General features: G+C 38.8%; 1 protein-coding gene across 1 annotated transcript; it reads left to right on the forward strand.

Annotated features, from left to right (window-relative positions):
* The first annotated feature begins 29713 nt into the window (after positions 1-29713).
* GRM3 (glutamate metabotropic receptor 3) lies at positions 29714-120186 on the forward strand. The gene is made up of 5 exons (XM_014788142.2): positions 29714-30181; positions 49843-50698; positions 97712-98778; positions 109518-109692; positions 120113-120186. Exons 1-5 carry the CDS (start codon positions 29714-29716, stop codon positions 120184-120186), a joined length of 2640 nt encoding a protein of 879 aa, XP_014643628.2.
* The last annotated feature ends 1710 nt before the right edge of the window (positions 120187-121896 follow it).

Genomic DNA, 121896 nt, shown 5'->3' on the forward strand with positions numbered 1-121896 from the left:
ATAGCCAAACTCACCTGCTAGATAAGATTTTAATTCAGCATGAAAATAGAAACAAGCATAGCCTTGGGCTCGAGAGGATGGACTTAGGAGATGGAAAGCTCCAGATCTGAATCCTGACTGTGCCTTTTATTGGTGATAGCTAATGTTTAATAAATGCTTTCTAAGGACCAAGCCAGGACTTAGCACTTCACATGCTTTATCATAGTCGACCTTCACAAAACACTTTGAGAGTGGATTTTATGGATGATGAGTTTGGATTTTATGGATTTAGAGTTTGCTTCACTGGCCCAAGGACACAACAGGATACAGAACTGGGCTCAGACCTAGAGTCTGAGATTGCAATTCTCTGCTCCTCTGGCACTTATGAAACCTCTCTGAACACTGGCTACTTCACTTGTAAAACAGGACTAATAATACCCACCTCACAGATTCATTCCAAACAGTAAATGGGCATGTGTGTCACATAATGCCAGGCACACAGTGATGGGCTCGATTTGCTCAGGTCTTACCACAGTAAATAAGCGCTTTATCAATAAGAGCTTCAGTCTACCATAGTTTACTTTGTTCACCTTCAAAAAATATATCTGAGAAGAATAGAACAAAAATATTCCTTATGACACATGCATTTGGCACACAGAGATCTCCAGAAATTTACCAAGGGGCAGCTTTGCTGGTAGTTAACAAGGGTTCAAACAGCTTCTGCAGGGGCAGGCCATAATACAAAATAAATATGATCTTTAAAGCAGCTATAGAAGAAAAGAGGATGAAATATAATGGCAAATCCATAATGAAACAGTCAGCATTGGACGATCTATCAATCTATAAGCTGACAGATGAGAAGGATAAATACTCTCATTATGATTTCAGCATGCCCCACTTAGTTCTATATGAAATCTATGGTGCACATTTTCCCCACCATTTAGATGTTCCTTTGTCAAATTGGACGCAAGAGCATTTCTGAGATTTAGATGTTTCACTCTGCTGGGAACATCTTGTAGGCAGCAGTGTGGCAGTGCAGTTAGCATCCTTGGTTGAATGGCAAGGAGCTGAGGGCAGGAAGGAGCCATATATTTATTTTGGGGGGATGCTCAGTGCCCACCAGAGGGATGGACAGAGAGCAGAAGGTCAGGAACAAGTGATTGAGTGATTTCACACTGACTCTATATCCACAGTCATTCCCTCTCCTCTGCTGACTCCTCTATTCCTAGAAAGAACAGAAAATGGAACTATACTGGAACATGCCAAATCCACACATTTTGGCTCAGCAAGTAAAATGCATGGATGATTTTGAGCAAAATCAAGAAGAACAGAGTAGCATGTTCATGGCGCTGTGAGGAAACCAATCTGACTGGGGCAGAGGTCACTTTTTAGGATGTGAGATACAAAGCTGAATTGTGAGCATCAGATAATGACAGAACTTGAAAGCCAGACACTCTGCTCTTTGATACATTCTCTCACTTAACTTTATGTCATCTTTACAACTTTTCTGTAAAGCAAATGTTCTTTTCCTCATTTTATGGATGAGGAAACTGATGTTCAGAGAAGTTAAATGACTTGCCCAAGATCTCATACTTCATAAGCATCAGAGCACAAGTCGTTTTTACTCTGAATCTAGTCTCCTGATGTAGGAAGCACTGGGGTGCATTGGAAGGATTTTGAACTTGCCAACTCAAATGCTTTATAACTGCATGATCCACGGTAGTAAAAGTAGCCTAGACTATCATGTACTTCCCTAGAGTTACAAAATGTCCCAATAGTTTAAATCATATCACCATTTCCTGACCCCATATTTATCAGATGGTGGTGTTGTAGGTGAAGGGCAGTAATGTTCATCAGGGAGTTACATCTGGGCCTTTTCATTCTGAGATGCCCTTTGGGCATCTTTGCCCCCCTCTTATACCAATGTTGCTCTTTCTACCCATACACCATGTAGCTGGAACTCCCAGGATCCTCTTATCTCCCTGGTCTTCTTGTATCTTTCTTGAGCATTTCACATACAAATCATTTAATGGACATCAGTTCAAGGTTCTACCAACAGACCAAATGTAACAGTGAGCCAAGAATAGCTGGCTGTGGTAACAACTGCCAACAATGAGAATTGTCCATGAACTGAAAACAAAGACTAGAAAAGCTTTGGTAAATTATCGCTTGCTAGTGAAATCAGACCCAGGCTACCCATAAATATCTGCCATAACTAATGGTTATAACGAAAGAGCTAGAAAATGACTAAGCCTATAGGGCAGCAGCCTGTAGTTCTTGAACCATTAGAATTAGATATTTTCCTTGAAGTGACAGGCTGCTGATCGTTGGGCCTGACGGCAGACATGGAGGAATCACAACACCCAGGTCTCTGAGTGTGTGCTACCTGTGGCCCATTCAACCAAAGGCATCACTTAAACTTGAGGAAACAGCTTTAGTCTGAAGCTGACACCATCGCAGTCTTTAGAAAGCTAAAAGAAAAATCATAAATCATGCATAATTCCGTTTCTAGGAGGTAAAAAACGAAGAAAAAGGAAAAGAATTCCTTAACTGGTTGATGTTATATATTAACTTGCCATATTTGGATGGAATTAGATAGTAGAAGGGTCTTAACTTTACCTGAAGGGAATGAACTAAACCAGTGGTTCTCAGAGGGCTGTCTCAGACCAGCAGCATCCACATCAGCTGGGAACTTGTGGAAAATGCAATTTCTGGAACCCACTTCAGATCTCCTTAAATACAAACTCCGTGGGTGGAGCCTGGCAATTTGCGGTTTCACAAGCCCTCCAGGTGATTCTGATCATGCTCAAGTTTGCTAACTATTGTACTAAGACAACCTGAATGTACTTTTTGAACCTTAACTAAAGTAAAATCAGAGCCAAAAGTACGCACAGAAGACAGAGAAAGTAAATTTACTACCCAGGCACAACAGTAGATTATTAAGCCCTTCCTGCCAGTTTTGTGTTCTTTGGCAACTAACATATCCTCATTTCTTTCTTCAGTTTCCTCATCTCTAAAATTGGAATAATAATATTATCTAGTTCACTAGGATATCGTGAACTAATTCTTGTATTAATAAATAATTCTTGAATTAATAAAATGTGCCTGACACAATAAAAGGTGCCTGACACAATTTTGCATACAATAAGTATGCAGAAATATTAGCTATTATTATTAAAAGTTCAAATTATCACCAAAAATAAAACACACAAACCTCAAGAAAATGCACACAGGGATAATCAAATTTAAGCAAACCAAATGTAAATGAGAGTATTTACAAATCAGGAGAAAAAGCAACCAAATACAAATTAGGATGAATAGCAAACTAAATATAAATGAAAAACTTTACAAACTGGAAAAAAAAAAAGAAAATTTGCCAAGGGTGAAGTAACAACAGGAGAGGTAGTTAGTAGATCTGATGACCATTCCATTAGTCCAGCCTCCATTTTGAGGAGGAAAAAGTAAATGTTAACCTGCCCTCAGGGTAACTCATTCTGGGAGTGACTTATGCTCTCTTAACCTGGAAAATGGAGACTGGGGAGCAGAAGATGAGATAAAATAGCCCACAGTAATACTCTCTTGGTTCAAAAATGGCAACCAAGTTCATTTAGAAAGGCAAAATTTTTGACAAAAGAAAGTTTTTCAAACAGCAAGCTCTGTTGCCAGTGAAAAGCATAAAATAAGACCTAGCCAGAATAAAAAGATAAGTATCTCTGCCCATTCAAAATCAAGTTTCAGAGGAAAGTTTGTAACCCAAAAAACAACTGAATTAAAAGAAAAAGTCCATAAGGAAATTTCAAGAAATAATTCAAGATTTAAAGGTCAAATTACAGCAGAAGCAGGCTGAGAGGTGATTTTGGTGAAGCAAGACACTCTTAAAAATTCTTGGGTCGTTTCAAAAATCAATTTTATAACTGGGTGATGACTTGGGAAAGCAGAAAGAAGTCCTTTGCAAGGACTTCCAACTCATTGACTTCATTCATCCAGAACCTACCTTGATTGATCTGTCATCTTCCTCCCGGAGCAATGGAAATGATTTTCACCCCATCCATTTTTCCCTGTGGCGCTCTATTCTTCAGCACATTGTGAGCGTGTCAGCCGGAGACGTAGAGATCAACTTGTATAGTTCATGTCCAATTCAACTTTTGCAGGCAGATGAAGGAAAAAACATGTGTATATGTGTGGACTGACCTTGGCAGTCAGGCAAAGAGAAAATAGTCATCTCTACCCCACCATTTTCCCCCTCCTGCAGTACTTTCCTGAGCCCTTTCTACCCAGACCTGCTGAAAGCACGGAAACATTTCATCCACTTGAAAAAAGAGAGTCTGTGTTATGGGGCAGAGATAAATGTAACACAGAGTTAGTCTGAAGAACAGGTGGTGCAGGAAGTAAGTTAATATTCTTAGCCAACTATGTTGAGTTTCTATGAAGAAAGGTGTTTTCAAAGATGAGCTAGTATGAGAGACAGAAGAGTCGAGTTCCAGTTTCAGCTCTGCTCATTTGCTTTGCTACCTAAGACACGTGAGTTCCTTCCTCTGGGCCCATTTTTGTATCTTTAAGGTTAGAAGAGTAAATCGTATCAGTGGTTTCCAAATCTAGATACTCATCAGAAGGCACTTAACTATTTTTCTGGGCAACACCCCAGATCTTTTTCATCAGAATCACAGGAAATAGGGCCCAGGATATCTATTTTCAAAAAATTCAGCTCTGGAAGAGTTTGTAAATTACTGGATTAGATGATCGCTAAGGACCATCTTTGTTCTATAGCTGTGTGCCCATCATAATTTGTCCTCCAAGTACAGGATAGAAAAGATATGGCTTTTACCCCAAAAAAGCTTTAAATGTAAATGGGAAGCAACACTCCCCAGTTGTTCTGGTTCTTTGCTGAGTAACACACCATCCCAAAACTTAATAGCTAAAATGATAACGCTAATTTTTCTCAAGAATCTACAATTTGGGCAGAGCTTGGTGGAGATAATTCATCTCTCCTCCACTCGTCATATCTGGGGCAGCTCAAGACTGGGGGCTGGAATCATCTGAAGATTTCTTCACAAATGTCTGGTGGTTGATACTGGATGTCTGCTGGGACCTCAGCTGAGTACCACCAACTGGAACTCTTATGAACGGCTCCTCCGTGTGGCTGCTTAGCTCCTTCACAGTAAGGTGTCTGGGCTACAAAGGTGAGCATCCCTAGAAAGACAAAGCAGCAGGAGTGGGAAGCCTTATCTCCTTTTACAACCTCACGTCAGGTCATTGGTCACACAGCAGCTGGCACTCCCACTTCATTCTCTTCATGAAGAAGTCACAAAGTCCTGCCTAGGTCCAGGAGGAGGGAAAATAGACTCCAGTCCTGGAGGAGAAAGTAGCACGGTTCCAGAAGAGCATGTGGAACCGGAAATATTTTTGGAAAATACAATCTGCCATATCAATGAATAATATAGAAGACGTATGAGGTAGAATAGTGAAGGATAGTAAGAAATTGGGCAGGGTATGTACAGTATACAAGATTATAAAAGAACTTGAAAATCAGGCAGAAGGCTTCAGACATGCTTAAGTAGGAAACTGAGCGATTGAAGGGTTCTGAGCAAAGCTTTCTTTGAGCAAAGGATTCTTATTGAATTCCACCCCAAAAAGAGACATACATTGCGAATAAAGGTGAACTTTGCAAAGCACTTTAGGGAGAGTGTTTTGTAGGCGTGGTGAACTCAGTTCTGTTTCTTCTCTGTGACCTCTCCCCATTTCTACAGCTGTAAATTTTAAAGGGAGGACAATGGGAGCACTTTAGGGTACCTACTATACATCAGATATTTTGAATATATTATCTTATTTAAACATCACAAGAACAATCAGAGGTCGATGTTATTATCCCCACTTTAAAGATGAGGAGACTAAAACGCAGTAAAGTTAAATAACTTGCTCAAAGTCAAATAGCTTATAATTCTTAAAGCCATGATTAAAACCCAAGTCTGTCTGACTACCAAGTGAGAAATTTTGTCACTATGTCATGCTATACGGCCTCATCATTTTGAAGATGAAAATTATATAGCATTATATGTTTTATGCAAAAATGTAAATAATGTAGTAGTCCCTTTCTATGTATGTTTTAATGTCAGGTAATGGAAAATGAAAGCAATGGAAAGATTCAAATAAAATTCCCTAATTGGGCTTGGAATAAGAACTTTTTGAGAGAAATTGGAAAGGCGGGAGCTATATCTCTTGATACCACTATCTATAATACAGCCTCTCTGTAGCCACACACAGAGACACACCTAAATGACTCAGGAAAGCATATTCTCGGAAGAACCAAAAGAAAACTACAATAAAGTGGGGATAATTTGTAGAGATTTTGTGGACCTTCATTCTCCCCTTTCTATCAAAAACAGTGTTCACATCTCATATTTCTTTCCCCTTGAAGCTGTGTATGTTGTTCTTATTCTGAGATTCAATCTGCAACTCTGACCCCACTCCATCCCTGTGACCAGGGACAAATTAGAAGGTTAACAATGTTTGTTTCTAGAAGTTTTATAGCAACTATTCACCCCTGGGCACCTAAAATGTCCTCTATTGACTGAAAAAAAAAAGTTTGTGATATTACTCTTGCCAGTCGAATTTATATTATAATAAGGGACTCGTGGGTATAAAGAATAAGCCTAGTAGTAGGATTGCAGGCCTAGTTAGAAGCTGGGACCAGGATCTCTGTGGGCTAGAAGGGAGTGTTCAGCACCTCCTCCGAATCCATCATATATACATTAATGCACTAATTAATTTCAAGTCTGACCCACACCACTCCCAATGTAATTCCTCAAGAAGGGAGTTGACTGAGACAATGATAATAAGATCTTCCACTGTAAGGTTTTTGATAATTTACAGAGCACATCCAAGAGCATTATCTCATTTAAGTTCACAAACAACATTGCAGGGTAGATATTATTAGCATTATCTTACAGATGAGAAAACCGAGACACAAAGAGTTGTTTAAGATCCTAAAGCAACTTGGCAATGTTTGCACTCCAATCTAGCTCTTCTGTCTATAAGTCCACTATAAAAAGCCCCTTGACCCATTATGGGCACTGCCTCCCTGTACTTCCCCAGTAGCAAAATTCACACCCCCCACTAAGAGAATGTTTGTGGCTGAGGCTGACCCAAAGACCAGGTTAGAGAATGTTAAAGCTTTTCTTCAAGAGGTACAATAGTGGACATGCAGTGCCAGAAACTCTCGCCCTCTGTAGCAGCCTAATGTAATACTGGTGTTTCTCTCAGACATTCTGGGGCCCTGGAAAAATTGCAGAGGGCTATGCTGTTGATTTTAATCTGCAATGGAGATCATGAAGAACTTCTCACTGCTAGGCCCCACCAAGAGGAAATATTGCCCACAGGAGCATGAGGCTCAGAATCAGGAGTCATAACGATTCCCCAATAAACCACTTGCCGTGGGTTTCCATTAGAGTATCAGAGAAGCTTCCAACTTCGTGTTCCCATATCTGCAACATGAGAGAGTGGACGAGCACCACCATTTCAGAGGTAAGACTCAAACTCCTACGAAGTGTATCAACATGCTGATGGATGAACAGAGGAATAAGGAGCTGAATATACTACTAGGGAACTTACAGGAACTCCAACATAGTGACCAAAACAAGTGCAGAGATAGATTCTCTACCACACAGAATATGATGTGCCTTACAATACAAGGAAACCACTCTTGGAAGTGTGACCAGCAGAAGCAGAAATGGGCTCTGCTTTATTCCTCGTGCACAGGTCCTTGGACTCCTAGCCTGTGTTGGTTCCCTTTGCTGTGGCCAAATCTGGGTATACTGGCTGTCCTGGCATTTCATGGGCCAGTGTGATAAGTGGCTGATTCATGATTCGAAGGAAAGCCAGGCTTTCTCATTTGCATATTTTACCTTATGGAAATTTCCTTTCTGTCTCATAACTCCCCAAGTGCTGGCATTTGGGCCATTTTCTTTTCCAGTTGGCTTTGTTAAACACAGCAAAATGTTTGGGCATTTGGCCACAGCAGAGGGACAGGCAATGCCTGACTGAGATAAAGTGTATTTGACTTGGCAGGTGTGCTCAAAGCCCCTGAGGGAAGTGAAAGGAATGCTTTATCTAATTATTCACAGCCAAGCTACTGGGGTAGAATGGGGCATTGCCCAGTTATAGAGAGAGAGGCCTCTCTCATTTTAGCACTGGCCCACCTTAGAGAAGGCAGGCCTAGATTTAGAACACTACCCTCCAAATCTGGAAACTTAGACACTGGAAAATCTGACTATACAGTTAATAAGATGAAAACAATATAAACAGAAAGCTTCCCCAGACACCTGCAAACACCTTGGATCCAGGGCTTACTGCCACCTTACTCTATGACCTTGGAGAAGTCTCGTGGCCTCATTATGCCTCCCATTCCAACACGACATGACTGCCTTCCTGCAGAACCGCTCACCAGGAACTTAGGTTAAGAAATTGGACTTTTGGAGTGAAAATTTTTTGGACAAAATATTCTACATCATCATTATAGTAAAATGTATACATACTCAATTTTTTCGACATCATGGCGAGGAGGAATTTTTAAAAGAAAGGTCACATTTCCAGAGTTTCTAAAAGAAATCTGTAGTTTTGCAAAAGCACAGGAACTTCTTTCATGTAAAGTGGAAGATAAAATATCTACCTGACTAAGCGAGTTCACTGAGGACAAAGACTGTATCTGTCCCATTCACCTCTGTATCTTGAGTGCCTGGCATGTAAGTGCACTGATTAATATTGGTTTAAATGAATGAATGACAGAGAGGACCAAGTTAGAACTATATGGTATGTCTAGTCCCATACTTAAAACAAAGTAGGCCCTCAATAAGTATTTTTCTTTTTCCTTTTTTTCTTCCCTTCCTTTTTTTCCGTTTCCAAAAATACAAAGCTTCATATAGGTAGACATCAACATTAACTATCTTTCAACAGTATTGAGTTCCTGAGCACATTTTTCTAATGTTTGTCTCATCTAGCTCTCTCATCTTTATTTTATGACTAATTCATTCATGTTCCGTCTTTGGGGAGAGGGAGGTGAACAAACAAGAAAGAATGGCAGGATGGGCCTAACGTATTCCTACCACTGGGAAACCAAACCAAATATACGACTAGTGCAGGGTCAGCCATGTATAGAAAAAAATATATTTTTTGAATGACTTCAATAGAAACCTATGCTGGCTTTGAGAGGAGAGCTAAGTGTTGTTAAGTTAAATAGATAGATTGCTAGAATTCCAGAAATATGTGTCAACACTGAACTTAGAATGGAAAAAACAATGTGCAAGTTAAAGAATACCTTAAAGATCATTCAGTCCAAACTGTTTATTGTACAGATTGGAAAACTAAAGCTCAGAGACCCTGCAAGGCCACATACTCATCAGAATCCACCCATGGCCTTCATCACCTTTGTTTCACCTTCTAAGCCAGGATAAATCCCTAGCCTCATGCATTTGATAAGGCCGAAATCACAAAAGCTGATGTCACAAGGCTTATCTTACTTGACCACCAGGGATACTGGACGAAGATTAAGTGGTACTTTTAGTGATTCTTGGGTAAAGCAGACCATTTGGAATCAGCTTCTCTGAATAATGGGGTTGGCAAACAACACACAACTTTGGCCTGACAGAATAGAAAGGAGCCAAGTGCCTCATACTGACTTCAGATTCTAGTGTCAACTCTGCACTGATTTTGCAGATAGAGTATAGCAAAGACCATTGGCACCTTTCAATGTAGACAACATGTTCAAAGAGGACTTTGGAGTCATAAACTTAGTTCTAGTCCTGACTCTGATTTCAAGTGGTTTAATAATGCAGACAAGGACGCTCACTGCTCCAGGCCCTCGGAGGAGTCAGAAGAGACATTTTATAAGTTCACTTCCACGTGTAAGTGTCCATGATTCCATTACACATCCAATTACCCTGAGAAAAGATTCAAGTAGAGCACCCTTGAGCCATGTGGTGAAAAGTTAGCTGCCACATGAGCTCTACTAAGTTTCAGTACACTCAACAAAACAATGTTTTATCCATAAAATATGCTCTCCATTACAGCTTCTAAACCCTCATTAGGGGTAAAAAAGGATTTTAAAGCCTTTATTTTAGGAGAAAATTGACAGGGCATTTATTCTTTATGTTTTAGGGTATAATTTTTATGAGCCCATTTTATTTCATAAAAAAGGCTTTTAGATGGGCAATTGACATATTTAATGTCTTTAATCTTCTACATAAATCAAAGCCTTTTTTCTCCTTAGAGGTTAGGTGTGTTCTCTGAGCTCCCACTCATTTGTCTACACCATTAGGTATTGAAGAGTTTTAGCCTGAACCACATTCAACAGAGTCCAGGTATAATCTCAACAGAAGAACACAGATAAATGAAAACCTCAGGAAGACTCTGTTGGAGTATCTTGGTACCATCAGCTCCGGTTGCCAATTTAATTCTACCTGTTTCCTGCTTCTGTGTCTCACACTCGTAAACATCCTAAATGATGAAGATCTAAAAAACCAACACAGTAAGTGTGACTATAATCAACTGTTTTTATTAATGATTTCTTCAAGACCATATCACAGTCCAATAAACATGGAGTTGTTCAATGTGCTTGTTCTAAAAGCAGCTAATAGCAGGATGTAATTTGAAGCAGCTTCGGCTCACTTACAAAACCCTTGCTCTGTTAATTGTGATTTCACACCCCACTAAACAGCACGGCCTGGAGCTAACCTTTGCGTGAGGGAACAGTTAGCATTCTGTAGTTGGGTCCTCTTCACTGTTGTTTTTCCTGTCGCCTTGTGGTTAACTTCTCTTTCAAAAGCTCAGTAGACTGAAATAGTTTCCTTCCTCAAGGAAACATTCGTTTTTCTTTTTTCCTCACCTGGCAGAAGACAGCCTGTGGATACACCTATTATTTTGCTTTTTGCTTTTGTTTTAACCTTTCACTTTTCCACCATTCTTCCCAGAGCAGCAGCATGTGGCCAAAACACACTTTATGTTTCCTACAGCTGGCTGCTATCAATCCCTGTGATTAAACAATAGAATACCTCTTTTTCTGCCTTGGCTCACCCACGCCAGTATCCCTGACTCTTTCTTTAACTAATTGTCCCCTGGGGAAGGGAAAATATTGTCTAACGGAAGGAAAATGTCAGCAGAAATTTCAAATCATCTGGGGAAACATAACAGGTCTCTATCTAGAAGAAGAACATATATTTGAAGAACCTAGTACAAATATGCACCCAAAATGCACCCACGTAGATTATATTTCATCCAGAGCGAGAGTCCTTAACTAAGTTTTAAAGCAAGACCCTAAAATAAGGATCCCCTTTCCCCATGGGACTCAAGAGTCTTCATGTGAAAATTGAGAGGATCAAGGGTCAGGCTGGATGATTTCTAAGGCTTTCCTACTAAAACATTTTATAATCTACAATTACTCAGATTTTAAAAACAAGTACATAAACTTAATTGTGATGCAAAGGATAGTGACTGTTTGGAGAAAGGAGCAGTGGAACTAGTGCATAGAGGTATACTAGAGGTATACCGTAAAATTTTTCAAAGAATTAGGCTACTGTCCTGTTGTTCACTGGTTGTCATCAAATCAACTTGAAACCCCAAAAAGAACCCTTATCACCTCATTTGGCTCACCCCTGTTGAAGATAGTGTCATTGTTCTTGACATTCCATATATCAAGCTTCCACAGCTCTAATAACACATTCGAGAAGAGTATTAGAGGGCAAACATTTAAGAATTTGCTTTGTATAGTAATGGCATAAAAACAAATAGACCAATGGTACAAAATCAAGAGCCCAGAAATAAACCCAAGCACATACTGTCAACTAATATTTTACAAGGAATCCAAGAATACCCAATGAAGAAAAGATAGTCTCTTCAATAAATGGTAGTGGGATAATTGGATATTCACATGTAAAAAAATGAAACTGAAACCATACCTTACACCACTCACAAAAATTAACTCGAAATGAATTAAAGACTTAAATGTAAGACCTGAAACCATGAAACCCCTAGAAGAAAACATAGGAACAAAGCTCCTTGACATGGGTCTTGGTAATGATTTTTTGGATATGACACCTAAAGCACAAGCAACAAAATCAAAAATAAACAAGTAGGACTATATTAAACTCAAAAATTTCTGCACAGCAAAAGAAACCATCAACAAAGTGAAAAAACAACCTACAGAATGGGAAAAAAATATTTGCAAACCATATATCTGATAAAAGGTTAATATCCAAAACATATAAAGAACTCATACAACTCAATAGCAAAAAAAACAAATAACCTAATTAAAAAATGGGCAAAGGACCTGACTATACATTTCTCCAAAAAAAACTATACAAAAGGCCAACAGGTACATGAAAAGATGCTCAACATCACTAGTCATTAGGGAAATGCAAACTAAAACCACAATGAGATATCACCTCATGCCTATTAGAATGGCCATCATCAAAAAGACAAGAGATAATAAATGCTGGCATGGATGTGGAGAAAAGGGAACCCTGTGCACTGTTAGTGGGATTGTAAATTGGTATAGTCACTTTGGAAAACAGTATGGAGGATCCTCAAAAAATTAAAAAGAGAACTATCATATGATCCAGCAATTTCTCTTCTAGGAATATATTCAAAGGTAACAAAAACATTAGCTCAAAAAGATATCTGCACCCTCATGTTCATAGCAGCATTACTCTCAATAGCCAAGACATGGAAACAACCTAAGTGTCCATTAATGAATAAATGGATAAAGAAGTTGTGGTAAATATATATATACATACAATGGAATATTATTCAACCATTAAAAAACTAGGAAATCCTACCATTTGCAACAGCATGGGTGGACCTTGAAGGCATTATGCTAAGTGAAATAAGTCAAACAGAGAAAGACAAATACTGTATGATCTCACTTGTATGTGGAATCAAAAAAAAGAAACTCAAACGTCAGAAAAGAGATCAGATTTGTGGTTGTCAATTGGGGGGTGGGGGTGAGGAATCGGAGGAAGGTGATCAAAAGTTACAAAGTTCCAGTTATAAAATGAATAAGTACTAGGGATGTAATTTACAACATGATGACTGTAGCTAACACTGCTCTGTGACATATAAGAAAGTTGTTAAGAACGTAGGTCCAAGAGTTCTTATCACAAGGAGAAAATTATATTTTCCTTTATTATTTTCTTTTTTCTTTTCATTTCATTGTATCTATATGAGAAGATAGATGTTAGCAAACCTATTGTGGTAATCATTTCACAATATATGTAAATCAAACCATCATGCTGTACGCCTTAAACTTCTACAGTAATGTACGTCAATTATTTCTCAATAAAACTGGAAAAATATTTGTTTCCATAAACATGCAAACATCACTCAGATGCTAACATTCTAGCAAGGGATTTTACGTAAAGTCTATGCAACATCAGTACTTTTTAAGGAAATCAATATGCTCATTCTTTGTGCTGTTTTAACTAAAATATAAGGTGATGTTTCTCATCAAAAAAATCAGAGCTCATTTTCTAATTCTTACTACCACTACAGTGTTTTCTACCTAATGAAGAAATAATGTTTTTAAACAAAATCTGCTTTCCCCAGGGTATTATTCAGTTTTCCTCTGGGTGTCATGTGAAATATCATCCTTTTGGTAACATCTGTGTGTCCCACCACAGATCCTATAAAGTGGCAGCCCTCCCATTGTGAAATGGGTCACTGGCAGCCTATGGAAGGGGATGCTTGGCTAGTTCAGCATCCATTCCAGTGGGATAATTTTGCCTACAATTTCCCAGGAATTGCAGTGCAGGGCTTTCAAAATTCCCCAAGGTTATTACTCCATATGTATGCTAAACAGTAAGGTATAAATGTCTTGTGCTAAGCCACAAGTTAAAGAAACATCTGGACAGTAGATGGAGTTGGCTTCAAAGATGGCCCTGATGAGAAGGCTAATGGATGCCAGGTGTGGAAACAAATTCACGTTCAAAGGTCCCCTCCCTCCCTAATTAGGATACTTTCCAAGTGTCATGGCCTAGAGGAAAGGGTCCCCTGAAACTAAGTTGGAACACATATAGACTTGAGACAAAAATTTTTTTAGGCAATAATACTGTAGGAATTTCAGTGAAGCTAACACAAAAGTGTTCAAGGAAAGAGAAGCACCAGAAAGACAATCAAGGCACCAAAGTGCCTTACATGTCATGTTCTTCTTATCTGCCCTTCAGAGTCCTCTGGGAAGTTCGGACACAATTCTCAAAGGGAGGGAGAAATAAAAGGAAGGCCAAAGAACTAGGAATCAGACAGATCTGTTCCACAATTCAGTGACTGAGGAGTCCTGAGCAAGTAGTACTTAAGCTTGCCTCTAAGCCAGTTTTACCCACCTATTTACAACAGAAATCTTGGGAAGAGTAAATGAGCACAACTTGGGTATAAGTTCAAAAAAATGTTAATTTCTCTTTCATTCAGGAATGAAGGATCTAGTGAAAAAGAAAACTAGGATTTATTGCAAAGTGTGAAACAAATGAGAAAATATTCGTTTATTTAGTCAACAAATATGTTTTGCATACTTGCTTTGTGTTGCCTCGTACTAACCTACACAGATCTGCTGATTCTCACGTGTTTAGCTATGATAACTGGTTTGTGCAAGCTTGCCACACAGCATGTAAAACTGTTTACTTCATGACCAATAGCATGCTTTTGCAATACAGACTATGACCAAACATGGAACACAAGTTTTCTTTAGAATAATGCAACTTGGACAAGTCAAAGTAGACTTTACTAGCCCCACAAACTAACCAACTGAATTAACTTGTTAAGACGGAGAAAAACTTACTGAGTTAAGAATGAAAAGGAAAAGCATAAAATGTTATCTTTGTGTGTCCTAGGAGCTAAAGAAAATGGGCTGTAAAAGAGAAGAGAAAAGAAGTGAGTGGGTAAAGCAATTGAAAGTGGTGATGCTAAGACTAAAATTAGAGTGACAAGAAATATCTGAATCTGTTCAAGTGGCCACAGGGAAAGAATACAAGTTTAGAGCAGTATTTTGAATAGACTGGAGTGGATAGAAGAAAGGTGTGTGAAATCCACATAGAAGAAGGCTGCAGCCATCAGAAACAAGATCAATAGGAGATTGATGTTATCTAACAGTAGCAAGAGAGAAAAGAAAGCCCAGTTTGGAGCTACTGTGATCAAAACAGCAACGAGAATTTGGTGAAAGCTTGAGTATAGAGAAAATAACGTGTACCTAAAAGATGGGATAGGAAGGATAAGTAAAATCAACTATTTATATGATTATTTGTGAACATTTTAACTATGAGAGTCTGCTGTAACCAGAAATATGGAGCATGAGGAAGATAATAGAAGCAGATGCATAGGATATATTCTCAGGACTGCCACCTACTGACATTTCGATCTTGCGCCAGTGAGTTGAGCTCTGTGAGCATCAGTTTCCAGTTGTCTAAAATGGGACCAGGCATTGCAGAGGGCAGGATGGTCACATTCAAAGATTAACTGCATCTGGAAAGAGCAGTAGTATCTGCAGCCCTTGGAACTCCGCCATGATGGTTTGCCCATCCAGCTTGAAACGGTAATCTATCCCAACCTGTGTGGCAGAAGCAAACAATTATATGAGGGGAAGAGTCTTCTGGTCTTTATCAGGTGTGTCACATTTGAGTACTCTGCCAAAATCAATTTGGGTTACACTTCGTATTTAGCTTTTGATGGTTATCAGAGTCCCAAGAAGCCATAATTTTCCTATATTCAGCACAGATGCTGTCCCACTCATCCTCGTAGCCTTAGAACCTACCAGAAGGCCTGGCACATAATAGATACAATAAGTGATTTTTTTTTTTTTTAATTATTGAACAGAATTTCTTGAACACTGGAACATAAAGCCAAAGATCAATTCCATTCACTTTTCAGAACTCAAACTGCGGGGCCGGCCCGGTGGCTTAGCGGTTAAGTGCACGCGCTCCGCTACTGGCAGCCCCGGGTTCGGATCCCGGGCGCGCACCGTCGCACCGCTTGTCCGGCCATGCTGAGGCCGCGTCCCACATACAGCAACTAGAAGGATGTGCAACTGTGACATATAACTATCTACTGGGGCTTTGAAGAAAAAAAGGAGGAGGGTTGGCAATAGATGTTAGCTCAGAGCCGGTCTTCCTCAGCAAAAAGAGGAGGATTAGCATGGATGTTAGCTCAGGGCTGATCTTCCTCACCAAAAAAAAAAAAAAAACTCAAACTGCGAAAGCAGCAGCTGTCTCACTTTAGAATGGGCCTAAGGTTTTGTGCCTCTCACTGGAGCTCCCTTTTCACTTTCCCGTTCCCACCCAGCCTGAGCTAAGTCACAGATATCGATTGTCAGACTACTTGTGACTGATATATTTGTCATTTACACTCAGATTCCTGGTTTCTGCTCAGATACAGGAAGGAAAACAAAGTGGCTGGCTTCCTATCATAATGAGAGGGAGGCCTCTGCATGGCCATCACTCACTCGCAATGAGGTAAGGCACCTCATTTTGCACCAGCGTCTCTCACCAGGTGATAAGGAATTCTCTCATCAGGATTAGTGTCCTCAATAAGCCCATAGGTTCAAGTTTATATCAATACTTCCATGGCCAATTTGTCATATAAAACCATTTTTAAAAAGTACACAGCCACACTAGCCATTCTTTTTCACTTTACGCTTGCTTTTTCATTTTAAATATTTATTGAAGTGTAATATACATACAGAAAAATGTATCCATCATAATTGTCTGCAACTTGAAGAATTTTCACAAAATAAACATACCCCGTGAAACAAGAATTTAGACTAATGAACAGAAACTTGTCAGCACTCAAGAAGCGCTCTCATGGTTCCTTCCAGTCACTACCCACATCCATCCTGACTTCCAACACCATAGATTACTTTTGCTTGGTTTTGTCTTTTTTATAAACAGATTCATACAGTATGCCCTCTTTTGTGTCTCACCGTCCCTTTATTGCCTGAGGAAATGGGCCTTTGTGTAACATCGGAGTGCCATGATTTCATACTGATAACTTGACCATAACACAAGGAAAGGAAAGCACATCTTGAGGCTGTGTTATATGAGGGCTTTGTGTTACACTTGGTCTTTTTTAAAACACAGATAAAGTCAGAACCAGTTTAAAAAGTTCAAGCTACACAAGAGACACGTTAGTCTTGCTGGTTGAGTATCTAGGCCTCAAGTTACAGCTATATGTTAGGAGCTTCCCACATTTGGATGTGTACTAAGGCAGAGGGATCGGTCTCCCTGAAGCACGTGTAAGGACTGGACGAGAGGGCAGAAGGCAGCCTGGACTTGTTGGCACTGGCACATAGCTGCCATGGAATTTAAAGACTTATAACTGTTATAGTCGCAAGGACCCAAACCCTGTAGCTGAGGCTTTTAATGCCTTGGGATAATGAAAATTAAGACAATTTGGCTGGCAGAATCCTAGTAAATATTCTGCTCTTGGCAGAGGAATCAGTTAATGTCCTAGTCCAGACTGACAAGACAAGAGGTGCCCAGCCCCCTCCCAATAAAACTCAGTATGACAAGAGAGGATCAAGGGAGCGGGGATGAAAATACATTTTTCTGGAGAAACAGAATAAATCAATTTGCCTAGAGCACCTTGCATCTTTTTCTCAGGTGATCACTTTCCATCTTCTTCTGGCATTTTATGGTCTTTAGCACCAATAACCAGTGAACAATCCATAATTTGCTAGATGTCTTGGTGCTTAGGTCCCATCTTCCATCATTCAGACAGCCAGCAATTCCCCAAGATCACGTGGTTCCTCAGTATAAGCCAGGAGAGAGGCAGGATGCTAGAGGATTAGCCCCAGGTGGTTCTGTTCACTAAAAGAGGAAATAAAGACCTAGATAGTTGAAGTTATCCAATCCTGGAACAACAGTGGCTTTAGACAATAGGTGGTTATAAGGAGAGTGCAGAATACCCCCGATTTCACTGGTGCCGTTGACAAACTATCCTCACTACCAAGAATTTTAATAGTAGCTAATGGCTATTGAGCTAACGTTATGTATTATTTCTTTTAATCCTCAAAACAACTCCATGAGATAGGTACTATTATTGTCTTCATTTTACACACAAGCAAAATGAGGGACAGAGAGATGGCCATATGCTGACGTTATAAAGTAGATTCAAACATTTACTTAAACAATAGCCTTCAAACATTTTTTACCATGACCCAGTGAGAAATTATTTTACATTGTAACCCAAAACATACACTTATACACACCAAAAAGAAAAGTTTTAGAAAATAATACTCAGCCTGACTACATGCCTTAGATCAGTGTTTTTATATTTTCTATTGTATTTTAAACTCTTCTATTTTCTTTTAAAATGCTCACTGCAATTCACTAATGTATTTCACGACACATGAATACCTTGTGATCTGCAGTTAGAAAAACACTGATCTAAGGCATTATGTTATATTGCTTTCCCAGACTTTTCCTATTTGATTCTCTAGGAATGGATTTTAAGACCATAGTGTTAAATTTACCACTAGTGGTGCGTAGGTAAATGTTTAATAAGCAGATCTTTGGGACTTGTGAGAGGATACTGATTATTAATGTTTGCTGATTTCTGCAATGTAAATACTCCCACCATGGCCAATTTGAAGCACCAACATGATATCACTGAACATAGACTTGGGAAGAAATACACATAATTGGCTCTTGAGAGCTCATACCAGCCAACTAAAGCATACTAATAATTTTCCCCAGAATTTTTCAATAAAGCAGAACTGAAAAACTATGTTTTAAATTCACATCAGTGAGCAAAAGAGCTCCATCATGCTGGAGATAACTTGTCAATGGCATGTAATTGCCTATTTGATGAGATAAGGATTATTCTAAGCCCAAAATCCCACAGTGTCTGATATGTACAAGTTGTTTTTATTTGAGTATGGATTCATATGTGCTTTAACTTGAAGAACATCAATTAGGCCCTGATACTTAATTATCTGTACACTGAGGTATCTAAAATTCCGTGACTTAAAATGTTTCTCTTTTCTCAAGCCAATGTTTTGGCCCATTAAAAATCTGACCATCCCTAAATGGGTAAGAAATTAATTTGCATTAAAGTGCTAAAAACTGATGGCTTAATATATCAGATGACTTTATTTGTGATAAGTAAGAGAATCGAGAAAATGGGAATTCTTATAAGAGTATGAAGGAAGGGATATAGTTGCATTTCTAAGAAAACCCATCATAAATAGGGTAACACAATGGGAACCATCAGGCAGCCTGAGGCCATCTGAGATTCAGGACAGCATCAGGCATCTGTGGAAGGGCGTAACTGGGTAGGAGGAAAGTTGAAGGATTAAATAAAATAATCTACATAGCACATTAATCATAGTTTCTGGCACAGGGTAGGCGTTCAATACCTTTAACGGAAAGGGGATGGGAAAAGAAGGGAGGTTCTACTCAGGAATCAAACAAGTGAGAAAACAGGTTTCAAAGTGACTTAAGCAAAAAGAAGAATTTATTATCTCATATGCTGGGAAATCTTAGCCGGATTAAACAGCAAGTATAATATTGTCAGGTCTCACTATTTCTCTGTCTCTTGGCTCTCCATCCCAGACAGGCTCTTGCCTGATGGTGTTAAGATGGCTCCCATAGCTCCAGGCCTACATCCATTCCTCTAAGTCACTCTAACAGAAAGAGGATGCTTTTCTCCTGGTGGTTCTAAAAACTGATCTCAAATTAACCCTGGTTGGAAATGATTGGGTCACAGGCTCATCTTGGAACCAACTGCTGTGGCCAGGGACATATCACACTCCGGTTAGTCATATGTGTCACAAGCCACTTATCAAGCCAAGAATGGATTCACCTCACCTTATGAACATATGTTTTGGTTCCTCAAAGGAAAATTGTGAATAGTTTCTGGAAAAATTGAAAATGGATGCTAATCAGTCAAACTACAAGGGAAAATCCAGTTTTGTTCTAACTGATGAGAATTTTGCTTAAAACTGAAACTTTCCCCAAATTTCGAACATCTTATTCAGCAAGCCAATTCAGGGGTCATATTCAAAAGATTTAACAACTAGCATCAAGTTATGAAAATGGACAGCAACCATACCATTGGAGCTGGAACCTAAAGACACTGCTGTGCCAGAATTGAATGCTTTTGTTGCTAGGTCTTGAGGAAATTGGGGGAGGTGGTGGAGATATGCAAGAGGAAGAACCAGAGCGGACAGGAAGTGGAGGAATATTCAAAGGCCTTGGCGAATTGACTATTCACCAGCTGGATGGAAGTATTTCAATATTTTAACAACTAGCACAGATGTACCAGTGTGTACCAGCTGGGTTTCAGCCTTGACTGAATCTATTAGCAGCTACCTAATAAAGAAAAATGTGCTATTGGCTATTACCTATCTTATTCAAAAGCATGGCCTCTGAATTATGAGATTGTTCTTTTAGCAGGAAGACTCTAGAAGGTGCAAAAACTTACTCAGCTAACAGGATATAGGATAAACACAAACATACACACACAGAGAGAAGTAAAATCAAACCATAAAATAGAAAAAATGGTAGTAGAACTCATCTTTTCTTATCATTTTTTATTTGTGACAAATACAGTTTTCATGAACTCATCCTAACAATACCTAATAGGTAGATTTACAAATATTCTTCTATATTAACCCACATACTTACCATTTCTGGTGCTCTTCCTTCTTTCCTATAGATTTGATTTTCCATCTGGTGTTATTTCCTCTTACTTTGAAGTAATTCCTTTAGCATTCCTCATAGTCTAAGACTGCTGCTAATGAAATCTCTCACTTTTAGTTGCCTGAAAAATGTCTTTATTTCACCTTCATTCTTGCAGGATATTTTAACTGGAAATAGAATTTTTGGATGATTGACCAGTTTTTTTCCCCAGAACTTTAAAGATGTCATTCCATTGGGTTATGGCCCCCATTGTTTCTGATGAAAAGTAAGCCCTCATTCATATTGTTATCCTGTACACGTGTGCTGTTTGACTCTATTTTCAAAGTTTTCCCTTTATCTTTAGTTTTAACAATTTGGCTATGATTTGCCTATGTATGGTTTTATTTGTATCTATCCTGCTTAGGGTTTGCTGAGCTTCTTGGTTCTGTAATCTTATGTTTATCATCAAATTTGGGGAATTTTCAGCCATTATTTCCTCAAGTATTTTTTTTCTTCCATTCTCTCTCCTATCCCTCTGAAACTCAAATTACATATGTGTTAGACCACTTAGTATTGTCCAGCTGAAAACTGAAGTTTTGTGCAATTTTTTTTCAATCTTTTTTTCTCTGTGGTCAGATTGGATAATTTTTCATCTATCTTCAAGTTTACTGGCTTTACCATCTCAACTCCATTGTGTATCCCTTCTCCAGTGAAATTTTTATTTTAGATATGGTACTTTTGAATTCTAGAATTTTTGTATAGTTTTTTTAATGGTTTCCATTCTCTGCTGAGATTCTTCATCTATTCTTTTATTTCTTTAAGTCTTTGAACATATTTATAATAGTCTATTTAAAGTTCTTGTCTGGGGCCGGCCCGGTGGCTTAGCAGTTAAGTGCACGCGCTCCGCTGCTGGCGGCCCGGGTTCAGATCCCGGGCGTGCACCGATGCACCGCTTCTCTGGCCATGCTGGGGCCGCATCCCACATGCAGCAACTGGAGGGATGTGCAGCTATGACATGCAACTATCTGCTGTGGCTTTGGGGGAAAAAATAAATAAATAAAATCTTTAAAGTTCTTGTCTGCTAATTTCAAAATGTGGATCATTTCAGGGCCTATTTCTAATGAATCCTTTCTCTCTTTACCCAGGGTCACATTTTCCTGTTTTCTTACATGTCAAACAATTTTTTTATTGTATAACAGTTATTGTAGAATTATATTATAGGCAGTCTCAATTATGTCATCTTCCTTTAGGAGTTTTTAGTTTTGTCCTAGCAGGCAGTTAAATAACTAGCAGATTATTTCAGTTTTGTTAGGCTTAGTTTAACTCTTTGTTAGGGCAGGTCTATTTTGGATGTAGTCCTATGACGTGTCCCTTATTCCAGAACTTGGCCCTTACTCATAGAGGGTAGCATTTCTGGGAATTTAATTGAAAGTATAATGTGCCTAGTGTGGTCTCTCCACTCCAGCCGTGTTGGAACTCCAACCTCTCTCTGATACTCATGACCTTTGATATCGATATTTATCTCTTAATGCTGTTGCAGGCAGGTGATCTCTGCCAGGCCTCACTGAGTCTCACCCTATGTATAGCCAGTCTAACCCCTGCACCACACAGATCTTATGCTCACCATCTCCATGCAGCTCTCTGCCCCACAAATTATAACCACTTCAGAAGCCAAGAACTCTAATCCTTGCCTCTTAAGGTCAACAAGACTACCACTGCTCCAAGGCAGAAAACTCCCCCATGAAGAATGTTGGGGAATTCATAGGGGAATCACAGGGCTTCCCTTATATGTTTCTTTCTCTCAAGGATCAGTTTCCCTTATATGTTTTATCTAGTTTTATAGCTATTTTCAGCAGGAGGGCAAGTCTAATACCAGTTACTATGACATGGCCAGAAGCAGAAGCCAGTTACAGATATTCTAAAGACTTCATTTAGCACTAGGCAAAGATGGTGCTGTTTCAAACATTTTACCGTTTATGTACTGAGGAAAATTTGAGAGATGGGGGAGATGTTTTGTAGAAACATATATGTGTTCTCTTTTGTAAGACTTGATTGGGCAATAATGATAAAAGTCATCTTAAATTCTAATTCTATATTTACTTCTCACTACCACCTTGAACAATTTGTGTTACTTTCTCTTTCTCTCTCTCTTAGCAATAGATAATCTAATTCTTTCTCACCAGGAAGCAGTAAGAGGTCATTCACTATGCAAAACACTTTGACATTATACAAGAGAAAGGACTGTATACACACAGAACATTATGAATAATAACCACTTGATGGATCATATTACTAACAGGTAAAAATGTTCTGTGAACTGTATTCCTCCATTTCTTCCCCTTCACCGTTTGTCCAAAGCTAGAGGGAGGGCTTTTGACAAGCCCAGTTTCTGTACTCTGTTCATGCTGACAAACCTGTAACTTCTATTAGCCTTGGCAGCTTCTAAAAGGAAAAGGATAAAGGTAGACTGCAGGGAGTTTGGGAAGGCTCCAATACGAAGGCTTTGTAATGAAGTTAGGAAACCTGAGGATGAAAAACAGCTGAAGTGGCAACACACACACACACACACACAGAGGAAAAAACTGTGCACTTTGGTGTTTAGAAAAATAAAGATTTACTACTTTGAAGGGAAGTGAATAAATCTTTCATATATTCTATATTAAATGACCCAACCAAGTTAATATTATTAATTAGAAGTAAATTACCAGTGATTACTCTAAGGACCCAAGTTTAGTACAATTGTAAATCTGTTTGTCTACCTCATAAAAACATTTCCTCTAAATTCAGAAGATAACAGAAATAGGAGATAAGATTTTTGTTGTGTCCAAGGTCAAATAGTGAAGTGGGCATTTCTCCTTTTGGCATCATCAACAGCTCTTTCTGACGGCATCATTCCAATTGGCAGGTCCCCTCTTCAGTGTAGTCACCTAGCGTCCTTGGCCTTCTTTTATCTTCTCTGTGAATAAAACAAGCTCATAGGAAAGGGTCTGACCAATTCATTTCCACTACTCAACCTAATTTTTTGGTTATTTGAAGTTTTATAGACATTGTGCAATTTCAAACTTCCTCAAACTAAAGAAATTTAAGAGAAAGCAGAACCCTCCATCCTAACTTCAAATCTTAATACATAGGCCTAGCCTCTACATTTCTGCCTTGCCATTCATGTTCTCAAGGAACTTCACCTATTATTTGGTGTGTTGCTCCCCATTCCTCCTAATCTCTCTCAGACCAACAATGTGTGTCCTAATTTTTCTAATTTCTCCAAATGCTCTCAACTTTTCCAGTTTTACCTTATACATTTTCCTTAAAAATCAGCAATTTAAAGTCAAAGGAAAGATCAAAGCCATTTGGGCCAAATTTCTCCAATGCCGAAGTTGAATCTTGACCTACCACAACATCATTTTGAAAAAAAATTGGGTCTTTTCAGTGATCTTCATTCTCTGAATGGAATTTCCAAATTATTTTTCTAATCTCCTGACCAATCTCTCAAAAAGTTACATGCTACTTGGGATTTATCATTTAACCAACATTTGACAACTACACGTGAAGCACTGTGGAAAATACAACAATGTCTAAGGCATTGTCTTTGCTATCCAGTAGCTTACAATTTAATTGGTAAGAAAGAACAATTTTAAATTGCTAAATTTCAATTTAAAATAAACTACGCAAATAAATGTGAAACAAAATACGACCCTCATAACAAACACAGCACAAACTATATGGGAATTCAGCAAACGGAGGACTCCCTTACAGCTGGAATAATGTGGCTACAAGGAGGAGAAATTTTAAGCTAGATCTGCTAAAAATGATTGACTTTTAAATAGACAGCTACTCACAATAATTTCTTACAGGCTTATGGAAAAAAATACCTTTGTTCTCTAGTGAGAGTAAAGAAATTAGAATTGTGCAATGATACATCCTGTATCAAAAATGCCAGTATAGCTACAAACTCTGTCTACCCAACTGAAATTGATCATCTAAGAACAAGGGCCATGTCTTTTGTTGCCTATAATTCTAGCAACTGAAAATTTTATAATCAAATTTATAGTCAAATTGCATATGCTAGCACTAACCCTAAATTTTCTCCAGATCAGTTGGGTGTGCAGGCTTTGAGCACTCTCAGAAGCTCTTCAGCAACTTGAGGGTTTATTTCCAGGAAAGAGTGAGCATGGTTTCTGGTTTTATATCTACCCTGGACAAACTACTTATTCATTGAGTCAAACTGGATTTCATTTCCGACACCAACTCCCTGGGCAAAATCGAGAGGGGAATGAAAATATGTATTAGCATATGCAGAGTATAGACATGCTTCCTGCCCACATATTCCAGGAGTTATATTCACAGCAAACCTCTGAGATTCTATTAATGCACCGATTAATAAAACATTGGTGAGCAGGTTGCCTGCAGAGAGGGCTACACATGCTTGTCTATAGTTGACACATCACTCATCATCCCTGAATGGAGAACTTTGACTGCAGAATTGCAATTCTCTGTCTGCATATGAATGTGGCTGCAGTGGGGAGCCTGTTTATCTGGGGAATGTGCTGCTGGCTGATTTATAATCAAAGGAACCTGAAAGAAGTGGTTGGTGCCCTTTCCCACAATCCGATAAGCTGTTACATAGAGATAAGCAGTTGCATTGAATTAAGCGTTTGTCTATTTTTCAATGTTAAATTTTAATTTCCTGTTCTTTTAATTTCTTAGGGCTTCATTTTAAATAATGCTAAGTGCTCGTAAATTACACATGGCCCTACAGCCTTAATCATTATAAATTCTGCTTTAAGGAAAAGGTAAATAAGAAAATATTAAGACAGTGTATTTAAACATTACTCTAATTGATTTTTAATTTGTAATTCTCTAAGACTACATTAAATGTTACTTAAAGATGCCCTGTCAGAAGGCTTAAAGGAAAAATATTTTACATGATGTTGTTGTCAGTCAACTTGTTTTTAAGATCTGTATATCTAATTTTTAAACGTATATAATATATGTAATATGTAATGGATTGCTTTTTGAGTGAAGCACTTAACAACGATTGCCATGTTAAAAGATATCCATGGTAAACTTATTTTTAAGACTGTCACAAATGATAGAGATAGTACAAACAGATGAGTACTTTTCCATCATTCTCTATATAAAATATCTAAGCACTTAGAATGTTATTTGATGGCAGGGATAATGTTCATTTGTTTACAATTAAAGTTTATATCCTGGGTACCCAGCTCACGGCCTAGCACACACACAGTAGGTGTTCAATAAATATTTGATGAGTGAATGCATCTCTGAAGCTTTGAAATAGGATAAAATGCATGTTCCTAATTTAGTATTCTCCTGACCAAAAACTTAAGTAAATGTAGGTCAACTTGGGGCCACATGTCTCCTGGCTTCATAGGGACCCACTACAGAGGCAAATTCCAAATACAAAGGAAGTATTTTCTCCTGCATATATAGAAAATAATTCCTAAAGGCTGTCTGTTGACAGTCCTATCATCAAAGAGCATAACAGGATAAGAACATTTGGGATGATTAGGTAGGTAATGAAATAAAATAACTGATTTCTCTACTTTAATTTCCATTTCCCATGCCATAAATAAAATAGTAAAGAATTACTTGCAATAATTGTCTTGGATATCTATATTCTTTCAAGAAATATTTGTTGAATATCTTCTGGATTGCAGACACTATGCCAGGCCCTGGATACTCAAAGATAAATAAAATATAGCCCCTACTTGTGAAACAGGTAGACTGACATATACTATTACTTTCAGTATAACGTGACATTTCATTTGAAGTCTTCTTTGACTAAGAGCCTTTTCTTAAGAGAGAATTAAGCTTTTCATAAACTATAAGATCATTTTACTCTTTGAGTAGTCAACTTTCTTCATACTCAAGAGATATCTACGTTTTTTTTATAGATACATGGTAAGATTGTGTTGATGACCTTCTTTTAATTAACTATTCTCTTTTATTAGGCACATAAAACAATTATTTTATAGAGCCAATTTCTGCTTCATCATTAGCAATAATGATCACAGTGTCTTTTGCCTTCCGTGGCAGTTTTGCTTCAAAGGGAATTGCACATAAAGATCAAAGATGGGCCATAAATTGATATGAAACAAAAAAAAAATACTCTACTACAGTATTAAATTCTTTAAAAATTATTATTATTAGACTTTCTGGTACCCTGTGGCAGATCTCCCAGAGAGGCTGTAGGTTAACACTGAGCATTCCAATGACTGCTGCTGTCATTGCTGAGATTCACACCTAAATAAACAAAACAAGACCCAGATGACTTGTGTGTCTCAAGAAAACAACCTACCACTTGCTCCACACGAAAGGAACAGAAAGCATGTGGAAAGCCAGGTTTTAAAGGATGCTGCTAACAGGAGAAGGGAGAAATGTCAAAAATGTTGAAGTAAACATTGGACTAGTTCCTGTCTCGATGTTTTTGTTGAGTTTTGTTTTTTTCTTCATAGCCTAAAAATCCCAAGTGTTGTGCCATTTTATTTATTCTCAAGGAGCAGATAGGGAAACAAATATGAATTATAATAGTAATAACAAATATTTCTTGAACTAGCTACAACAGGAGTATAAAGGAGGAAGTAAACAATTTGCCTTGGGAAGAAAGATAGGAAAGAATTCTTGGCCTTTCCTGGAAATGACTGTTGAGTCTTAAATGATAAGTGGGTGTTTACCAGACAAAGGGGTGTAGAAAGGCATTCCCCGAGAAAGGAACAACATGAGCAGAAGCAAGGGATCGTCAACATCCCAGGTATCCTTTGAAGTGAACATACAGTTCAATATAGCTGATGCATAGGTTTGAAGGCTGGGGTGGGATGAAGGGGCATGGTGAACAGTAAGACTTGAGGGCTAGCCAGCGACAAGATCATGAAGCACGAAGACGTCAATTCTTCAACCCAGAGGCAAAGGGAAGTCAGTTTAGATTGACAGGAGATGGCCACTCTGATCAGCAATTAAGATTATGCATTAGACAGAGCACTTCCTCCAATGGGACACCACTCAGATTGTTTACATTGGCTAATGTATCTGAGAGCACACAGGTAGTGTGTGGCATCCTGATTGAGTCAAGGCGCAGCCAGGAGAGCCCCCTCCTTCATAAAACCCCTCCAGTACACAATCATGCACAAAAGCAGGAGAGCAGACAGGCTCACTCACCACACACGCAGGGGCATGCAACTGTACCCTGTCAGGAGAAGGCTCCAGAAGTCCCTGCTATTTCTTCTCTGACCTGATTCTGAATATAAGTAGCTTACCTCATCTAGGGAGAAGGGGGGCAGCAGAGTGAGTGTGCTGACTACTGTTTGCTCTAATGCTAGGGAGCTGGGCATCAAGAGTACAACAGTAGGTCCGTTGGTTCATATGTGCATGCAACCGGAGGGCTCCACACCAGAGTTTTAGAAAGTTCCCTGGGAAGAACCCAGCCTGCTGTCAAAAATATAATCCTCACAGCAGGGCTTTGCCTGATTCCTAAAAGAAGCACATGTTCTAGCCCATAATGTAAAAAGAAGCTTGATTTTTGGAACTGTCCTAAGCTACAATCTACTGTGCAAACCCCAGCACCAGCACTCACTGTACTCCTCTAAATGTGAGGGCCACATCAGGAGTTGCCTAACACTGGCTGGAGGAAGCAGCCATCAATAATTACACGTTTTTCCATCATCTATATGGTACAGGTAAACATTAATAAATTTTAAAATTTTGTACTTGAGAAAAGTTATCTTTATCTAATTAACATAAAGGTGCTTTGGGGGCTGGCAGCAGCTCCTAGCAATCTACTGCTGTGGTCCTGCTAGAGATAACAAGAGCCTGGCATAGTGGGGATAAAAAAGAAGTGACTTTGAGAGATGTTAAGCAGGTAGACTCGTCAGAACTTAGAGGCTAAGTGGAAGAAAATAGGAGGGTGTGAAATGGGAAGGCCTCTGTTGTGCAGGTTTCTAGCTTGAGAGCCTGAGTACAGAGAAGATCCATTCACAGAGATAAGGGACAGTTTATGACATGTAGACCTTGAGGTGTCAGAAGGATGTGTGGCCAGAGCTGTTAAGCAGGCAGTTAACCTGGGAGTCATTTAAGTGATAGTTGGAACTGTGAACACTAGATGAGCTAGCCCAGGAATGGGGTGGGAACGGAAGGGTGTTCAACAATGGAATCTGAGAGGTAGTCAGAAATGAAGCATGAAAACAGAAACTTAGGAAATTGGAACAGGTAAAAAATAGTTAAGATTTCAATTAGGGTCAAGTAAAATGAGGACTGTAGTAGGTTTATTGAATTTAGAGACCAGTAGATCAGTAGCAGCTTTTTCCAAAGCCATTTTGTTAGAGCAGTGGAGGCAGAATCTTGATTGCAGTGGGCGGAGAGCACCTGGGAAGAGAAGTGGGGACAGTGCTACAGGCAATTCTTTTGAAGACGTCACCTATGAAGGGAGGATAGGGCTGTGGTGGTAGGAATACAGAAACGGTGACAGAATTACAATTGTGTTTTGTTTTGTTTCCAAATGGAAAGAGAAGAGTGGATAAAAAGGGGTTGTTTATAAATGTAGCTGAAAGTGAAGGGACAAAGACTCATAACCAATTGCTGTTCTACCAATATCAAAGTAAATGACTCAGTAGAGAGAGTATTGTACTTGGCATTAGGAAAACCAAAGTCTGAACACTAGCTCCAACCTAAGTACACTTCGTCAGGTCACGTTACCTCTTTAGTCTTGGTGTCCGTTTCTGGGAGACAGGACCACTAAGATCTATACCAGTGTGTTGGAAGGACTGGGTAAGAATACTTGTGGGCGAGTGCCGGGTGCAGTGGTGCAGGATGTGTTCAGTAAATGGTAATTTGTGTCCTTATCCCACCAAGGGTCTGAATGCGGACCATCAATGTAATTACTGTTGCTTTCTTTACCATTTTTGTTCATATAATTTTTATCTCTTTAGGAATTTGGTGACAGGCTCTGTGAGTCTGTTCCTCCCTTATATGAAGGACAGGCCAAAGATCCAGTTTGGAAATGAGAAAGGAGCACTAGCAAGTGACATTGGCTCCATCCATTGATATCTCCCAGAGGTCCATAAATGGGATTCATGAAGATGTTGACAAGACTTCAAGTTCTTACCTTAGCTTTGTTTTCAAAAGGATTTTTACTCTCTTTAGCGGACCATAACTTTCTGAGGAGGGAGATTAAAATAGAAGGTGACCTTGTTTTAGGGGGCCTATTTCCTATTAATGAAAAAGGCACTGGAACTGAAGAATGTGGGCGAATCAATGAAGACCGAGGGATCCAACGCCTGGAAGCCATGTTGTTTGCTATTGATGAAATCAACAAAGACAATTACTTGCTACCAGGAGTGAAGTTGGGTGTTCACATTTTGGATACATGCTCAAGGGATACCTATGCATTAGAGCAATCACTGGAATTTGTCAGGGCATCTTTGACTAAAGTGGATGAAGCTGAGTATATGTGTCCTGATGGATCATATGCCATTCAAGAAAATATCCCACTTGTCATTGCAGGGGTCATTGGCGGCTCTTACAGCAGTGTTTCCATACAGGTAAGATTGGCCAGTCCTATTGCTAAAATGCTGTGTCTCTTGTTTTAAGTCTTAGGGGAACAAAAGGAGAATATCCTAATAACTTCATTAATGGATGATATTAAAATGTAATTGTTCTTTTCTATGGGTATTTGATAATATGAGTTTGCAGACAGAACAGTTCTTTAGTAATGAAAATTTGTTTAGAAGTATATCAGGTAGCTACTGTGTAGCATAACAACCTAGCCCAAAATTCAGTGACTTCAAACAACAATTATTTATTATTATAGTCTGCAAGTCTGAATATTGGCTGAAGTGAGCTAATCAAGGCTAGTTTCAGCTGGGGCTCTGCTCCAGGTTGTCTCTTTTCCTCCTCCTGGAATCAGTGGGCTAGCCCAGGCATGTTCTTCTCGGAGTGATGGCACAGGTGCAAAACAATGCAAACTTAACTGCACAGGTCCCTTCCAAGCTTCTGCTTGCATCACATCTGCTAACATCCCATCAGCCAAAGCAACTCACCAGGCTCAGCCCAGAGTCAAGGAGCAGGGAAGTATGTGCTACCCACAGTACAAGCTCTGTAAAGTTACATCACAAAGGATGTGGATATATGGGAGAGTAATGATCTGAAGCTATCAATACAATCAACCACCAGAAGGTATGATATCACTGAGCTCTATTTTTTTTCACACTAATTTTTACTAAAGCATCACTTTGTTGAGATAAATTATAAACAATTTCTCATGGTATAAATCTGAAAATGTATGCAGAGAAGCCAGATAATTACTACTCCCCCCCCAAAAAAATAAGAAGAAATAATTTAGCATGCAACTTAAACTAGATAAAAAGCTGATAATTGGCTCTCATAATTTTGTTAGGGAAAGAGGGAACATATTATTCAAACTCTTGCAATGCTTACTTACAGGGTCACAGAATTTTAGAGATGGCAAGTGCTGAGAAATCATCACGTTCAACTTTCTCATTTTCCCAAGCCCCACACAAATTGGTTTCATGAAAACTCCCATTGGCAAGTAGCACAAGAACTAGAACTCAGACAGATCTTTTGTATTTTGCGTTCTTTCAACTGTCCCATATGATTTCTATATGTTACTTAAAGTTCAATATTTGTCTGGTGAGAGCACTAATGTTACAGTAATAAAAGGCCGTGATTCTAGGAGTTATATACTTTGCCTCCTGCCAAATTACTATAATCAAAGCCCCAAGCATTAAAAGAAGTCATATGACTCTCATGTTGTCTGTCTATGTCACAAACCACTTAAATTGGCTCTATTTGCATTGGAATAACCTTATTTCTATATCCCAGATTCATGGCATTTAAAATTCCATGTACAATTCTGTACTGTTCTAAATGAGCTATTTCAAATTTCTTTCCATTTTCAGAGCACACACTCATATTATGAGTAATTAGGATAATTGGTTTTTCATAAACATCCTTCGAATTCATTAGATGGATAGAAAATATTGCACATCATGTTAATTTTGCCACTATTTCTATACTTGGATCAGGAGAGATGGAATTTGCTATTTGAGAAGAGAGAATCAAAAATACGTACCTGTCATACTTCAATAATAATTTTGCCAGATGAGTACCAAACATTTTATAAATATTTATATTATATCCCCTATTACCACTAACAAAGGATTACATAAATGCCTTTCTGACCTCAGTTTCTCCCAATGCAGTAAATAGCACTCTGCAGCAGATGTGTAAATATCTATTTATCCAAAGTAATTAACAAACTGTGCCAGGCAAATAGATTTTTTTGAATTTAATTTTACTCTTTTATTACCTATATACTCCTCAAAAGAGTTTAGATCGTTTTAGAAAAAAGAAAAATGTGGGCTATTAAAACCCTGTACTTGTTCACAAGGGAAGAAGCCACTTCTTAATCAGCAAAGAATCTGTTTTATTATTTCATTCATCTGGTCCATATCACCATAAAGTCACAAATGCTGATATGGTTTTTGTCTCCACAGTATAAATAAAGAAACCAAAACTATCATGCTTTACTGAAAAGGGTATCGATTTTGGCATCAGAAAGACTTGGGTTTGAATTCCAACCCCACCATTTACTAGCTTATCTGTAAAATAAGGAAAATAGCATCCTACCTTAAAAAGTTGTTGAGAGGATAAATTGAGAAAATATGTGGGAAATGCCTCACCAGAAAACTAATAGATTGAATAAATGGTAACTATAATGTCCCCCAAAGTTATAGGAAGAGTCAGTGGAAGGGCCACATTTACACCAACTCCATGGTCTTCCCATGGCCAGGCTGTCCCACGAAGTCCTTGCTGGTCCCCCTGTGCTTCTTCAGCAAGTCAGTCTGTATAAAGCTCCTTCTGTGTGTCCTACACTGTTGCAGGGGTTAGAGAGACCAGTAAAGTAATAGAGAACACAGCCTTGACCTCAAGGACGTTCCAATCTGGCTGTGGGTACAATACTACTATGAAATAAGAGTGACTACAAATCAGAATATGTTCATGTGATTCACAAGGTAACAATGACCTCTGGAAAGATTTTGAGAATGACTGACAGAATGAAAGTTGCATTTAAGAAAGGCTAATTGGGCCACAGTGTGAATGAGATGCTGGATCTGAGGAGGCTGATCAGAAAGTTGTGGCAGATGTCCGTGGGCAAGAGGACAAAGACCTTGACGGGAGTAAGGCGGTGAGCTGAGAGGAAGGGAAGGAGAGGGCTTCACTCCCTCCTCCGTGGCCCCCAGGTGTCCTGACTGCTCGGGCTCTGATTAGGCCACACACTGGTCCAGGCCAAGGTGAGCTGGGAGGTGGAGTAATTTGCCTATAAACTGACCTCAAGGCAGCCTTCCAAGGAACCCTCCCCACAGGGCCCTGCTTTCAGCTAGGCATCATGAGTGAAAAGAAGTCTTAGGAGGCTCTTACATAGCTAAGAATTTCTGTCGTTTTTTTGAAACATATCTGTCTTTTAATAAGAATTCCAAAAAAATAGTCAACAGCAATCCAAAGCAATAAATTCCTAATGGTGAATTTGCACTTTTGTACACTAATGAGGGAAACATTTTAGGAGAGAGGATGTTTCAGGGTACCTCTCTCACTCACCTACTTCTGCTTCTGGACTCATTCTGATCATATACTCTAGCGTCTGGTAACCATAGTAACAGCGTGTCCTTGGTAGCTGCAAAGATCCATGCATGTCAGTCAACACTGCCATCCATTTTTAACTACTTTTGACTTCCTGAATATTTACTGGAAAGTGTCTTTGCTTGAACTGAGCAGGGGAAAGAAAGAGGGTGAAGCTGTAAAAGAAATGTACTAGTACAAATCCACCACACAATTTTAAAAATTCCGATCATCTAATTGTAGCATCCAGTTCCCAACCAGAGCACAGAGTTTTCAGTCACAAAATTGCCTGCTGAGAGAGAGAATTTTAGAGAATGACAATATTTGGGCATTTTCCCTTTTGTGGTTAAGTCGGTTTAGATCTTATATCTCCCCATTTGGGCCTGGATCGCTTTATTGGCGGGACGGCTTCAGGAGGCCCTTTCTTTCCCGCTTCCTTATCTTCCCACTAAAGGAGAAGAATTCTCCTGAGAGTCAGCCAAAGAGACACCCCTTGCTGTGTTAGTTCATACAATGGGCATTGTTTGCAGACAGTGAAAACTGCATCAAAGGAGAAATTCTTTTTTTTTATTTATTGAGGTAACATTGGTTTATAACATCATGTAAATCATGTACATCATTATATTTCTATTTCTGTGTAGATTACATCATCTTCAACACCAAAGACTAATTACCATCCATCATCATACTCATGTGCCCTGTCACCCCTTCAACCCTCCTCCCTCGCCTCTTCCCCAAGGGGGAAATTCTTAATGACTTGCTGGGTTAAGCTGTATCACGCTGATGAAGACCTGGAATTATTTTCCCAAAGCTTTTAATAAGTAAGACAAACCACTCTGTGGTGGTCCCTTTTATAAAGCAACAGTATTGATTTCTTAATTTGGTAATCAATGAAAGCTAGCATCAAAATCCTTCTTTATTAGCAAATATACATTGGGAGGTCTATTCACTCACTCCCTGTGGTGAATAAGTTTCTTTTCAAAGCATTTTTAAGACTACATTCTGCTCTTCTCTATAAGCCTGCAAAAATCCACCCACTTTAGGGAAAATAGTATTCACACAAGAAAAAGATCAGGCCAGTTGCCCTTAGCTAGGCAGTTGTCTACATGGTAGTTATTGTGAAGTGGTGTTTATGTTTGTACATTTTCAGATAGACTGTAGTTCGAGCTCCTAAGTTGTCCAGTCAAAATGTCCCTTGAAATGTTCCAAAAATGTCCCTCACTCTTTTCAGAGGATGTATTATTTCCTCAGTCTTTCCTGACTAGCTGAAGCAAATTTTAGGTGGAACATGACAGGAATAAGTTGACCCAGTTATGGTTGTGTCCCTGAGTGTTAAAATGACCTCAGCAACAAATGGGGATTTGGGTTAGCAGGTATCTAAAAGCTGAGCTCATAGAAAGGGCAGAAGAGAGACTTAAAAGGAACTTCCTACCTCTTTCCCATGCCTGGTATAATCAGACTCTTTTAGAGATTTTTTAGCAATATCCACATCCTAGGAACTCTCTAAGCCTGGGAGATGGTCACTATAGCGTTGTTTATCATGACACACATTTGGACATGACATGCATTGCTCACATCACATCTCTGAGAAGAATAACTCCTTAAACAAATTCCTTGCACTAAGTTTCACAGCATTTATCTTTTTTTTTTTTAAAGGTATTTATTTATTTTTTGGTAAGATCAGCTCTGAGCTAACGTCCATGCTGATCCTCCTCTTTTTTGCTGAGGAAGACTGGCCCTGGGCTAACATCCGTGCCCATCTTCCTTTACTTTATATGGGACACCGCCACAGCTTGGCGTGACAAGCGGTGCCTGGGTGCGCTCCGGGGATCCGAACCCGGGCCACCAGCAGCGGAGCACACACACTTAACCGCTGTGCCACGGGCCCGGCCCCCACAGCTTTTATCTTGATGACATCAGGGGAACGGAACAGAAAGACACCACTGTATTATTGCTCCCCCACCTAATTCCACAGTCTGTAAGTGGACGACCACTGGTCTATTTGTATTAAGCGTTGCCCTCCCTCAGTGATCCATTCCTCCTCTAAATTCAAACGCATTGGGGAAGAGTCACACGTGAATCACTGCTCTGATTATATGAGCATCAGAAAAATAGTTGAAGGTCTTGGAGATACAAAAGCTTTTATGTAGTTAGCTGTGTCCAAGTATCATAGACTACTGAATGGAAAAATTAATATTTTTTGTGGATAAATAAATTGAATCTAGAGTAGAGTATATCAACCTTGGCACTATTGGGCTGGACAATTCTTTGTTGTGTGGAGCTGCCCTGTGCATTGTGGGATGTTTAGCAGCATCCCTGCTAAACACCCTCTAGACTAGATGCCAGCAGCTGCTCAAGTTGTGACACCCAAAAATGTTCCCATAGTTTGCAAAATTACAAAATTATACCCCTTCCCCCCTGACAACCACTGATTTAAAGTGAGGCATATTTAGGGCCAACGTAAGGAAGAATTCTTATGAAATAGGAAGTCTGGAAGGAGGAGGGTGTAAGAAAGTGAATCCTATGTCACTGGAGTTATTCAAGCAAAAGGTGGCCTATTATTGAGGAGATTGAAGAAACATATTAGTGTTTGAACTATATGGCATTTAAGGGAATTTCTTAATTTTATAATTATATGTTGCTCAAGCAAAATACTTTTAGGATATGAGTGATTACAAAGGAATCTAAAACATGAAGCAAAATAAATAATAGGCTCTTTTCCATCAGAATCACTTTGAAGAAGTCCAGTCAATTGTTATTTCACTTGATTATGGCAGTATTTTTGTGAATTTGGTGAATCACATATCATAGTTACCTACATATTACAACTAGGGCACTCACAAAATCATTTTTCATCAGAAAATAAGCATTTATTAAGAATATACATTTCAGGTAGAGCAAGAACACTATTGTGTAGAGTCTGGGTAATGTGGAGCAGAGAGAATATAAAATAAAATTTTAAAATAGTAGACATCTTATGAGCCCCTGAGGCATGTATACACAAATTAGGAAATATCAAGTCCACACATAAATCAGGTACAAGTATAGGACCTGAGTATCAATTGACAGCATAAGTACTAGGAGACCAGAGAGAAGAACAGAATGAGCAGAAAGGAATGGAGTTGAGCAGGAAAAAGACTTGGATCTGTGTAAACAGAAACCTGCCTTTGAAGTCTCCCTGGAAAGCTGCTTTCTTATAGTCTACCGGATAGTATCTGCACATTCTTTCATAAAAGAGAGAACATAGTGTTTCTTCCACCTGGAATGTAATGTCCTTTAGCTGTCTGTAGGCCTTGCCAAATCCTTCTCTCCTTCAGTTCTCAGCTCAAACCCTAGCCCTTTTGAGACACCTTTCCCAAGCTCCCGCTACATAAACACACACCTCCATTACTATCTTATTAAATGTAACTGTTCTTTTGCATATCTATTTTCCTCCTTGATTTCAGGAACCACATCTTTTTGTCTTTGTATTGAGGGCACCTAGAATAGTGCCTCTACCAGGCTGAGAGTAAATGCTTTTTGAATGAATTGAATTAACAGAATGACAACCTGCTACATGTCCAGAAGGCTGAAAATCCCTAAACAAATTTTGGATTGGAGACCACAACCTTGACCTACCTATTCTAGATCAGTCTGGATGTCATAAATGAAAAATCAGCCTTTTCCTACCATGGAAAACCGGATTTGATACAAAAGACTGATGATGTAGCAAAGTGAGCATGTAGAACAAAAGTCCCCCCATCCACCCCACCTCCACTGCCTACATGTGTGTCGCGAAAGAGAACTTGATTTGAGAGCCGCTCTAAAGGTTCCGCTCCATTTGTCCTTAGACTGACTACTCCAGAGACGACTACACAAGACTCAACATAGCTGGGCACCTAGGGCCATCCCAGATAAGGTTAGAGCCCCGCCCTTACTGTAATCTAGCTTTATGCAGTCTCTCCACATAAAGAAAATGCAGAGTGCCAACTATGCCAGATACTGTGCATGTGGTTAATACAAAAGAGAAAGAAACACCATCCTGTCCTTAAGAAAAGCAGAATGACTGGGTTAGAAACCCATTTGCTAATAAATCTAGCACTAGAAAAGTAAAAATGATAGTTTCGTGTGCTGAGTTTAATATTGCAAATACAAAGATCATAGCATGTATACAACTATACACTTTTAGCATGCCTTTCTTGAAAATTTAAGCTCAGTGATTAAAATACTGGGTGCAGACTGACTAAGATTTAATTTAACCCTTCATTGCCTCTTTCCTCATGGCAATAGGAGATATTAATAGTACCTCTCTTACTGGGTTATTGTGGGAATTAAATGACAAAACACATGAAAAGCAGTAAAAATAGTGTTTCACGCATAATGAGTATTCAACATTTTATATTTTAGTAGCTATTATTATGTTAGCTTTTTTTTAAACATTTAACATCTCCAGTCCAAGAGGAACAGTTCCAAGAGGAACTGAGGCTCATAAAGACCAAGCACCAAGTTCAAGATTCTACCACTTTACAAGCAGTGGAATCAACATTAGACTCCAGAGAGCTTGCCTCCCACACTGCTATCCTGATCACCCCCTCACACAGTTTAAGCTTCAGAAAAACCCAACTCAAAAGTTATCTCGGATAGAATCTTTTTACTTCTCTCCTTCCCAGACTTTTCATTCTAAAGCAATCTCACAAAGCTGATTGTTGTGAAACCTCCCTCCCTTGCTCCTGCTTCCCTCCTCCAGAAAAAGGCAATGCCCTTCAAGGACATTATCACAGAGAGGAAGGCAGTAGCAACAGCAATTTTAAAAGGCTTTTGTTAACATTGTTTCATTGTAGAAATTTCTACAGAGGTAATTTTCTAAGATGCACTCTTTTTTTCCTTTGCTTTGGAGTTAACTTATTCTTTAATTAATTCCCCGTCTGTCACGTGCTTATTTGGAAACTACTCTCATGAAAACAAGAGGTTACTATAGGGACCACTGTCCACAGAGCATTGAATGGCCCATGGTTGAGAACCAGCTTCTTTTGAAGCTATGTCTATGTTGTCTATGATGGAGGTCATGGAATGAAAAGCAAGGAATACAGACATTCCTGAGATATCAGCAAGTGTTTGATACTATGATTATAGATTAATAGGTAAGTTAATTGAAATAGGACTCCTGAAACTTTTAGTGAAACCTAAGACATGATTTTGCTTTGACAACACAAAGTTCTCTTTCCAAATTACCATTAAATATGTGCCTTTTTAATGGAGTAATATGTACAAGGCTCAGTTTTTCAATATGGAAATAGCCAACACTTAACAGCTTATAATAATGAAAGTCCATTGATTTAATGTAGTAGAAGTGCTTTTACTAGTCTATGAAAAATGCAGTTGAAAACTTACAGAGTATTTTCCATTTAGTGGACTTTGGAAATTTAAGCATAGTGTTCCAAAAACACCTGCAGTTAAACTCTAAGCAAACATTGCTACTCCAGGCGGTATATCAGTGGGACTCTGAACACTAAAATTGTGATGTAACTATTTTTGACATCACCACCTGGTATATTATGGAAATCCCTCTGTTACTAGTGACAAAGTCTTGCTCCTTGCCAGCTCCTTGACTTTACATTCCCATAGAGAGAACTGCAACGGAGGGGAGAACACAATGGAAGCAACACCTTCAAAAATTATATTCCAAATATAGACCAGACTTCCTTGCCAAGTGGTCAGAATGGCAAAGCATCTTGAGACATTTGCCATCACTTAATAGGATTGAATTTGCAGGGCGTGCATGCCGGGGACTAGTTGGTTCCTCCCAGGCAAGGCGCCTCCAATTTGGGTAGCTGCCATTAGGTTCACAATGAGGCCTCATAGAATACAAACCAGGCAATTAAGCTCCCAATGTGGAAAACAGATGTGATTGAACACATAAGCTACAACTGGTTCAGAATTTTTCCATAAAAAAGGAACTTTCCATCAAAATAAAAACGACACATATGCATTAAGCACATCTTACCTATGTTTATACAGTACTTTTAAGGAATATTATTTATACAAGATTTAAAGAAATGCAACAATAAACTATGCAGATTGGTGGCATCCAGCAAATTTCCTGTTATCAACGGCTATTTAACTAACTCTCAGTTTTTATTTCTATGTTAAAGAAAGTCTTTATGTTATCTTTTCTGTGATGCTTCCAGGAATTTAAAAGTTTTTCAGCCTTTCTACAGTCTCCAACAACCAATATTATTTACGACCTGCTTCCTTCCAAGAAGGATTCAAGGTGACCTATAATGACACAAACAGGAGGACGAATTAAGACATAAATACTTGAGAAATTACTACCAACCAAATAAATGGTTTTAAGTGGACTCAAATTTTTCTTTAAATCTCCAATCTTGACATTTCTATTACTAACTTATTCTTTGTTACATGGTCCCTGGCCTTCAAGTACTCACAGCCTGGGTCAGAATGAGTATTTTGTCCATCTGATTACCATTCTCTGACTCTTTCAAGTTGGATGTCATCCACTGTAGTCTTTTTGAAATGTAACCTTGGTCACGTCATTCCCTTAAGTAAAGAGTGTTAATGTCTTTTTATCTCTTAAAGAATAAAATTCAGGGCCGGCTCCGTGGCTTGGCGGTTAAGTGCACGCGCTCTGATGCTGGCGGCCCGGGTTCGGATCCCGGGAGCGCCCCGAGGCACCACTTCTCCGTCCAACGTGAGGCCGAGTCCCACGTACAGCAACTAGAAGGATGTGAACCTATGACATACAACTATCTACTGGGGCTTTGGGGGAAAAAACTGAATAAATAAAATCTTTAAAAAAAAAAAAAAGAATAAAATTCAAAATCTTTAGCATAGCATATAAAATACTTAGCAGTCTAGCCACAGTCCCTTTATTCTTCCTTACCCTACTCATCCCTACAAGGCACTGGCTACCCTGATAGTACTATCTCATACTATTAAAACACATATGCATTTTCCCATCTCTGTCTCTGTATTCTTCCTTCTGCCTAAAAACTTCCTTTCCCCTTTCTCTGCCTGGCAAACTTTCACTTATTCTTCAAGTTCAAGCCTAAATGTTACCTCTACATGGGAGCCTGCCATTACTCACCTGAGTGTAATTAGTTGCTCTTTCACCCATGTTTTTATATAATTATGTATACATACATCTCAAAATTTTATCCTTGGTATGTGTCTTTGTCTCCCACCAGACTATAACTTCCTGGAAGATAGTGGGGGTACCTTACTCATCTTAGAAAAGCCTACATTTTAGAATAGTGCCTTGTATAATTGGGATTGATCAAAATTTACTGAATGAATGACTGCTGGATTAATATTATCATCTCTATCATTTTTTGAGCATTTACTATGGGCCAGCCGGAAAGTTAAATGTTTCACATTTCTTATCATTTAATCCTTACATAACTTCATAAGCCCAGGGACTACTGTTATTCTCTTTTTACAGATAAGGAAATTGAAGCTTAAGGAATTAAAATAACTTGCCTAGGGTCACACAGCTAGTGAGAGAAGGAGCTGGGATTCTAATGTTGGCCTGTTTGGTTCCAATCCTGTGCACTGAACTGCTACACTATTGGCTTTTTGTACCTGACAGCTCTGTTGAAGTAATGAACAGTTAACAGGAAAACCATGAATAACACAGTTCTATTTGCTACAAATAATATGGTATATATCCTTCTGCCTTAAATTATTGCCACAGGTCCTCAGAAGTAAATAATAATCATTTTTAAAATATTGGGCTACAGCCCTCAGCTCCCCCCATGCGTACCCAGCAGCTTTTGGCCTTTGGTTAACAGCCAATGAGGACGGGAACACCTTTTTTGTTGATAAGACTATATTTGTCATATTATTGTTATACAAGTGACTTCAGGGCCCACAGAAAAATATGGATTAGTTCAGTTTGTGGCTCTCTTGAATCCTGAAGAGGCATTGTCAAAAATCAATATCCAAGGCACTAAAGGACGTGTTTCTAACAGGTCTGTTGGTGTCAAGTCACTGTGGGAGTCATGCCTTTGCAGGTGTTGCTGGTAAACACTAATGCAAGAAGGACCAGATATGACAGAGACCTTCTGATCCCATTGTTAGTGACTGGAATGCAAACCAATTCAGTTTTATGATTTCTCTTGAAAATTAGTTCACGGGGGAAAGAAAGGAGCAAAAAGCAGATACAGACTAATTCATCGGGCAAAATATCTTCTTGTTCCTCTTCTAAGTACCTGCTAAATCTGGGTGAAAACAAAGTTATTCCTGAGAAAGTGCCTTACTAATAAGGGAGCAAGACAGACACTTGTCGAATGTGGAGTGGCATTGTCACGATGAGAAACCTGATATGTCTTATAACGCCCTTCTCCTGAAAAAACGTGATTCAAGGAATCCTATGTGGTCTGAATATCATTTCAGCCTCAGTGATGAGCTATGAAGATGCCAAAATAGATAACCTTGCTATTCATTAATTCCTTAGCCGCAAATGAAGAAACAAAAGTGTCTATCTGGGTTGCAAACCACAGGTGTTGGGTGCAATGATTTCAGGAGAGGTTGGCATAGAAATCAGGGTTACTTGAAGCCATTTTTGAAAGTTTCTGCCATGATTAGGGAGTCTTTTGTCTGGAATGTCCATGGAAAATCAATGGGACTGAGTCATGCTGTTGACTGGGCACGGCAATACGAATCTTTGACTAGAGTACTTTTTGGACCCATGGCATGTAAAAACCAGTAACTTTTGCAGATTATACTGGGTAACCTGGCATTTGCTACACTCCATTGTGTGATTTCCTAAATCCAGATTAATCTCTAGCCTTCAGACATGGGCTCCAGTCAACTGTTTTCATGCAAAATGTTCCCAGATGTGCTGCAGGTAATGTGGTCCAAAAAAAAAGTGACTAATCCTTTCTGCAATAACAATATGATTGGCATCCTTTAGGGGCAGATAATTCATGTGATGTGAACAGTTTGAATTCCTCAGGCAGTTTCTCAACTATATACCACCTCCAGTTCCAGTTTAAAATACAAGCCAATCTGGGATTTTGTTCAGCTAATAGTGCAACTTGATCAATCTGAATAGGAGACTCACTGAGGTCTCTCACCATCACAACTTTTAGAACTTGCTTTATGTAATAACTTGGGTTATGAGGTAGCAGATGGTTCAAAGTGCAGCACTCAGTGGTTCTCTTCCAGGTTTATATATAAGCATTTAATTAAAAGAATGAAACAAAACATTCAGCACTGCATGTGCAATAAAACAATTAAAGGTGCAGGCTTATTCTTAAAAAATAGCCCCAAAGAGACATGTGAACAGCACAGAATGCAAAAGCAAACCCACGGAGGTTGTTATCGAGTCTCCTGATTCTCGGGACAGCAGAAATGGCTTAGTTTTCAAAGTATATAGTTCAGCTCTATAGACAGCACTTTTCTTAGAAAGTAAGCATTTGATGCCTCTTGGCCATCTGGAATTTTTGTAGCTAAGCACAGGTCCACATAAAAACCAATTATTGTTGTTCCCTTTAATGGATTATCACAGTCTCAGAAGCTAATAACAATGAAAGTTCTGAAAATAATCCTCATGATGGATAATCACTTTAGTGGGAAACTTATTTCTACTGGACTCTAAATTTGGATACTTCTTTTTGTCTCCTGTTGAAAAAAATATTTGGCATTGTGTCACCACAGAAGGTACAAAGCTTATGTTTGAAATGGGTAGATCATGGATATCCTGAAAGAAGAGTGATCACTGGACTGATGTGGAAGCTCGTTGATGACTCTGAAAGTTCCACTTCATATTCCCTTTTTTCACAACATCAGAGTAGACTACCTGAGCTCTTTCCTATAGTTCGTACGCTTTTGTTCCCATCATTGAAATGAAGCATGACACCTTCATGCTAAAAAAGAAGAGTCCCCACAACTTGCTAAAAAATGTTGGGAGAAGTGAAACTCCCAAATAAATTGGTCTTTAACTCAAAATTTCCCCAAGTGAATAAGGATGGTTTGGATGCCTACAGTAGGATCACTCCACAATTAGCTATTGATTACGGGAAAGGCAAAGTATTAGATATTCCCAAAGCAAGAAAAATAAGTGAGCAACTGATGTGAGCTCTGAGTGTTTGGCTGCTTACCTACCTTGTACATAATGCATTTGTCTCCAGAAAAACCTTGCCTTACCAGCAGACCTTAGTATCAGTTCATTTGATGAAGCCTGCCATAGGTATATGTTTATATGACTCCTACTTTAGATATATGTGGTTTGAGGACTATGGCTTCATGGATAAAGTTCTTAGTTTGTTTTCTTAGAACAAGAAGACAGTTTTCTAGCCTAAAGGGAATCATCAGTACAATGGCCAGATCCAATTGGCATAATACTGACTTCATTTCTTATATACCTAGTTAGTTACACAGAGATAATTTGGAGAAATTGGTTTTAATGATATGAAAACCTTTGCTTCAGATTCCTAAAGGTCTAAGCCAATTCCCTGTCTGATGTGTCATCTCATTTTGGTGAAAAATTGAATATGATTAGTGAAGGATCCACATTGCACAGCAAATTGTTTATTAGTAGTATTTGAGAGTAGCTTTGCATTGCCTGCTGGTGGCCAGCTATTTTTTTTTCCCACAGAAACCTATCCTTGTAATTACATGGGAGAGCAGCAAACTATCGATTCATTCATCAGCTCGTTCATTTAACAAATATCATGGAGCACCTCTATACTCCAAAAGGCATTGAGGAAACAGATTAACAATGCACATTCCCTGTCCTTGAGAGTTTTCACGCCAGTAGAAGAATTATGGAATAATCTAGAAATCACCATCGACTTTGATTTGTGCCATGAAGGAAATATATAAAGGAGTGAAGAGTCTCAGAGAATGGGCATACAATTGAGCCTGAAGTGAAGTGTCCAGAAAAGTTTCTCAGACAAGGAGCCCTTGCATAGATTAGCTGAGCAGACAAGTGGTAAAGGTTATTCTAAGCAGAAGAAACAACACGTGCAAAGGCATCTAGATTTGGGAATATAACTGAGGAAACTATATAGAGCTGAGTTCATTTGGAGGGGAAAATAATGGGAAAATGGTGGCAGATGTTCAACAACATGTAACGTTGGTTTGTTGGACAACTATTGCAGATGAAGCTCATCCTAAATAACACCAGCTTACAACTACAAAAATGTGGAAAAGTCAAAAACGCTCATTTTACACCACAGCATCTGCTGACAAACATAATAGTACCTGGCCAAGTCCAACATCCTAAGTATTTCCCCTCGAGCCAAAAAAAAGTCAATACATTTGTGACTTGATAGGTTACAATGAAAACATAGCAATACCTAGTTCTGGATAAATTAAAAACACCCAGAAAATTGATACCCCAAGGTGTTTGAACATTGAATATAAAACTATAATACATGCTACCTGTGGAAAAGGCTTCTGCTGAACCTGCGTGCAGCCTCTCAGGCCCCAGGAAATAACACGCCCTGCCATAAGGTCATTGTGTTTCTCACATAAATCATAAAGCCAAACCTGATCATGATATTTATAGCTTGCATCTTTCAACCTCCCAGTTGAAATTTCCCAGTGGATTCTTAGACAACTGTTGTTATCTTTGTAGATGGTCAGTCAGTAAACAAATGTTTATGGAGCCACTGCAAAGTATAGACTGACAAATGAAAAAGTATACTTTTGATAACAAGAAATGATTGCTCATGGTCCTCAAATCAAGGCATTTATGTCTTCAGAAATTAAAAAAGACAAATGTTATAACTTGAAATATATCATTGCTACATCGTAGTGAGAAGAATCACATTTGGCAAAGGTTAAGAGCTTGGATTACAGAATGGATTGAATAAGTCTGGGGATTTGAGCATAGTGGGTAGTGCCAAAATGCCTGGGATCAAATCCTGTCTCTACCTCCGTTCTCTGCACCTCAGTTCTTCAATCTATAAAAGGGGATAATGGTAGTATCTACTTCACAGATTGTTATGAGGATTAAAGGAGATAACACATGTACAACAGAATAGTAGCTGGCACAAAACATTAGGGCTATTAAAAATATTAGAGGGGCCGGCCTGGTGGCGTAGTGGTTAAGGTTGCACGCTCCACTTCAGTGGCCTGGGATTCACAGGTTCAGATCCCAGGTGCAGACCTACACACCGCGCACCAGGCCACACTGTGGCGGTGTCCCATATACAAAATAGAGGAAGATTGGCACAGATGTTAGCTCACGGCCAATCTTCCTCACCAAAAACAAATATACATATATAGTAGAGATCTTCAAAAGGATTCCCAAAAAGGGTAGTCTAAAACAGTAACTTAGAGATAGGAAGACTATGAGACAGTTCTTCTCTGTCCACTTTTGGGGAATTCTGAATTGGAATCCAAAGAGAGCAAACGACTTAATAATCCCTTTTTGACGTTAGCCACCCTTGCATTTCTGGTGGAGTTCTGCAACGTTCAACTTCACATTTGTAACCTCATTTTTTCCTAGTTTTCTACTTCTTTCTTCACTTATGTAATTTTAACCTAAATCCAGAAATGTACAACCTCTCCCTATGTAATTATTGCCAGAGAGAAAACCCAGTCCTTTGGAAAAATCAAGAGACTGGGCTCTAATCTTAGCTTTTCCACTTAACAGTTGTGTAAATTTTGGAAAGCTATTTCACCCTGTGAGGTTCAGTTTCCTCACCTATAAAGCAAATGGCTTAGATTTTCTTCATGGTTCCCTCCTGCTCTAAAATGTGATGATCTTGTAGCTTATTTATATTTTTTTCCAAAGTCATTGATAAAAATTTAATCTTACTTGATCCCTACATACAGACTTTCTTCCAAGTTGTTCTCTTTGAATATATTTAACATTGTCATTCAATTCCTATCACTTTCCCTTTTCCACAGGAGTCTAAGTAATGTCACTAATACCTTATTGAAGTCATGGTCCATGGCTACAACTCTTCCCTAAATGGTTCAACTAATGTTGACAAGATTCTAATGGAATTCACTCTTAGTGAATCCATGCTGATTTCTCGTAATTGCCTTGTTCATTTCTTAGTGCTCACATGCTCTCTATTAGAAAACTAGAAAGTTACCAAAATACATCCTGCTTATTGATTTATATTTGTTCTTGATTTATATTTCCTGAATTTGCCCTTCTTCCTCCCCTTTCACCCTCTGGCAGTCCTTCCATTATCGATTTCTCAAAGATTGTCGATAGTGATTCCATAATTTAATCTGTGATTTCTTCGAGAACTCAGAACAGGAGAGGCAAATATGGGCTTTTCTTTCAGTCTTTTCTTCTCCTTTGGTGTGAGATAAGTTTTTCGTATTATTGTACTACCATTTCCAGGTTAGGAAACATTCTCACTGGGGAGAATGAGGAAGCAAGAGAGACTGGGCAGTGGCTTTCTTTTACTCACCTGGAACCAACTTCCCCATCCAGTGATGCTGTCTCTTCCCACCACACCTTCTCCTAAAACAATTTAAACACAAAACAATAACAACAACAAAAATCACTCTGCTCCATTTTCACATTCTGTACTGCAGTCTCCCTGATTCTCAGAGGCTCGTGCCAATATTTTATGCTGTCCATGGGGACACAAAGAACCCGGCATACCTAGAGCTGGGTGCTACCTATGCCTCATCACTAGTTCTTGTAACACTCGAATTCCCCAATGCAGCCTAACAACCCAGTGCCCTCTTTGGAGACCTTGTCTTTCTGTCTTGTTGAGACTATTCTGTACTGTCTGAATTGTTTTTTAGGTCTTCCTATCTCTCTTAAGCTATATACCTTTTTAGAGTCTCTCTCCACTTTTGAGACAAGTATTATGAGCAGTAGTACAAGAAGTATCTCCCTGCTTTTGAAATGTCTTTTCCTAAAGCAGATATAACTGGATACTGTTTTTCCTTCCTCCACTCCTACTAATAATGTAATTGGGTAACTTGCCTCCAAAATTTCACATTACTTCCCCATCCTAAAATGGTTCTTCTTTCATTTTTAAAATGATGTCCAATGTAGGAGTTCTTATTTCTTCAGGCTTTCTCAGAGAAACCATATGGCCAATAAAGCAAGTCAGGAATGTTTTAGATGCCCAGTTTTTAGACAAATGAGACAGAAAACATCCAGCTGACAAGTCTCTGGATATTCCCTAACCCTCGTTTAAGTTTTATGTTAAAAAGAACATTCCTGTTAATAGCAATTAGGCAATCCATGGTGTACACCACATCACTGCTTCGGTTCCTCTCTCCCCTTCTTGCTACCTGCCTTTCTGTGCTTCCAACCTCAATTCACAGTCTCACAGGAGAGGGTAGACAGGACAGTATGAAAGGAGAGCTATGGTACTTAAAGTCAAAAGACCTGCTTCTAAATCTTGATTTTCCCCCCACTTTCTAATCGTACGTTTATGAACACTTTTCTTCACCTAGCAGAACTCAGTTTTTGCATCTCTAAAATGGAGATCATAATATCCATCATAAAAGGCTGTTGTGAATATCAAAGGAAAAAATGTATACGTAAACACCCAGTACATTGGTAACTGGTTTTAAAACAGAATAAATATATTTTTTAAATGCATAAACCAAACTATGAACTTTATTCTTCTCTAGAAATCAGGTTAGGGTGGATAAAGGAAGGAAAGGAAGGGAGATTTATAATCTGTTGATTTCTGTGAAGTTTACTTTTTACATGAAACATTTTTACTCTTATAATCTAAGGAACCTAATTTTTAAAAGGGACAGCTCACCATGATAAAAGTGCTTCAACACTTTGTCCTATGATTCAATATAGGTGACACGATTGAGATTATATTTACTTCCTTATTAGTCTTCCAGTCTCATGTTTCAGCTCACCAAATGTGCCTCCTTTCTCTAGAGTAGGTTGTGGTCTCCTCATGAAACACACACACACACACACACACACACACACAGACAATATCTTCAAAATGATGGCAATAAGTGCAGTTTTATTCTAGCCCCCCACCTTCCTAAACATGCTACAGCTCATGGTGCCCCTTCCCAGTGCAGAGAATCTTTTCCATGCTGCCATATTCTGTGCCTAGTTCATTCTCTTGGACAGTCTGCCTTATTTGTAAATTGCTCTCAGATATCCTGGAGAGGTAGACACAAAGCCACAGGATCCTATCAGTCAAAAGATAAGAGCTTTTTTTTAAGCAGCTTCTCATGACTTGTGCTCCTCTGGGAGAAGAAAGTTTCAGCAGTTTATCTTTCCACTGTGATTCCTAGCTGCCAGAAAATTATGTCTCTGGGCATCTTTCAGGTCCTTTCATTCTCTGCCTCCTGGAGGGGTTCAGGTCCTGATGAATATAACTTGAAGATGAGAAAACTGTAGCATCAAAAAGACATGGCTTCTCTGGTGCAAACCAGAAACTCCATAATCAAGCCAAGCCTACGCACAGGCAAGGCTCTTATCACCAGTCTGCCACAGTGGTACATAAATCCAAAGGAAGCCAGGTACTCAGAATAGAAGTAATGACAGCACTGGCTCAGAGCCACCTCAATCAGGCTGAGTAAACAAGCAATACTCCTATGCTCAAATGATTCAGTAGAGGCCATTTTCTCCAGGGTCTCCAGGTCATGAGGACAGAAGAAATAAATGGTATACTGGCCTTCATCCACCTACCCACCCATCCATCCATTCACCTCTATTCCCCAAAATTCACTCGTATCCTAGGATATTTAAAAAAAAAAAAAAAAAGTCTTTATCAAATGCAAGAAAGACTTTCCTTTTTTATTCTGTAATAAATAAAAACAGTGAAATATTATCGATAGGTGAATTATAAGAAATTTAAATTCTTTATTCAGAATAAGCTTTAAACATTTTGAAGCAGATAGTTCTTTCTTGACAAGATTCTCAATACTTGCTTATTTGCTTTTTAATCAAAAATACCAAAAGAAAAGCATTTGTATGCTTTCTTTTTTACATAGTTTAAGCAGAAACAAATTTTTTTAAAAGAAAAAGAAAGCAAAGAAAATGTTTGTCAAGCTTTTCAGAAGTTTAGAAAAGTGTATGCCTAAAATTTGGGGTGGACCAAATAGAATTGATTTTTTTTTAACCTAGATAATAAATGTCTAATTTGGACTGTCCATGTGGCACACAGTTCCCAGATTAAGCTCTTTCAGAGACTGCCATTTTTAGCAAAAGAGGGGGAAGTGAGAATTAGACAACACCCAGGCTCTCTCTATACAGCTGCAGCCAACTTGTCTAAAACCCGAATCTGGCCAATTCCCTGTGGTTCATTGTTTGAGCTATAGCAGGACGCCAGAAACTTAAAACAACCACATGAAGACACCTGAACAGGATTGATTTTAGTCCAGGGTCTAGAATAAAGTCTAGGAGAGAGAAAGAGGAGTGCCCTTCTCATTTCTCTACTAGTGTTTTCCCAAAGCATAAACTACCTGCTTTGAACCTGTTCCCTAATATCCCCAGGGAAGCAGCTGGCAAAGCGTCAAGAAAAGTTTAGCCACATAGAGGTAAAAGGGGAGCTGGGTAAAAAGGTCTGGTATTATTCATTTTTCATATCCATTCATTTACCTCTGGGTTTCTAAACCAGGTACTTCTCCTTTCTCCCCGCCCCCCCCCCCCCAGGTGGCAAACCTGCTACGGCTCTTCCAGATCCCTCAGATAAGCTACGCGTCCACCAGCGCCAAACTCAGCGACAAGTCGCGCTACGATTACTTTGCCAGGACCGTGCCCCCCGATTTCTACCAGGCCAAAGCCATGGCCGAGATCTTGCGTTTCTTCAACTGGACCTACGTGTCCACTGTGGCCTCCGAGGGCGACTACGGGGAGACGGGAATCGAGGCCTTTGAGCAGGAAGCCCGCGTGCGCAACATCTGCATCGCCACAGCCGAGAAGGTGGGTCGCTCCAACATCCGCAAGTCCTACGACAGCGTGATCCGTGAGCTGCTGCAGAAGCCCAACGCGCGAGTGGTGGTCCTCTTCATGCGCAGTGACGACTCGCGCGAGCTCATCGCTGCCGCCAGCCGCGCCAACGCCTCCTTCACCTGGGTGGCCAGCGACGGCTGGGGCGCGCAGGAGAGCATCGTCAAGGGCAGCGAGCACGTGGCCTACGGCGCCATTACCCTGGAGCTGGCCTCGCAACCTGTCCGCCAGTTCGACCGCTACTTCCAGAGCCTCAACCCTTACAACAACCACCGCAACCCCTGGTTCCGGGACTTCTGGGAGCAGAAATTCCAGTGCAGCCTCCAGAACAAGCGGAACCACCGGCGCCCTTGCGACAAGCACCTGGCCATCGACAGCAACAACTACGAGCAAGAATCCAAGATCATGTTTGTAGTGAACGCGGTGTATGCCATGGCCCACGCCCTGCACAAAATGCAGCGCACCCTCTGTCCCAACACCACCAAGCTTTGCGATGCTATGAAGATCCTGGATGGGAAGAAGTTGTACAAGGATTACTTGCTGAAAATCAACTTCACAGGTAAGCAAGGAGCCTTTGATCATCTTCTATGATGTAAACAGATGGAATCAAACAGGAGTCAAATACCTCTGCCCCTGACCCAGAAATCATTGTTTGAGAGCCACATAAAGGGTTCAGACTGTTAAACAAATATTCCAGGGTGCAATATGATAGCTCATTGGTGTTCTTACTTATTTTTGAGTGAGTATCTTGGCTGGTACCCTACATGAAATTGAAAGGCCCCCTAGGCTGGGCTGATCTGTGGTAGCTGCCTCGATGTGGGTATGCTACATTTGCTGTCTCTTCTTGTTAGCTGTAGGATATGACATGTGTGATATGGGCATTTAATCTTCTTTAGCAGAATTGGCAACTCTCTAAGGAACATGAACTTCCAAGCCTTCCGTGTGGGTGATTTGAGCAAGAGAATCTCATAACTTTCACAGCAGGGGAGAGAAAAATCTACTGTTTTCCCAAAGCCTAACTAGGGGGGAAAAGGGAAAGATACTCAAACCAGGGTGATTTGAGGCACTTGAGTTTATTTCTTCTGCTATACAGAAACATTTCCATGTCAGTATTAAGACTTGTGAATTTTCTCAAATTATGTCATGAAATGAAACAGTTTTTCTAGGAGCCTGAATATAAGCAAATTGAAGATTGATGGAAGTCATTCTGATACAGTAGTGAAAATGCAAATATGTATTCAAAGTGGCTTTTGCTGCCTCTTCGTTTATTTCTAAATATGGTCTAAATATTTCTAAATATAACACTGCATTTTAATGCATTACTAACATAAAAAGCACAAAATCTTTCGATTTGCATTCTCTACTAAGGTGCATTGATATCAGTGCATTAAGGTACTGGTTCTGGGGACTTTAGCTTAACCCCAAATCATAAAATGGTAAGTAATATTATTGAGCACAAAAGATTTTGATGCCAAAAATATTACAATGATAACATGCTTTCATTTGCCTACATTGCTGATAATCTCCCATGCTACTAGGGCATCATTCTAGTCTGCACAATCTCTTTCAATTGATTTATCATCCAAGACATGAAAGTTTGGATGCTCAAATCATACTATCATTGGAGCAAGTGGCAATTCTCACCTCTCCCTTATAGATGATCACTCAGAAGTCAAATGGCCTGAAAAGGCACTGTAGTACTGAGAGAGGATCCCATGACCATTGGCCCCTATTCCAGAAACAGCCTTGAAAATAAGCACAAAAATTGCCAGCCTGCATTTTTTGCACATCTTTTCTTTATTCTATGCAGAGGGAGCCAAAAGTAGTGGAAATCAGTTATGTCAGTATTCCCTCCTATTCATCTGATGGATACCATCTCCTACCGTTAGAATGACTACTGCAAGTGATAAAGATTAAACCTTTTCCATGCCCTGTATTTTCACAAGTATATTCTATATAGAAATAATAAAAAATATATTAAAATTAAAGCAAATCAGCATTTATCTCAAAATTCCAGACCAATTTCCACTTAAATCTCCAGAAAATAAGAATGGACCTTAGAGTCAATAAAAAAATCTTGGGGGCTGGCCCAGTGGCATAGTGGTTAGGTTCACGTGTTCCACTTCAGCAGCCCGGGGTTCACAGGTTCGGATCCCAGACGCAGATCGATGCACCACTTGTCAAGCCATGCTGTGGTGGCATCCCATATAAAGTAGAGGGAGATGGGCATGGATGTTAGCCAGGGCCGATCTTCCTCAGCAAAAAGACGAGGATTGGCAATGATCTTAGCTCAGGGCTAATCTTCCTCACAAAAAAAAAAAAAAAAAGAGTATCTTGGGCCAGCCCCAGTGGCCTAGTGGTTAAGTTTGGCATGCTCCACTTTGGCAGCCTGGGTTGGGTTCCCAGGCATGGACCTATACCGCTTGTCTGTCAGTGGCCATGCTGTGGCGGTGGCTCACATACAAAAAAAAAGAGGGAGATTGGAAGCAGATGTTAGCTCAGGGCAAATCTTCCTCAGCAAAAAAAAAAAAAGAATATCTTTAAACATAAATGCACTCTCAGGTATTTATAAATAGCATCTGCAATGCATTTAATTCTTCAAGATGAATAAGATAAGCATTCTCCTCCTCCTTTCAGACTACCTTTGGGGTAATCATTTATCTTTATTGACCACACATATTAACTTTGTTATTCTAGTTCATTCATTACTCGTCAGTGTGCAAATATACAAATATATCCACTCATCAACAGCTAATATAAAGGGAACTCTTAGATTTCGGACAACCCTTGCAAGGTGTTTTATGTAACCAAAATACTTTCCTTCATTTCACTGACTAAGTCTTACATGGCAAGGAAAAATAAAGAAATAGGCCATTATCTGGATAAATAAAACAAAAGTATCTTCTTTTTGTCTGCCTTGTTCAATTACTAGCTTTGATTCTACAATTTGGTTTGGCTGTGCAGACTTGACCACAAAGTGCTAATTTAGCCTTCTCAATTTGTTCGACATTACCAGTCATTCTCCATCTCTGAAGAGAGTAGAAGGGTGAAAAACAGATTTAAACTACAGAAAAGAGAGAGAATTTAGACCAGCCACCAGGTAGATATGCTTAGCAGTGAGAATTGGACAAGAAGACATCTTACTATGGGAGGACACCCAGATGCTGAAGTATCTAAATATGTACTTTTAAAAAATACAGCTACGGGGCTGGGCCCGTGACATAGCAGTTAAGTTCACGTGCTCCGCTCTGGCGGCCTGGGGTTTGCCAGTTCAGATCCTGGGCATAGACCTATGCACCTCTCATCAAGCCATGCTGAGGCAGCGTCCCACATAGAGCAACTAGAAGGATGTACAACTATGACATACAACTATCTACTGGGGTTTGGGGGGGAAAAAGGAAAAAAGGAGGAAGATTGGCAACAGATGTTAGCTCAGGGCCAATCTTCCTCAAAAAGAATAAAATAAAATAAGGCTAACCTAGGTAGCTATTGAAAAGCAGATTGTTTTACATTTTTTCTGAAATACTATCTCTGTTTTTCTAACTTGAATATTGAGGCAATGGACTAGGCACAATTGTAAACACTTACCAAACACTAAACAATCTTTGCTCAATTGGGTTGAAAAAGTCCTCTTCCAGCCATCTGCTTGTACTCAATGTATTTACTCCGAGATTCTTCTGACAAGGGATAGGTGTAGGCAATTCCCTAAGAGCTCTAGTCCTTACAAGATGAAAGAGCTAAGCCTCCTGACAATTTTAACCACATATATTAAAATACTCCTTGGTTCTTTGGTACATTCTTACTAGCCAGTTCCAGCATTGGCCAACCTGAGTATTTCTTGAAGTTAACCGAATTTGAATAGTCCTTCTGCAAAAGAGATTTTGCAGAACTATGCTTTGTTAAAGATTCTCCTAAATAGTGAGCTCTCTGGGTATAGGATCTAACCACTGTCTACCTCTCTAGACTCATTTCCTGCCATACACCCCACATTTGCCCTCCCTTCCATTAAGACTACTTGCAGTTCCCCAAGCACATCATGCCTTTATTGTTGTGTTTGTATGCTCTGTACATGCTATTTCGTTCACCTAGAACGCTCCCACCCCATCCCCATCTGCCCTGTCTACCACCTTCACTTATTCCATCAACTGCTACCACCCTGGTCCATGCCACCAACATCTCTAGCCTACATTTCTATAATAGCCTCCTCATTGATTTACTCTTGCCCACCTCCAACCCGGCCTCCACAACCCATTCTCTGCACAACAGCCGGGATGCCCTTTTAAAATGTAAGTCAGAGCAAGTCATTCTTCTGCTCAGAACCTCTTACAGAGTTCCTACGTTTCACTCACAGTAGAAGTCACAATCCTTACAATGTCCCACAGGGCGCTACCTGATCTGTGCCCTCCCTAGCCCTTTCTGCTCGCCTGTCATCACCTTTTACTCTCCCCTTTCTCACTTCATTCCAGCCAGCCGTGTTTCCAAATTTGTGGCCTTTTCACTGCCAGTTCTCTCTGCCTGCAATGCCCTTTCCCCAGATATCCCCATGGCTAATTAATTCCCTTACTTCCTTCAAGTCTTTACCTAAATGTTAGCTTCTCAATGAGGCCCACCTGGCAATCCTTCTTAAGATTGCAATGCATGGCCCCAGCCCCCACCATAGGCACTCCCTCTCCCTCTAATCTGCTCTACTTTTTTTTTACACCATAATTTTTTCAATTTCTCTCATACCACATCATTTGTTATTTTCCAGTTTATTCTTTATTGTTTGATCTTCACACTCGAATATAAGCTCCATGAAAACAGAAATCATTATCAGTTTTGTTCACTGATGTAGCTCGAGCATAACTGGTGCTCCTTAAATACCTGTTGATTATAAAGAGCACTTAACACCCAAACTCCTATTTCCTTCTCTGTGTCCATTACTAGATTGTGAGCTTTTTCAAGGCAGAGAACATGTTTCATCTCTGATCTCAAATACCCAACACAGTTTTTAGTACGGAGTGGGCATTATATAAATATTTACTGAAGAAATAAGGAATGAGAAAAAAAATCAATAGGTTTATAATGTCCTTTTTGTGAAAATTTAATGTATATGTTTTGTTCATTAACAAATGAATTTCAAGAAAGAAAGTATGTGACTTCTAGAATGGTTTGCCTTTTTTACCTAAGCACTGTCCTTTAGTTCTGTTCTATCATTGTAATTGAGATAAATTTAAAACCAAATAGCATTAGCACTGGATCTCTTTTCCATCACTGTTTTATAGATGAAGCCCCAAAACTGAAAGTCATTTGCCCAAGGTCATCATCTGGTTAGTGGCAGGGGCCAAGACAGAAATCCGGGTCACCAGATCCAGTGCTGCTTTTGTACGGACACAAGGACCCTGGAAAGTTGAGGTCTTTGATCCCAAACACAGTTTCTGACACACACTAGATATCGATGGGATGTTTATTAAAGGAATGAAAGACGATCAATCAATAGGTTCAAAATTTGTTTTGTGCTTTTTGTTATGATCCCTTTAATGCTCTTGGACACTTTCTCAATTATTTGGAGCTAAGGTAAAAAAACACCCAAACTTTGGAAGCTGAGCCTTTGCTTCTAAACCTTAGGATATTTTAAAAAAAGTTTCAAAGCATTTTTTCAGTAGTAAAACCTTTCCATCTGAAAGAGCCATGTCATCCAAAATTCTAAAATAAACATTTAAATGAGGATTATGTTTGGTGTCATGTGACTTTTCAAAATTACTTTGAATAAAATTCCGTGCACTCATCATGTAAAAGGAAAGCTTATACACCCAAGACAGTTAAAAACAGAGGGAATAGAGAGGGCTATTAAACATTTAAAGAAAGGAAGAAATGTGCTATCACTGTCATTTTGTGTGTTCACGGTACAATACAATCTCTCTCACTTTCTATTCTGAGACCAGTTCCAGAAAGTGGAATAGAATAAAATCATAGAGTTACAAAAGGCCTTCCTCAAATGTCCCTACTCCTCACTTGACAGAGATGGAGATTCAGGATGTCAGCATCATTATCTTCACTTACTGAAGCACGTAAAAGTGAACTCGACTGTCAGGGTGACATGGTAACCAGAGTATACCCAATTCAAAAGAAAAAAGAAAGAGCTCCCACTTACTGAGCATACTGCCAGAGGTACTACAAGACACACCAGTGTGGAGTAGGCATTATCTTGGGAGTAACATTCATAGCATTCCTCTGTGATTCACCGGGGTGGACTAAAATGTTTGAGAATGGAGAAATTGAGAACTTGACACAATAGGAAATTTATCCAAGATTACGTAATAAATAGGTGACAGAGCAAACCATCAAGGGCCTAATTTAGCCATTCATTCCACAGATATCTTGAGACTCTATGCTAGGAGCTAGGGACCCACCAGTAAATGTCAGATGCAATCCCTGCTTCACAGAGCAGATTGCACCAGCATCTAGTCACCAGAACAACCTCAAAGTATAGAAGCAGGATTATTGGGGGCTGCAATTTTAGGGTCTCACCCTAGGTTTTGTGTTCTGTTTTGGTTTCGATTTTTGTTTTGGATTGGAAAATTATTGTGCCCAGAAGAAATCTAAACTCTCTGAACAAATCTTACTCCCAGGGCTTGACTGACAGGTGAAGAGGACAACTCCCTGTTACTGCTGACCTGGTGGTCAAAATAAGACTGGATAATAGGGCACACAGCCATGACAGTTTTTTTGTTCGTTTGGTTGGTTGGTTACTTTTCCTTTTTCTTTCTCTCTTTTCTTTTTATTTATTTATTTTGGCTGGGCACGCTCATCTTTGGGTACCAGCAAAGAAACACACAACTGAGATCAGAGGCCTGGAGCCGGGTGGAGATGGTCCAGACTTGGTCTTGTATTTACAATTCACACCTGGAAGAGGGGCAGAGGCAGAAATGGATAGGGCCTTGCTGCCCTACTCACCTCTGTGTCTGACTCATCCAGTAGGTACAAGGATCACTCCTGGTTGGGACTGTAATCACAGAGCACAGGCCAGGGAGGGCAGATTTTCTGGGACACTGCACTCCAAGGAATGTGTTTGAGCTGGCCCCAACCCAGCAAGCCTCTCCTCTTGAAAAGTGCAGGGCCATCCAAGGCCCAGCGAGGAAGCCAAAATGGTAATGGCCACATCTTTAGATGAATGGGCTTTGAAGTCCCTGAAAGAGCAAGCTGCTCTTGATCTTGCTTCCTCCCCTGGAATGTTTGTAGTTCCCACAAAAGCACAGAAACTTGTTCCAGCTCTGCTGATCAAAAGCATTTCCAAAACGTAAAGATAAATATCCTGTACTTCTTTTTTTCCTTTTCTCTCTGGTCAGCTTCCTGGGGTCACAAGAATAAGATTTAAACCCCCAAAGGACACCACTAATGTGGTTACTTATTTGTTTATGCACTGTGCATCCATGCTTTGGTGTCGTAGAAGCTTGAGAAATGATTCTCATTTTAAGGCCACACAGTGGAGAGCAGGAGCCTCTAGAAAACCTAATTTTCCATTTTGGCCTGAGCTTTCTGCTGCTGTGCTTATTATTATTATTGTTATCATATAATTGTTATTATTCTTACTATTATTATTTCATAATCCTTCATTTGAAGAGCTATCCTGTCTATGAAGCAGAAAAAAGTAATCATCCCCAATGAAATATGAAAGAAATGGATTCTACCACCTTGCTAATTGGAAAAAAGTACGATAAATATTCTTCCTCCATGTTTCCAGACTTTTGGACACTGTGGTGTATTTACAGGAACATCACTTGCAAAAGTGTCTGGAGATTGAAGAAAACATTCTGAGCGTTTTTTTTTTTTCTTTTTTTAGTGAAGAAGACTGGCCCTGAGCTAACATCTATTGCCAATCTTCCTCTTTTTGCTGAGGAAGATAGACCCTGAGCGAACATCTTTGCCCATCTTCCTCTGTTTCGTATGTGGAACTCCACCACAGCATGGCTTAATGAGTGGTGTGTTGGCCCGTGCTCAGGATCCAAACCTGTAAACTCCGGGCTGCCAAAACAGAGCATGCAAACTTAACCACTACACCACTGGGCTGGCCCTCGAGCACATTTTAAAAAAATATAACTAGCATATTGTTTAAAAATAAGTTTGGCCTACATTCCTGACCTTTGAGACACCTGGTATTATCCCACAATAACCTAGCCTTCTAAAGGTTTATAATCTCTGGAAATATTGTCACAGTTGAATTGAAAACACACTTTCATATACTTTTGTGCCACTATTTATCCTCAACAGGACACTGGAAAACCAACATAGATAAAGGAAGTATTTTCAATGAGTTTAGAAAAAAATTCTTGGCCAGAATGGCAATCATATACTGAAATAGAGGACTTTTCTGTAAAGAATTTTAAAAGATTAGCTTGTCATTTAATGAAGCAAGAAATTATGGGAAGTTGTTCCCAGAGTTGGGTTTAGTAAACCCTCCTAGGAACCTAGCAAAATTTTCACAATGCCTGAGCAGTGGGCACAGCTTCTGGAGATTAAGGAAGCTGATGTTATACTCTGAGGAGTGGGCACTGAGGAGGATGGCTAAAGAATTCCATGACTGGTCGTTATTCTCACTGCCCTCTTACTTTAAACATTTAACAAGTGTCCACAGTGTATTTAGTCACTATATGTGACCTTACCAGGAAAGGTTACATAGTCATCCTTGACATTTTTTCTCCTAACCCCTAGCATTGTACCTGGGGTAATGTAGGCACTCCATTTGTGTCCGGTTCATTCCAAAACTATGATAAAGGATTCATTGCAATGTCTAAGGTAAATTGGAATTTGAAAAGGTGACAGAATCCCCAGAAGTTACAGTAATAATAACAGATCAGAATATTCAGAGATTTAATTCCATCAAAAAACTATAAACAATTTTACTAGCACAGAGTTGACCATATATTGAATTTACAAAATAATATCAAATACAAAATTATGTTCATAACAAACTAAGCCACTGACCTAAGTGTGATTAGATGTTCTAAGACTGGCTATTAATATTTTTTTTAATTTTTCTTCCAGCTTTATTGAGATATAATTGACATATAACATTATGTAAGTGTAAGGTGTACAATATGTTGATTTGATACACTTATATATTGCGAAATTATTACCACCATAGCATTACCTCTATACCCTCACATAATTACCATTACTTTTGTGGCACGACCATTTAAGATCTACTCTCTTAACAACTTTCAAATATATAATACAGTATTATTAACTATAATCACCGTGATGTACATTAGATCCCCAAAACTTACTCATCTTATAACTGGAAGTGTGTACCCTTTGACCAACATCTCCCCATTTCCCTGATCCCCCAGCCCCTGGTAACCACCATGCTAGTCTCTGTTTTTATAAGTTCAGCTTTTTTAGATTCCACATATAAGTTATATCATACAGTATTTGTTTTTCTGTGTCTGACTTACTTCACTTAGTATAATGCCCCCAAGGTCCATCCATGTTGTTACAAATGGCAGGATTTTCTTCTTTCTCATGGCTGAGTAATATTCCATTATGTGTGTATGTATATATACCTGTTGGCCATTTCTGTATCTTTTTTGGAAAAATTCCTATTCAGTTCCTCTGCCTATTTTTTAATCAAATTGTTTGTTTTTTTGCTTTGAGTTGTATGAATTCTTTAGATATTTTAGATATTAATTCTTATCAGATAGATGGTTTGTAAATATTTCCTCCCGTTCTGTAGGTTGCCTTTTCATTTTGTTGATGGTTTTCTTTGCTATGCAGAAGCTTTTTACTTTGATTTAGTTCAATGTGCCACTTGTTTATTTTTGCTTTTGTTCTCTTTGCTTTTGGTATCAAATGCAAAAAAATCATTGCCAAGACCAATGTCAAGGAACTTATCCCCTATGTTTTCTTCCAGGAGTTTTAGGGTTTCAGGTCTTACGTTCAAGTCTTTAATCCATTTTGAGTTAATTTTTGTGTATGGTATAAGATAGTGGTTCAGTTTCATTCTTTTGCATGTGGCTGTCCAGTTTTCTCAACACCACTTATCGAAGAGACCGTCCTGTCCCCCATTGTATACTCCTGGCTCCATTGTTGTAAATTAATTGACCATATGTGTGTGGGTTTATTTCTGGGTCTTCTATTTGTCTCATTGATCTATATCTCTGTGTTTATGCCTATACCATACTGTCTTCATTACTATACCTTTGTAGTATAGTTTGAAATCAAGAAGTGTGATGCCTTCAGCTTTGTTCCTCTTTTTCAAAATTGTTTTGGCTATTTAGGGCCGTTTGTGGTTTCATACAAATTTTGGAATGTTTATTCTATTTCTGTGAAATATGGTATTGGAATTTTTATAGAGATTGCATTGAATCTGTAGATCACTTTGGGTAATGTGAACATTTTAACAATATTAATTTTTCCAATCCATGAGCATAGAATATCTTTCCATTTATTTGTCCTCTGCAATTTCTTTCATGAATGTCTTGTCATTTTCATGGTACAGATCTTTCACCTCCTTGGTTAAATTTATTCCTAAAGATTTCATTCTTTTTGATGCTATTAAAAATGAGATTTTTAAATTTCTCTTTCTGATAGATCACTTTAGTGTATAGAAATGCAGCAGATTTTTGTATATTGATTTTGTATCCTTTAACTTGTATCCTGTAGCTGAATTTGTTGATTTGTTCTAATAGCTTTTGGTGGAGTCTTTAGGGTTTTCTATATATAATATCATGTCATCTGCAAATAGAAACAATTTTGCTTCTTCTTTTTCAATTTAGATTCTTTTTATTTCTTTTTCTTGCATAATTACTCTGGCTAGGACTTCCAGTACTATGTTGAATAAAAGTACAGGAGTGGGCATCTTTGTCTTATTTCTGATCTTAGAGGAAAAGCTTTCGGCTTTGCACCATTAAGTACGGTGTTAGCTGTGGGCTTGACATACATGGCCTTTATTATGTTGAGGCGTGTTTCCTCTATACCCAGTTTGTTGAGAGTTTTTATTATGAAAGGGTGTTGAATTTTGTCAAATGCCTTTTCTGTACCTATCGAGATGATCACATGATTTTTATCCTTCATTGTGTTAATGTGGTGTATCACATTGATTGATTTGTGAATGTTAAACCATCCTTACATCCCTGGAATAAATTACACTTGATCATGGTGTATAATCTTTTTAATATACTGTTGAATTTGGTTTGCTAATATTTGTTGAGAATTTTTCTATCTATGTTCACTAGGGATCTTGGCCTCTTGTAGTGGCCTTGTCTAGTTTTAGTATCAAGATAATGCTGGCCTCATAAAATGAGTTTGGAAGTGTTCTCTTCTCTTCTAATTTTTGGAAGAGTTTCAGAAAGATTGACAGTCATTTTTCTTTAAATGTTTGGTAGGATTCACCAGTGAAGCCATCTGGTCCTGGACTTTTGTTTGTTGGAATGTTTTTGATTACTGATTCTATCTCCTTACTAGTAATCAGTCTGTTCAGACTTTCTATTTCTTCATAGTTTAGTCTTAGTAGGTTGGATGTTTCTAGGAATTTATCCATTTCTTCTAGGTCATCCAATTTGTTGGTGTATAATTATTTATGGTAGTCTCTTATGATCCTTTGTATTTGTAAGATATCAGTTGTAATGTCTCCTTTTTCATTTCTATTTTTATTTATTTACTGTATGTAGTTAGGCCCCTTCCAGGAAGAAACTGGGTGATGGGCTTTTTTTGCCTGCTCCCTCTGTGCTGAGCTGTGGGTGACAGCTGCAGTGAATGCTACACCCATTAATAACTGCTTCTTTGTTTGCTATAGTCTTGTGGGTCTCATGGACAGAAGCCCCAGTGGCTTTCAGAGCTGGGCATTTTGGGGGCCTAGTCCTCAGGTGAGAGTCTTAAAAGTTAGGATGTTAATGTTGGGTCCAAACCCTTTGCTCCTCAGGGAGAAGCTGGGAGTTGGGGTTCCCTCCTGATTGTATGGTGCTGTGCAAGGGGTGGGCTTTACGGCAAAAGTGTATCTCGGCCTTTTCTATCCATTTCAATGTGGATATTTTCTTGTTCATCAATGTATAGGAGACACTCAGCTAGTTCCTGGATTCCTTTCAGGGGAAATTACTCACTTATAGCTGTTCATTTGGTGTGTCCGTGGGCGGAGGGTAATTCAGGAGACTCCTATGTCTCCATCTTTAAAGACTGCCCTCCAGTTTTGTTTTCTAACCAAGAATCCTGATGAATATAGTGTGATTCCTTTATTAATGGCCATCTCAGACTGGCCATTAATATGAACCTGCTACTCATTCATTCTTCCTAACAGATAAGTAGTAAATTAACAAAAGTTTTAAAAATATAGTAGAACAACTTAAAATTAAGGCAATTCAATGTATTACTTTAATTAATCAGCCCATTCAGAAAACATCACTATTTTTGTTTTAGTTGTAGAACATGTTCATCATGTAGAACCCAAGTGCAGGAGTATAGTATGAGAGCCATTAGTCTATGTTCCTTAGATTCTTTTTTGAGACAAGATTGCACATTATATCCCTGTAGTAAATCAGTTGGCTAGCTACAGGTCTCATGTTTTACCATAGCCAACTTCTTACATAATTTGTTCTTCGTGGTAAAGCAAAGGTGAAATTAGGAATTTTGTCTGTTATAAACCTAGTTGTAAACCTAGTGCTGCTAGAGAAAAAATTTTTTTTAATATGGAGTGGTATGTGGATAATGGTGACATATGCACATAGAGAAGACAACACATTATAAATAATGTAATTATAAAACTATTCAGAGAGTCTTTCGTATTCAATGTCAATTAGTGTTAGGTACTACAAAAGATGAAAAAAATGAGTAAATAAATTCTTTCTGCCCTCACATAGCTTTGCAACTTGTAAGAGCAATGAGAGAATATAACTTTTACAGTATATAGCAGTTCATCTCTGACATGTTAAGAGAAGGACAAGTAGCATAGAATGTCTGTACAAGGGAGAGATCAACAGTGAGCAGGGGGTCAGAAAAGACTTCCTAGAAGATGTAACACTGATATAACTAAGATTTTGTTAGAAGTAGGGAGGGAGAAAAAGATTTTCAAGGTGAAGAAATCATTCCACACAGGATTGTTGATTACTTTTCAAATGGTTCATTTTTGTTTAACTTGTATTAAAATTCAGAGCTCTTATGGAAACTAAAATTAAATTGAAACAGTAAAATATTGGTCTGATTTGTTAGAATAAGTCTGAAATGTACATTTTCAGTCCCCTTGTAGAAAAAATATATGAATTTTTCAAAATCCCATTGTTTATGATCACTAACCTATCATCTTCACCCTGAACTTCAATTAAAACCAATAAAGTTCTAATCTGAAGAAGGGAAAAAAAGAAACCAGCATTTATCGATTGCTACCTGCCTGACAATAGCCATTTTACATATTTCATTCATTTATTCTCACAAAAATCCTGTCAGGTAAGTGGATATTACTCCCTCTATTTTATAGATTTAAAGGAGGCTCAAAGGAATTAAATGACTTTCTCAAATTTGCAAAGCTGAGTAGCCTCCAAAGCCAACCCAAGGCTGTTTCCTAATCACACATTATTTTCCTTATTGCTTCCTAAGGAGAGAAAAGTAACTTTGTGTCTAGAAAAAGGGTGCAGTCCCATTGTCATTTGGCTCAGCTTACTATGTGCAGTTTCAGTAATAATAAACAATTGCCCCAAAATGTTCATTATCCTAAAAGGAATTTGTTAACTCTTTCATTAATTGCCATAATAGTGTCTTCAATAAAGAATAACTCATATCAAAGGCCTCCAATGATATATTTCACTCCTTCCTCTGAAAGCATCAAATTACACTAGATCAATATTCACAATATCATACTGTTATTTCCAAGAATCAATAGTAAATTGAAAAAAAAAAGTAATCAGTCTACAGGTCACCATGTCTTAAATGTTGCTTAAGACTGCATTTTTCTTCCCTGCAACCCCATTTTCTCATTCTAATTACAAACCTTCATGCTTAATTAGAAGTAAATTGATAAAAGAAAGGGGAAAAGTACTGGGTCTGAAACTCTTTCAGAATTTACATCCAGACCATAATAGTTTTGTGGATTTGTTTGTTTGGTGTATTTGAAAGTTTTTCTTGTTGTGTTCATGTTGTTGGGTGGTGGTGGTAGTTTGTTTTATAGCACACTTGACAAGTCAAGTTTTCTTTCTAAAACAATTAAAAATACCTTTGGTACTTTCATATTCTGAAGAATTTTCTATCATAAAGTTTGGTTTATAGGCTATCCAATCACCAATAATCACATGGTAGCACTAAACCAGTGAAGGAGAGAAAGACTATCCTCTACCCACTCTGGGTCCTTTTTGGCTGGGCTACAAATTAAATCGACAGGAGACCAAATAGCAGTAGAGAAAATCAAACAAAGCTTTATTACATGTATACATGGGAGAAACCAAGGAAACTGAGTTTCTCGACAAATGGCAGAGGCTTTCACCTTAAATAGCATATTCAGGTAGACAAAGGAGGATGTTGGGGGTGGGGGAGGCAGCTATGGGAGATTACCAGAAAGCACCTAATCAAGAGTATGCAGATTTAAGTCCTCGCCTTCCGCGCTGATAAGAGTTTCTAGAGATAAGGTCATCCCCCCTTCTTCCTGGTACAGAGAGGGAGATACCTGTACAAATGGAGATTTCCCTTAAACAGAACTTTGATAAGAATGGACTTAACAAGGACCCTCCCCCTCTATCGCTTTTAGGGGGTTTGGGAGAAGGTCAAATGTCCTTCCGAGAAAATAATCAAGGTAAAGAGACATATTTTGACATGGTCAATTCTGATCTCCCAAACCAGCTTCTTGGGGTACTTAAAAAAATCTTCTCTGTCCCTAAAATGCTTGTAGTCTAATAAAACCTTAACCCTTGATTATCTCAATTTTAATTACAGTAGAAAATAAAGAAAATTTATCATTTCTCCATCATGAAAAAGCAAGCCTTAGGCTAATGAGGTTATTTATATCCTCTTCATTTTTATTCATTAAGAACTCTGTGTCATCTCCAGAAATATTTTAAACAGTAAAAATATAAATAAAATGTTTCTGAAAGGAAAGCAAGAGTGCCAACTTCCAGAGATGGGTCCCTTCACTCCTTCGCCTACCTAAATTCTCTCTACGAATTTACCCTGTGGATAATGCCTCCTCCATTTAATTCCTCCCTTTTTAATGCAGAAATGTATTAAGTTCTTTTTCTGTCTTTTGTCTTGCGAGGGTCTTTTTCTACCGAATTAATCCAGTAGCTAAACAGTGTGAAAAAGGAAAGTATACTTTGTCCCTTATTTTTCTTCAGAACATAATTTTATTTAAAATGTAGCAATATTTAGGATTCTGACAGACACTTTTAGACGTGAAGTGAGATCAATTAATTTGACAATAGAAGTAAGAAAACAAGAGATTGGTATCCCAGCCTTCCACTTCTTTTTGCTGTCATCTACACTTTAAATTTAGGCATCCAAACTACTAGACCAGGGATTGAATTAATTAATATAATTCCATGAGTGTGCAGGCTCATCCCTTCTTACCATCTCTCAAGCCACAGTGTGGCAGGGAGTTTATTTTCTTGTCGCTCATGTTTGATAGCCCATCACAAGAGCTCACTCAGTCAAGAAGCTAAAATGAAGACATTACCAAAAATTCAGAATCCTCAAATACTAATAATAGTTGTGAAGATGTATATCACTTAGCACTTTATCATTGTTTAAAACACTTTTAAACACACTATAATTAGATTCTTACTACAACCCTGTAAACTAGGTTCAATAGATGATATTATTTATCATTTTATAGAAGAGAAAATGGAGGATGGGAGAAGTGAAGTCACTCACCCAAGGTCAAAGAGAAAGCACCCCTCCTGGATTACAATTCATGTCCTTTGATCATTATCCAGTGATATGTCCCCTCAACTTCCAAGGTAACAGGCAGTATAAAGATTCCTGTCTAATAAAGCAAAAAAAATGTGACTGGAGGCAAAACCAGCCTGGTTATGTTTGTTGTTGGAGAGTTAAGAGAATATTGGCACTAATCAGAGGAAGAGACACTGAATCAGCACAGTTCATTTTCATTCTAGATTTACCACTGCATGGCTCTGTGGCTTGGGGCAAATCACATAACCACTCCAGCACTCATCTCTTAATATTTTAGAAACACTGCAGTTATGTTGAGTGCCGAATAGAACCAGCAGATATGGTATTTTTGTCCTTACCTTTCATAATGACTAAGGTATTCCTGTTTCTGGGAGGATTAAAATTTCTGGCTGTAATTAAAGAGGATGGTAATCCACATTCCACTCACACAAGGAAGACTTCCTGAAGGAAATGGGATTAGAAGTGGACTTCGAAGAACCAGATAAATTTCATGTGGCCATTCAATATTTATTGCTGACTTGTCTACATCAGTCCCAGCTCTAGACCCTAGAAATTAAGCAGTGAAACCTGGAAGACCTTATAAGGATTTTGGCTTTTACTCTGAGTTAGATTAGAAACCATTATGAGGCTCTGAGAGAGAAGTGACAGGAACAATATCAAAGATTTAGAATAGGGCACATTTTCAAGTTATGGTTACGCATCCAAAAAGCTAATAAAGAAACATAAAGAGGCCTGTCAATGTTGACATCCTAATACATATCTTCTATAAATACTGAGGATTCTGAGACATTTTAATTTCCAAAGAATAAGCCTTTTGTTAAAATCTCCAAGGTTTTCAACTAGAGCCAGAACCTATCCTCTCTGTTGTACATTACCAACTAAGCACAGATGAATTTACTTTTCATAATAAGTTATAAATTTTATACTCCAGACTCAAGACTGTACAAAGGTACTTACCAAAATTACAGTGTGTTTCTATAGAAATTTGTGCACTCTTCATCCAGACTTCCTACTATACAGTTGTTGATCATATCTACAAAAAGAAAAAATCCCTGAGTGATGTTTGCTTAGCCTTGAATCATGGTTATAAGATGAAATTCTTCTCTCTATCAACCTGTCTTCCTCACAGCACAAAGTCCCTAATCTAATTGTGTGACTTCAGCCAATCCTCAAGTTGTTCTGTCCTCTTAGACTTCCTGTGCATAATAGTGATAGGAAGCTGGCCTACTTCTGTCCCCGTAATATTTATTATTAATGATAGGACCATCATAAAATGTTGTGGGCTTCGTTGATCAAAGTATTAAGTAATTTCTGCAACAATTATTGAAGCATCTTTCTTATGTCGGACACTGGAAAGGGGACAAAGAAAAAGTTGTGATCACTACCCTCAAACAACCGCTAATCAGGGAGAGACAAGCTTCTATCTTGAAACATAACATGAGGCAGGATGCATTAAGGGCTATCAAGTAAATATTGGAACAATAAAATTACCTGTTTGGTACTTTACATTTTAAAAGATATACTTGTACATACAGTATTTCATTTGATTTTTATACCATTTGCAAATAAACTGTGCTGATCAAACAGAGTTGAAGGTCATGCAAATTCCAGCTGGGATTGAGCAAAGGGCAGGAGTAGCTTAAGGAAGTCATCTCAAGGGAAACTTGAAGAACAAATCATTTTAAAATTGGGTGAATATTTGCATAAGTTTAATATGTAAGACACTTTAAAGATCCCCAGACTAGAGCCATTGCCTTCTCACCCAAGGGTAGGATCTCTTGCTCTCTGGTTTATGATGACTTTGGATTTTCTATTCTAGAGAAAACTGCATAGATTCTAGCCTGCTATGGTTTACTTAGTCTCATCCCTCATCAGAGGTCAAGATACTAGAAACTTCTGCTCAATAGTTTTTTAAGAAGGAAAATATTGAAACCCATTATATGATTGTGGTCATCACTAACATTTGGGAACCTAGTAAGCACAAATTTTATTTTCAAGAACAACGTGAGTATAAAATGAAATGAAAAACTGGCATTCTGCTAGAAATTTTTGAATAATTACTGCTTTTATTATGAAGAAAAACAGTGTTGATGTATTCTGTGTCATCAGGAGTTTCATATGGTTCTGCTTCACCAGGAATGACAAAGTAATCTTGCTTGGTCCCTCCAAATTGGAAACCATTTCACTTAATGTATTGACTGAAAATATCCCCTCTATAGGTTTGAAAATGTCTTCTTTCCTGAAGCCAATCTTGGCTTAATGACTTTTTCATAGAAGGTGACTCTAATTGAAGGTAACTTGCATATAACCAAGTATTGTGATATAAATGAAATACACTGAACAGAGAATCAGGAGATGTGAGGTCTGCCCCAGGTTGTGACATTAACTAGCCATGAGGCCTTGGGCAAGTTACTCAAGTTCCCTGGGCCTCAGTTATGTCATATGTCAAATAAAAGAACCTTTCTTGAAAAGAACCTTCTCTTTTTATTTTAGAAAATTTTAATTAAAACACTCATTTGTGACACATACACACATATACATCACATACATACACAACCATTAGAGTAAGTTCCCATCTTTTTTCACAAAATCACCACAGAATAGTTTCTTTATCTTTCAGTACCACTAAAACAATGGATCTTTTTTCCTACTTCTTCAAAATTTCATCTAGTCAATACTGTTTCTTGTCCTGTGGGAGCATCTTTAATCGACACTGGCCAGTGTGTCATTTTTCCTGTTTGTTTGGAGCTCATAATAAAATTGCCCAGAACATCTATCTTTGTGTGAATTTCACCATAAGGGAAACATCAGGTAAGAAGTAGGGAAGGGAGAGCAGGAACTGGCAGCAACTCATTTCGACCATAAATTTCTGTTTATAGCACATGAGGTGCCATCCAATTGCTCCATAAGCCATCATTACAGTAAAAGTTCATGATAAGGGACAACAGTAAATTTGCTGAAGGGCTGGGAAAAAACATTTAGCTTTATGTCTTTTCAAATTGTTTTCAGATTGCTAATATAAAGAATCAACTTTTGAACTTTAAGCCATTTTTAGCCTAGTCCTAAAAGAACCAATAAAAGCAATTAAATCACTCCGTGAACCATTTTTGTTTCTCTATCCTAGGTATATGATTTTCCCGTCCTGCATTGTCCCCACTCTCCAGGAAGTGTCATCTCTGGGGACCATTGAAGGTAGATGAGTAGAAATTCAGCAGTTTGGATAACACTCATTTACCTACCTGATGCCTCCATGGCAAATGTCCCCCTAACCCTGAACTGTGTCCTTGTTGCTCCCTCACATCCATCTGACCCACAGGCCAAGGGGTTTCTGAAGAGCTCCTCATTGAGTGGATCCTCTTGGCAAAATGGAAAGGAACCTCCAAAGTTACTTAGTCAAAGTTTTCAAGCTTTTTAAAAAAATTTATATAATTATTTCTTAAATAGTATTTACTAAAAAATACAATATTTAAAACAGATAAAAGTGGAGTCACTTTGATCAAATTAAAGAGGTGTTGGGAACCCTGACATCCACCTAAATAGCCTGCTTCCTTTCTCTTCCCCCTCCTCAGTCCACTATACTCATTTGCTGGATGGGGAAACCAGAGGCATATTTCTATCTATGTAATAGAAAGTTTATATAACAGATATATAATTACCTGTTGATATGTTATATAACATATAATTTGTGTGTGTGTGTGTGTATATATATATAAAATAGAAGTTATATAATGGAAGTTTCTCCACTTGTAGACTTTAAACATTAATTTTTATTCAGATTAGGAATTTATGATCTAGAACAAAAATTCTACCCACTCTACCCCAGTCAAATGAGGGTATGAGCAATTGTATGTGGTCATGGTGTCCACAACCATTGTAGTTTGTTAGTTTGAAGTGTTTTTATTCAAATTATTTACCCCATTGTGAGAGGTAAAAAGTAGTGAGAATGTTAAAAGTTCCAGTAAGAAGATATATATGATTACAAGAGAAAAGAGGCATGCGATCATTTTTTTAAGTGTTGAGAAGTGATCAATTTTGCAATGCACGTATGAGATTAAGCACTGGAGAGTTCAGCTGATTCTCAATGACAGAGAGTGACTCAAAACTTGGGACAAGCCTACACACTGGTGCTGATACAGTTGTGCATGAAGAGATGAGGAGAATCAACTGAGAAAAGGGGGTCAGCTTTGGAGGGTGTGGCTACAGAATTGGCATTTACCTCTGATGCCTGTTAACTTTGTGTTAATTCAAAAAGATGCTAGAATTACAATCAAGAATTTAAAATTGACTCTTTGTAAAAACATTTCTATTGAAAGTTTTGCTCCAAGCCACGGACGGTTCAGTGGTTTCAAAGCCCATTTGAATCTACACAGAATCAAAGCGAGCATCAAAGTCGTGAAGGAGAATATATCTGCTGAAAAATTCCTCACAGCATTTGCAGGGAACAACAAGGGTAATCTCATCCCAGCAGATATTTGATGAAGAAAAATTGGTCTATTTGGGAAGAGAAAAATATGCCCATTTTACCACTTCATGTGTTTAACAGAAATGATGAGATTGTAGGCATAGACTTCCCTCAATCACTTTGGACTTAAGACTAAAGGGATTTATGAATAGCATTTTGGAGCCTAGTTCATTCATATGTAGAGGACCAGTTTGCTCCATATAGTAAACAACTAAACTTCTGAGTAACACCAAAAACCCCTTATCTTGAATGTATTGGTCTATTTGGAGGGCACTATACTTAAATTTTTATTTTCCTTTGGAGATATAATTTGGTTGAGAGAATGAAATCTAATCAGTGCCCCTCATTATTATTAGAAATTCCTGAGTTATTTCAGAGTTCCAAGATTATTTTCCTTTTTTCCCCCTAATTTAAAAGTACAACATAAAAATAAATTGTATTGTGTTTCAAGTAATAAAATCTATACTCATCTGCTAAATGTGCAAAAGTCCCCCCATAAAGCTAATTAACTAGATAAAAGGTCCATATCAGGCTCGAAGCAGTTCCTGTCTCTAAGGGCCTAACTCAGTAATTAATTATGTTTCTGAGAGTCTCTGAAAACACTTATCCAGCTTCAACATCTTGGGCATCATCCAAAATATCTTTATTTCTCAATCTGCTTAGAGTCAAGTCAAGTTCCTACAAAGAAGCAGAGTTAAATATCTGTAGAATGAGGCCTCATCATTTAATCAGTTATTTACCTTAGGATTCAGAAAACACCAGTTGAATTTTTAATCAATCTCATTTTAAAAGCATTGTTAACATTAGAGTGACCATTCATTTGGGGTCAGCTTAGCATATAGGCTTGGTTGAAATCAAAGATGTTAATAAAGCATGAGTTAAGCACTGAAAATGTATAATGCTACACAGATGTGTTGTTGTTTAACAGGTCAACCTTTGGTCCCTATTAAAGTTCCAAATGTTAGGTAGGACGTGAAGGGACACGTCACAATGGCCAGGACTCTTTGGCAGCATCATCTGCCATACTATCATATTTCCTCTATTGAGGAAAATGCCTTAGCAATTCAAGACCTCCCAAGAGACATATTTTATCAGCTAGAACCCTAGCTGAGCATGAGTTGCTGAGGGCAAGATCCTGCAGGAATGCACATGGAGATGGGGCCTAGAGGAACTGGCACCCAGGAGTGAGGAGAAAGGCTAAGACAGTCTTCCTCACTAAATCATTTTCCCTAGTCATCTACCTTGGGCTTTCCCCCAAATCCAGACCAGAGGGCTTTTTCAAGACCCTCAGGGGAAAGCAGACTATAAAGCACCTAAGCATGATCAAAAGATGTGCACAGATGACACTGATGCTTTAAAAAGCCTGTGCCCTGGAGTTAGCACCTCAAATTATGTGGCTGTGTCACTGTCACAGTCTGAATGTACTCACCCCCTCTAGAGTCAGTCTCCAGATTTGAAAAGCTCTCAAGTTATTCTAAAAAACAAGAGTAATATAAACTTCAAAAAGCAACTAGCAGAGGATGAGGTAGACAATATCTGAAGAAATACACTCCCTGAGGATACAAAGCTACCCTCCCAAGACTACTTGAAGTGAAGCTTTCTTCGCTTTCCTTTGGGATTTCATACTGTCACCCTAACAAAGCTGAAGAGGGTCGGAATTTTTAATTATAGGTTTCCTTTAATTACAGACTCCCTTGCTATGTTTACCAAACAGCTAGTAGTCCTGAGGGTGGAGTTAGGCAGTTTAAAGTCATGTTTTAATCTCCTTTGTAATTGCAATTTGATTGCTGGTGTAAATTACCTCGTAGGCTTGCCACCTTCAGTGCCAGCCATTTCCCAAAGTGCATAATTTTGAATTAAAAGGCTGATATCCATCCAAAAGTTTCCCAGAATGTTTCACGGACTCAGTGAATTATGCATTAAAGAGAATTCTTTAAAAAGAAAGCAAGAGATTCCTTTGATTTCAGCTGGGGTTTTTCATCATATTATGGACTATTAATTTCTAGACTCTTTTAGAGGTGGTTTCTTGAAATCTATGTTCAATTTAGGACTTATTACAGATCTTTCTCTAACCTTTATACTTTGTTTTAACAGCATCATATGTCACCTTGAATATGGCAGGTTCTGGCAGAAACCGGGTGGTTAATTTCCTAGGGGGAGGGGGTAGGGAGAAGGGTGGAGTAAAGAACAATTTACTGCAAACACACCATCTGCTGGACAAAACACGTATATACTTTTAGGAGCTTGTCCTCACATTAGGAAAGTGCTTTAGAAGCCCCATGAGGACAAGACCAATTAGGGAGCCGAGATGTATATGGGAATTCATGATGGGACATCTCTAAGCAATATCCAAATGCCAATGGCCTCCTTTGATGATTTTTTTCACACCCCAGAAGAGATAACCTTTGGTTGGTATATTTGATTTTGAGCTATGTTCCCTATCCAAATGTAACATTACAGGTTGTAATGAGCAAAATTGATCCTCAGAAAATAAACAGCCCCACCCCTCCTGATGCAAAAGGAAATAAGGGTGGTCAAGTTTCTGCCATCACATGCAAATGTAGATTCTGGGGAAATTATTTACATTATACACAATTCCATATTACTATTCTCTTTTATTTTTTATACACAAAGCACTTTGAAATTTGTCAAAGGCTATGCTTTTCTACACTGTCATAAGTTGGGTGAATATAGACTTTATCATTCAACACAAGACACTTTTGATAATGAAAGGGAGCACCATAAATAATTACATCAGAACAACATGCACAAACTGGGACTGTCCTGGGCTAATCAGGATAAAATCTCTCTCTATACATGGGTAATCAAATCTCCTCACAAACAGAATCCACCTCTCAGCCTGCATCTACTGCCAACTCACGTTAGAGAAGAACAAAAATAAAAGGCTGAAATGATCCAGTGCAGCGAAAAGATTCCAGACTGGGGCAGGGAGGAGAGAGACTTGGGTTTTCATCACAAATACGCTCAGCTTTGAGATTATTCGATTCTATTATTCATGCATGAATTTATCCGTGGCTAAGAAAGGTCAGATATGGATGTTAACTGGACAGTCTGTGGTGATCATTTTGCAATATATACAAACATTGAATCACTACATTGTACACCTGAAACTAATATAGTGTTATGTCAGTTATACCTCAATTTTAAAAACAAGGTCAGATAAAGTTTCAGGAGTATCTAGAAGGGAGATAGATCACTTCTAGCTGAGAAGATATGCTGTTTCATGGAGAAGGCAGCATTTGAATTGAACATTGAAAGAGAGGCAGGATTTGGGAGGTGGGCATTCCAGCAAAGGCAGAAGCCTTCAATAATTAACTGGGCAACCAAGAAAAGTATAGTACTGCCCCATCACATCATTAATATTGCTTTTCAACAAATGTTTCTTGAAGCTTATTAAGTGTCAAGGACTTTTGACACACTGATGGATAAAACAGTTGTGGATTCCTACTTTCAAGAATATACAGCCTGGTGAGCAATAGGATTTGAGTGTCTGTATTTCAGAGGCCATATCTGAATTAGAGATAAATTTGGGAATCATTGGCATATTTAAACTGACAGGAAATGGTAAGATCATTTAGGGTAAAGACAGAGAGAGGAAAGAGAAAAAGGCAGAGAACGAATCCTGAGTTACTCCAATATTTAGAAATAGGATGAAGAAGTTCTCTGAGGAAAAAAACAGCTCGTATGGTAACAGCAAAACAAAAAGAAAAAGATATCTTATTCTTTTCTCCAATTTAGGAATATAGGTAGAAGTCAGAGGACATGAGGCTTGTCAAAGTGTACATCAGATGTAGCTTTAAGCTTCCTCATTAACCAATAATTATCACAATAATTTTAAAATTATGAATACCTTTCTCCAAGGAACCCTAAATGCCTTATGTGTCACTTCTAATGTATCTCCCTAAGATTGTTATTAAATTATAAAATGATACATGATTGAAAGTTAAGCAAAAACACCATTACCATCTATGCTATATTCAATTTTTAGCTTTCCTGTGGGGAAATACTCAGTTCTCCCTTTTCACTTTCAATGAGGTGAATCAAAGCAGAGCTACAGTTCCAATCTTATTTATGAATATAAAATTAACTCAAAACATAGCTCAGTCATTCTCCCCAGCTCCCTCCTGTATAGTGTACTCTGTCATGCCGTCTATCATTTTTTAATGAATATTATTCAATGAGCTGTTTGGGGCCTGCTTTTGATCGCTTTTTATGTTAACTATTACAGAAAATTTAAAGTACAGCTTGGGCTAGAGGTCAGTGCAAGGAGCAGAAATTTTTCCCGGATTTTCTGAGCCTTGTCAGAGTTCAGCTGTCTTGTTAGGCTTTGGTATTCATTTACGCATTTAGCAAATACTTACTAAGCACCTACTACATCTTAGGCCCTGTACCTACACATTGAAGCTAGAAAGGTGTCAGTCTCTACCTTCAAGGAAGTTAAAATCTATTGGCGAACACACAGAGTAAAAGGTGATTACAATATGTGTGATAAATCTAACCCACTTCGGATACAATTGACCATTCATTTCCTTACCCATTCCTTTTTAGGCTTCTATGACTTCTATTCCCTTTCAAAACACTATTCTTCTATAACTTCCACAATTCCACACCCTCTTTGTCTTTCTCCTTCCTCTTCGGCCCTTCTCTCTAGTCACCTTGGTTTGCTTCTCCTCCTCATCCTGTGTCCAAACTCCAAATGTTGGGACATCCCCGAGGCTCCATCCTACCAATCTTCTCTGTGTAGTTATCTCATATGTGTAATGATGACTCACAAATGTTTTTCCTCCCTCTCTGACCTTTGTGCTGGTATCTAGATTTGTATATTTAATGACTTCCCTGACAGCTCATCTTGGATATCTAAAAAACATCTCAAGTTTAACATATCCAGTTCAAAGCTCTTTATTTTCACCTCTCCTCTCCACCCCTCCCAAAAAAACCACAACTTCTCCTCTACTTTTCATTCTTAGTTAATGGCACCATCATCCATGTTTAAATAAAAATCTATTTGATTGACTCCTTTGATTTCTTTGTTGATCCAACAGTTGTTCAGTAGCATGTTGTTTAGTCTCCACGTATATGATACCATTGTGGTCGGAAAAGATGCTTGGTATGATTTCAATCTTCTTAAATTTATTGAGACTTGTTTTGTTTCCCAACTTATGGTCTAACTTTGAGAATGTTCCATGTGCACTTGAGAAGAATGTATATTCTGCTGCTATACACCTGAAATGTATATAATGTTATAAACCAATGTTACTGCAACATAAATAAATAACAAGATTGACTCTTTTTTCCTCACTCCCAATGTTCAGTTCATGAGTGCCACTTCAAAATATGTGTCCTAAATCTGACTGCTTCTTACCATCTATACTCCTCTTCCAAGCCATCCATCTTCATCTCTCCCTTTGATCCCTGAAACACCAGCTTAATCATTTTCCTTGTCTCCATTATTATACTCTTAGGGTTCTTTCTCCACGTAGTAACCAGAGTGAGCTATTAAAAATGTAATCTAATCATAACATCCTCTGAACACTTTTCATTGACGATAGAATAAAATCTAAACACGTTACATGATCCATAAGACTCTATAGGATCCAGTTCCCTGCCTGCCACTCCAGTTCCTGTCTTGCACCACTTTCCCCTTATTCTCCATGCATGAGCCACACTGGCTTCCTTTTTGTCCATAAACACTCCAAGCATGTTCCAACCTTAGAAATTCTGTATTTTCTGCTCCTTTGATCTAGAATATTCTTCCTCCAGAGCCTCAAATGGCTGACTTCTTGTATCTGTAAGCACAGCTCAAATATTGCTTCCCTAAAGAAGCCTTCCTTGGTCACTCTGTCTGAAGAATCCTCGTAACCACCATGACTCATCGTTCTCTATACCATTACCTTGATTTAGCTTTCGTCATAGCACTTATCACAATTTGAAGTTTAATATTATTATTTGTTTATTTGTTTGTTTGTAGCCCACTAGTATAATCCTCATGGGCATGTTCATGCTTTTAGCCTTAGCATCTACTAAGTGCTAGATAAATAAATGAATGAATCGAGGTTAGAATCAAAAACTATGGGGATACAAAGGAGTGTCACTTAGGAGGTCAGCAAAAAATAATACATGTCTTGAGACATAAATAAGAGTTAGTAAAGAGGAAGTAGGGCAAAGGAAATTTACATATGCAAAGAAACAGAGGCAAAAAACATGGAACTTGCAGGGAATGGAAAATTGTTCAGTACTTGTGGAGCATAGAGCCTGAGAAGGGTGATCTGGGAACAGGAGTGGCGGGGACACGTATTGGGAAGAAGGAAAGATTAGGAGGGAGTACGTAAGCATTTGTTAGACAGGTGAAAGGATCACATTGTCAGACATTGAGTGTCCTCCTGTGTTTGAACTATTTTTCATGAAAGCAAAAGCCCATTGAACAGTTTTGATCAAGAGGGTGACCTAGCAAATATGGTTTTAGGAAGATTGTTCCAGCTGCAGTGTGGAGAATGAAATGTGGGGGAGGGGGTTCTCAGCTAAAGTCTGGGAAATCATTTACTCTGCTGAAAAATCTCCTTCTCTGGAAGCACATAAATGTAGTCTTTCTGAGCTACTTTAGTAAATGGAATAGTAATGGAACCTACCTCATGGGGTTGCTATTAATAGTAAGAATTAATATGTGTGAATCAGGAAAGATGGAAAGAATTTAGGGCCTTCTAAAGTTTCTCAAGCTCCCCCTTCACCCTAATTAAAAAGACGCAATTTATTTAATTGCTCACAATTAAAACTCACAAATATGGTCTCAAACGTTATCAATAAATGAGATGCTCAAAGCAATAACATTAAATATATCCAGAAGACATTTATACCACAAAAGCAACTATCTGGTGTGCAGCCTAGAGACAGAAAGGGAATTTGGATCTTCTGAAGTAGACCATGCACTACACACACACACACACACACACACACACACACACACACACCCCTAGGCCTGTCTCCTTAGACATTATCTCATATTGCAGACCAGGGCACCCCTTCTAGTCTGGATCACTGCTGTCCATGGTGACAGCAGAAAAATGAATTCCTTCTCAAATGACTTGTTTATAGAAATCTTCAAATCACACTGTGAAGGTGTTCATTTTTTTTTGTCTGAAAGACCAGCCCTACATGTCATTCCTAATCATTCATTCAATGAGCAATTATTGAAATGCTTACTCGGTGCCTCTTACTGTGCTAAGTATTTTAAAGGATGAATAAGACATGGTTTCTGCCTTCAAGACAACTAAATCAGTATGTAAAATGACTATGGCAGATAAACTCACTTAGTGCTTATGGAAGCACCCTGAACAAATATGTAAATTAGACTGAAGGGTCTAAGAATCAGAGCAGAATAAGATAGACCATAGTTAAGAACACAAGTGCTGGAGTCATACAGACCTGGGTTTGGTTCTGAGACTTTCACTTACTAGTCACATGATTCAGCCTCTGTCATGCTCAGCTCTCTCATCTGTCAAATATCAATAAGGACTCTCTTTATTGGGTTAAATTAAATGAGATGATGTATGTAAAGCACAAGAGTGGATACATAGCTAACTACTCAGATAGATGCATATGCAGCAATAATCATAAATATAGTTTATGATTCCTTCCTTACATGATTTTAAGAAGGAACTGTTGAGAAGGTATGTAGTAGACTAGATCAAAGGTATTTATTATTCAACAAAAGCAGATGCATATAGGTCAAATGCCTCAATGTCCAGCAGATGCCTGCAGCCTTAGCCACTTCCCAGCAGCACCTAAAATTCCAGAAACTAAATTAGCAACCAAACAATTAGCAGTAAAAGAGGAAAGTCCGATCCAACAATGCCACATAATGTGGGTCACCTTCCTGGGCATGCAGATGTATACTGTGGACCATAAGCTTCTCTTCTGGACACCAAATCCCTATCTCACTGATCAGACCTCTGGTGGGAACTGGGCAAAGAAGCCTTAGGGTATCCCCCAGCCATCACACAATGACCCCGAAGCATCTGTCTTGTCCTCATTGTAAGATGTTTCTGCTCGTAAAAATGTATCCCTGCCAAGCCCACTTGAACAGCTCCAACTACTCTACCAGAAAGAACGCTTCACTTTACATGGCAATTATCACAGCCGGAGATGCTAGATGCCGTTTGCTGAATTCATAGGATGAAAATAAAAAGGAAAGTAATAGCTGTCATTGTTTGTCTTTATGCATGTGTGGAAAGCAGTAAATCTAAGGGAAAAAAATTGTTTTTCACCTTTCCCCTTTATTCCTGCAACAGAGTTTTTGCAAATTTCTTCCTTCTCAAATCATACATTATCAAGAGAAGCTTTGAAAAAAGGACTTCACATGCATTGCAATTGCTACCTTAAAAATGTTATTGCTTATTGCTTGTGCTTCAAATGAGTTACCATTTAGTGCATTCAGGAGGGGAAATCACACACCCTGAAGCCAACAAAAGAAATGCTCTAAGAACAATTTTGAAGCTGTTTGAAGAAAAGTATTGAAAACTGACCACTGTAGCAGCAACAATCAGAGATGGAGAGGCTGCGTTGAAGCTAATGCCATGCTGCCCAGCAGCGCCGGGGCACAAACGCATCACAATGGCTATGATCAGCAACCAAGGAGTGGACTCGCCTCAAAACCGCAATTTCTGCAGTACAATTTCTCAGAGGCATTTGGTCCAAGAGGTATAATGTTCTAAGCCGTGGATGCCAAAATCACAAACCATCTCCACCTCTTTCCAAAGTTGTCTGTCGTTAGTTCTGAAGTGGAAAGCACTTGCTACAATGAAAATAGTGGTTAAAAACAAAACAAAGCAAAACAAACAAAAACCCCAAAGCCTTCCCACTTCACACTCCATAGAAGCTCTCTGAAATCAAAATAAAATCGGAATAGAAGGTAGATATGTAGGAACAGTATCTGCCAAATTCTAGGTGAACCTGGAAATGAGGAAGATTCCCTGTGGCCCTCAAGTATGTTCTTCCCATCTTTCCAAAAATTATCTTTTCCCCGATAACCATATTCAATTCCATTAACTAGAACAAAGCCTTCATTTTCTACAATATTGGTTGCATATTGTAGAAACTTTTACAAAATGAACCTACAAGCAAACTCTCACATGATTTAAATTTATACTCCAGTCACTATAACCAATATTCACACCCTCTTCTGTGGGCGAGTTTTGATGTGGAGAAGGTATCTGGCTCATAACACATGGAAAGGGGGTAAATGTTGTGGAAAAGAAGACTGGGTAATCAAAACTCAAACATCTAACGATTTTGCCTAGAAATAGCTCTGAGTGTGGCTTGTCATGATTGGAATAGGCCAGACCTGCGTTTACAGCCTGACGGTGCATTCTTTGACTTCCATCAGGATCTCAATCCTGGTACTTGGGTGGAGAAGTGAGGAGGTGTCACCTTGTCTCTATGTCATTATTTTTAAATAGATAACAGAAATGAATACCTTAAATTGGGCTTTTCCAAATAAATTCAGGAGGTAGTATGTGTTGAGTACCTTATACAATCAGACAATCTACTTCCACACGTTTCAGTTTTCAGATGAAAGATTTGAAGTAGTAACCCCAAATATACCAGGTTCCTTCAGAGTATTTGGACCATATTTATAGCAGTATGTAATAATATACTATTACCTTATATGTTTATAAGAATTCTATCAACTTATCAGCTGATGTTTGGAGAGGTTACTTGCTTTCTGCCTCATACTATTTATTCTTTCTTTTTCTGGTTCCTTTATTCATTCCTCCAGCACACATTTTTTAAAAGCTAGGTACTAAGGTTATAACATAAGAAGACAAAATCCTTGCTATCAAAAATTTTATAGGTTCTCTGAGAGAAAAGAACAGGGACTGTGAACCATGTTCATGCTTCTACAGACCAGAACAAACTCTCCAAAGCCAATGCTTCCAGCCTTCCAGGATCTTACTCTTCAACATCCCCCAATGCCACCTTCTGGCAAATATGTCCTTAAAGGTGCAGAGGGACAAAGTCACAAATTCTTTCTTTCTCATATCCATAGCCAAAATTATGTCCTGCACATAAAGTTCAACATTTCTTCACTACCTCTAGCTTTTTACGTGTGTGTGTGTGTGTGTGTGTGTGTGTGTGTGTGTGTTCTGACACCAAACTGCAGCAAAGTTGTTCAGGCAAGATTTTGGAGTCGGGTAGGGCTCAGTTAATTCAAAAGTTGGAAAAGAAGTCAATATTACAGATATTATACTCCATGGAAAGAGGATGAATAAAGAGCAAAGGTTTTCTTTTTTTTTAACTAGAAAGGAATAGATTGTCATAAACATTTAAGTGATTTTAGTCTAATTTAGCTAAATGAAGTCTACAGTCTAAAGAACTGCTATGGTAACTATAATAATTGTATGAATAGACCTAAGCCTTTTAACCAAAGCTCAGAAAACCAGCTGGCTGACAGCACCGTGGCCACACAATGATGTACACTGATTCATTCACTCCATTCATTCATTCATTCACTCATTTAACAAACATTTATGGGCTACCTATCAAATGGCAGACACTCTAGTAAACAAGCCAAGAATTATGAAGCACCTTCTGTATGCTAGACACCGTGCTAAGCACTCTCCATTTAATGTTCACAGTGATCCTCCGGGATTACTGAGACACAAATAAGTGAAGTGACCAGTAAGTGATGAAACTGAGATTCCAGTGCAGGCAGTCAGGCTCCAGGGAAAGTGATGGTTGACACAGCCCCCGCCCTCCAGAGCTCTCAGTCTAAACGGGGGACCCAGAGCAAACGACTTATTGAGGGTGAATCATACTCTGCTAGAGGTGTACACATAAGGGCCCTGAGACCCTCAGAAGAGAGGTCATTTATGGTCAGGCATCGCTTGTTTATTTGCATTCTCCACCACAACACTTTCTTAATCTATTCCCACTTTCCTCATTTTGAAGAAGGGAAAAAAAAGTCAAATTTTAAAATCTCTAATTTTCTTTCTAACTAGCGGGATTTTTTTCCCTCTCCCTTGATGTTTGTGAAGTAATTACACCTGGCTTAAAACAACTCTGTTTCCAGAACCTATTCTGTATTTGACAATGTTTATTAAAGGGATGGAAATTCAAATGCATCATCAAGCGGTCTGGCCTGCCCCAGGTAGGGACCACTGGAACTCGACAAACTGGACAAACTGGAACTCCCACCAGCTATGTCTGTTGTTCAACAAAGGCATAGGGTCACCAGGTCTTCTGTGTTTCAAGAGCAGAAGAAATCCAGATTTTTCTCTCAATATTTTTAAAAAGGACACTAATTCAGATTTTGAAAATAGAGTAGAGGACAAACAGAACATTTCTCAGGCTGAAGTTAGCCTACAGATCCCAGGTTACAATTCCTCTTTGAAAGATAAGCAAGTTTGGTTTCTGCCTTTGAGGAGCTCACAACTTGGTGATAGGAAGATAGTCATGGGAAGAGATACACAGGAAAAAAATTATACCATGAGAGAAAGATGAAGGTGCCAAAGAAGAAAAACATTATACATGGATGACGGAGGGGAATTATACTTCCAGCTGAGATACAGCAAAGGGCAGCAGAGGCGATATTCGTGCTGGCCTTAAAGGATGTGAAGGTTTTACAGGCATTACAGGGAAGAAAGGGCAGGTGAGGCACAGGGCAGGAGAGGCGTAAAGCTGCACAGGGGGAAGTGCAGGTTGCAGAGGGGCAGAAGACAGGGGCAGTTTGGTTTTGTTGTGGATTGTGAAGGGACAGAGTGGAAGACATGAACGATGAGGTGGACCAGATTGCGCAGGACTGTGACAGCCATGGTGATACTTTACTCTGTAGGGTGTAGTTCCAAGATTGCGCCAATACACAAGATGGTAGGCATCCTTAAATAAAGTAAATAAATTAAAATAAAATTTGGCAGTCCAAAACTTGAGGAAAGGCTATATACCATACCAATCTCTGGATGATTCTCAAAGCAGACTGACAAATTAGATGCTCTAAGAACTAACCCCTATGTCTCGTAATGAAACCTGTTTAGCTTTGTTAGTCCAGCTTATTATTTGATCATAGAACTTTTTTTTTCTTAAGAACGTTTATTTTCACCCTAAAAAGAACAAAACAATTTCAGTCAATGTTGCTGGATGCAACAGGAAAGCCATTTAGGCCTTCATGCCATGGAGTGATGGGATACCTGTGGTTGTGGTGCCTTAATATTTTAAGAGGAGTGTGAACAAGAAAAAAGGGGGAGAGACTGGCTACAGAAAGTCAGCTGGAAGCCTAGCACAGTAGTCCATAGCAACAATCACGGGTTCCTATTACATAGCACTCCCTATATATGTGACAGACATCACTTGCAGTGCTGTTCATATTGTACTTTCTGTAATGAGAACCAGAATTAGGAGGAAAGCAGCAATCAATATCCAGTTTCAGGGCAAATATGGACCAGCTAGTATTCACTTTCCTCCTCCCATCCTCTCAGCTTCTTCTATCTTTTTTTCCCTCTCTTGTTTTTACTCTGTCCCTGCCTTTGTTTCCTAGTACTGGTGGATATGCCCTGTAACTCCAGTTTGAAAGAAAACAAACATTTGAAATTTGAGTGCTGCCATTACATCATTTTTCAAATAATTGAGATTAATTTCCCTCTCCTTATTACTCTCTGCCCTTTTTAAGAAATGTTATAAGCTAGAACTAACTAGGAAAGTCGGTGGTTAGCTCTGTGAGGGGCTTTAGATCTTCAGGATGGGATTTAGTGCCAAATCCTGCTTTCTCCTTTTCTTCTTCTGGGTTCTAAACACATAAGGATCAATAGCCAAGAGGAAATACATTTCAATTTTTGTTAATAACTGAGCAAGTGCCTGATCTCCCCTCCCACCCTTCTCCCCCATACAAAAATTCTCTGATATTCTGGCCAGGATACTAGGCAAAGGCCAGAAGCCAAAAAGGCTTTGGTTTAAATGGCTGGATCATTAAAGTAGATTCCAAGCCTACTTATCCAAACATCCACTGGTATGAGTAGTGAATGGCCGGTCTTCTTTCCCCACCTGTTGCAGGCAGAGCAGACTGGAGGAGGGTCAGAGCTGCTAAGCCAGTGCCACCTGGTCTGTACAGCCTGGAGACCAGAAGCGCAAAGGTGGGCCTGAAGATAACCGAGGCTGACCCTGAAAAGTTGGTCCCTCCGTCAGTCGGCCACCAGAGGGAGAAGAGCATCTGCCTGTCTCTTAATTACTGTGATGCTGCCAATTAGGGGAAGACAGTCAGTGAATGTTAGATTCTGCCAATCAGATCTGCAGATTCTTCTCTGTGGAGGAGAAAAATAAGATGGGAAAGGATGGAAACTAAGAAATTCCCTTTTCTTAGGGCTGAGGCTAAACCCCAGAGGATATCATTTTAGAAAAGTTGGACAAACTTTCTGCCCAAAACTCTTCCTCCACTGAGATGTCAGATTCCACCATCAATAATTTATCCATGATGGCCTTTCATATTATCCTTTGACTATGATGTGTTTCAATACGAATATCCCTGAAAGAGGTAACATAAACAGAATCTAGTACTTTGAAGGGAATTGGTTTTGCTTAGGGCTACAAGGGACGCTTGGGTATTGGGACAAAGAAGGTATATTGAGGAAAAAAGGGAAGAGAGAAACAAAGTGGAAGGGCCCCAAGGCTCTTCTGTCTACTTCATAATTACACACCTGCTTGGAGGCTGATATGCAAATACCATCATTTTCTTCATTGATTTCAAGGATGACTTTGAGTAAAGTCCCGGATGTTAACGATGCACCATTCTCTGGTTTTGCAATAAAAATACTACATGGGAAATGTGGAAATTTATGCAAGAAAATTATATATATGTGTGTCTATATAGATAGATAATAGATAAAATTAACTTGGTGATAGAACCCTAACATATCCTTAAGCATAACAATTATATATTATACATATTATGTATTATATATATTATATAATATTTAATATATAATATAAAATATAAACATATTATATACAATCAATATATATTCTATAATTAATATATGTTATGTTATATATAATATGCTTCAGGGATATGTTAGGGTTTTATCACCAGGTTAATTTTATATACCTTGTTAACACAACTGGAGGAACAGTGAAAGTAAGACTTATATGAGCTAAAATGATTTCTGAGGTTGATCAATTTCCAAGACTATTTTCTAACAAGGAACAAAATAACCAGATTTATGATACCCTTAGCACCCTTATTTTTAGAATAATTCAAAATAGAAATTATGGCACAGTTGAGGAAAAAATCGTAAGCTATTACTTTCAATTTTGTCACCTTAATTATTTGCAATGGAACAGAAACTCTTTCAGGAAGATGTGGGTTTGGAATTTTTTAACAATGTGTGGATGTGCTTGATGACCTGACAAAGTCACTTAAAATCGTGTGGTTCAATAACGCCGCCCCTCTCTGCGAGGACAGAAGACCAGGCTACGCTAGAGTGGTTTAGGAAAAGCCTGATAACCTAACAATAGACCTGCATGCTGGGAGGAGAAGTAATTTATTTCCCCTTGTATTCTCTTTACGTGAAACTACACAGAGAGTCAAATGCATGTCCATGCATGCATAAGGCAAGAGAATAAAAATTCATTTACTTCACTCATACATTTCAGTTACCGCATGCTAAGCGCTGTGCTTATCTTTGGAAAGTTCATCCTCGAAGGCTGAATAAAATTTCTGCTGTTCTGTATTTTATATAAAGTAGTATATTGTTGGCTAAAAATGTAAAGCTCGTTTTATTAAGTATTCTTGTTACTGTGATTATATTCTTCAGAATGTTAGCTCTGCTACGATTTTTCAAGTGTGCTTTTTTATAGTTGGCACTGCTGACTTACTAGAACCTCTCTGAAAGGGATTTCCTCAGCCATTGTCACCTTCTGTCCATATCACGTTTCACTCTTCTGCAGCATTCAGAGCTGCAGCACAGCAGGTGAATAAGTGCGTGAAGGACAGAACAATGGGAAACGTATGCCTTCTTTTTAAAAAGTCATGAATATGTACTTCTATCCAACTATGTTTGGGGGAAATCCTTTTTTCTGTTTTTTTTTTTAAATCTATCCTCTACTACTTGACATAGTCACATTAAAAAACAGATTAAATTTGTCCTCAGAATTCTCAATTTCTTTTCACAAAATTGAAAACCTTTGATGAGTGTTGCAAAGTCACAGTGTTCTTGGGTGCTTAGGTTTGTGCTGGGGACATCACGTTAAAAAGGAGAAAATTCCCACAGAGAGCCCACTTAATGCTCCCCACCAACAGCTATCTTACTGTGAGTCTGCTCTAAAAGGGTATGTGACACCCAATCCTGCTACACACAAGAAATTGTTTCCTTCCTAGAAGGTGATTGACAGCAAGGAGACATCCAGCAGAGTTGACTGGTTTTTTCAAAAGGGGATGAAAGAAAACCATGGAGATCTATATGAAACGGGGTCTGTGGTAGAGGTGAGAGTAAGGTGGGAACAGGGTTCAGTAAAGCTGCTGATGGATGTGAAAAGGAGAGGACTTTGAAAGAGAACATTGAAGGGAGTATGTAAGCTGGAAATGACTGGAGAGAGAAAAAAAGACTAGCTAATAGTAACCTCAATATGATAACACCATAAAGAATTTATCTGGCATTGGTGTTTTCAATTTATAAAGAAGTTTGAGATTATCAAAATATTTTTAGAAATCCAAACACTTATTACCCTAGACCAGGGTTTCTCCGTCTTGGCACTAGTACATTTTGGGCTGGATAATTGTTTGTTGTGAGGGTGTGTTCTGTGCATTGTAGAAGAGTTAGCAGCGCCCCAGGCCTCTACTCACTTAATGCCAGTAGTGGTCTCCACCCTGAGTCATGACAACCAGAAATGTCTCCAGACATTACCAAATGCTTTCTGGAGGGCAAAATCACCCCTGACTGGGAGCCACTGACCTACACCAGTGGTTTTTAATCTTGGCTGCATAATAATATAGTAAAATATCAGTCTGCAAAGGCTCATTTCCTAAGATTGATATTTAGTTGGTCTCTGGTACAGCTCAGTCATTGGCATGTTTTTTAAGTTCCTGAGATGATGCTATTCAGTGTACTAAGTCTAATCATCAGTTTAGGAAACAATTAGTGGAAAGCCTACTATGTGCCCAGCATTGCCTTAGATGATGAGGGTGCAAAGATGAATGAGACATTGTCCTTGGACTAGAGTGGCTTAGGAGCTAGTGAAGAGATGGACACATAGTGGATATTTTTCCAATATGTTGTAGTCAATTTCCTTAAAGTTAAAGATACAAGACACTATGTCAGCACAGAAAGAACTGGTAGCCTAATGGCACAATGTTCAAGATATCACTATATTTCCACAGGAATAGCTAAAATTCAAAGGTAGCAACGTTAAGGAAGTGAAGCAACTAGAACTCCCCTACATAGCAATTTCAGTACTGTATACATATACACACATATGTGCTCTTGTACACACACACACCAGAAATGCATACATGTATTGGAATAGTCATATCCCCATGTAGGAGATGCTCTCAGTGCCTCACCAAAATCCCCGTAGCACTCAATGTTCTCATACATGCCAGTGGCTTCTTAATATAAGCACCTGTGACTCTCTACCAAGGAGCTTGCTCTGGCCACAGGAGCATGCTCTGCCTGTACCTAGAGCAGGCTGGAAGTGCCGTGAAGTTACTACCCCTGGAGCAGTCATCAACCAATGACCAAGAAGAGTTGTCCCAGCCACGCTAGTGAGTAGCTGTGGTATTATGTCCCAACTCCCATTCTCTGCTGTCTCCCAAAGGACCCCAGTGAAAATGAGACCCCCTGGTGCCCATCGATGCACTCTGCATTGGATTCATTCCTGTGTAGATCTCACTTCTCCACTCCCCTCTAAACTCTCAAATGAACTACTTGAACTCAAGTCTGGTCTTGGGGTTTGCTTCCGGGATAGCCCAGCGAAAGACACAGCATTATTCGTATAAACTGAAGACTTAAAGAAAGAAAAAAAAGAAATGTCCATCAACAGAAGCATGGCTAAATAAATTATGGCACAGCCATATAATAAATAGTATTCATCAATAAAAATGAACTAACGATAGCTTCTCATCACTAATTGAATGAGTCTCACCGAACTTAATTTCGAGGAAAAGATGTTAGATACAAAATAATACATACTTTATGATTATATTACTATAAAGTTTAATATGAGGCAAACTAGTTCATGATACTAAAAGGGACCATGGTAGTTCCCTTTGGGGAGAAGGAAGGGTGGATAGAGACAAGAACAAGGGGGCTGATAATGTTCCGTTTCTTAGCATCCATAATGTTACATGGGTGTGTTCACTTTGTGATAATTCATTTATTTTTACCCTTTTTCTGTATATATATTTCAATTAAAGGTTTTAAAAAATCTACACATTCATCATAGGGAATGCAGGAAAAGCAGCATATATAACAGGGAGGGCAGGAGTTAGGGAAGAGAGGGTAGAAAAAGATGTGGTGGTAGCATTAGTTCACATTAAAGAGGGTCCCTAGCCAAAGATTCAGGGGCTGCCATGAGCCCTCCAGCTAAAATAAATAAAATAAGCAAAGGCAGGTCCCCAGCCTGACTCCTGAGTTGGGGGCGGAAGGGATTGGAATCTCACTAATTTTCGCGCACTGCTCTTTTGTCTGTACCTCGCCTCCACATTCTTCATTCTTAGTCTAAGAGTAGATTGTTCCTTGCTGAGCTGCCTTGAGTGCTGAAAATTTCAGCAATAATATGTAGAATCTAGATAGAGAAATCAGTAAAATATAAAGCGTTGGAAGCATTAGCGATGCTAACTTTTCAGGAGAACTGAAGAGTTCTTTTCAACATAACAGCCTAAAAAAGCGATGCTCTTTCAATAGCTTTTCTCACTCACTTTCACCGTGCACCTTAGGTACTTACCGAGCATTTTTCCTATGTGAGATGAGCACCTAAGACTTCTAGGTGGGGCTTGCTCCAGCAGCTATGCTCTGTAGATAAAGAACCGTGGAAATGCTTCAGCAATTTAGCTCCTAATTGGTAGGTACATTGATTACTGATAGCCAGGGATTCATTCTTATTCTTTCCTCTCTTCCTGCTGCATGGTTTGTAAAAGATTCTCTTTGCTCTAGCCAAAGGATTTGATTTCTTTACCCCTTGACCTCTGACAAGGTCTTTCAAGGGAGATGCCATTTTCTGTCTTCTCACCTATGTCTTTAATCCAATTCATCAAATTAGTTCACAGAAACCTCAGTGCGGGCCTGGTTGTAAAATGTTGTAAAATTGGAGCCATGTTGCTGTTAGTAGCTTTTTCCGTCTTCATTAGTATTTATGAATGTGAACCCAGGCAGTGGCAGTAATATTCTCATTACTGAAAGCCTGTTAAGAGCCACATTATTGTCTTACCTTAATTGGACTTCTGTCTGAGAGAAAAGAATAAAGAACTGATTTAATTTTCTCCTGCCATTGACCTGTGATATTTGTAAGGCATAGAGTTGCCTCATCTCTACCAAATGGGCTCTAGGAGGGCTGATCACCTTAGTATTAAACTTCTCAAGTAAATCCATTCGAAACTGGGGTCTGAACTAATTGGATAATGAACTAAACTGAGAAGTCCTTCTCCTGACTTGAGGCCACATCAGGCTCTTTCTGAAAAGTTAGGACCTGATTTTGAGGACTAGAGGAGTGAGGGGCTTGAAATTAGACTTTGGAGAAGGTCGTAAGTCTTTTTGAAAAAAAATCCTGCCTCCTTTAGTTTGGTTTTTTTCACGTTGTTGCAACAACAACAAAGGGTGAAGTGATTTATTTTTCCATTTTGAATGATGCTCACTCCCTTGGTGGGATTCAAGTGGAGAAATAGGAAACTCCCCAGAGTTTCCTCACCCTAAAGAACCTGATCTCCAGAGAACCATGGTTCCAGTTCACTGGACTTGAACTATTTCCCAGGTGAGTTATTTAACTTAGAGGCAACTCTAAAGGCATCAGGAAGGCAGCAGGATCACTACCGTAGGGCTTCAAGCTGCTCTGACACTTGAAGTCACTCCAGCAGCACCTGAGAAAAAGCTTGGTTTTTTTACCTGCCTCCTCACTACCCAGGCCAGCATCACGTTTGGAATAACCATTCAGGAACGGGATATTCTCACTTGTGGAATAGTTGACAGACATGGTTTACCATTTTTCTCCTAGATTCTCCTTTCATTCTTTCTCATTCTAGTATAGACACGGCAACCCTTTATTCCAAAGTAAAGATCAGGGCACTTCTGCTGACAATGAATTTTCTTTAGAATTTGTAACGTATTCTTTTGAAGTACTTTAATGTGTTTTATGGATTTAAAAGATTTAGACACTAGACCATACTTTGTTACATATTTAACAAAATAAATTTAGTAAAAGGGAAATTTATATTAAAAAACAAAATTCCACCAAAGGACTATTTTTTTGTTCACCACCTACTTATCAAGCACTTGTTATAATAATTTCAGCAGTATCATTTTCATAATTTATTTACTTTGCAAACTATTCTGCCTGACCTTGCTCAATTATTCTTTATACTTTTTTTAATTTTATAATTTATTTTTATCAAAGTAATGCATGTACATAATTTTTACATGTTCGACAAGCTTATAAGAACAATGGTCTCTTGCTTCGCCCTTTCCCAGGTCAAGTCCTTTCTCCACAGTTATTCGTTCTGACTCTTAATAATGTCCTCCCTCTATTTTCTACTTCTGGAACTCCTGTTAATTGAATGTTGAAATTCCACAGAATATTCTCTAATTTTCCTGTTTTATTTTCTACTTTCCATCTCAGCATTTTTGTCAAACTTTGAGAGGTTTCTCAAATTTATCTTTCAATCCTTATATTGAATTTCTATTTCTGCTATTAAATTTCCAAAAGTTCATTCTTGTTCTCTGGCTGTCTTTGTTTGTTTGTTTGTTTTGCTGAGGAAAATTCGCCCTGAGCTAACATCCTTGCCAATCTTCCTCTCTTTAGTATGTGGGCCACCAGCACAGCATGGCTGCTAACAGAGCGGTGTAGGTCTGCGCCTGGGAACTGAACCCGGGCCGCCAAAGCAGAGCCCACTGAACTTAACCAGTAGGCCACCGGGGCTGGCCCTAAACGTTCCTTTTTAAGAATATACCGTGCCTATCTCAGAGATGCAACATCTCTTATCTCTCTGAGCACATTTTTATTTTAAAGCTTTTGTCTTTTGCTCCCTGCATTGTCTCTACCTACCCCAAGTTTCTTTTTCTGATTGTTTCAGTCTGTCTTTAGCGGTAGAAGTTTACTCAAATGTCTGGTGATCTTTGATTGTCACTTTATGTTTTCCTTTTCTATTATTATATTTTGAATAGGTAATACATTCACATGCTTCAAATTGTAAAAGTATATGAAAGAATTCAGTAAAAGATTTCCCATGCATCTGCTCATTTCCCATCTCTTGCCCTTTGGTAACCACTATTCTTGGGCATCCTTCCAGACTTCCTTTATACACATCAAAGAAAAAAGAATAGATTTTTCTATTTTCCCCATTTATGTAAAAGATAGCGTATTAAATGTTATATAAATACACTGTTACACCTTGCTTTTTTACAGATAACAATGTGACTTTTAGATTTTTGTATAGCTCCATAATATGTGGCACATAGAACTCTTCCGCATTTCTTTTCATAGGTGCATAGTACTCCATTTTATTCATTAGTGATCATTTCTAATTTTTTTCTCTTCTAAACAATCCTGCAATAAAAAACATTGTAAAAAAATTATTTCACAATATGCAAGTGTATCTGTAGGATATATTTCACAAATTGCAATCACTAAGTCAAAAGTTACATACATTTGTAATTTTGAAAAATTCTGTCAAATCATCCTCCACTAGAGGTGTACCAATTTATCTACTCACCACCAATTTATCTAACTCCCACCAGCGTAAGGGAGATCTTGCTTCACAAGAGTCTCATTAACAGAATACGTGTATAAATGGAAGGTACTTTTACTTTGTGTATTAGTTTTCTATTGCCTTTGTAACTAATTATCACAAACTTAGTCACTTAAAGCAACACAAATTTGTTTTCTAACAGTTTTAGAGGTTAGATCCAAAATGGATTGTGCTGGGCTGAAAATTAAGGTGTTGGCAGGGCTGCATTCCTTTCTGAAGGCATTACGTGAGAATCTATTTTTTTGTCTTTTCCAGCTTCTACAGGACATCATAAAGGGACCATTATTCTGCTTATGACAATTTGCATTTTTCTTTATTTTGACTGATGTTGGACATATTTTCATGTATTTAAGGACTATCTGTTTTTCCCTCTTAGTGAAACCTGGTCATATTCTTTGCCTATTTTCCATTCGTTTATTAGAATCTTTTATATATTAGAAATTAGACCATTATCTATTATATCAGTTGTAAATATTATTTCCTAGCTTGTCATTTATGCTCCTATATTATTTATGTTGGTTGTTATTGAGAATTTGTTTTAATTTCATATAGTTAGGTTTAATATTTTGTTTTGTAATTTCTGCATTTTCCATACTCATTAAAAAGGACTTCCTCAACTCCAATATTAAAGTAATCCATCCTTTTTTTTTAAATTTCTAGCACTGTATGGTTTTATTTTTCACATATAAAATTTTCATCCTTTTAGAATTTATTTGGGTATAAGTTATAAAATTTAGATCCAATTTATTTTTTCCAGTTGACTAAACAGTTACCTAATATCATTTGTTGAATACCCTTCTTCACTTGTTTGAGATGACACCTTTATTATATGCAAAATTGTAGCAGGCAGTGGGTCTATTTATGGATATCTCATTCTACTCCATTGGTTTTTCCATATATTCATGTGTCCATATCACACTGATTTAACGATTGAGGCTTTATAATATGTATCAATATCTGGTAATGCTAGTGCTCTCTCATTGCTCTTCTTTTCTTGGCTAGTCTTACTGATTTATTTTTCCATATGAACTTTGGGATCAACTTTAGTTTTCTTTTTTTTAAGTTGGTAGTTTTATGGAAATTTGTTAATTTTTATTTATTATTATTAAAATCAATTAAGAGAGGATAGAATGTTATCTTTTCCTATCTAAGAATGTGGTATGTCTTTTTATTTATTCTATCATTCTTTTGAGTCTTTCATTAGTGTTCATGTAGGTCTTTCAAATGTTTTGTTAAATTTATCCTGAGTTTTTTTATTTTTTTGATGCCATTTAAATGGAGTGTTTTGCTGATTATAATTTGTTTTTATAAACTATTTATCTTTTCTAATATATCTTAGCAAATCTCTTAGTAACTCATTATATATCAACAGAAGCAATTGATCATAACTACATTCCCAGTCCCCAAATATGATAATCAGGAGAAATAAATACTTACAGCATTAGTCCCCTAGAATGACAAGATTAATTAATATATTTTTTTTGTGTTTGGAATAGTATAATCCCAAATTTTAATTTTTAAATATTTTTATTATTAAATGCTAAATATACAAAGAATATACTTAACTCAATGCAATTGATGAAGCACAACAATAAAATAACCATCCATGAAAAACACTCCAAACAAGAAACAGAATATAACAAATTGGTGCCCACCTTCGTGCCCTTCCCTGTCCCATCCCTCTGCATGCCTCCACCTCACCACATGTGCTCTATGCTGAACTCTGCCTTTATCATTCATTTGCTTTTTCTTTACAATTTATCACTTCTGTATGTATCCCCAAATAGTATGTTTAGTTTTGTTCATCTTAGAACTTTATAAAAGTAGAATCATATAGTCTTTTCACACAGTATTTCTTCTAAAATACATCCATCTTCTTTCCTATAGCTGTTACTGTCATTTCACAACACTATAATATTGTGAATAATCCACAAAATAGTTTTTTAGTGCTGTTGGAAATTGGAATTGTTTCCACTTGTGTTTCACTGGTAAACAGTACTAATGACATTCATCTACATGTTTTTGGTATATCTGTGCAAGAATTTCTCTAGGGTACGTGTGTAAGAAGGTGATTTCTGAGTAATATATACGCAAATATTTAACTTTAATACCAAATTATATGCTCCAAATTGCCGTGTATGAGTTCCTTTTGCTCTGTATCGGGAATGTGCAACCTTTCATGGAATAAAGAGTTCATGTGGTTTTTATACAATGCATCATCTGGTAAGTATTGTAGGGCCGTACAATCTCTAGAGCAGCTGTCCGACTCTGCTGTCACAGTGGGAAAGCAGCCGTAGGGAACAGATGAACACAGGAGCGTGCTTGTGTTCCAATCAAATTTTATTTACAAAACAGGTAACAGGCAGAATTTAGCCCATAGGCCATAGTTTGCCAGCTCCTTCTCTGTCAGTGTTGCTACTTCATATTTTTATACTTTTTAATAGCAAATATTTTAGCAAAAGAAAAAGTGAGATAAAGAAAATGTGACAAAATATTAACAATTAGTTAATTCTAGGTGATTCCAATACAATGGTGTCCCATTATACTTTTTTTCCATCATTTCTGTAGGTTTCAAGGTTTTCAAAATATAAAGGTAGGGAGGTAAAAACTGATGCAAGTCTAAATATATTCTGCCCCTCTTTCTTAAAATAGCCTCATGAAAAATAGTGGCAACAGTATGTAAAAGCCAGAACTAAAGTCTTTATTTAAGATCTTTAAAAAATTTATTTATGCTTAGAATTTTCAAGCAATTAAGAAAGAAACATGGGAATTGAAACATTATTACTAAATTTTCAGGAGTAGGAATCAATATCAGAATTCTTATATTACATCAAACTAAGTTTGTTTATTCTACGCTTAGAAACAAATTATTAAAAATTTTAGAGGGCCGGCCCCGTGGCTTAGCGGTTAAGTGCACGCTCTCCGCTGCTGGCGGCCCGGGTTCGGATCCCGGGCACGCACTGACGCACCGCTTCTCTGGCCATGCTGAGGCCGCGTCCCACATGCAGCAACTAGAAGGATGTGCAGCTATGACATACAACTATCTACTGGGGCTTTGGGGGAAAAATAAATAAATAAAATTATAAAAAAAAAAAATTTAGAGACTCCTTTCATATGTTACAAATAAGTAGAATGTCGAATATTTTAACACATTTTACAACAAGCATAAAAACCTCAGATGTATTATTTTGTTATTCTCCACTAGGCAACCAGTCTCCCCCAATATTCAGTTGATATTAGATGGTTTCCAGAAAAGATTTGTAAAAGAAATGTTTTACATCGTTTTTTGTGTGTGTGAGGAAGATTAGCCCTGAGCTAATATCTGTTGCCAATCTTCCTCTTTTTGCTGAGGAAGATTGGCCCTGCACTAAAATCTCTGCCCATCTTCCTCTATTTCATATGTGGGACACCTGCCACAGCATGGCTTAGATAAGTGGTGCCTAGGTCCACGCCCGGGTTCTGAACCTGTGAACCCCTGGGCCACCAAAGCAGAGCGCGCGCATTTAACCACTACGCCACCGGGCCTGCCCTGTGTTTTACGTCTTTAGTGTTTATATTATTAGCATTCATGCCAACAATCTTATCAATAACCTCTCCAGCTCAGAACACACAAAACAATCAGTTTTATCATCTATCAAATATATTACTTTTAAGAAACTTTACTTGCAAGAATAGCTGGGAAAATAGTAAAGAATTTGAATTAAAGATGTAAAACATATTCCTTTTACAAATCTTTTCCAGTGTAATCTAATAACATCAACTGAACATTGGTGGAGATTGATTGGGTAGTTGAAAGTAAAAAAATTAATAACACATCTGAGGTTCTTATGCTTGATGTAAATGTATTAAAATATTGAACATTTTACGTATTTGTAACACATGAAAGGAGTCCCTACAATTTTTAATGAACTTTTTCTAAATGTAGACTAAACAAATTTAGTTTTATATGACATAAGAATTCTAGATATTGACTCCTACTCCTAAAAAGATAGTAATAAATGTTTCAACTCCTATGTTCCCTTGTCCTAACAGATATTAAAGCATAGTCTAAAGCTGTAGTAGTTACAAAGAGATCGTACAGCTGTGGAAAGAGATCAAGAGAAACAACGAATAACATAGAGAATTGAGTATCATGCAATTTCATATCTGGAAAGTGCTACAAATCAGTGGAAAATAATCAGTTTTCTTCATATTTTTTATATTTATTTGTAATTTTTATTTATATTATAATTTGCAGATTACAGAGTCAGAAAGGTTAATTTGCCTAAGGACATACAACTATTAAAGACAGAAATAAGAATCACACATAGTCCAAAACTCCAAAACTGTGCATTCATCCACTACATCATTCTGTCTCACTATGAACTTGAAGCCAATCCACAACTGAAGTACAGACACACACAGACATATGTGATGGGTTTGTGGAATGTGGCAGAAAGCTAGGTGAATGTTAGTAAAGTCAAATTGCGGTTGAGATAACAAGATCACTAAGAGAAAAAGAAATCACAATAAGTGAGGAACAAATTTGGCATATTAGACTACACTTGCTAACAGACTTTACGTGTGGTATAAAACCTTACTGTAAATCACCCAACCCAGCCCTCCAGGGGCACCTATGAGTCCAAGGCAGGAGAGGGCTATTTGGTAAAATATGAAGTTTTCTTCACCAAGGACCCAAGTAACTCCTTCAGGGTCCCTTTTCCTCCATAAAATAACTAGACCCAAGAATAGTAAGGTGTTTATCCATTGGCTGGAACAACATGAGCCCCAGAGAAGGTGGAATGGAGCTCAGGGAGGAGGCAGCACAGACAGCAAATACCCACAGAGTAAGAATGCAGTGTCCTCCAAATCCCACTTTCTCATTCCATACTGGGATTGTAGTTGGGCACATTAGCTAAACTACATTTCCCAGCCTCTCTTGAAGTTGGGTGTGGCCCTGGGACTAATTTCTAATGAATGAAATGTGAATGAAAACATGTGCCACTTCCAGGGTTATACTTTTAAGAAGCAGATGAACCTGCTTCATACTCTCCTTCCACTGGGTGGGTACCGATGAGGAGGAGGCCCTAGGAATTGGCACAGCCTCAAGATGGAAGGAGCCTGGGTCCCTGAATCACCATGTGAAGGAGAGATATTCACCAATCAAGACCTTAGACTGCTGCATGAGGGAGAAAGAAACTGCCATTATGTTTGAAATGTTAAACAGTTTTGAGTCTATTTACCAACACGTGCAGGCCTACCTTGACTAGTAGAGTTTGTCTATGCATTGTATGGACATCAGCAACATTCTTCTTCTACTTCTAAGGAAAGAGTTAAGATTGGTAGTGTGAAATACTAAGCACACAGTAGACCAAAGCAGATGGCCTAAAAATGGAAGATCAGAGTGGCAGCAGACACTGGCAAGAGAGAGATGATGAACAAACAGCTGGAAGAGAGGACACTTAGATGCTCAGAGAGCTGCTGCTCTTAGGAACTCACAGAGAGCTGTAAGAAAGGGACGGGGCTGAGGGTAGGTCATTTGGCTGAGGGCTACTGACCCTGAAGAGTTAGGATCAAACTTTAAAGCATAGTTATCTAGCTTCTACATACTGTTGGTGCCTTTGAGATATCCAGGTCTTATGTGTTTATGCAGATAGGAGCATGCTATATATAGACACATGCATATATCTAGTAAGAATGAATATACTTCAAAACATGAAAACATTAGGGTTGAGGGACTATGGGTAGGTTTCCATTTTTTTCTTTCTGAGTCATCTGAACCGTTTAAAAGAAGCATACCATACATTTATAATGAAAACATTTTTCTTCATTTTGAAGAAGAAAAATTCTTCCTATTAATTTTAAAATCTCTCGAAAATATTTAACATTTTGGTGGTTGTACATAGATATGTAATAAGAATGGGACATGAAGTTTTGCCCAATTCTTGTTGTGAAATCTTTCAAGAAATTAATATTTACACTCCACGTAGAAGATGACTACATGTTTGCCAGTTCCCCTGTTACATGATAAGCTCCTTTGAAGGCAAGCACTGTGTTGTGCTTGTGATTATCACTGGCACTTGGCACACAGGAAGCACTCAGGAATGTTAAGTGAATGAATTTATGAATACATGAGGACTCTAGTAGCTTTAATGTGTAAATTCAACGGTAATTGATAAATTATTTCAGACTCAGAATCCCTATTCCCTGTTATTTCGGTTTTGTTAAGTGTAAGACGTAAAGTAATTGACTGATCACACCTAAGACACCTAAATAGTGTTCTTTTTTTTTTCTTTTCGCTTTACACGTCACAGCTCCATTCAACCCAAATAAAGATGCGGATAGCATTGTCAAGTTTGATACTTTTGGAGATGGAATGGGACGATACAACGTGTTCAATTTCCAGTACGTGGGTGGCAAGTATTCCTACTTGAAGGTTGGTCACTGGGCAGAAACCTTATCATTAGATGTTGATTCTATCCACTGGTCCCGGAACTCAATCCCCACTTCACAATGCAGTGACCCCTGTGCCCCCAATGAAATGAAGAATATGCAACCAGGGGATGTCTGCTGCTGGATCTGCATCCCCTGCGAGCCCTATGAATACCTGGCTGACGAGTTTACCTGTATGGATTGCGGCCTTGGGCAGTGGCCTACTGCAGACCTCTCTGGCTGCTTTGACCTTCCTGAGGACTACATCAAGTGGGAAGATGCTTGGGCCATTGGTCCAGTCACCATCGCCTGCCTGGGTTTTCTGTGTACAAGCACGGTTGTGACTGTTTTTATCAAGCACAACAACACACCCTTGGTCAAAGCATCAGGCCGGGAGCTCTGCTACATCTTGTTGTTTGGGGTTGGCCTGTCATATTGCATGACATTCTTCTTCATTGCCAAGCCATCACCAGTCATCTGCACCTTGCGCCGACTAGGGCTGGGGACCTCCTTTGCTGTCTGTTACTCAGCCCTGCTGACCAAGACAAACTGCATTGCCCGCATCTTCGATGGGGTAAAGAGTGGCGCGCAGAGGCCAAAATTCATCAGCCCGAGTTCTCAGGTTTTCATCTGCCTGGGTCTGATACTGGTGCAAATTGTGGTGGTGTCTGTGTGGCTCATCCTGGAGGCTCCAGGCACCAGGCGGTACACCGTTCCAGAGAAGCGGGAAACAGTCATCTTAAAATGCAATGTCAGAGATTCCAGCATGTTGATCTCACTTACCTACGATGTGGTCCTGGTGATCTTATGCACTGTGTATGCCTTCAAAACGCGGAAGTGCCCAGAAAATTTCAACGAAGCCAAGTTCATTGGTTTTACCATGTACACCACATGCATCATCTGGTTGGCCTTTCTCCCTATATTTTATGTGACATCAAGTGACTACAGAGTAAGTCTTTGAATGGTTTTTTCTTTTCCTTCTTCTTTTATCCTGCCAATGTTATAGACTTTTTATTTCATCTCAGCAATTAGGTAGGTAATTATAAATGCCATGATGAACTGCCACATTATATATGGAAATTAATTCAATATGTTTTTAAAGCATTTAATTAGTGCCTACTATGTGCAAAGCATTGTGCTAGGCACAGGAAGGAAGAAAATGTAAATTGCATGGTCATTCAAGCAATTTATAATCTAGTGGGAGAAAAACGTAATACACACACACACACAAACACACATAAAACTTTTAAATATAGAAAGTGACTGACAAGAGAATAAAACTTAAACTACTAAGAACCTGGTGAGAATACCTAAAATTAGACCCAAGAGGACCTGGCTACCACAGATTGATCTGTAAATTACAACAGACTTGCAACATTAAGCCAAGATCAGTTTAAAGATCTAAAAACTTTCACTCAAGCTTCAAATAAGCATCATTACTTCTCTAAAACAGATTAAAATACAATGTTAATTTGTTATACTTTTTCCACAACTTTCGTTCCTATAGACATATGATGTATCTATATAATCCTTGAACTAGTTAAAAATTTTACTACATATATCCAAGTAACCAAATTAAGTCATTATTTATATAGTCTTTAGTAATATATCGTTCAAATTTCTGGGCTTGAATATAATTACTATCTCTTCTGAAAGAAACAGTTCATAATTCTATCATAATTTCTCAAATTGTTGAAACCATCCATTAGTTTCTTTAGCATTTATAATTCTGATTTTAATATCTTACGATGAGTTAGTATAAGAATTTTTTTTCTCTTGAGGCAATTGGTTTTTATTCTTTATATTCCTCAATTTGTCATAGATTAAAGTTCTCCAGAGTCATAATGGTTTCCTTGTTACACCATGATTTCACAAAATGAAGTGCCTCTGTAGGTTGTAATAGTCCCAAATCTTCTGTTTATCACCAATTCCTATTTTACCAAAATCTTGAATATCGTAGCTCAAAAAGAAGACAAAGCTATTTAAAGCGTGGGATTAAGAGAGTGGCAAAGCTTAATGTATCTAGTCTATTAAATTATTCACAACCATTTGACTGGAACCTATGGACTACGTTAAAGGAGGAGCAAGAAAAATAAAGAACATAAGTTCAATGTTGGGGGAATGGTCACGCTGTCTAAGACCACCTATAAAACATTTTGAAACTCGTCAGAAGACAAAACATCAGAACTGAATCAGCAAAATCAAAGGCCAGATTATATGAACCACAGGGGAGACTGAACCTTTAGAATGTGGGGATGAAAATGGAGAACTATAGTTAATGTATTTTTATGCCCCCATTTCTCTCTTCTGTCCTTATGTACACGTCCACTCCTAGAGATCTGTAAGGATTTTTTTTTTTTTTAATTCTTAGGAAGCCATCCTTAGCAGACATGAGTTGGGGTATTGGGACTACAGAATAGTTACAATATTAAGTATTCTACCTTGGACATATGATTAGAAACTATTCATTCTCAAAAAAGCTAATAAAAAATAGAGTAGAAAATACTACTAAAAATAAACAGCATTATAAAATTTTAATTTTATTGAATGCATTAGCATTTATTTCTAAAACACAAAAAATCACTTTTTTCCTTTAACATGAAAGCAATGTAGTCAATCAACTGACTAAATGGAATTAGTTGAAGATACCAGAAGTTTCACCGCATGGCAGAAGTCATAAGGCAAATGGGGCAGATGTTGTGGAGTTGAGTGTTTTAAGGTCCAGGCTAATTAAGGCACCCAATCACACTGAGATCATCTGAGGCCTCACTTACTCCTTATAAATCATGCCAATCCTAAATTTACAAAAGAAATGGGAAGGCAGAATGGAAACTGCAACATGGTGGTTTTCAAATTTGACTGCACATTGAATCAACTGCGTGGCTTTGGAAACAATGAGGATACGTGGGGCACAGCCCCAGACATTCTGATTTAATTGGCCTGGTCTGTGGCCTGGATACCAGGAGTTTTCAAAGCTCCCCAAGTGATTCTAATCTGCAGCCAAGATTGAAAAACACTGCTCTAATGAATCACCTGCTCCCCTTGTCCCACAGATATCTTTAGTTTGGCCTGCATTGTTTTGAAATTCTTTCAAATCATTGTCAAAGTTAGCAAATTGAGAAATTTTACATAAATATCCAGATTCTTGGCTTCTCTTAACAAAGTAAAACATGTGAACACAAATTCCTACATGCAACAATTAGCTGGACCTGAATAGTGCTTATGCCTCTAAACAGAGCGCTCTCGCTCCTGTGGCCCACAACTCCGGCCAGTCCCTGATTTCTTACACCTGGCTCCCTTCACTTAATAAGCTGCATGGACCCTATAAGCATTTGAACTTGGGACCCTTGTTCTAGAAATTCCAGAATAAGACTGAGATTTAAAATTTCCCGGAGGGAAACCATGTGGCTCCGATAGAATCAGCAGCATTAGAAAAGTACCTGATAATTTAAAGGCAGCTAGAAGGAATTTAGACATCAGTCAACAAGGTTTATGACTCAGTGCTTTGCCACCCATTGTGAGTTATAAACAAATATAAAGCACTGTTCCAGTCTTCAAAAAGCTTATGTCCCAGCTGGTAAAAAATAACAAGCATGAAAGAATGCAAGATTAACACAGAATAGTTTATAATTAAATTGGTGACACAAACTCTTAAATGCCTACGGGTTTCAAAGAAGAGTTGGATCAGTAAGAGCTTGGTCTTTCCAGGAATACTCCGGAGGAGGTGGGATTTCATGCTGTACCTTGGCGGGAAAGTGCAATTAAGTTAGTTACAGAATGTAGAGCATATAGGGAATATTCTTGAGACAAGACAGAATTGAACTAAGCAGAATACAGTAATATTGGTCTTACTCAAGTGGAAGATGAGTTGGGGGGTGTAGTGAGAAACTAACGGGAATTGGCAACTTCGTCAGAGTATAACAGGCAGAGGAATTCGTTTAAATGATATTTAAGGGCGTTGAGATTTTGCAATTTTTTAATTTTTCTTGTTTTCTTTTGGTTGGTTGTTTGCTCAGGCAAAAAGTGATATGATGAACGGTAAGAGAGAAAGAAAGAAAGAAACTCTTCCCGATCAACTCTGATTGAGTTAACTCTGAGACCTGACTCTGCTAGATGCTTTGCATACATGAACTCACTTATCCTTATTAGCACCCTGGAAAGCAGATTTTCTTATCCATCAGAAAGATGTGTCAACAGGCTCAGAGGATAATTAACTTCCCAGGTGGCACAGTTAAGAAATAGTAGGACAAGTTTTTTGATCCAAACCCATACCTTTCATATTACACTACAAACTTACCTATCTTTATTATGAAGGATGGATTTGTAGGAGTAAAGCCTAGAACAAGCAAGACTAATTGAAGCTATTACAGGCATTGAAGATAGAGCAAGCAAGAACTTGGGTAAAAATTCAAAAATTCAAAGGATCTTTGAGAAATATCCAGGCCATCTCCTTCTGTATCACAATGAAACCAACCCAGATAGTGTAAAAATCAAACACTGAGTCATCAGGGATCCAGTACATAGTCTAAATGGTGTAAATAAAAACTAGGTCATGTTTGGGTGGAGAGTTATCCATAAAGGAATTAATTCATAGTAATTACTGAGTGTTTTGTTCATTCATGTCTTCCAAATGTATTTGAGCACTTATGGCCCTTGGAGATCTAGCTATCAACATAGTCAAGTCTCTCCTCTTTCATAACTTACAGTTAGTATGGAGTAAGGGAGGATAAATGGAGAGTAAATAATCCACAAAAGAAAATGCAGATAACTCATGCAGCAGTAATTGCAAGATGGAACGAAAAGGGGGTTATGCTACTGTGGTGCTTCTCAAACTTTAATGTGCATACAACTCACCCAGGGATCTTGCTAAAATAAAGATTCTGATTTAGTAAGAAGGGATGTGGCCCAAGATTCTGGATTTCTAGCAAGCTCCCAGGTGGTGGAGATGCTGCTAGACAAAGGACCGTACTTTTTGAGTATCAAGCTGCTGGATTGTTATTGGGGTTGGGGCAGCTGCAGCACTTTACCTACTGTAAGCAGAGACTTTGGAGGTGACTCTACAATTTTGACAAGGTTCAAATACTTACAAAGAAATTCCGATTTTCCCATGTTGACCATTTAGAAGATTTAAAAAAAAATGTATCAAATCTCAAATTCTTTCAAAAAATGTTTGCCACTCCTACTAGTGCCTATTTCATAACACTCCACTGAAGGATGGGAAGGAGCCAGCTGTGGGAATTCTACGTGCTAGACAGAAGAAACAGCAAGTACAAACACCCCTAGGCAAAAGTGTCTTAGAAAAGAAAGGTGTATATGGCTCCCTTTGAGTAGACGGAAGAGTGATTTTATATGAGCAGTAGGCAGGGGAGCTAGATCATGTAGGACTTCATAGGCCATAGCAAAAAGTTGAGATTTTATTCTATATGGGAAAAGAAACCATTGAAAGATTTTAAGCAGAGGAGTTTAATGATCTCACATTTTAGGGGGAAAAAATCAAGCTGCTAAAGACACTATGACTCTATGACAGCAAGGCAAAAGCAGGAGTGGGGAGACTGGTTAGGCAGCTGTGGTAGGTGTTCCAGTCAGAGCCAATGGTAGGACGTGAACAATGGTGATAGAACCTGTCAAGAACTGTGAAGGGCTTTTTCCCATCTTGCAGTCTAACAAATTAGCCTGCCACAGTTTCAGGGATGCTGGCAGAAGATATGGGACTCCTGATTCAGAGACAAAGGGCTTTATTACGCAGCTAGCGCTGTAGCCAGTGTCAGCATTTATGTAGGTTCCCCAAGTCCCAGTTTCCACTAGGCAATGCAAAGTGGGCTAGGCGACACCTGCATAAGCAGTAATCAGGACAGAATCAATGTTATTGCTTTTTCTTTTTGCCTTAAGATTGAATATGTTACAGCAGAGCACTGTTACTGATCCTATCCTTATTTAAAATGTTGGTATTGTGTTCATGATGGGTCTTTAGCGTTAATTATTTTCTTTCTTTCTTTTTTTTTTTGTGAGGAAGATTAGCCCTGAGCTAACATCCGATGCCAATCCTCCCCTTTTTGCTGAGGAAGATTAGCCCTGGGCTAACATCCGTGCCCACCTTCCTCTACTTTTTATGGGACGCCGCCACAGCATGGCTTGACAAGCAGTGCATCGGTCCACGCCTGGGATCCGAACCTGCAAACCCTGGGACACCAAAGGGGAGCACATGATCTTAACTGCTACGCCACTGGGCTGGCTCCTAGCATTAATTTTTATTTTTAAAAAATGTTGCAATAAAATACCATTTGTCTTGATTGCTTAGTTTTTGGTGCCCCATTAAATCTGCATCTCAAGAAAGTGCCTCACTTACCCCTTCCTAGTCCCAGCCCTGCCCACCCCTAGCAGGTCTGGGTTGGATGGTGACTTGGCTGTCTGTAAACAACTGAGCCTAAAATTTAAGTTCTTCCCTCTCCAAAGTTCCTAGTTTACTAGGTCTGGTGCAAATGAACTTCAGCCACCCTTGGGGATAGGGAGACCTTGGTCCTATTCTTAAGCACCTTTCTCCTTAAAGCAGCTAAAATCAGGGTGGAGAGTAAGGGAGGAATCAGGCAGCGTGGAGGGAGAGAGTAGCCCCATGCCAGTGAGTAAGGCACATTTGCAAGCACGCAGCAGCTACTCATGGCTCAACCAAGCAAGGTCCAATGTTTCTGTGCACCCAAAACCCTAAATTGGATGGCAAGGTCATCATTACTGTCACTATTCATTTCAACTTTGGGGACCCCTTGACTCAGAGGCAGAGCCAGATAGCTTCCTGCCTGGGGCAGATGGTCCGTGCACTCCGCTAACTCGGCTTTGACTTGCACAGCAGCTTTTTAAAAGGAGTCCATGTCCAGGGCATTTGCTGTCTCCTCATGACAACATCTCTTACGCTCTCGCCTGGTGTTGACATAAGAGCCAGGGAAGTTTTCCAGTGCTCCAGCTGATTGCAAGAATTTATCTAGATTTCTCTGCTTCAGTTTCTCACTCTTTAGTGCAGCACCTTTGTCAGCATTTTAAACCCAATCCAGGTCAGTAAGAGCCCAAATACTAGTCAGTGCTTCACATCTATAGTTTCTCAGAGCATTTTTCTGTTTCAGGGAACTCTCACAGAGAGGACCAAAGCTCTTTTTTTGCAGCCATGTTCCACTGTAAAAAACTGAGACCTTGTCATCTTGGAATGGCTCTAAATTTGGTATGAGAGACTACAGCAGGGGATGGGCCCTTCCAGGGCCCAGCTGTTGCCATTCTTCCTTAATTAGCATTATGCACCCTGCCCCCTCATCTCCTAAGGGAACCAGCCAAAGTTCAAATGATTCACCGGGTTTCTGCCTTCTCTGAAGGTCCCTCTTTTCATGCTCAGTATAGGTGCATGTCTCGGTAACTTTTACGTGAAAGGGAGTAGAACTTTCTGCCCACCCAGGACCTGAATCAGATTGGGGAGGAAATCCACCCCACCCACAGAGGAGAGTTAGCATCAATTACAGCACCAGTCCAGCAGCTCTAGCTGAACCTACTTCCTGTTACTCAGCCTACGCCCCCTCCCCAAATCCTCCTCATTAATAGGCAATAAAGTGGAGCACTATGTATTGCCTGGTTGGCCATACAATTTGGTCAGTATGTTTGCTGCTCATTCTCACGGACTTCTCTCAAATCCTGTTAATAAGCCCATGAGGCCCTCATACTTCCTCTTTGAGAAAGCCATTCCAGTCTCATTGCCAAAACTGTCAAAGACTGTAGCGTTTGAGATTTTACTCCACTTACAAGGTAACATGTTAGCCTGCCACAGTTTTGTTGATGCTGTCAAAAAGGACTTTATGACTCAAAACAATAGCAGTAGCCAGAGTGCCAACATTGCCTCTGGTTCCCTGAGCTCCACTTCCCACAGGCTATGCAAAGTGGGCCGGGTGACCTCTGCACAGTCAGTGGTTGCATTACAGGGGAGGAACTGTGAGATCAGGGAAACTGAATCTGTTATAGTGGATGATATGCTGGCCCTTTGCTCCACCTGCTTGCACTATCTCTATCTTCTAAGCCTCTTTGCTATATAAATATCCTTGAAAAGAAAGTCCAAAACAAAGGCAGTCAGAGCCTCTGCTTGAAAGACATGTAGAAGCACAAGAGACTATAGAGAATTATCTTCCAAAAGAACCAACAGAACTTGCCATTGGATTGGATGTGTGGGTATAGGGGAAATGGCAAAACCAAGGATGACTCCCAGATTTTTGGCTTGCACAGTTAGATGGCATTTGGTGTCACTTACTCAAAAGGAGACACTTGCGGGGAGGGATCAAGTTTTGCTTATATATTAATTCTGATATGCCTACCACGACACATCCAAAACAATATGCCAATGGGGCCGGCCCTGTGGCATAGTGGTTAAGTCTGCACGCTCCACTTCAGTAGCCCTGGGTGCGCAGGCTCAGATCCCAGGGCAGACTTATGCACTGCTTATCAAGCTGTGCTGTGGCAGTGTCCCATATAAAATAGAGGAAGATGGGCACAGATATTAGCTCAGGGCTAGTCTTCCTCACAACAACAACAACAAAAAAAACAATATGCCAAGATGGCAGTTGAATATATAAGTCTGGAAGCCCAGAAGATTGGTTGGAACTAGTAATAAATATTTGAACATCATCAACATAGGAGGTACTTAAGCCATGGAACTCGATGAGATAGTGAAAGGAAGAGAATCCAACTGAGATGTGGGACACTCCAGTACTTAAAGTTCAGGCAGAAGAGAAAAAGTCAACAAAGAGCTAAGACAAGGAACTGTCAGTGATGGAAGGATATGTCCAGAAAGCTAAAAAGAAGGAAGTGATTAACCATGTCAGATGTTACTGGGAGTTTGAGGAAGATGAAAACAGAGCAGCATGGACTGGTAGTACACAAAGAGGCAGAACAAAGAATTATAGATAAATACAGATTCTTCAGTGTGTGACTTATTGAAGGAATTGGACAACTGAAACTATGAGGCTGATACTTGAGCTTTGTAAAAAAATTAAAAAGTGTCAGATTTAAAACAGGTTTATTGAATAATATGCTGCATAAACTATGACCAAAATGCAACTTTAGTTCTGCCTCCCATTGTCCCTTTAGCATTTAGTGAGAGTAATCATCCCGCACCCCTGGATGAAAATTCCGGTGGATACATTCAAGCACTGAGTGTTCACCACATGTGAGGCACCACTCTGGTGCTGGGCTAGTGCAATGAATGAAAACACTCACGATCTTGGTGTGCTGACTTTGTGAATGAATTCACACGAATTTGTGTGTTGTTAGGTAACATATGGCCCTACAGTCATTTTCAATGTAAAACAGTCTCTATTAGGAAATTAAAATGCCAGTCCTACGTAATTATCAAAACCATATCTTGACTTAACATTAAATCTCACTTTCTCCTGAGGTCTGGCCTGCCTTGGGCTGAGAGACTGCATTGGTTGACTTCTTTCTCCTTGCTCACACTCCCCAATCCACCCATTGCTATTTCCCTCTCAGCTCTGGTTAAACAGTAATAAGGAAGAAGTAGAACAGTCCTTATGTGACTGGATGTCTTATGATCTCTAAGTCCACAGTGGTTAAAGATACATCCTTGGGAAACCTGGAAGATGATTAAAGGGTATTTTCATGCAATCTTCAGAAATTTTCCACTGGCCTTTTTCTCCTGCAGATCCTTGAGTGAATTGGCTGGCCATTCTCTATTCTGAGTTGTCTCTTATGGCTCCACACTCAGTCCCAGGGCATCCAGATATATCCCTCCAGCCTCTTTCTGTGGAGGACTCCAGGTTCCTCCACATGGGCCCAAGACTACCCATGATGGGTCTTGATAGTGTGGCCCGTGCATACTATTCACATATCCTTTGGTTGATAAAATCTTAAAGAACTATCACAATACAATAACAAGTCTCTGTGCTCTGCTACAAAAGCTCTGCTTTTCTCACCTTCTAGATTTCCAAGACAGGAATCAGGCTCCAAGCCAGGGCATCCTCCTCCTGCAGAAAAACCTCAAACCTTCCGTGAATGCCACACTGAAGCACTCCTCTGTAGACTTTAAGTGAGGAGACAGGCACAACCCTCCCAAAGGGATGGAGGGTATAGAACTCACAGCACAGCTCTTCCCAAGGTATCCGCCTCGTAAAAGCCTCTCCTCTCCTCTCCTTGTAATATCTCAAAGTGTGTGAGGAGTTTCAAAGTTATAGAAAAGTTTTTAGAAAAGGTTTCCTTGAAAATTTACACATTTGAACTTGTCTTACCCTCACTCTACTATCTGATATCTCTCATATTGGATCCACAGTCAAAACTGAGGCATGAAGAGTACAGTTCTAATATCACATTATACATATATGTAAAAAAAACAAATTACACCAGTAATTGGACTTGCTATAAATAACACAGTTTTGATTTATCAAGGCTTTTACATCATGGAATTAGATAGTAGAGTCTTTTCTGAGAAGTTGACAAAAGGAAAAGGAGCTTGCAATTTGGGGCCAAGTTGGAGGGCACTGGAGTGTTAAGGGAGACAAGAGCTTTAAAATAGTGAGAATGGATTGTGCTTTCAGCATTTAAAGTAAAACTAGCGTCTGTGGAATTATGCTACAAGTGTAACCAGAATTTTTTTTTTTTAATCCAAAACAGAATGAAACTTTCTAAAGTTATGTGGCTTCTCCCGTTAATTGTTCAGTCTTCAGCTTTCTTTGATTAGAGAAGGTCAGACACTTTAGGTAGGGGGTGAGAAATTAATAGCACTGCCTGGGGAAAAAGGAAAAAGAAATCTAAAATTACTCTAGGATTTACCATAGCTACTCTGAGTAGAAACTGATAGGAGAAATAATTAATTTCCATTTTTCAGTACGGAAAGTGATAAAATATGTAGAATCTAATTTGGGATTTTCCAGAAAATCTATGGGAGCTGAAGCCAGGACAAATGATCAGATCAGAGAAGATGGAGAGAGAGCAAGAGAATGAAAAGAAGAGATAATAAAACTTAATTCTGAGGTATACTTTCAGGGGAAGCAAACAGGGAGAAAGTGGAACTTCTCTGTCAGGGATGAGTGTATAGAAGCCTTGAGAACAAAAATATTGAACAGTGAGTACTTGATGCATCAAAATTCCAGAGAGATGCCAATGAAATAATTAAGAGTAGGTACCCCAGAAGAAAGTTGATAGTGTCCCCCAATATTGAGTAGGGAAACCAACAGCTGATGACAGAGCTCCAAGCAAGAAAGAAAGTAAGAAAAATGTAAAAGGACCAAATTTGTTTATAATATAGTGAACCTTAAATAAGCCAAGTTGATTGACTGAAACCTAATATTAGCAATCTGGTCACTGCATCATTGAATATTGATATTTCACTATTTAAGATTCTGACTTCAGTGATTCTGCAGAAATATCTTTATACAAGTATAAAGAAAAAAAAAACAAAATCCATGTGAAGTCTTGACAAGCATTCAGGAGCACCCAACACAAATAGTGTTTGTTTACAAATCCTAAGCAATATTTCCATGAACATCCCAAACTTGGAAGACCTAATATAGTTATTCTACTCTATTCTATAATAAGAACAGAACTGTGGATGACTCTGGGTTTTTCAGTTTGGTCTTTTTTCAGTGGTTTCTTTAATTGGCCACCTGACTGAATTTACAGCCAGACACTTAACTAGGCAACTTTTTCTTGTAGGTGCAGACGACAACCATGTGCATCTCTGTTAGCCTGAGTGGCTTCGTGGTCCTGGGCTGTTTATTTGCACCCAAGGTGCACATCATCCTGTTCCAACCCCAGAAGAATGTGGTCACACACAGACTGCACCTCAACAGGTTCAGTGTCAGTGGAACTGGGACCACATATTCTCAGTGTAAGTATGGAACTTGGCGCTGACCCCTTCATACATAGCATTGTCGTAAGGAGTGGGCTGGGAGGTAAGCAATGAACAGATAACACGTGTCCATCCCTATGAACAATCTCAATTCAATTTTAATAAGTACTGGTTCAACCACTGTGTGCCAGGTACTATGCTAGGTGCTAGGGATACAGTGGTGAGCAGAAGAGTCCAAGTTTCTGTCTTGGCAGTATATACAGTCTAGCAGGGAAGACAGACATGAAATCAGCAACTGCAATTAGGATTTTTGACCATGTTGTGGATTCAAAGAACTTAGTTTCTAATATATTTTGAGAATCTCTATAGCAAGGAAACCTGTTTAATTTTGTTATTGACAGAGTTTCTTAAAAGTATTTTGCCACAGTTAAACCAACTAATATCCTATGGAACATACTTCAGAAAATGCTGGAATAGATCTTTCTCCTACTTCAATGACACAATGTTTTTTCAGCTGAGAAGGCAGTGTGAACTGAAGGATACGAGGATAACTCCCCTGTCCAAAATTCTCTCTCCTACTGGCCTGCAAGTATCCGAAACGCTATCCTTAGAGAATCATTCACTTAATTCTTTAGAGTCCACTAAAGCACAAATGTACCTGAGGGGACAATCTTTTAAGCCATTTTCAGTTAATCTGTGGTATGAAGCAGGAGAAATTCACTGACAGAAGGATGAGGAGGAAGGGGAGAGTGGAGCCACAAGAGTGGGAAGGAGGACGGGAGTGACAGAGACAAATGAATGCTTTACAATTTGCCTCGAGTCAATTAGAAAGGAAACTTCAAAATAGCTCAGCATCACAGAGTGAGCAATCGCATTAGTGCCCCAGTTTCTCCAGCAAAGTATACAATTTAACAGGGCAGCCATTCCCTCAGCAAACAAAGGGAAGCCTGACGGCTGATAGCACACATTCAATGATGCACTGTACATACCACTCTTGGGTCGCGAGCTGCTATAGGGGTGGGGATGTTACTGTCTTTTCAGCTACATTTCCAGGTGTCACGATGGTTGAGTCTCAGGACATGGTAAAACTTGTGAAACAATTTTCCTTGGATCTTAGAGAAACCTGATTATTTCTTGAGCAAACAAATCTCTTTTCTAGTAGCCCAACTGTAATAGCTAGCTAGTCCAGACAAGAAAGAACTGGTAATGACTAATAAAGACAACAATGATACTGGGCCGGCTCCGTGGCTTAGCGGTTAAGTGCGCGCGCTCTGATGCTGGCGGCCCGGGTTCGGATCCCGGGAGCGCCCCGAGGCACCACTTCTCCGTGCAACGCGAGGCCGAGTCCCATGTACAGCAACTGGAGGGATGTGAACCTATGACATACAACTATCTACTGGGGCTTTGGGGGGAAAAAACTGAATAAATAAAATCTTTAAAAAAAAAAAAAAAAAAAAAAGACAACAATGATAATAACAACAGCTAACAGAAACATCATTTATTGAGTGTTTTCTATGTGCTGGATATTGTGTTAAATACTTCATATGTGTGTGTGTCTGCACGACATCTTATTTGATGCTCCCAATGCTTTGAGATTAAGAAATCTACCCAGGGTCACACATATTGAAAGTGGCAGAACCAGAATTTAAAGTCAGTTTCTCTGATTTCAAAGCTAGCACACAAACTACTGTATCGTGCTACTTCACCCAGAATGCAAGGTGGGAAAGTTCCCATGAAGCTAGGTACTTGGTAGGCGTTACAGGGAGAACAAAAGGAAGCTTACCCGGGGCTGCACAGCAAGATTTACCTCTGGGCAAAAATAGTCCTGTTGATAGCTCAGAGCTCTTGGTTGTTACTGGAACAACTTAGCAAAGTCCATAAGTCTTCCATAGACATTGTTCAAGATCTCATATATTCAAACCTCAGGAATTTAGAAATGGCGGCATTTTCTAATACATATACTAGGATAAATTCCTGAAGGGATAACCATGGCATTTTACCCAATCAAGTTGCTCTTTAGAATTTCAGAAATATCCGTAAAAATAATGTACTTTGACCGGAACGGACCTGCTTAAGCTTTCACTCAGTATGCTAATCTGCTAGTGGCCCAATTAATACTCCAAGGCAGGCATCTACCCAGCCTAACATTTTAGGACTATTCTGTTACTCAATGAAATTTTAAATAAATTATTTTTCTTTAGAAAGTTATAAATTTAGACCTCATTTTTTCAGCAATTTTCTTCTAATTAATCCAAATTAATGAATTAATAAAGGGAAGTATTTGTGTGATATTTATAGGCATTTCAAAGTACATAAGTAACAAATACATTGATCTTTTAATTGTAATTCTATATCTTTTATTCAAAATAGTTTTCTATTTTTGGGCTCATGTTATCCCATGAGTACTAGATATCACAAGTTCCATTTTATAGGTGAGAAAATAGAGGATAGAAGTTACTTCACAAAGATATATAATGATAATGATTGAAGAGTTGACACTGAGTTTCCTGACTTGTGATTAATATCCTTCCCATTTTAATAAATTGGGACTATTGTCATGAAATTCATTCATTCACAAAACACTTGAGTACCTTCTATACAATAGAAATTTCTGAGCACCTGTGTAGCCAGTAGTGAATAGGACAGAACCCCTGATCCCACGAAGCTGAGTGTCTAGGGCAGTGTTTTTCATACTGCAGAGTGTAACCCATTAATGGGTCATGAAATTTATTTAGGATGTTTGGCCAGCATTTTTAAAAAGAAAATAGAATAAAATATATTAGAGTGCATTATATGTAATAAGGATAAGCAGTATTTCATGAAGTTTGCTCCAGAGTTTACGTGTATGTACCAGGTCCAGGTAAAATGTTTATTACTGTGCATTGCGATCAAAGAAGTTTAAAAGCCACTGGTCTATGGGATCTGGTCCTTTGTATGAACATGTTACTCACCCACTATGGTGAAAATTTAAGCAACTGGTTTAATATCTCAGTGCCTCTTTCTTCCATTATATATTCAGCTCAGTTTATATCCATTTCCCTCCTAAATACTGGGAGGTATGTTGTTTTATAAATCAAGAAAACTCCTTAAACTGCTTTGAGTTCATTAGCTAAAGTATATAGTTTACTTAGGTTGTACATAATTTATGTTCTTCTGTTAAGTATTATGAAGGAATTTTTTGTATTGGGTTATTGTTACTTATATTGCTGCTGGTTTTCTGACTTGCTCCCTCCAGACATAAACCAAAAACCCATGTATGGATGACAGTAAGCTAGTATAGCAACAGGGTTACCCACACACATACACACACACAGATTTAGTTATCTATTCTCGCATAACAAACTTCTCCAAAATTTAATGGCTTCAAAACAACAACCCTTTTATTATCTTTCATGATTGTTTGGGTCAGGAACGCAGGCAGGGCTTGGCTGAGCAGTTAGTCTGCTCTATGAGGCCTTGCCTGGGGTCCTTCTGTGGTGTCAGCTGAGACTGAGCTGATCTGGAGGGTCCACAATGGTTTCAGTCTTACACCTGGCACCTTGATGAGACACCTGGCCACGTGGGATCCTAGAGAGCATGAGAGATTCAAGGGGAGGGACATAGACCCCACCTCTCAAAGAATTTGTAGCCATTTTTATTATGCCACACTCTCCAAATCCTAAATCCAAATCCAGTACTGCACTCATCAGAGATTACGGTAACTCGATACACTTAATCCTATGCAATGCCGAGAAGTCACCTAGACTGGCAGGTGCAGCCAAATTAATTTCCAGTTAATTTTCTGGCAAGAGAGTAGCAGAAATACCACATTGCTTTGGAGCCTAGGTGAACTGAACTCTCTGACAGCAGCTAAAGTGGTTGACAGCAGAAAGAATATCAGTATTGGATTTTAAACGCTGAGCAGTTGCTCCAAAAAGATGGAAAAGCATCAACAAACTCAGAAGCAGGCATAGAAGAAAGAATATGGTTAAGGACATCTTGGAAAAGTCACTGTTTTAGAAATGTTTATATACTGCTAGGTGCAAAAGAGAACAATTTTAGTTGTATCTGATTAACTATACACAGTGGGAGTCAGAATAATAAAAATAAAGGAAATGTTAACTTTTCTCCATTAAGTATACCCATAGGCCAATGGCTCCCAGTGTACAAAAAAAACCTCTTTGAAATGGAGATTCCCAGGCCCCACCGATAGATACTCTGATTCATGTGGTCTGGGGCAAAAGAAATCTGGTTTGTAACAGATCCTCCAGCTGGTTCAATGGAAGTGGTCCAAGGAAAACATTTTGAGAACCTTGGCCTAAACCATCCTGTCTACTTCATCCATAGGTATCAGTGCGAAGCAGGGAGGTCCTCTTAGATGACCCTCAAAGAGGAAGCAAGCACTGGGTTCGGAGAGGGAAAGGTGTTCTGAACTCCCATCCTTTGCCTCATGATGCCAACAGCCACATCCCCATGCAATTATTTCTCCAGCTCCCTCTGGAACCCTCCAGAGAAGGCATTTCTGGCAAAGAAGCACCTGGCCACTCAAAACATCTCCTGAAACTGGGAGTGCTCCTTCCAACAGCAGTATAACTCAGAGACTCTGAAATCCTAAATTCATACTTGTAATGCTGCTCCCACACCCACACACATCAGCAAACATTCTTTGTATTTGGATGAGAAAGAAAAGAGTTCATTCTTTATTTTGTTCAGCTTTAGAAGCAAAGGGGCTTCCCAGCGCTGGTTCCCAAAGACAGGCAATCAAGAACATATGCTGGGAATGTAAGTAGAACTGCATGATTTTGAAGGAGACAGGCTGGATGTACACATGAGGTTACGCAGCATAAAACCCTATAGGACCCATGCAGGTCAGAATGTTGTTGACACTAATATGTGTTTGTATCAGCACAGACTGGAGAGAGAGAGGTGAGAAATGGACTGTGCCCAATAGTCTTCAGAGCTATTAGGTACCCAGACTTGGTTCCACAGGGATGTGTGTTTCTCTTGCTCATGGCGATCATTCAGATGTATGTATGTCATTATCATTAAGATCAGCCGAAAGTCTTCTGCTAACTAGTGATGCCCAGCTTTGGGTCCCTGAGGAGCTATAGGCATATGGAGATTGATTTCCTCTGCCAGAACCTTATTCAGCAAGTCACTTGTCTAGGTAGTAATGTGTGAACTGCTCAATTAATAGAATTATTCTGTATTACAAAGCATTTTCACATTATAAAAAGAAAGCAGTAGTATAGAAAGATCAAGTGAACAGTCTTTTAGAGTCACAGTAGAATTTTCCACAGAGCTACAGCTATAGAAAGCAAGCACATGAGGATCAGACTTTGCACTTATTAATGGCCAAGCCTTTGAAGATACCCCAGGGAGGAGGGGGCAAGCCATGTTCAAGTCTGAATATGACTTGATAAAAGAAAAAAAGATAGCACATAATGCCCAAGTTTTTTCTCTACAGTGAAAGCCCAGAGAAACAGCATCATATACCTGCACTTTACAGTTCAGAAAATCCCATAATGACACTAGGTAATAGCCTGGCCAGGCAAATGAGCAAGTTATTTGGTAACGTAGACTGAACTGACTGTCTTCTTCATCACAAGTGTTAAGTATATTATAAACATAAATCCTCGCTGGCCAATGCACAAAGAGCCTAGGGTACTCAGCACGTTAAGCCATCTGCTTCCAGTCAGCATGTGCCCAGTGCATCCAGATCAGATAGATGTCAATCCATTCTCCCTTTGGAAAGGAAAGTCCACAGTATTCCTGAGAACTTCATCCCATTCCCTTTCACTCCCTTCCACTGTGAAATCTCTGACGTAGCAATGCCACCAAACCAGGGGCTAGTAGTGACATCATCTGCCCAGACAATATATATTATCAGCAGATGAACTTCTGGAATGGGACCAAGGGGCCCTAGCACAAGTAAAATTAAAGTGATGAGTAAGAAAACAGGGTCAATGACAAAGCAGGAGGACACGGCAACAGACAGCTGGTGGGAATTGGATTCCATGACCATAGCATTAAAATATCTAAACAAGAAGACATGCTGGGAAAAATTATGTGGGGTCACCAGGAGCAAGGAAATGGGACAGATGGGAACAAACTGGAATGTCTGTTTTGTTTAAATGTTTATTTTTTTCCGAGTCTGATATACTACACAGTTTTAGTAACACGCTGATTCTCAGGAACCAAGTCTCAGCCACTAAATTGAGTAACAGACTTGGCAGCCATAAGAATCTATTAAACAAATATGTTTAGCATTGATTGAGGGTCCAGTTACCTGAAAAGATAGGGTCATTTTCTCCAGAGCCTGGCCAGCCTGTGCATTGCTGGGGGAAGAGAAATGGATTTCACAGTGCGCAACAAAGCTGCCACTTGGCTGCATTGATCTCCGATGCTTCACCAAGTTTGTGAAGCAAAATATGCCATTTGATGAGTGTGAATTGACCTTTTTTGATCAATGGTGGAACTTATTAGGTCTTTTTCAACTATCTTCAGTTTTCACCTTGAATAGCAAAAGCACCACCTTAGCGGAGAGTAACTAACAGCTCCTACTCACCCCTACTCCCAGGAAAGCCAAAGGTAAACCTGCACACGTCTTATTTCTGACAGAAAGGATGATTATAGAAATCTGCTTAACTGCGCTTAAGAAAATGGGCTAAACTTACACCATTAAAAATCTCGTGAGAATTTCATTAGAATAATAGCAAAAGCTCGTCACAGACACACACACGAAAATGATAGTACTTTGCTCTCCCACAGATTTCACTACCTTGGGGAATAACAGATGGGCTAATATGGGGGCATATGTAAAATATTTATGAAAGGCAAAGTAATTGAGATGGTAACCTCATAAAATAGTAATTTCCTCTACTATATTCAGCAGCATGTACAAAAATGAGAATATTTTTTACATAATAAAATAAAATGCACTGGCAGAAGCTACAGATGAAACAGTAAAAGGGAAGCAGAAAAATACAAGTGATAGTTCCCTTCAATTCACTAAAAAGTGGTTAGGTTAGTGGTTAGGGGGAAAATATCTGCAGGAACAGACTTGTGGATGTTTCTGCTGTTGTTATTCCTTGTAAGAAGACCTTGAATTTGTATCATCTTCCGCTCAAAGAGTTTAGACATTCTAAGAGGGCATGCTCTTTACTGTCCCAGTGAAGTAGATGGCTCAAAGTCATTCTGTGAACGTCCATCATGATATCCATGCGGTGCATAGCAGAAGATTATTTCAAACTATAACTTGAGGATTTTCCCACGCAGCTGCCTTTGCAGCCCCTGTACTTCTTACCTACCTAGTCAAAATATACTCCATTTTTAAGAAATTAGAATGCAATGAGCAAGTGGAACATAAGATCACACTTAAGAACAGCATTCATCAAGTTCCACACTAGTATGGGAAACAGCTGAGTAGGTTTAGGATACAATCTTTAAAAATGCAGATAGAGGGGGTATTAGACCAGTCCAAGGTAGACAACAGAGAGGGGCATCAGCATACCAGCCGCTGGGTTCTCCTAGACTTACCCCGTGACACATCATTCCTCTTCAATCTCTTAAAATAAAAACCGGCACAGAAATAATAAAACTTGATCCTGGAAAAGGTGAAGAGATTAGTCAAAATGTCCAAGGCAGCATGCCTGCTATGGGATGCTCCCAGCCTGGGCCAGTTCTCTTTGCAGGGCGTTGGTGGTCAGCGCCACAAGGTGGCGTGAGACGCAGAAAGGTCTACCTCTTCTCAAACAAGCTGCCCACGGGCCTCACATTTGCTGGTCATTTCTTCAGGTTAAAAGATTATTTCCTTCTTGAAACTTCTGTTGGCTCCCATATTCTTTGAAATGCAACCATTTATATAATCATTCAGAAAATATTTATAGAGGGTCTAGTCCCTGACCAGCAACAGGGACAAAATAATAAAAAGACAAGCAGAGACCCTGCCCATTTTCTAGTCATGAGTATAAGACATAAGACACTAGTCAAAAAAAAGCAGTTTTAAACTTGAGTAATGTGACAGAGAGTAACTGGTTGGCCACTTTAGATTAGGTGGCCTGAGGACAGCCTTTTTCAAGAGGTGACATTTCAGATGTGGATAACAAGAGGGAGCCAGAATGTGATTAAGAGAGGGAAGAACATTCCTGGCAGAGGCAACAGCTACTGCAGAGGCTTGAAGTTGAAAAACAGATATAAACAGACAAGCTTTTGAAAACAAAAGCTAAAGCGGGCGGCGGGGGGAGAGGGTGACAGGGAATTAGGTGAATGCAGAAAGAGAGGCATGGTCTGAAGCACCCTTGGATTTATAAACCAGAGTAAAGCGAGCACAAAGGGGAGCCATTGGAGGTGTGTAGGCAGGTGACTTACATTTAAAAATACTCTCACTGCTGAATAGAGAACAGGAGGGAAGCTGCTGTATTGCAGGGAAGCAAGAGTGGAAACAGAGATACCGATGGTGCAGCTAGTGCAGTAGCTAAGAGTAAGGTAACGTGGCTTGGCCCGGGGTGTGGATGCAGAGATAGAAGTCGGATGTGGGGACAGAGTTGATTGGACCTGGTGATAGGTCTGACCTGGGAGGAGGAACAAAAAAGGAAGGAAGCATAAATGCTAGACTTTTGGTTGGGGTAACTGGCCCTATGATGAGACCATTCACCTAGGAAAGGAAGAGTAAACAAAGACAGGTTAGGAAATCACGAGTTACTCTGTGGCCACTTGCGTTTGAAATGTCCATTAAACATCCACGTGGAGATGTCAAGCAGACAGCAGGATAGAAGGAGGCTGTAGCAAGAGCACATATTGAACGTCCTGGAGTGCTCTCCTAGGTTTCCAGTGAACTGTGGTTTCACTTTACATCGTTCTTTCTCTTGCCTTACTTAGCTTTGATGAAGCTAGAATTAGATTAAGTATATGAAGAAACTTTGCAAAGAATAATGTAAAGCCTTCACATTTAGAATTATCATGACTATCATTTTCCATCAAATATATATCTGGCACACACTGTGTTAAAATGTCTTCATTGCAGAAGTTTCAGGAAATGTAGATTATGCCATCCCTGACCCCCAAAGATACTGTAGCTTTTAGTGGGCTCATATTGTAAAGAAAATTGAATCCCTTCCTAAAAATGATAAAAGGAAAAAAATCTCCAAAAGAGTTAGCATGTCAAACGATTCCACTGTAACCTTAGGCAGCCACACAGACTTCACTATAGATTTTCTCACATATCCAGCCAAGTAATCAATGCAAAATTGAGAGGTTGTAGTTTCCCTAGTGGTGGGCCTGCTGAAAGACTGCAGTGCCCCAGATATGGTGAATGCTCGCCCACCAAATGCCACATAATCTCAAATTTCATAATTAGTTTCTCCTTTGTGTTTAAAGAAATTCCTATAAAAATGCAATTTTATGGGACAAGAATATTTCCACTCCCAGGCATGAATACTTGAGCATGAAATTTGTGTATCTGATTATGAACTGAGAGATATACCCTTAAGGAAGGGACAGCTGACTGGTTAGTTTGACCTGGGCTGTGGTCAGGTAACCAAGAGAATCAGCTCTTTCTAGGCAGAGAATGTCCAGATGGACAGGCCAAGCAATGGGGCGTAAACACCTCTAAAAGGTAATGTACGACCATCTCTAACTGATTTTCTTGGCTACATAGTTTCATCCCATGGAGAATGGGGCTCCTTGCTTTTGTTCTCATTCAGTAAAAAGAAAAAGCATTAAGGATGAAATAGATATAACTTTGTTCCTAGATTTCTCATAGAAACAAAACCTTTGAAACAACAAGAGCTATGAATTGTATCTAGGAAAACTAAGTGCCATAAAAAGAATGAATATACATACCCATATTATACTCACACCCTGATGCTGTTGTCACTATTGTCATTAACAAGAGCATCATCTCTTTGGAATGTCTTCCTTTCTGAGAACTGTTATGAAATTGAAGTTCTCAATACCTCAGCCCTTGCTATAGTTTTTCACTGAGGTTATCCACTTGAACAATGAAAATATTTCAAACCATTGTCTAAGGCAGTGGAGTTCACAGATGACTTGTGGGACTATATAAGAGTCATCCTTGCTCAGCGAGAACAAATAAGGCATTGAAAATGGTAATTAAACTATCTTTTAAGAAAATCGTGGCGAGCTTTCAATTTTGCACATTGTATTTTAACCAGTTTACAGCTGACCAAAGCTAATTTTAAATCCAAAGTGACTTCTTTCAACAATGATTATGTTCTTATAAATTCTCTCTCCAAATAGTAAGACATTAGTGGAGGTATGTGCCAGGATACAAACCAATTTTGAGCAGACTATATTTAGAAAGTTCACCTACTACAGCATTAAATCATTAAGCATTTTCCAAAGCCAAGTTAAAATGAGTTTTTAACTTAATTTTAACTAGTGCCTGGGATTCTCTGTGCCATTTCCTATGTGGCCCACTAGACTAACACTGAACTTTCTCTCCTGCTTTGTTTTCCAGCCTCTGCGAGCACGTATGTCCCCACGGTGTGCAATGGGCGGGAAGTCCTCGACTCCACCACCTCATCTCTGTGATTGTGAATGCAGTTCAGTTCTTGTGTTTTTAGACTGTTAGATAAAAGTGCGCACATGCAGCTCCAGAATATGGAAACAGAACAAAAGAACAACCCTAGTACCTTTTTTTTAGAAACAGTACAATAAATTATTTTTGAGGACTGTACAGTATATAGTGATGTGCTAGAACTTTTTAGGCTGATTTTAGTGCCCCTGTTATTAACAATTCTCCAGAACATGGAAATAACCATTGTTTACAGAACTGAGCAGTGGTGACAGGGTCTGACAGGGTCAGTCTACTAAAAAACATGGTGGCAATATTAGGTAACTTTTTTTCCTATGAAGTTTTTTGTAGGTCCTTGTTGTAACTAATTTAGGATGAGTTTCTATGTTGTATATTAAAGTTACATTATGTGTAACAGATGGTTTTTCCCAGCACAAAATTAAAAGCATCTGTATTAAAGTAAAGACATTGAGAATAAAACCTTCAAGGTTTTCCAGCATGGTGGATGATGGCTTGTTCTTTTTGAATCTCTTCAGGTAATTTGAATATGCTGACTTCAGATCATTTCTACTTGTAATGTTGGAAGAAACTGTCTAATTGTGCTTCTTTTCACATCTATGAGCACTTTGAACACAAGTTGTTACTCTGCTAGAGAATTGTAAGCAGATCAAGACTTCTTCACAATCACAATAATCAGAAATTGACTGATGATACCATAAATATCAGGCCATTTCAGTGGCCAGATGACAATACACATATTGGTTTCTTTAAGCCACGCTGTATGGCAGCCCAGAATTTGCCCAAATAGGGCTCTGAGGAAAGAAGGAGAGTGTTCCTACATTCTGGATGCAGAGACTGTGGCCTGCCAGGGAAGGTTTGATGGCTTTCATTTATAAAAACAACCTTAATTACTAGGAAGGAGACTGGGTAAGCAGCCTGTCATTCCACTGGAAAATAACTCTTACCATTCATAGCTGAGTGAGGCAATAAAAACGCAGGATATCTTATTTTCCAGTGCTTTTCCAAAGTCCCTGTAACAATGCTCAGGCACATAGGCTTGTCACTAAACTTGAATATTTTCCTAACCTAAATAAAGAAGTGAAGAGGGAAAGCCTGAATAAGCTAAAACTGGCTTATTCTTACCAATACTGTCCTATTTCTCCTTGTAAACCTTCTAGTCACAAATCATTTATTAACGTAGGAAAATTTACTAAGAAGCTAACTATCTGCCAGGTCCTATGCCAAGTGCCATGGATAGAGAATGTACTTGATTCCTATAGCTGATGTAACAACTTACCACAAACTGAGTGGCTTAAAACAACAGAACTTTATTCTCTCACAGTTCTGGAGGTAGAAGTCCAAAATCAAAGTGCTGGCAGAGCCCACCCCCTCAGAAGCTCTAGGGGAGAATCTGTTCCACGCCTCTTCTAGCTTCTGGTGGTTACCAGCTTCCTTGGTTTGTGGCCACATCACTCCAGTCTCTGCCTCTGTCTTCACATCACCTTCTCTTGAGTGTCTGTCTTCTCTGTGTGTCTCTTACAAGAATTTGTCATTGGATTTAGGGACCACCTGTATAATTCCAGATGATCTCATCTCAAGATCCTTAACTTAATTACATCTGCAAAGGTCCTTTTTCCTAATAAAATAATATTCTCAGGTTCCAGGGATTAGGATGCGGACATATCTTTTCGGGGACCACTATTCAGCCCATAACAGAGAGAAAGATG

Source organism: Ceratotherium simum, chromosome 1 (genome assembly GCF_057802395.1).
Source record: "Ceratotherium simum simum isolate JZ-2026a chromosome 1, ASM5780239v1, whole genome shotgun sequence".
In the NCBI taxonomy this organism is placed as follows: domain Eukaryota; kingdom Metazoa; phylum Chordata; class Mammalia; order Perissodactyla; family Rhinocerotidae; genus Ceratotherium; species Ceratotherium simum.

Coding starts and splice junctions, on each gene's coding strand:
- GRM3 (XM_014788142.2), top strand. CDS start 29,714: ATGAAGATGTTGACAAGACTTCAAGTTCTTACCTTAGCTTTGTTTTCA. Junction 30,182..49,842: donor ACAGCAGTGTTTCCATACAG/GTAAGATTGGCC, acceptor CCCCCCCCCCAG/GTGGCAAACCTGCTACGGCT. Junction 98,779..109,517: donor TGACATCAAGTGACTACAGA/GTAAGTCTTTGA, acceptor TTTTTCTTGTAG/GTGCAGACGACAACCATGTG.